This window comes from Tachypleus tridentatus, chromosome 7 (genome assembly GCF_004210375.1).
Source record: "Tachypleus tridentatus isolate NWPU-2018 chromosome 7, ASM421037v1, whole genome shotgun sequence".
Taxonomy (NCBI): domain Eukaryota; kingdom Metazoa; phylum Arthropoda; class Merostomata; order Xiphosura; family Limulidae; genus Tachypleus; species Tachypleus tridentatus.
The window spans coordinates 16,059,150-16,203,328 of NC_134831.1; the positions used below are offsets into that span (position 1 = coordinate 16,059,150).

A 144,179-nucleotide genomic window follows, 5' to 3' on the forward strand; every position below is an offset into this window, starting at 1 on the left:
GTTATTTCTCTACAAACTACACTCGGACTGAAACACTAATGTTTATTGGCAATGGAAAATGTTTTCGTAGTGATGAAGTGTAATAAACTAATTAACATAATTTAACGGTTACGAGGATGGCTTGCTAATCACTGTATAATGAACCTTTTATTTAATAAAACGTCATGGATTCCATCAATGTTTCTTGGAATATTTTTAATTATTTTGCTTGATAACAGTAGTAAAATAGTTCACATTTTAATTAACTTTGAAAAGCCTGTTTGTAATGTGATAATATAATTTCTAAACATACATAACTTAAGTGTTTAGGGAAATTTATCGTAATCGCATACGTACAATCACATTAACTAATTCCATGTTCCCCTATTTTGAAGTATGCTACACGTTAAACAAACATACAACTGTCCTGTTAGATGCTACACAGAACTTCAGTTTTCAGAAACCATAAACTAAACGACAGGGAATAACTGTCAAAATTGTTCAATCATAATTACCAACTCTGATATTACTGTGGTACTTTGAATAATCAGTTGAAAATGTTTTCGAGTAAAAAGACAGTTAACAACTAGAAATACTTAACACCATTTCGAGTACATCTCAATATTTTTTTTTTATTTTAAATATTTATCGTGGGAAGGATTCGTATAATTGTCAACAATGGTCAACTCTCATACTATGCAGAATGAAGGTACACGAAAATAAACATGAACTAAGCGTTTAGGTCCTAACAAGATGTAAGTACTAACTGTAGTGGATCACTCTTGTTTTTATTAACGGAAAATATGAACGTGGTAAAATTTTCTAGAAGTATTCGTGCTGAAACACATAACAGAGTTTATATCCTGTTTAAATCGACTTTTATTATGAATTTAGAATCTGAATAACCACTTTATACAGCTGTCTTCATGTACTGAACGTGTTTCACTTACTCAGTAAAGCCAGTTTATGTATTCACGTGTACTGAGTGAACCACTAACTGGTAAATTATTTCAAACTGACAAACTAGAAAGTCCTCGAATGAGCTACAAGAAGTGTAAAGAACATTCACTTTTATTAGAAAGAAATTAATTAATCAAAGCATAGACTTAGGTCTGGTATCTGTCTTTATCAAACTTGGGAAATAGCAAGAATAGGCTTGTCGACCAACCAAAGTCTGACTTATAAGAAAACTTGTTTTGCACATTGGTCTAATATTTGTTTTGAAGTAAAATATCTAAGACTAACGCGAGGCTTTATCAATATTTGTCTGACAGTTTTACAACCATGGACATTTGACATTTGACAATGTTCACCATCCATGAGAAAAAAGATTTTATTGAAACTTTAGTCTAAAACTGAGTTGTCATCAAAGCCTTATATCACAGAGTAAATTTTATTGAAGTATTTATTGGTAGATGCCCGTTATCAATGAAAGTGCCTTGCTGTTCTGTTGCAACACTCATGAGATTTTCATTGAAGTGAATGATATTTTTAGTTTGACTTAGATCGTTTCATATTTGAAACTTACTCTCTTTTTTTGTAATTTTTATTGATTGAATCTGAAAAGTCATTTTTGTGGAAATTTCAATTATTTTATTTATTACTTAAACTTCAGTACATAATTCTTCAGACTTGCCTCTGAAACATCGGGAATAGAAGGGGGAATTTTTTCTGGATTTATAAATAAGAAATTACATTCAAGAAATGTGAAACATTATTCGTTAAATCTGTTTCCTCTTTATAGATAACTTTGTTGTATACGTAGAGCCAAGCGTAGTCTAGTGGTTAGTAAACATAACCTAAGGATTCATGGTTCGTTACCTATTGCTGGAATGATGTGTCTTACTTTGGGGCTCACGAGTGCACTATTTGTTCGTTTAGTATTAAGCACAATGTTACAGAATGGGCTATCTGTGGTCTGCCCACCATGAGTATCGAAATCCAGTTTCTAACGTTGTAAGTCCGCAGACATGGCGCAGTTCTGTCAGACAAGAGTTAGTGGTAGATGGTGTTGACTAATTGCCTTTCTTCTAGTGTACAAATATGAAATTAGGTACGTTTATGCGCAGATGACCATATATTCCATGATCACATGGCTCATTGGTAAATACGAATTCTTGTGACACTGAACATCGTATAGAATCCTGAGTAAGTGCGGGTTACTCCAACTGGCCCTTGTGTACAATGTATAAATACACTTAACAGATGCTGAAACAAATACAAAGGAAGGAGGAAGAGGTCGACAAAACCTGCTCCCCCCCTGGGTATATAAACATAAATATCCAAATAACTATGAGAGAAAGAGAGAGTGGTTCAACTCACATGGCTACCATAGCGCAAAGAATGAATCTATTGTGTAGTTTTGCACTAAACTTTAAAACAATCAAATCCAACACCAAAAAAATTACAACTCTTTTAATAGTAGATTTTCTAATTTTAAATAAAATGCAGAATAACTTGTTTCAAATGGTGTGTAATTGCGACTTTAGACTTAATAGTCACAACGAAAACCAAAAGTAGTTGTTATTTAGTTTGAAAAAAATTTATTGTCAACTTTAATTAAAGAAGAAATTATAAAACTCCACTTCACAACAGCACTGCAGTAACCGAATATTCCCCGTAGGGCAGCACGTTCTTGGGAGCGACAAAAATGAATGTAAAAAAAAAAAATGGTTCTGGCCACAAGCTGCTCTATGGACGAACTAAAACTACCTCATCAAACAGAATCGGCATTCTACGATAAAACACACAACTAGAACATAACAGTTCCCCGCTAGTAAGTCTACGGATCTACAACGCTAAAATCAGAGGTTCGATTCCCCTCGGTGGACTCAGCAGTTAGCTCTATGTGGCTTTGCTATAAGAAAGCACACACACACACACACAGAACATAGATAGCACTGCTGTTGCCACCTACAGAGGATTCATGGAATATTCGGTTGGATTGTTTGTTTGTTTGGTTTGAATTTCGAGCAAATTAGCAGTGTAAGACTAGAGGGAAGGCAGCTAGTCATCACCACCCACCGCCAACTCTTGGGTTACTCTTTTACCAACGAATAGTGGGATTGACCGTCACATTATAACGCCCCCAGGGCTAAAATGGCGAGCATGTTTGGTGTAACGGGGATTCGAACCTGCGACCCTCGGATTACGAGTCAAGTGTCTTAACCACCTGGCCATGCTGGGCCTTATTTTGTTGGAAGTTAGGCGGCACAGTCAGCGTTTGGACAGAACTACAAAAATGTCACTCAGGCCCTTGTTTTAAAAAAAAGAACAATAATTCCAGGTCTTTGGAGGGGTTAGCAACAACTCTAAGTGCTTACAATGCGAACATTTGAGTTTGATACTACGTAGTGGGCAGAGCGCTGACAGCTCTCTGTGTGGCTGCGCTTTGAAAAAAATAATTATGAAATGACACTGATTTATTGATTTTGGAAGTAAAAAGTGTTTAGTTATCTGTTTACTATGTACTTTTTAATGAATACAGTGAATATAAACAAAAGGTATTATTGGTCAGAAGTAGTTAATTATTTTGAAATTTTATAAATTGTTTGTTGGAAAAGTAATCGAGTCTATAGGAGCTCTTACGTCTCCAATAATAAAAAACCAATTTCAAAGCAAATGGACGCGAAATTAGACCCTCGGTTTTTCAGACTAGTACATTAATCAATTGGCTACATCCGATCACTTTATTTGAAAAATGAATTAGTATGTATGCATTTTTAAATCAGAATTAACGAAGCCTTTTATTGAAAGAAGACGGGCGTGACATATATTTTTAGCTAAACAAATCAAATTTAAGAACAAGAAGAGAAAGGGACGAATAGAAAGAAATATAAGGCCCATTAGGTTCAGGAAGCAACAGAACCCAATCTTAAAGATCCTTATAATTTACGAAATGATATTTATACCCTTCGCGGGCCCGGCATAGTCAGGTGGTTAAGGCACTCGACTCGTAATCCGGGGATCACGGGTTCGAATACCCATCACACAAACATGTTCGTCCTTTCAGCCCATGGGGACGTTATAATGTGTTAGTCAATCCCTCTATTACTTGGTAAAAGAGTTGCCCAAGAGTTGGCGGTGGATGGCGATGACTAGCTAGTTGCCTTCCCTCTAGTCTTACACCGCTAACCTAGGAGAACGGCTAGCGCATATAACCCTCGTGCAGCTTTGCGCAAAATTGAAAACAAACCAATTATACCCTTCGCGCTTAATACTGGATATTAATTAGGGTTTTTTTTTAACTTTTCCGCCAATAGAGACTGGATAAACTAAAGAAACGCGGAAAATAATACAAACCGCCAGTGATGTACATAAAGTATTTATCGTTAAAAAATCAAAGAGACACAACTTTCGGGAACAAAGTTTTATTATTTTTAGTTATAACGAGTTGCAACCACGTTTCGATCATATACTTATTTAATTAATACGAAACCATCAACAATATCACCAAAGGTTTCAGAGTACATGTACAGAACACACACTATACAATGTTCTCTTTCATAAATAGCCATGCCAGTCCAAATGTTGCTTACATCTAAGGAAAACGATAAAAAAAACAAAGAAACATATATTCAGTAGCAATATCTATATAAAAAACACTCGAAAATTGGACTGTTGGTGTTTCCCTTCTTATATACATATTACAAATAAAAAATAGAAAAATAAAAACGAAGTTAGATTCAAAGGTGAAGTCTTGAGTTAAATTTCAGACGTTAATATTAAATTAATTGTGTTACTCAAAGTTCAATAAAAAGGAACATAAATCAATTTCTATACGATTCACCCACACATAGAGTAATACATTTTTAGAACAAATTTCTGAAGTGTGTTTTTCAATACTGAAATCAAAGTTCATTTTATTGTCCTTTATACAACAAAATCTCTATCACCTTAATTCATCTTGATAATTATTACCCTTCTTGTCTTACCCAAATATATAAATATGATCTGTTTAATCCGTACGTGTTTCAAACGATGTAACAAAGAGTTCCTCATACTTACGCGCGAAAAACACAAAACATCACTTTTATAAACGTTCGAAATAAACTGTTCGCTTTATCACAACTATACAAAGACACAATAAATTAAGCCACTTTTTACATCAAGTAATCCTAGAGAACAGCTGGAAATAAATTATGGTAGTTTTAAGTATTTTTGAAACTCTAGATTCAATTAACAAGTATGATCCGTACTATCAGTTAGGGTGTGTATTTGCATTATATTTTCAACGACGTTTACCAATAATGAAAGTTGAAGTAAAATACCAAAATATATTTTACAGATTTCTTCCTTATTTAGATAATAAACGTAGACTTTAAATCTACAGTATCGTGATTTTTTTAAATTTAAATAAAACTGTAAAAATATATTTTTAATCTTTACTACTAAGCAAGTAGTATTGAAAATAGGGCCAGTTTATGAGGGTTTACTTTCTACTTATAGTAAAGGCGAATTAAAATGTGACGATAACAAGCATCCAGTACACATGAATCGAAGCAGACATCAAATAAGTATTAGAATTTTAAAAGATTCGAAACATTCTGTATTAATTTTATATCAAAGCAAATATTCCTTTTGCGACGGTAACGTAATTAAAACTTACAAAATAGTTTGTTCGTCTGACCTGGCAGTTTTTTTTAGAGCTTTCTCTTTGGTTGAAAAGTTTTTTAATAAATGAACTGTGCTCCAGATGACGTCAATAAACTGTGCTAAGCATGAAAAAAAAAAACTAAGAAAAAATAGCGATTTACCAAGAAAGGAAGTTTACAGAAACGATAGAAATGGAATGTGTGTGATTATTGTAGAAAAGCAAACCAATGGGAGTAACAACAATGACCTTGATATTGACCTTTTTTCACTGTGAAATTTCCTAAATATTATTACAGTTGGTTAGTGTGTTCGTGAGTTTGGTTATGCTTACACTTTGGTACGAATAATAAACTAACTAATATATTTTTTTCGATTTGTAAGTTCGATTTTTTCGAACTGCAACGTTGGTTTACATAATCAAACTTTAAAAACTAAGAACCAAAGCACAAGTTAATTATTATTATAAAACGAAATTTTCGTTGCTGAGAAGTACCTTTACGGTGCTAGCAACAAGCGAAACCTCGAAAACATAAAATCACATTTTCGTTTGATAGCTATAAGAACGTTACTTTCTGTTTAAGTTAAACAAATACAAATAAACAACGAACCCTCCTTTACACAAAAACCAATAATAACTAAAAGGTATCAGTTAATTCGAACAAGTAACAACTTTACAAAACTAGTGAAAATATGTAGTCAACTTTCAGTAGGTTTTTACTTTTTCAAAACATTCATGAAGTTTTAAACGTGTTACACAAAATTGTACTGGCTAACAAGATTTACGAGTCACTATAATAAATGTTCACATTCACATCCAACAATTGTGTGTGTATGAAACGACGAATTTTTCTTCAGTGATCGCTTCGTTCTGCTAGAAATTAGGGTCAAAGATTCTCTTCTAAGATAGTCCTATGATTACTAAATTTGTTACTGATGAAATTATTCTGTACTGAACTCAAATAATATTGTATAGAAGATTGGGTAAGTTCTGCGTAAAACTACGGAAATATGTCGTGTTTGACACAAAAGTGACATCACAACTGTTCTGTTTAATCAAATGAAATTATTTAAAATAGCTGATACGCGTGTATATTCTCTATTTTATTAACTGGTTAATTTTTTTGTTAAAACGTAGTTAAGACTGTAGATGGCACCTAACAACACACCAAATTAAAATAAAATAAAACATGTTAAAAGGTCTTGAATTGTACGAGATCAGAAGCGCATATGTTTACTGCAAGAAAAAAAGTGTTCGCGCATTCTTTAGGTAAAATAACATAACTGTTAAAACACACAAATTAAGTACTGATTGCTAAATGTGTCACATGTTAATGAACATGAAACACAAATATAATACATTGCATAAACATAATCTTACATACCTAAGGAAATAAAAAGCTCATTTCTACCTATACATATAGAACTCTAACCTTCAGCAAAAAAACTTGCACATCGAACAACTGTACTCGACGTGATAAAACGACATAAATTGTTACATTTATATACATCTCACACGAGAAAAACTGAACTAATACTATTATTATTATAATAATTATCAGCTTTCTTTTCTAATTTCAAACATTTTGGTATGTCTACCTCTCTTTCTCTTGAATCAATGTTTTTTGCATTCTTTTTTTTCAATTTACTCATATGAAGAAAATACTACAGTCACAACATTTACGAATACTACAGTTTCAACATTAACAAATACTACAGTTACAACATTAACAAATACTACAGTTACAACATTAACGAATACTACAGTTATAACACTAACAAACCTACGATATAAATGCTTTATTTACTTTTAGCTAACTTTCATTTCCTTAAAATAAATTAATTTGATTTAAACACTTGTTTGTAGGTTTGGGCAAGTATCAACAGTACTTGGCTATTTAAAAAAAAAAGAGACTTTTCCCTTTTTCGAAATAATATTTTTTTTTAGATGGATATACAGATATTTTGCCACAAAAATCCAAAATATTATAAATCTAAAAAGTTTATGGATTTTAATATATTTATTACTTTATTAATATCTTACAGATATCAAAAGATATGCCATTTGTTACTTTCAAAACTAAATATTTAACTTTCAGCAGCTGCTGGCATATTAACTGTAATATTACTGAGAAGGAACAGAATTTTAACATTCATCCATATCTATTATCTATTACATCTACAGACTTCAAGTATCATAGCTTGTGCTAAGTGCTTTTTTATCAATTTTTTTATTGCTTACTACAATATTTTGGTCATTATTTAAATGCTACTATTAAATAAGTCTTTGAAAACGCTAAGCATACTAAACATGAAGAGTTTTTATATCTAACTGAACTGAAAAAAATAGTACTTACAAAGATACTATATTTATGGTTGAAAGTGTAAATTTCATCAAGATGAAATTATTATATACGTAAGTTGAATCATGAATAAGTTTAATCATTAGCATGTAAGATGCAAAACCTTAACTTATCACACCATCATCGCTGCTTTTGTAAAATGGAAATACTCGAATGAGTAGCTTTCACGTGAGCACCTTTAGATCCTTTCATACAATTCATTCTTTCAAGAACAGTAATTATCACGTCATTTCTGGGTGACCTGAACCTTTCCACATCAGTCTTCATTATTTGTCATACTCTGATGATCCTAATAACACTTACAGTTATTATTTATGTTAGTTTCACAGGTAATTTTAAATCAATTAGTGCCCAAACAACTTACGACTCTTCTTCCTTCTCCCATATTTTAGAAGGTTGAAAGTAATGTGCCACATGCACTTTATGAAATGTTAAGCTGGTAAGGTCACCACCGTGTACCACAATATGAGGTCCTTTGCATCAGCATTTTCAAAGTCTATCATTGCCATTGCACATGTAATTAGTGAAGCTGTTTATGCCATGGACATTTATAAATTTTGTCATTCGTTTTCAGACTCTGTAATACCTTCTTTGGACTAGTCCATAAACAGTGAGATATCTAAACGACCATTATGTATATAAAGGTATAGTTGAAGAAACAGGAAGCTTACATAAATACATACATAACAGTATATGGTATGAATGTAGAAGTACACATATAATGGTATGTTTGACAGTAACTTGATGTCTGTACTCTTCTTTTATATCAACATTGCTTGTTACAGTTACAAAGCATCGGTTCCAGTTGCACAAGGTTTTTTGTTCTCTGAGCAATCTAACTGAAAATTCAAATAGCGGTTTCCAAACCGTAACGTTTTTGGTCAGCTGGTGTCTTTTGTTCCTGCTGATTGACGTTACTAGAGCCCATGATCAAGCCATAAAGTTGGTCAATGGTGTCTGCAGATACGCTTAAAGTCTTCAATTCAGCCAAATTTCTGAAATTGTAACAACAACAAAAATAATGTTACAATTAAACTTGGTAATTGTCATAAGAAGACAGGAATTTCTCAGAGCTCTTTAATTAAGAAAATTAATAAATTAATTTGAAACTTTGGCAAATACAGCTATTGCTTCTTTTAATACTTGTATATGATGAGAATGTCATAATTACAACTGAAAGTTCATTATCTAGAAAGTTTGTAATACATTCCTTCACACTTATGAAAATAGGTATTCTATAATGCTAATGGAAATAATTGTATCTGTGCTGTAATTTGAGAGTTTTATAGAACTTTAAGCTAATATCAGTTGTTGATATATTACCTTTCAGGTTCACATGAAACTTCATCAGTTGGATTACTTGCTTCTGAACCCTCATGACTTGATGATGGTGGCTCCACCTTGTGACCACTATTGATCTCTTCCTGAAATTTGAGCAAAATTTTCCTGGCTTCTTGATTTAAAGAGGTAAACCGTAGAGCTTCAGTGATATCTTGAATAGCTGACTCACTATGTCTAGGATCAAAACAGCTTCGTTTTAAAACAAGAACTAAAAACCAGTTTTAGTGTATGATAATTTAAATGTTGCTTTTTATTGCCACAAATATAGAGTGCACTATTATCTTAGAAGTAATTCTATCTGGTGGCCATTTGTGTTACAATCTCTGATACTGTTCTCCACATAAATAATAAAAATTGCACTGACTGTTTCACTAATAAATGATATTTGAGAAAAAAAATTATGGTGTTTTACAAAACGTATACATTTATTAATTTCATACAGAACACTTTATCTTAAAACATGTCTGTAACCTAAAATCATTGACATGTTTTATTAATATAACATCCTTTTTTGCCAATAATTCATAATATATATTTCAAAAATTACCAAGAATTTGCTCCAAGGATGGTCATTTCATAATGGAATGAAGAACTGTACAAATGAATGTAGTATCCTAGAATTATCTAAAACATGTGTTACACCTCACACAAAACTGTTTGTTTCATAGCAACGCCACATCAAGCATTTTGCTGTACCAACCTAAGGGAAATGAACCATGGATTTTTGCATTGCAAACCTGTAGATTTACTGCTATTCTATTGATTTCTTCTAAGTTGGGTCACAGGCAAAATGTATTTTAACTTTAGTCCAAATCCATTCAGTCATTTATGAGAAATTGTGCTAACAAACACACACAAACTAATCTCTCCTAATGGATCATATTCCAAATGTATAACAATTTTAGTCCAAATCCATTCAGCTGTTTTCAAGAAATCTTGCTGACAAACATATGCACTCACATTCACAAGGGTAAAAACAGTTTCCAGCAAATTTGATGGGGTGAAGGCAAGAAGAGAATAACATATTCTGGTGATGTATTTATTTTTGATTAAGTTCTTCTCACAGAAAAGGCCCTCTATTTATATTTGTATCACAATTTGGTGAGCTAGCACACACAAAAGATAAGTTATAGAACTTATAGTTGCTAAGTTATATCAACCAATCTTCAAATGCTGATATTGTAGTAACCTCTACAAAAAAAGGTACTAATATTTACCAAATGTCACTTTTCAGTACTTGAGACACTAATACAAAAGAAAGTGCTCTCTGTAAAAAGATGTTTTTAAATTTGACTTTAGGTAGGTGTAAAAGGGAAATGAGCCAAAGAACAGTTTACGAATGAATACAAAAAATAAAGTTTGAAACTTACCCTGCTTCATGTTTAGCACGTGCTCTTGTGTAATAACCATCAACTGATTTAGGCTTTAGAAAAATGGCTTTGTCAGCTGCTTCAATAGCTGCATCAAATTCCTATAAAATCAAAACAATTATATTTCATGCTATTATTACTCATTTATTTCCATTAATTTGAAATCAAATGCTTTTTCTTCAACATAACATTCATGAAAAATATTTTTTTAAATGTATATTATACTTTTTGACAACAATAACTTTAAACTCCACAAAACACGTTTTCAGATTTGTTTACTATGTATTAATTACTAAGCACAAAGCTATGCAATGATCTGACGATTTATAACATTATAAGCGCTTATATTTACCATTAAGCCACCAGAGGGCAGGTAGGTCAGTGACTAACTATTTTTTCATCAGTACAAATCACTTGACATTGTGTATTTGTTTTTCTTTAATTTTAATAATAAGCATTAATTAATATGTAAGCTAGTGTGATAACCAGTTTTTTTGTTTTCTTCTTAATGTACACTAAAAGAAATGAGAGGATATGTATCACTATTGTGGTTGCCAAGAATATTTTTTGTTTGCTTCAAGTTAAGCACAAACCACACAGTGGGCTATCTGTGCTCTGCCCAATACAGGTACTGTAAAAGCTGGTATAATGTAGTCTTTGGCCATATTCTGTTGGTATGGACAGAATATACTTAATAATTACATGGCTGCATAACTTGAATTAGCTATCTGAGCTTCTAGCTTCTGTTCATGTATTTACATGAGCAAGGTGATGGCAGTTTCCATGATTTAAACTCTTAGTGCCATTACTGGATATTTTGATGCACAAAAGCTTTTAATCAGGTGTCAGTAGCACCTATGGTTTGCTGTTTGAACTAGAGGTGTATTATGTACTAAACATGTCACATTGAATCCAACCTATAATCACTGCTTATGGTGGCCCAACACCTGAGAGACAGGGAAATTTTCTGACAATTTCTATAAGAAGTGTATGTATACAATGAATCATGAGGTATGATAGAGTATGAAACATACATATAATGCTAAAGAGAGTGCAACTGTTTTTAATAACACATACAGTATTGAGCTAAAATGTTGGGACAAGAGAATATCTTGTCATTCTTTCCACTTTATGGAGCTAATTCTTCCACGTCATTACAGAAAGTAAATTTTACCACTATGATAACGCTTCACTGATTCATGTTGACAACATAATGAACCAGGTTGAGAACACTTATCATTCTTTAAAATCCCCATAATTTGTACCGAGGACATGTCATAAGTGTTCTGCTTGAATGAACAAACTGATATAATTTAGAATCTGAAATAACTGTCATGGTATCTCATGTAGTGTCTTAACTATATGGAAAGAAGCTAGCTAAGAGCTAGATTATAGTAACAGTATATGTCAGAAAAAATTAATTTAATAGCACTCCACAAATAAACCTTAATATAAACAATGTTGAACAATATATATTAAGTTTTCTTGTCATGCCATGGCCCAAAAAGCAGAGAAAATTGTTAGTAAAGCAGAGAATTTACATAAAAGGTTTACATGATGCTGGTTGACTTTCCAACAAATTACTGCAGACTTGAAATGCTTCCCAAACACTGTCAATAATATCCAAATTCTGAGACCAAGACAGATAAATTTGAAAATAGGAAAGGAAGAGGCAGAACACCTAAATTCAATGACACTGATGTTAAGTATTTTCGTTTATGCAGCCTTCAGGGCACATGGAAGACTACCACTGATCTCAAGCATGTACTAAATGACAAAAAAGTATCCAGATTTACAGTGTCAAAAGACTAACAATATATATTAAGTTTTCTTGTCATGCCATGGCCCAAAAAGCAGAGAAAATTGTTAGTAAAGCAGAGAATTTACATAAAAGGTTTACATGATGCTGGTTGACTTTCCAACAAATTACTGCAGACTTGAAATGCTTCCCAAACACTGTCAATAATATCCAAATTCTGAGACCAAGAAAGATAAATTTGAAAATAGGAAAGGAAGAGGCAGAACACCTAAATTCAATGACACTGATGTTAAGTATTTTCGTTTATGCAGCCTTCATGGCACATGGAAGACTACCACTGATCTCAAGCATGTACTAAATGACAAAAAAGTATCCAGATTTACAGTGTCAAAAAGACTCAACGAGAATGGTATATTTAGTCATATAGCAGATAAAAAATAAAACCTTTACTTTGATCTCCAAATATTGTCAAGAGACTGAAATTTGCTAATTACAAAAACTGAAGTGTTGAAGTATGGAAAAGAGTGTTATGGATGGTTCAAAGCACAAGTTGTATATCAAACAAAAGAAAGGTAAAATATGCTTACCTCAATGTATGCCACCTATCATTGATTATGGAGAAGGCAGTGTAATGGTTTGGGATGTGTTTCTCTGCTGAGATGACTGGAGATATTTGCAAAATAAATGGAACAATATACCAGCGCAAGTACTGTTGGATACTAATTCATTATGGTATACCCAGAGATTTGTGTATTATTGGTAAATAATCCTACTAATAACAAGATAATGACCTCAAACACTCATCCAACCTAGGCAGATATTACTCAGCTAACAAAGAAGCTGTTGGACTCATTCAAGTAATGCAACTGCCTCTACAGGGCCTAGATCTCAACCCAGTTGAGCAGATTTGGGATTTAACAGATCACAAACTTGACAAATCAAAAGTTTCTTCCAAAAGACTATATGGAAGTGTATTAGAGGCATTTGGAGTAAAATTCAAAAGGATGCTTTGATTGAATATGTTGCAAGATTGTCTGAAAAACTATCTGCAGTGATTAAAGCAAAAGTGGGACACACAAAATATTAACTGTTTGCTGAACTTGAGCACTTCCACTGAGTTTCTGTTTAACTAAATATGAAGATCAATAACATTTTGATGTTTCACCTGTGATTTACTTTCAATTGTTCTTTGAAAATAACCTGAAATCTAATACTTTTGCAAAGCACTGTACTTGAGTGGGTGTATAAATTCCAACACAACTTTTGCTGTATAGTTTTTCTCATTAAACCAGTTTTAAATTTAAGACTTTCTTTGTCCATGTCTAAGCTATTTCAATTGCAACTATATGTTGTACGTTATTTCAAAACACCATTAAAACTGGGACTTCTTCATTTTCAGCCTGCATTCTACTGTAATGTATGTACACATATATTGTTTTATTTCATTCATTTCATTATATATAGACATCTGACAAAGGAAAGTTGCTTGAAATTTTAATTTTGAAAATGAATATTGCTTGGTAACTTGTAATCTTCTAATTAATACAGTACTTTGTATTTCTTATGGAATGTTTTTACAAGCTATTAAATATTCCTAAATTTCACACTCAATGGCCAGTTTTAATTTTATATTCATACCATATTACCTAATATATAATAAATGATTAACAATATGAGAAAAATTCAATGTTTATAAACTGAATAACTGAAATATAGTTAGTCTCTTACATTCATTTTCCGTTTGCATTTGGACAGAAACATATACAAGTGGAACTTGACTTGCTGGAAAGCTAACAAGTAATCTTTCATGGTGTCTTCTTCAGGACATTTCTTTAGAGCATACTGAAAACGATGTGCAGCTTCCTTCAATCGGCCCTTCTACAGAACAGAAGTTATGCAATATTTCACCATCGAATATTTGAATTTTGTACATTAACATAATAAAATAATATCAAATCTTTTTAGAGTCATTTCTGGGAAACTGCCTCATTTATTTGAATATGCTTTTGTTGTTTTTTTTAACAAAAAACGTTAAACGGTTTATAAAAACTTAATTTTGTAGATCATATCGTGATCTATGACATATAATTGTTCTTTTCATGATTCTTCATGAAGTTGTAATTAAATATTAAATAATTTTTCCATAGTCATAATTGAAAACTATTGTAACACCTTCAATTCTTTTTTTATTAATGTATTTTGAATAATCACTAAACTTACACTTATGAATTTTCAGTTGTTACTAAGGGAATAGCTTAATGGTATTTCAATGCAAAATAATATATCATATTTTCTATATATATGGTTTAAACGTTTATATGTACTCATATTGCATAATTTTGCTTTTTCAAAAGCTAAAAATATACACTAACAATCTTACAACACACCTTATAAAGCGTTGTTCCATCTTCATGAAGTTTTTTCAGCAATAGCAACAACACATCAGGTTTGCCTTCAGTCATAGCCCATGTCTGGGGACCTAAAAGAATTGAAATTCACAAAGAACTTTTCAAATCGGTTTGGTTTGGTTTGAATTTCGCGCAAAGCTACACGAGGGCTATCTGCATTAGCCATCTCTAATTTAGCAGTGTTAGACTAGAGGGAAGGCAGCTAATCATCACCATCCACCTCCAACTCTTGAACTATTCTTTTACCAACGAATAGTTCGATTGACCATCACATTATAAATCCCCCATGGCTAAAAGGGCGACATTTTTGGTGTGATAGGGATTAGAACCCATGACCCTTAGATTAGGAGTTGAGTGCCTTAACAACATGGGCATGCCAGGCCTTTTCATATAGAAGCAATATTATTATCAGTCATTTGTATAAAGGTGCACAGAATTAATCAGTTATCTGTAAACCTGCAAATAACTCTTATTATATCCATTTTATTTAAAAAGACATTAAGCTGCTAAAAGTAATTTTGGACTCAAAAATGTCATCAAAACAGCTTGAACTAAATTTTCATAAAAACATCATCCACTTCTTCACGTTTTTAGAACTCGTACAGAAATTTATAGTTTTATTGTAGTCTATGTTTCCATTGCAACATTACATCAGTATATTTATATAAAGCATAATAATTGTCTTAAAATTCTTTGAATATAATATAAGCTCTGTTTCATTATTCATTTATCATCTATTTGAACTACAAAAAAATGTCCTGCAAAACCAACAAATATATGTTAACTTCTATATTAATCTATAAATAGTATTTTACCTTGGTTAATCAGTACCTACTAAAGATAAAACATTACCAATTTTAGCTCCTCGCTGAAGAAAACAACTAACTGCAGCCAAGTTTTTACAACTAATGGCTCGGTCCAAAGGTCTCATGCCACTTAAATCCACATGTTCCACAATTGCACCTTGGTCCATCAACAGTTTAACCTACAAAAACAGAAAGGAATACCATGAGGCTTCTACAAACACAATTAGGCACCTTAGGAATAAAGGAAAGAAGCCTCATTCCTAACTGTTTCAAAAATCAAATAATGTATTTTTTTCTCATATCTAGACTACTATTAACATAGATGAAATGAATTCTCTTTCACTAACATTAAAAATGTGTTCAAGAAAACTGAACATTCTTTTCCTTGTGCAAGTCAAATGCAAATATTGTTTAACAGATACTTATTTTTTGCACCTGCAAAACAGGTTAAATGTTTTCATACTTGTAACAGTGGATTTCCCATGATTTATTTGATTATTGGAGATACACTGGTGACAGTATACAATCTCAGAAAGTTCCTTTGCACTAAATTATCTGATCCTTATTTTCAAAACTTTTTTTTTACATAAAATGCACTAATGTTAAATATGGACTTTATTGTTTATCAAAAAGTGATGAATCTTTCAAAAATTTTCTTGAAACATTTGTGACAAGAAACTTACAATACTTGGGTCACCATTGTATGCAGCCAAGTCCAGTGGTGTCCGGCCATTTTTATCAGCATGATTAATATTGGTCCCATGGTTGAGAAGACACTGAATTGCTTGGAGTTGTCCTTTTATAGAGGCCCAAGATAGGGCAGTCATTCCATCTTTATCTGTGCTGTCAGGATTAGCACCTATAGATACAAATAAATTCAAAGCTTGAATCATGGCTTATTGGCTGTTTCTTCTAGATGTTTACTCATACTAGTTTTCAGTCATAGTAAAATTATTGAGATGAAAAAGTTCTAATTAATTAATTCTTTTAGATTATCTTAACTACAACAGAACTGGATTGTTACTAATCAAGGAACTGGTCATCTGTTTCTAAAACATGAAAAAACTACTGAACATTTCAATAGTCTTAGCTACAAAAAATACAACATCTCATATTCTGAGAGCTTTAAAAGGCTAAACTTTCTTCTTCACCTAAATATGGAGTTAAAAAATATATTTATACAAATGAAAATTTTGAGCTAAAAATTTTAGCTTATCAGATAAAAAAATTATCCCAAAACTGAACTACTTAGAGAATAATAAAAAAAGGCACAAGAAACTCATTGTTAAGAATTAATATTATTATTTTGTTTTGTACCTTTGGCTAGCAGAAGCTCCAAAAGGCCTAAGTGTCCTTCTACTGCAGCTAGCATGAGAGAAGTCTTGCCCGTACTATCAGTTTGTTCCAGGGTTGCCTTGTGGCTTAGTAAAAGCTCAGCTATTTCCCAGTGGCCCTCAGCTACAGCACAAGTCAGTGGTGGTTCACCAAGCTGATTCAAAACTGAAACTATTGCTCCTCTTCTGAGCAACATGTCACAAATTTCCTTATGACCTGCTAAACATGCTGCTGTTAAAGGCGTGTGGCCAGTGACATCATCTGAATTGTTAATTTTGACTTCTGCCATATCTAATAGGAATTCACATACCTATAAAAATGTAAAACAAATTATGATAAGGTGCTAAAACGAGTGGAGAGAATCTATATTTATGGTAAAACTATTAATGCTGTTGGAGGTCTTTCTTAATTTTGAGCTGTCACACAAATGGAATGCATCCAGTCAGCAGCACCCTACTATCTACCAACCAATTCAAGAAATTAACTCCCACTTTTATAATGTATCTAAAGCTTTAAAGTGTGAGAAATATTCAGTGGTATGTCATGGATTTTAATTCAGTTCATCAGCTCTAAAGTCCCAAACTAGTCTGTTCCTCAATTGAAGGGAAATCAAAAAAAGAGAAAGATAGGTTATGAGTCTTTTAATGTCATATTAAAAAAAACTGAGAAAGCTGACATTTTTAAAGTTACTTCAATTATGGATAAATTAATCTAAAATACAAATGATAATAATGGAAACAGACACCACAACAAGCACAAATTCCATGCATAATGAAAAGTAAATTGTATGTATCTCCAAATCAGATTATTGTAAATCACATCAGTAATGTTATACTGGTTTGAAATAATACCAAGATAGAATTGTTGCTGGACATTATACAAGTATGGGTATTAACAGTTTTCCTAAGGAGGTCAAAACATTGTTCTCTGCTTTATTAGTAAAAGTGTTAATACCTATACCAGCTGTCCCATGATACATTTTTACTTCAAGTGGGTTTCTTGTCATCAGGAAAAGCCATGACAATAAAATATTTTTAACTTAAAAGGAAGCAATATTTATTTTGACAAACAAGTTTTTAGAAAAATCTGAATGTAAAGGATGCATTAATTCCACATAAAACACTGAGTGATATTTTCATAACATAAATTTTAAGCAGAAAAGTCATATCCATAAAGAAAAACATTATTACAAAATCTATAATATACTGTTAGTTTTTTTTTCTATGTTTATTCAATAACATAACAACGAAGAATATTTTTTTTAAGATGCCTCCATAATGGACTAACATGATCACATATTTATTGTGAAGTACTTAAGAGAAAACATGACTATCAACATACCGCTGCATGACCACTGAAAGCTCCTGAAACAAGAGACTGTTGAGCAGCTTGAGCTAAACTAGGGCCTTCTGTAGTGTCCAATGGCCAGTCACATTGAACTAAGTAACTAACCACTTCTAGGTGTCCATGTGAAGCTGCATAAACTATAGAGCACTGTCCACCTTTATCAGTTTGATTTATCTTTAAAATAAAAAACATTAATCAATATTAAACTATATAACATTTAATCTTCATATACTTTAATGCTATTATGAGTGAAAAATATAAAACTCTAGATCCTCTAATATATAACAGAAACAAAAAATACCATTTAGATATTAACTTCAAATTTAATACAGTTGAATCAGCTCCTTACCTTAGCACCTCTGGTTAACAAAAGACAAATAATTTCAAGGTGGCCCTTTTGACTGGCTAAACAAAGAGCATCTTGGCCAAAGTCATTTGTATCACTGGGACCAGCACCAAACTCAAGTAACATTGAAACCATTTCCAATATTCCTTCATAAGCAGCAACTACAAGAAGTGGGGCATTTCCCATATGATTTGTTCTTCCTTGTGGATTTGCCTTAGCCAGCAGAAGCAAGCGACTAACCTGAAATACACAGAAACAGGTTACTATTTGTTTTGCGTGTGTGTGTACAATAACCTTTAGTAAAAACTTCATCATATCTGTCTACAATATTGGACATTTATCGAGGTAAAAATAATATATCTCCAGTTATAAAAGTTTATTAAGTTTTGTGGATAGACTTGCTAATAAAGACCAAAATAAAAACATGCAATTTTTTCTTACAGAATTATTAGTAAAAAAATTATTAAAATATTATTCCAAAACGTTGTTTTGATATATTGTGTTGTATCTTAATTAAACCAGTAGTTTCATTTTTGCATACATCATTAATTTACAGATGCTTTTCAGGTTTGACACTAAAAATATTTGCAATATAAGGTTAATTGACAGAACAAACAAAATAAAATAAAAACCTTCAATGAATATGATTATAATTAATTAATATATCACCTTCACATTTGGACTGTAAACATTGCGTACAGTCGTCAAAGCTGCCGTAATATCGTCAGTGCTTTGTTGTATCCAGTATGCCTGAAGATCACGTGGAGTAAGTTCTGGTGCTAAGAAGCCTCTAACAGTTGATTTGTAAATATGTGCCATGAGCATGTGATGACCTAATTCAAGACAGAGTTCAGGAGTCAAAGGTACTTCCAGTCGACTCAGTCGTAAACTGATCATAGCATGACCATTCCTATTAGAGATAGGCATACATATTTGTTTACAGAGTATTCCCAATACAAAAATCTGCTGAAACAGCTTAGTAAAGTGATTTAGACAAGCAAGAAAAGGAATCTAATATATATTGTCTCTTTTAATATGAGAATAGATTTTTTTTTTACATATCACTACTAAAGTAATTAAAAACAGATTAGAAGTTACAGACTTAAGTACCTTGTTGATACACTTTGATGGTATTTTGTTCATTGAAAGTGTTTTATTACAGTTGATATCACATAAAGAAATAACTGACTTAAATGTCTTCTTCACATACTTGACATCACATAGAAACTTCAAGCTTTCATTTTCCTCCCTTCTCATTAGCCATTCTCTTAACGATGGGTGTGAGAACATCAGAGAATTGTCCTGCCGAAGAACTAAGAACTGGCTTGTAATCAGTACATCCAGCTTTTGGCAGAATTCCTCCCAGGTGAGAGGCTGGTCAATAACTGCAGCATTAACACTATGAAACAATTCAATTGGCTTCAGAGGGACAAGGGATGCTAGACTGACCTGCAGTAGAGGGCTGACCTGTTGTAAAAAGATGAAAGCAGATTCTCACTTATGCTAAGAATGCATTTCTTTTTGCATAGTTTTCCTACAATAAGTAGTATCATTAGCTTCTATGTTTGACAATTCTAAAATAAATATATCAAGTAATCATCAGTGAGGTAAAGTAAAGCTGAAATATCATACTTATTAGATGGCTAGTATCTTTTCTTAATACAATTCTGTTGAACTACATTTACAGTAATTCTCATGTTTCAAATGAAGGATGTTACTTCTGCAAGAATGATATTCAATAATGCTTATTTAAAAAAAAAATAATTTGACAAATGAAAAGCAACAACAATACTAGTGAAACTGTAAGATTTGAACCAGATTGTTAGGGGTTTTGAAACCCCAAAACCTTGTTTATATCAAAAATGATTTTTTTATATACCAAGCATTTTATTACAGCTTACTTTAGTAAGTTAGCTTATGTCAACTCAATCAAAACTGTTGAGAAAGTCCAATGATGAAAATTAACAAAAATAGAAAGAAAATTTTAAATTATTACAAGTATATCTCAATTAAATATTATCTTATGTGTTTCTTATGAAATGCTTAAAATTCTGTCACATGCAGAAATAAGCATGCTCCAAACTCCAAACTAAAAAAAATAACTGTACAATTTCACTTACCCTTTCGAAAGCCTTGATGGTAGTAAACTTCAGGTTAAAGCACAATAGATAAACTTCACTTAAACTAACTGGTATCACTTTATAACTACTACTTTTCACCACCAGATGACCCCTTTCAATAAGATCTAGTATCAGCCTTATATACAACACACAACCTTTGCTTAATGACACTAGGTGGTTGGCAAACCTACATCACAATAAAAGAAATTTAAAGTACAAAGATGTAAAATTATTATGAAAACTACAAAGCCAAAATTACCTTGAAACATAGAGAAAATATATCTTATTTATATTATGAAACTATATAAAACAAATGTCGTTGCTAAGTTGGGTTTCCCAGTTGTTAAAAATATATTAAATGAATATGTATCAGGTTGGTCCAATGAACAGGTATCTTATTGAAGAAGGAATGTTCATCATGATTACAAATTTACTATGTGTATCTGTATGGTATGTGATGAGTTTTTAGTAAAACATACAAGTACACAATATATTAAGTGGATTAAAAAGTATTTATATTCAGAGTCATATCTGTGAATTGACAATGTCAGCCTGACTCAAACTCTGATAAATCAGAAGTAATGAATAAATTACTTTTGTTCATCATACACTTTGCAAAATTTCTACACCTTTCAAGTTACATATCTACAGTTTTTCTCAGTATTCCTGAATATGTATCTGATATTTACTCTCTTCAACCATGAACTGTTGCAAAATCTGATAACTCAAATATTAAATACTTTATACCATGTTTAATGGCACTCTGTATAACACTGAGCATACATACTTTGGCCTTTATTTAATTACGTACGATTAAATTATGCAAATATAAACACAGTATAAAAAATAAAAACAATATACTATTAACATCCCAACTTATTACACAAAAATTAATTTTTCAAAACAAATATTATACCAAATAATGTTATTTAATTTCTTTTATTTCTGGAGCACAAGTTATAAACAAATGAATAAAAATTCTAAAAAACATGAAGTAAGAAGATCAAATTATTTGAAGAATAACCACAGTTAGTACCTTTATATGTGGTGTAAGGATATTTATAATAAAATTCAACATGAATCTTTTAAACACCAAAAAACTGCTTTTCTTTTTCAAAGAAAGGAAGACACTTTGTTTAAATCAAAAGCAAAATTCTATTAAGCTGTTAAAATATCTATGTTTGTTTTCGTCCAAAGCTACACAATAGACTATTTATACACTGTCTATCACAAGGAACTGAACCTTGGTTTTCAATGCTGCAAGTTCTTAAACTCACAGTTGACAACTGGGAAACAAACGTTCATAGACATGTGTAACATTAAAGTTGTCAATTGTAATATCTACTACAGATTCTGGTATTAAATATTATATATAAATAACCTTAAAAGTTCTACAAGTTCTAAATAATTGTTTAAGTTATAAAAAATATATCATTTTTACCTTGTATATGAGGCAGCTTCCCCTTGTCCTTTGTTTATAGTAATGTTTTCCCGGATGGAGTGGCTGGATCCTAGCCTATACATAATGTAGTCATATACATCATGCTTGAGATTATCATTAGCAGCAAGTTTATCCAAACAGATTCGGTGGAAAGGAAGTGATTTTGTAATTTCTTGAAAAGCTGTGCGGACAGTGATGATTACCTACAACATTACAAGAGCAAAATTCAACTATGAAATGAAAACTGTACTGATAAGACAAACAAATAAACTTCTATTTAACAGATAGTCCATATGACTGATAACTTGCAAAACAAAGTCAATTTTAGCTTATTGATCTTTGACATAATAGAGGTATAAAGAATTATATCTTGTATTCAAATAGAAAAGAATCTAAAAAATCTAAATCTAAATCTTTTGGCTAAAAGAAATAATATATTCTTACTTACTTTCAACAATGAAAGGAACCGACTTGCATAGAAGGAAGACATTTTTACTTACTTTCAACAATGAAAGAAACTGACTTACATGTCTATACAAGAAGGAAGATATTTTTACTTACTTTCAACCATGAAGGGAAATGACTTGCATGTCTAGACAAGAACGATGCAATTGTATCACCAAAATCTGGCTTATGAAATTCAGCTTCATTTAATCCATCAACCACTAGGAGACATGTGGTATTAGGAATCTTGCCAAATCTTCTCAAAGTGTTCAATGGTTCAAGAACACCACGAACAAATGCCTCAGAAGCATTGGTTATACAAGAAGTCATGCTCAGAAGTTGCTGATACCTGCAACCACAGTGTAACACTAAATTATCATAAGCTTATGCAGTATCAGTCTTAAAAGAAAAGTTTGCCTCTTCATTTTAACCTTAATGTAAAATACAAGTTAATAATCTAATCCTTCAATAATATATTTGGAAGTTTCTAAGTCCTATTTCTAAATTAATCTTTTATACAAACATTGCTTTATTGCTTCAAGTGACTTTTTAATAGTTTTCTATGTTTTACTTGAAATGGGAATGCATTTATCATCAACATTTATTATGCTCATACACTTCTAATTAGTACAGATTTTTCGTTTTACATTCACTTTCCCAAGATATCAGTTGCATTAGTTACAAACCTTGGTTCTTGTATTAAGAATTCTCTATATGCTACCAACTGTGGAGCATGGCAGAGTTGAGCAGCTATGCTATGAACAAAATCTGGAACCAGACAAGTGACGTTGTTGTCAACCTGGCAGAAATGATATGCTACTACGTGACCCCCAAGAGACCGAGCTGTCTCCTGAGCTAAGCTGAGCCGAGACTGATACAAGTAACTGTTTCCTCCACTGCCAACTGACATGTAATCACTGTTATCACTGGATTGGATATCTGAGATAAAAAAAGGTTTTTATAAAACCAAAATAACTTATAAAAAATTAGCAATTAGTGACGATAATAAAATATTACGGGAAACATCAGAGCTAAATCTATAATTAATATATTTGTGAAAGTTAGACATGATTATTCTGATAAAACATCAAGCATATGAGTAATTTGGTTTTACTACTACATTCGCCTGTTATGTAAAACTGTGTGTGTGTGTGTGTGTGTGTGTGTATAAATCAACATACAAAGAACTATGTCTGTGCATTATCTCCATAGAAAAATTAAAATCAAATATCATATTTTATCAAAATACATTTTTATTTCATCAAAGATTAAAACTCAATAAAAGCTAGATCAAACTTATTAAAATTATAAATGTTTGAAAAGTTCAATAGTAAGTAAATAACAATTAAAATAATTTTCCTAGAAATACAATTCCTATAAATACATTTTCATAAAATATTTATGTGCCAAATACATAAAATTTATGAAATAACAATACAAAACTCTCCAGAAAATTAAAAAATTCTATTAAATTTTATAATAATAAAATATTGAAACCTAAAATAAATAATTTTATACAGTAATAAGATGATAATTTAATGACTTCAACTAATGCATAAAGTATCTACTACAAACCATGGTAAATCGGTTCTTCCTTCTTAGGACCAAACACACTGTGATCGACAAGCTGCAAAGCAATAGCCGTTTTTCCACTACCAGGCCCACCAGATATCACAATCCCACTACTGTTAGAGCTAACAACCTGAAGAGATGGTATAACTCAGAGTAATATGCAAATATAAACTCACACCATAACAAAAATAATGACTTTAAATACCTTTCTTATAGCAAATAATCACAATTTTATAAAAAGCTTTCACATACCTCAGAACAATTTACATATCATTAAGTATCATATTGTATTACTTTTTTCTTCAAAAATTTGATTCATCACAACTACTCAAATGAAGATAAGATAGCCCTGAACATAGTGAGAAAATACAAAATGTGATGATTATCTATTGATCCAACTCTTTATAATGGTCAAAATTTTGATAAAAACAAGGATTCCAAAGGGATGAGGCCCAGCATGGCCAGGTAGTTAGGGTGCTCCACTCACACTCTGAGGGTTAGGTTTATATCCCCATACCACCAAAGATGTTCACATTTTTAGCCATGGATGCATTGCAACATGATGGACAGTCCCACTGTTCATTAATGAAAGAGTAGCCCAAGAGTTGGCAGTGAAGGGGGGGGGGGTGATGACTACCTACCTTCCCTTCTAATCTTACAATGATAAATTAGGGACAGCTAATGTGGACAGCCCTCATATTGCTTTATGCAAAATTCAAAACAAACCAAACTAAACAAATGATTCAGTGCATTCAAATCAGACAAAGTTTTAGTATTACAACATCTCATAGTTAAGACTGGTATATTTAAATTAGCTACATTATTCTGATCTAAGTAGGTAGAGCTCGATTGAATAATAAATTAACGACAAGATTATTATATTACGTGGATTTTTTTACTAGGATTTTTGTGTGTTAAGAGATAACAAAATACTTTGCCACACTTAAGGTTTGAACATAATGTTGGTCAGACATTCCTCATGCAAAAATTGACAGTAATTATAGCAGGGAAATATAGAAAAACCACAGGATAAACACCTCCTCATTTGTTTTTATATTTGGAAAAAAAATCTTTTAAAAATACTTTATTTTGTTAATTTTGAAAGTTATTGTTAATATTTTTATATTTCAGATAAATTCATATCTTTATACTAAGGAGGTTGAATAAAAAAAAAAAACACCCAAAATTCTCCTATTTGGATTAGAGGTTTTTCTATATTTGATTTTGTTATGCCTATGACTCTATGTGGGTTTTCTCTAATCTTTAGAGAAGCTTCAAAAGCTATTAAAATAAAGAGATTAGGAAAATTTATTGGTTCCAAGTAATAAGGTTAAAAAAATTTATTAATTTTAAAAATAACCACTAATTCCAAGTAAAATGATTGAAACTTCTTGAGTTTTTGTATTCCAAAACGTTATCAGAAAGAATACTTATTTTTGTTGATATTTGAAATGGAAAATTTACTCAAGAGTTTTAAGTCATGTGAACAAAAAAATATATTAGCGAAACAATTTCTATGAAAGAGTGTTTCTGCAAAATTTATTTTAGTGGTATTATTTCATCCTCCTAAAGAATATTAAGAACAGAAAGTCCTGCCAAACTGAAGAATAATTTTTACCAATATTACAGGTGGACAAAATCTTTTTAGTACTTATTAAAATTCAAAATTAACCATATCTGTCATCTCTCTGCTCTTTTCAAACTGTTTGTGTTAATATACTTTACAAGTTATAATTAAAGATTTAAAAAAAACTGTATTACCTGTTCAATTTCCTTCAACAACCAATGTCTTCCAATAAAAATTGGTTCTGGTTCACTTTGTGGCACCTCAAAGAATAAAGGTTGTAAGGTGACTTGTAAGCCTTTATAGCCATGGTACTGTCCTGTTCATGATAAATAAAAATGCACTATTTATCTTTGTTACCTTTGTAAATATTTAAATAACTGTATGTTCATACTTATAGAATATCCTAACAAAAAAGAAAAAGTTTTATCTGGAAACCATAAAACTGGGGAAGATTTAAACATACATATACCTGAAAATCTAAAACATATTTAATGGGAAAATCATTAGGAAGACTTAAAAATTGTAGAAATGCATTAAATCTTATTGAAGAAATGTAATTTTGAAAGAAAGTTAAATTAAAATAGTTAATCTAGGTTTACAGTTTAAGAATTGAATGCATGAGAAATGATAATGTTGTAAGATTTTTTCTGTTACATGCAAGTTTTCTTTTGAACTATTTAATTAAAATAATGCCAAGTTCAGTTTAAATGACACTAATGTACTTCTTCACTAACATTTGTTACATTCACATTCACCTGTAGGCCTAATTTCTTAAATAAACTTCAAACATAAACTCCAGAAATAAATGTTGGCCTTACTTCAAAAACAACATCCTACCTTAACTAGTTTTGATGGGCAAAAAAACATGTTACTTTTCCAGTTAGTAAACAGCAGAATAGACATGAAAACTCTCACTGCAAACACTGAAATGAATCACTCACTAAATACTTCATGAAGTTTCATTAACTGATAGCTTATAATTATAAATGGTGTACCTTCATATCTAAATATTAGATGAAGAATCTTGATTATTATGTCATTATGGTTAGTATCTCCCTCAAGTAAACATTTAAATTCAAGCATTGAAAAAATAGTTTAAAACACTGCTTCCTTCATGGATTGTGAAGTCTCTTGAACAATCCTAATACAAAAATAAAACACGAAACTGTTCATTTATAAAGTTGTTTTGATGGTTCCATTTTCCAAAGATTATGGTAAACAGATGGGATGACTTCTTGTCCTTTGCTGCCACTTTATGTCCTGTCACCTGGGGATTTTTTTTTGCAGGTGGTTGACCAAGTCTACTGATGGCTCTATCTTGTTGACTCTCTGGAAATAAAAGTATGTGAAGATTCCTGTGCTTTTCAGAAGGTTCATCTCCACTGACAATTTCTTCCCTGGAGTAACTAGATAGCCATTTTCTAATCAATGCCCTTTCAAAGTAGATGACTTTTGACTTGAATTGCCTGACCCTTTGGATTCTGTAAACCACATCATAAATTATTTTCAGTACAATATATGGCCCTTCTAAACACTTGTTTAAACTTCAGAGTTTGTCCTTTCTCGTGGTGAAGAACATACAGCCATATCATATCACCTAAATGGAATCAAATCTCATAAGTATTAACATCATAATAATGACTTATTATTTTATCACTAACTGATTTAAGTCTTTCCAAGATAAAGTCATTTGGGATCTCAATGGCATTCCTTAGTCCTTCTGCCTGTTTTTGTGTAAGCTTCTACTGAATGACTATCCTCTAAATGTGAGTAAGAAAGTTCAATTGCCTTTTTAAGTTCTCTCCCAAACATCAGTACAATGATTTGTCTCCTGTAGCTTCATATATTGCTATATGATAACTCATCAGTAGCAGTGGAAGATTTTGATTCCACATTTTCTTGTGCTTATCCACACAAATAATTAATTGGTTTAACAGTTAACATCTGTATTTTTCCAGCATGCTGCCAAATGATGAATGAAGGACTGTTGTACTTGTCTTTTAAATAGGAAGCAAGATTAACAATTTCTTGTTCACTTTCCACCAGTTATCATTGAAAATGATTTGAAATTCAACTTGGTATGTTTCCCATAGACCCTTCCATCAACGTTTATTGGTTTATTTTTCAGATGACTGACGTTGATCTAACCACATAAATTCTAGGACCTGATTTGTTTGTGTCAAGGTTTGATTAGTATAGAAAAATCTTGCAGCCACAGATGATACAGTAGTAGTGGTAATATGTGAAGGTGAAATAGATTCCCTTATTCCATATTCAATAGTAAATAGTGTCTTAGGTGGAAGTCTTAGATGGATGCAAAAATATATGTGAATAGCTTAATCTTTGCACTTACCTATTCTTGTTCCAAATGTTTTATTCTGTCATAGACTTCTTTTCACACTTCCTTCATTACATCATTATAACCTTTTTGTACTTTTCCAATCCGTAAGGGACCAACATGGCCTGGTGGTTAAGGTGCTTGACTCACAATTTGAGAGTTGCAGGTTTGAATCCCTGTCACATCAAACATGCTCGTCCTTTCAACTGTGGGAGCGTTATAATGTGATGGTCAATCCCACCAGTTGAACGCCTTAAACCACCTGGCCATGCCAGGCCTCCGTTATTATGAAGTTTAGTCAAAATTCTGTTTTATTTCCACCAAAACAACCTTATTTTTTAAACATGAGTTGTAACATTTTCTATCCTTGGGTGTATTTTTGTAGATTATTTGGTAAAAAATAATAGTATGTCCAGTCCATATGACAATAATGAATTAATTCATTCATTTCTTCGATAAAGTTTATAGGTACGACCTGCCACGATGTTATGGTGTTATTAACAATCAAATAAGTGTACATGAGCTGAAAATTTAACATTAAGCCTACCTTTAACGTCACATAAGTCTAACTGCACATTGTAAGTTGAAATAAAGTACTGTGATCTGTCATAAAGTTTTCCTAGATATCACACATGATTTACCTTTGATGTCCAAACCAGTTGTACTTTTTACACTTTTGTCAGACCGCCTAACTGCCGAGGTCCGTCTACCAAATGGATTATGCTCTCTCACTTCTGTACAAGAAAGGATACAATTTGTAGATCAGTAGCGATGATAAGCATATCATGCTAAATTACTGTGATTTTTCTATAGATTCGCTAACACTCTCTTCATACCATGTCAGTAGAACGACTTATTTGTTGTATTGAAAAACCAGAGAGACCATTTCAAGTTTGTCAGGTTTTTATTGATTAAGAAAAATCACTAATTTAAATTTTTTTCTCGACGACAAACACACACTATAATTTTGAATACAAATAATTAAAATCCGCTAAGGCATTTCTTCAGAGCTTGTGTTATTATGTGAATTCACTTGGTAAACGAAATAGTTTTAGACATAAATAACGTGTGCATCCATTATTCAATTACAATGTTACTGCTGTGGAAAACACCATCTTTACTAGCGAATCTATCAATCGTGTTAATATTTAAAGCTTTAGTTCAGCTGCATTATACTTACTTCCATTAACTTGTCGATGTAAAATTGCACTTATGGGGACAGGAGATGTGCTATTACGTGTGCTTGTGCTCATTAGAGAACCAATGCTATCAGAACTTGGATCACGACTGCTGGTTCTATAGGCTACCAATGAGCCTAAAACTTCTGCCTCAGAGGATCCTATAGGATACAAATAAATCACAACAAAAGTGAATATCACTTATGTCACTGACACATACAAAAGTCACTTATGAAAACGTGGAATATTAGTGTTATTATTATTACTGTTATATAGGCAAAACAAAAGTTGATATTATCTTTCGTGAAAATATACCATAAGAAACTAGTTGGTAAGTTAAAAAAACCACAAAAAACAACTACTTCTTTACAGTAAAATACTAATAATACAAGCTTTCTGGGTCATTTCACTGAATTACATCAAAATTGAGCCAACATAGTTGAAAATGCGATATCTGTACAAATTTTCACCAACGATTAACTGTGTAATATTTTATAAACCAATCTTGTGTCACTTTTCATATTACCTTTCAATAAAGTTCAAAACTTGTGAAGAAAAATACTCTTTTTTTAAGTTATTGTGGAGACTTTTATAAAAACGAGGAAATATTATAAGAAGGTAAAGAAATACGAGTAAGATAGTACTTACATTTTAAAATATCGTGTTAAAAAACGGAAATAAGTTAAAATGAAATCACTTTTTGAGCTTTTGTGCACAAAATAAATTTTCTTTTGATTATGTACAAAGAAAGAAAACACAAACATACACGATAATTTAATTTTTGGAATAACAAGCATGCCCTTAGTAACACAGCAGTAAGTATGCTGACTTACAGTGCTAATAACCAGGTTTCGATAACGCAGATTAGCAGAGCACAAAGAGCTCATTGTGTTGCATTGTGCTTAATTTCAAACAAACAAACACGAACATAGTGGAAAAATCACTGAAAATAAGCTGTTTAATATTCATTTACGTATGAGATTATTCGAAATTTATCCTGAAAAAATTCAACGAATTTCAAAAAAGTATTTTGCTAAGAGATAGTTTATTAGTAAGAGAATTATTTCTATGAAACTATACAATAACAGCTCAACAGTGTTACTCAGATAACAATATCCATGGAGTTGTCCTGGTAACAGTAACGGTGTGACATAATAACTCCTATTCACGAGTGGGTAAGTGATTTTGGAAGAGTATTGTTTTTAGTTTCCCACAAAGGTACATGGGGGCTACCTGCGCTAGCCATCCCTAATTTAGCAGAATACTAGTAAGCGCCCGAATCACCTGGCCATGTTGTGTTGTTTTTTCTATGTAAGTATTAATTTTATGGTAAGTTTGATCTACCCTTGGTTAACATTACTACCAGTGTTTCTTCCCTCACAGTGAATCGTCTGTAAGTATGCTGGTTTACAACACTAAAAGAGCACAGATAACTCATTGTTTAGGTTTGTTCTGTTTTGTTTTTGCTTGAAAACAACCAAACCAATAACTACTAAACCAACTTCTGTATCAAATGACTTTGACAAGAGGCTCTATGTCATAAACAAGGAAGGTTTAGTCATTTTCTAGAACACGAAAACAATTATTATCTTGTTTTAATTTTATTTTCTAGCCATATGTGGACAAACGGTCACAGAAAGCGGGTAATATCTCAATAAATGACACTCAAAATTATTACTGCTGTAATTTTTTTTTACTCAATGGTAGATACAAAAACTAGCAAACTGTAATCTAATATCAACATCTAAATTAAGGTGTCCGTTCACTTGAAGACGTTTCATTGTTTTAATGTGACATAAAAACTAACAAATATTTTACTCCCAATATTAAAATTTATCAACAGTGCATCCAATCACTTGAAGATGTTTCATTGTTTTGTATGTCATATAAAAACATATTAAATCATAATCTAACGTTAAAATGTCTCAATAATACATCCAATCAGTTCATACAAAAACTGACAATCCTTTTACAATTTATCAATAATACAACCAATTACTCGTAGATGTTTCAGTTATTTGTGCAGTTGAGTGTTTTATGAATGCACAAACGAGTATAGTTGTCTACTGTATTTTTTAATGTTCTATTTCAAACTTTAACTACCTAAGCCCCATGTGAAACTAATGTTACGATAACCGCATGCTCTTCAACAAAAATAAAGTTAATGTTTCATATATTATAATAAAGTCACTTGAAGAAGAGATCCCAATCTGGTTTTAATAAAAGAATTCCTTGAACTACTAAATCGGGTTAGTTTAACTCCCATGTTTTCCATCAATCTCCGATTATTTATTTCATAAACAGACACACGATCCCTGTTGGCTTATCATCTCGGGCGTCATTAGTACTATTTTTTATTTATTTATTTATGGTCAAAAGTAGATCAAAGTCTACTAAAACTAGCAATTTTTTTTTCTTGGTATAGAATTCTTTGAGCAAATAAAGACAGTTTTTAACATTTATTCTTAGATACAGAAAGAAGAACAACCGATAGAAGCAATGTCTGTTCAAAGTTATTTGGAGATGTTCTACCTTTCTTCTTGAACACTTTCATTTATTCTACTTAACACGACTTGTTATAAATCAAAATTACGTACACGAGGATGAATTAGTGCTACTTTTATCTACCAGTTATTTACAACTATACTTGTTGTATACAGTTCTCAATAAAATGAATTCGTTTCAGCTTAAGAGTCCAGAATCATGATCGATAAAAGCAGAAGATAAGTGACAAAAGTTCATTCTAATAAAACGTTTTAACTTTTTGTAATAGGTCACGCACGAACCGCGAGTGAGCTTATCACACCATTATAATATCATACGAAGCAACTTAAAATATTTTAAAGATTTATTTCGAGGATAAAGTTTAAAGTAGAGTATTTTATTGCCTAAGTTTATGTTGGTTTGTTCTGAACCCCCAAACACCTCCTCATAGAAGTAGAAAGGCATTTAAGAGGAGGGGTGACAAACAGGTTGGTCGCACTATTTTGTGCCTAGCCTATTCCTAGCATGTACTGTTCCTCAACATATGGAAACAGAACAATAGAGCATACAGAGATTGGAGATTCCAAAAATGTTCTTAAACATTTTAGATGGAACCCACTGCCCCAGGGGTTGACCCGTCTCCTTTATTCTACTCTTAATCTCCTAGACTATTGAAGGCCTTTCAACTGAGCAGACCTGATTCAAATGGGTCAAGCTATACGATAATGCCGGTTTTCAACACTGATAGAAGTATTAAGCAAAAAGCTAGATACTTGTTTTCACATTTAGAAAGAAAACTTCAAACTAAATAACTTATTCAAAATGCCAACTATTTTTGACAGTAAACACGTTATTATTCTTATTATTACGTTCGTAATGATAACAGTACATCTCATTCCTAGAGTCCCACCTGTGGGTCGGTGACCAGTTTCAATAAATTTTTATAAGTTACATTTCTAAAATTCGAGGTTTGATTCTGGACTGTAGACAAGATAAACTGCTGTGTAGTTTTGCGCTAGAACAAAAGAATAAACATATTTGTTATCTTAAACTAAATAATCCAGGTTTCGATTAAGCAAGAACACGTTGCTTTTTGCTCTGAATCGTTTTTAATATTTTATCTATCATTATAGATCTTATTGCGATTCGCGGCTTTTCTATTCTACGATTTTATTGGTTTATTTCTCGTTTCCAATGGTTCGATACTTTTACATCTTACACAGGTAGCATTACTTAAAAATCGTTAAAATCTTGCTACGGTTTGAAAAATTAATAATCAGTTTGTGAAAAGGTCTTCTGACAACATTCACAGCTATTTTATTCCGTTACTTGAAAGTACAGATGCTGTCTCTGTGTAATTATGAAAGAAAATCGGGCATTTTATTGTTGTCTTTCCTATCAGAGACTTATATAGTCATCTTTGTTTTGTGTATGATAAGTCATCAGTTTTTGTTTTTAACCGTAGACTAGCTTTCAGTAATATTTCTATGACAACTTCGACTCACAGAGCACAAATTCTTCACTTTACTGTCTGGTTGCAGGTTTATCTAGACATGTGTTTTACGTTTAAATTGCAGTTGAGAAAATGTCAAAATTATACATTTGAAACATAAAAAATCCTCAAATGTCAAAGTTATATATCTGAAACATAAAAAATCCTCAAATGTCACATGATGACTCTGTTTTCGACTCTTTGAATCAATGACAAAAACACGTTATTTTTATTAATCTTCAAGATATAGACAGTTTTCACGACACTGATTCACAAGAACTCCTTGTTTACCATCTGGGTATGAATGTGCAGTTTCTTATACATATGGTTTATTTAGCAGGTTGTCTAAAGGTATACGATTGTCTGTAATATATACTTGTTTATTTTTAGAGTAAAGGTACATTAGACTATCTACTATGTCCACCGTGGGGAATCGAAACTCAGGTTTCAGCGTTGTAAATCCGTAGACATACCCACTATCCTATCGGAGGACATTTCTGTAAATAAATAATCCTTAAAGTAATTAACCAAACGAAGTTATGTTGTTGTTGTTGTCGTTTTTAAGTTAAGCACAAAGCTACACAATGGGCTATCTGTGCTTTACCCACCACGGGTATCGAAACTGGATTCTAGCGTCATAAGTTCGGAGATATAACGTTGTGTCACTGGGGGGTGGGGAATTATGTAATTCGAATATAATTATTTCCTTCAAGAATTATTATCTTAACTTTTGGGATAAGGACTTTTAAATAATGATGTGGACTAGGTGTATCTGGTTTTCAGAAAGCATTTAACATTACTTTTGCAGGTGTGTAAGTTGTCTCATTGGATAGAAAAAATCAGAGGGTGTTTATAAATGGAGTTCAGTCATCCTCGATTAATGTCACAAATGGAGTACTTCAAGACTGTTGTTACTATTTACAACAAAGTTACTAAAACTATCTGTCGCTGTTCAAAACTTTGAACTGCCGAATAGGAATGCAACCAGCCTGTACCACTCATGTCAACTCATGAGCTAATGGGTCCGTCATGGCCAAACGGGTCGCAGGCTCGAATCCCCATTCCACTTTTCAGTTGTAGGGACATTATAATTTGAGGGTCAATCATACTGTTCTTTTGTAAAAAAAAGCAGCCCAACAATTGCTGGTAGGTGGTGATGGTTAGCTGCTTTCCCTATGGTATTTTACTGCTAAATTAGGAACGGCTAGTGAAGATAGCTCTCTTGTAGCTTTGCGTGAAATTCCAAACAAACTAAATTTTGTGTCTATGTTTGTTTGTGTTTTCTTACAGCAAAGCCACATCAGGCTATCTGCTGAGCCCACCGAGGGGAATCGAACCCTTGATTTTAGTGTTGTAAATCCGTAGACTTACCGCTGTACTAGTGGGAAGGCTACTAAATTTTGAGCCACTCCCTCAAAAACGAATGGTTGCATTGACCGTCGCATTATAACAATCCCATAGATAAAAGGCCGAGCACATTCGGCGCTGGGCTTCGATCATTATATTGCAAATCAAGCGCCCTAACCGTCAGGCTATAATTTACTTGAACACAAATTAAAATGATTTTTTTCCAATGTTTCAAATAAACGTTCAATGAAAGAATGATGACTCTCAAGTATGGTATGCAAAGAATAGATGAATTTATTTGAACTAGAATAGCCGCTGGTATCGAAGCCAGAATTAGTGAGAGAGGGGTTAAAATATTGGTACCCCCTAAATTTTGCAATCCATTAATCTCACTTTAGGTTTTAGATTTGCCCCTATAATGTATCTCATTGAACTGCCCCTCTTACAAAAATGTGGAACTAGGACTAGTTGGAGCTACTGACCTGCTAAAATAGAGAAAAGCTAGTAATTCCCATGTCATGATATTGTACCAACGTAAAAAAAATTTTACCTGAGTACAACTTTGTGAATTATAAACTTTCTTAAGACGCGGTGTTGTGACCTTGGAACAAATGCTGTACAGTACTGTGCAATGGTGTTAGGACAAAGTCAAAAATTAGATTTCAGGCTACTTTCAGACAGGTGTATTGTGTACGATAAGATACAAATAGGTTCAAAAAAGGAAATTTCAAAGACATAATGATTTGGAAAAGAGCGGAATACTAGAAACTTTATTACTAAAATTATCCTGGGAAAAAATGAGATTTATCAATAAGCGTTAAACGTTGTATTTATGTATTTATTCCAAAATTAACGTACATAGAATTTGATCCACCTTTAATTTCATCTTGATATGTATCAGAGTGCATACTGACACACACATATTATATACAAATATTTACACACGTGTTTTAAACAGGAAATAGGAACTTAGTGTTATTAATACCTGTCAGAGTTGAAACTGGGCTGGTATCTGTCGATCCTGCGATGTTTGCTTCACTGCTTGCCAACGAAGAAATGCTTGCATACGACTCATGGCTGCTATGATTGGTTGATCCTGGTCTAGGTGGTTGAGCATTTCGACCAATCTGTGGACTATCACCAGGTAACAAGCCAAAACGGATAAAAAGATCTTTCTTCGCTGTATCATCGTTTCCTTTAGCAGGATAAGGCAGATTATCACCGTCTGTAAAACATAATATTATTATTTTGAAGTTGAGAAATTACTCCGAATATTGGAAATATCTGTGTGAGAGGTGTGACAGACAGAAGTTATAAAATAAAATGCATAATTTCAGAATTTCAGTGCTTTGAACTTCAATATCTTTCTTTCCTTCAAAGATAGTTTTGTTGTTCATAAATAAAAATGTGAATAATTGATTTTTTTATTTCTGCTTTAATATAAACAATGACACGCAGTTAGAACATAAATAACAAAAAGTGCCTGAATTATATCATCCCATTTCGCTATTTACGAGCATATATTTATGGTCATTACTAATTTAATACAACTGAAAAAAGTTGTACGTTTCAACTACTAACAAACATTATTTTGTAACTTGTGCAATCTAGCTCTTTTTTAATTAAGACATGAAAATATATTAGGTAAAAAATAAATAAATAATACACACCTGATAGTGGATTGTGAACGTCGACGTTAATTTTTGTTGACCGTCCCTTATGTTTCTGATGCCACAGAACTCGAGAAGTATCGAGATTAGGCACATATTTAGGAATTCCAGGACCTAAATGTAACAGAGAAGAAATTTCTGTAAAGATTTACAACTCAGCGAAACAAATGATGGTCAGTTAGAAAGAGGTCATTCAACATAGTTAAAATAAATAAAATCAAAATATTTAGCAACTTATATTATTCTTCTAAAATTTGTTTGTTTATTTTGAATTTCTCACAAAGCTACTTGAGAGCTAACTGCGCTAGCCATCCCTAGTTTAGCAGTGTAAGACTAGAGGGAAGGCAGCTAGTCATCACCACCCCCCGCCAACTCTTGGGCTACTCTTCTACCAATGAATAGTGGGATTGAGCGTCACATTATAACGCCCCCACGATTGAAAGGGCGAGCATGTTTGGTGCGACCGGGATTCGAACCAGCGACCCTCGAGTTACGAGTCGAACGCCTTAACGCACTTGGCCATGCCAAAAAAGCGAATGTTATTCATTGTCATTACAAACGATATGAACGTAACGTGTAGCTAACGTTTTCTGTTTTTAACACGATACCTTATTGCCTTCTTTCCAAATTATATTAAATTAAAGGCACTAATTTTATATATTTTAGTCTCAGTTGTATGTAGATATAATATACGAACATATGTCCAATGTAAATATACCACTGTTAATAGATAATTTATATTTTTACAATACAAAAGTTGTTACTCGGGAAGTTGTAGCTGTTTGATTCATTTGGTGTGTTTTTTCCATTAAGAAAAAAATCAAATCCATATTTGCATAATAATAAAAATATAGCGATTATTGACTGAATGAATGAAAATCAATCAATGTGGTCCAGTTTAACAACATCAAAAATACATTTATAAAACCTAATTGTCAATGCAAACCTCAGTTACTTGAAATTAAAATGTCAAGCACAAGAGAATGAGTCATAAATATTTTACATACAATAACCGAAGTGGTAATTATATTCGTTCGCATTTCGTTATTTGAATGGAAACTGGATAGTTTCAAAAATCAACGTTTTAACTAAATAACCTAATTTGTATTACAGTACAAAAATTTCAGCTCAGACTATATTGTAAAAACAGCCTCTAAAAGCTGCCATTAATTATGACCAACAAATAACAGTTTTTATTGTGTGTTTTTTGTCGCTTCATTTAAAAATAAGGTAAAATAAAAATAGTCCCATCAGGACTAGAGTATTTCACTGAGTATCTATAAATATACTGTTAATGTACTTCTGAGTTATGAAACATAAGCTGTTTTATTTCTAACCACTGAATACTAATAAGCTGTTTTACTTCTTACCTCTGAATACTAATAAGCTGTTTTACTTCTTACCTCTGAATACTAATAAACTGTTTTACTTCTTACCTCTGAATACTAATAAACTGTTTTACGTCTTACCTCTGAATACTAATAAGCTGTTTCTCTTCTTACCTATTACGTTGTTTCAGATTATAACTATTAATTAATACTAAATAATTTATCTTGCCACCAATGCTAAACTAAACTATTTCACGTCATTTATTAATGTTAAGCTATTTATTTCACTTGTCACTAATAAATAATAACTTATTTCTCATGACATGCACCAATGCTGAGTTATTTCACTAGTAATTTATGAAAACCAGGGCATTCCATTTGTAACAAACTTGTCATGTATAAATGTATTTAACACGTCGTCTATGAATAATAGGCTACCTCACGTGTCATACAATAATGTTAAGTTATTTATTTTTTGTTTCTTACTAAGGTAAACCAAGTTATTTCTTGTGCCACTGAGGGATACCAGGCTAACTTGGATTGTATAATTTCTATTGTTATTATGAAACTATTTCACATGTCACCTGAAACTTGTGTGTTACATTTGAAGATCTGACTCTTTAAAAAGATGGAACTAGTGTTACTTGCAAACATTGTACTATATAATTTATTGTTAAACGTGAGTATTATATTATAAACTATACAGAAAATCAGAGTCTGGGATGAATCAAATAAATAATAATAAAGCAACAGCAGCCTCAAAAGTGAGTTTATCTTTTATCACTAAAGCCTTCTGGCAGTAGAAGTTTCATGTTTGATCACTGTGACAATGCCATCTTTAAATTAATTTATCACCGAGACGATCTTTTCTACAGACACTTTTAAACGTTTATGAAGACACGAATTTAACAGGATTAGCAAAAGTCACACCCATCCAGTCACAAAAATCCTGACCCATTTTATTTCTTCCTGAAAGGTTGTCATTGTTACATTTCAAACCGTTACTCTTTACAATATCGAGTTGTTTTTATATCGTTTACTAACGGTGGAGTTTACACAGTGGTGAGTTAATTCATGTTTTATTTATTCCACAACAAGAGTAAAATCGTTTATTGTCTACGTAAAATAAAAGTGAAACTCCACGAATAAATAGTAGGATGAATTGTAATATTGATTATAGTTTTACTGATATTTGGGTGTGTGTGATTCATACGTTGCGAGGTACCCCGTAGCTAACAATCACGAACCCACTAGCAGCTTAGCATATAAACAGTTCACGAAAATGTGTTTAAAAAGCCAATCAGCGGTAAGTTAACGGGTTTACAACATTAAAATTCTATATTTCGATTCTCTGCAGTTAGAAAACGTGGTGTAACTTTAAGCAAAAAATAAAATCGATATTGTTGTTGTTGCAATTGTCTTCAAGTCTGATGTTACAGCTCGTATTTTATAAACGTAAGTGATGTAAAACCCAAGTCATCCTGTTAATATTCAACAATAACTTGAGCGATATTGTTTTATTTTTAACATTGTTTTCATAAAAAGCATAATTTTTTTTTACTCAGCTTAACTTCAAGCATTTTAATCTGTTTATTTTTTTAAATGCTTCCCCCACTGGCATAGCGGTATGTCTCTGGATTTGTACCGCTAAAAACCCGGTTTCGATATCCGTGGTGGGCACAGCGCAGATAGCCCATTGTGTAGTTTCGTGCTTAACTTCAAACAAACAATATTCCTTTAAACAATTATTTTTCTGCTTATATAAAATAACAAAAATCATACTAATCAGAATAACATATGCATGATAAAATCATACATATATATTAAAGCTCATTTGAAGCTTTTCAATAGAAAGTAAGACCTCACAGTGGAACAAAAATGGTATTATAGACATACGAACATTTTTAGCCATCTGGTACCATAACACGTGCATGTGCATTTCATTTTAAAAATGCCTTGTTTCTTTTAATTGAGAATACTGATATAATAAGCTATCAAATATAAGATCACTCTTGTATTTAAGCTTTAAATAAAACATGAAAATGTTCCACATCACGTGTTACTTACCTGTAACAACTTATCCGAGCAACAATGCAAGGCAAACCTGTCACCTCCCATTCATGTAAAAATCATTTACAGGCTATATTGAATAACGTTACTACTGAAGTTACCGACTGGTTCATGAAAATTATTCATCGAAGCTAATAATTCAGCCTTTTCTTCCTCTCTTATTTTCTTTTTTGTAACAGTTTCTGCTTAATGTCATTTTTCCTGCTATTTTATGTCAATTTACATGTCATTTAAAAGTACTGAACTTACGACTAGAGAACGTGATAATGAAGCTAAGATAATCCGTGTGACATTGGCTCACTCAGTTCCAAATAGACCTTAAGCAACTTGAAACTTTTTACAGATAAGATAGTATTAAAATACCTTATACAGAGATGAAGTGTCTATAATACACCGATGTACATGCTCGGCCTGTAATCTCTAGTAGGATTGTGTATCGAGACAAAATCACTTACGATAGAACAACAAATAACCAACAACAGAGTTCTCTTTCAGTTTTTACTTTTGTTATGGAAGTAAAAAAAAAAAAAAAGAAACAGTGCAATAGTTGCATTAATTTTGCACGTATTTAACGGATTTATATGGTGTTAAAATAATACAATACTTCTGGGATTTTTTTTACACTTTGCCAGACACTCTTTGTTACAAGATTCCTACCTTCAGCTTTTTTCTCTGAATTTGTTTTACCACTGCAGGATTTTTTATCCATACTAGTCTCCTGCTCATGACAAGCAAGCCAGCAGGGGTATATTAGGGTTTTAGCAATTCAGCTTACTTCTGGTAGTCATTCGTTTTAAGGTGACCCCTTTGAAAAGTTGATCCTTTTTTATTGTCTCCCTTGACTAATTTATATAGAAGACATCAGCATCCTTTACTCTTTCCTTTGTACTCTAATGAGTAGCCAGATGCGAACAGAATAAGAGAATATTTCTTGGTTCATTCGTTGACTCTCTTTGATTTAAAAAAATCCCGCATCTGGACTGTAGAGGAGGTCAATGGTTCTTGTGTGGGATCCTTGACTTTAACGAATTATTTTTCGTTTTTAATATACGTAAACACATCAAAGGATTCCGAAAACTAAGTCATTTGTTAAAATTGAAATGGGCTGAACACAGAGAATATTTATGACAGACGAATAGTCTTTAACGTTTGTATACAAACATCACATGGTTCTGAGGGTCTTTTTTTACAAGGTAAAGGTTTGAAAGATAATTACCTTATTAATAGCAGCAACTGAGCAAAGAAATGCTGTGTGACAACAACTTAAGCAGAATATAGTGAAGAAACAATTTGAATACTTGCCAGATTGTCGCTTACACTATATATCTAATGTTAATCTAATTTTGTCATTAGTTTGATTCGATGATGGGTGACAGGCTTAACTAGTCCTCAAGCACAGAAAGAAAAAAAAACTAGTTTGTGCTCCATTTTTAGAATAGGTGTGTGTGTGTGTTTTTCTTATAGCAAAGCCACATCGGGCTATCTGCTAAGCTCACCGAATTAGAATAGGTAGCGCGGTTATAAGCACGAAATGATTTTTTTTTTTTTAGAATAAACGAATGAAAACAGAAAATTAAGGTATCCTGAATACGTAACTATCAACTGTTCATACTGTTTGGTTTAGTTACAACATAAAAAGAAAAGACTTTGAAGACTGACAGTTGGAGAATAACGCGATGTGCATTGTGTAGATAGTTACTCTTTCAATGATACTAACACACTCACGATCCACAGTGGGGCTCAAAGACCATCTCATGATTCATTAAGTCTCCATTGCACCAATCCACTTTCATTAATATCTCCAACTACTACTACTGTAGCTGATTGTAAGGGGTCCGCACCCCAAAACAAACTCTTTTGAGACATACATCTGCGGTGCCTGAGCTCATGTGGTCCCGCAAGTTGAGAGTAGGAACTCATTAATAAACTTGGGACCCCAGCAACACAGAATCCGATGCTATACCTGGGTGCTCTTCTCTTCCAGACGCGTTTACCCCCCCCCCCTTCTCCTTAGCACGTGAGTCCGCTGCCAATTTTTAATTCTAGTACTTTCAAAACCGTGGAAGGAATTTGCGGACAAACAAACAAGTTCGTAAACACAAGACGTGATATACGTGTCGATTATACGATAATACTGTAAACTTCAAACATATATAAGATTTAATATATCAAAACACGAACTAGATGTTAACACATCCTCATCATCTCGGAAGGCTTACTCGCTTTTATGACTTGAAGATAAGGTTTTTTCATCATCATGATGTACAAGTTTGTAACAACAAGAAAGGTTGTGCGCGATTTGTTTATATTATAAATTACTACGAGAGGAGTACATTTACTTATTATTTATTGTTCGTGGAAAATTGGGCTGATATTATTTCATCATATTGAGAATTGGCAAGTAACCCGTGAATGACTAACGACTTAATTATTTCAAGTTTTATTTCTGTCACTCCAATTTATCAGGAGATCACAATGATGTCTGCTAACAGAGGGCAGCACTTACTACGAATTTATAATCAACCGATTTATTTCTGCATGTCAGCAAACTGATAACTGGGAGGAGATTTTTTAATAAGATAGGGCTTAATAATATGCAAAAAGGTAAGTGAACTATTATGACCTTAGTTATCTAACTACCTGACCTCATTCCCCTGAAACCAGGTGCAGATAATTAATTCCTATTGGTGTGTTGGTCTGTATAATTTCTTACCTAACATGCCAATAAAGAATGAGAAGTAAAACTCCACACAATAAAAATAAAATCTTGAAAATGAAGTATAAACATGAAGGGCTTAACGTCCGTTTTGTATGATATTATACAATGTGTCGCCTTATACACATATAAGGAATGCATGAACATAGTTTCATATTGTTACCTGCACGAATAAAATTGCAATATTTTATTGTATGTCCATGTAATTACTTCGCAGGGTATGGATGGATCTTCACCAAAATTGGTTTAGAGGCTCATTAGGTCCATGCAAGATTACATGTAAATATTCAGATTTACATTTTCCGTTTTGCAGTATTTACCACCACCTCACCACCATCAACTTGGTATGGAGGTTTATTTGTGTCTATGAGGAGACACATGCAAATTTTCAGTTTTGCAATTTGCATTTTGCGGTTAGAATGGTGTTTTTTTACTACTACTTTGCTCCCTGCTGACGGATCTTCACCACATTTGGCATGAAGGTTTCTTGGGTCCATGCAAAGATATAAAGAAATTTGCGGTTTCACATTTTGTGTTTTTGTAGTTTATATGGGCATTTTTGTGTTTTCTACAATTACTTATAAGGGAAGCCACTTTTCATATCTCAGGATAACCATTCATTAATCATGAAGTTACGTAACTTCCGTTCAGGGGATGAGTACTCCAGCTAGTTATGGAATATATTCATGTGGTAACACAAGTTAAAAATATGTAACAATATTATGGAACACGAATTTTACAAATTCTACAAAAAATTGCAATAATTACTTAATTAGGCACTGCTATTAACTGTTTTAAATATTGGTTAGCCCAGTCTGAGGTCACACTGATTTGGTGACCTTTTTCCTTGTTAATCGCACAGGTTGGAACACTGGCTAAAAACAATGAAATGCATGCCCATATCTCAAGTAACTTCGAAAATTAGAAATTACGTTCTCCAGATGACTTTACACATAAGTGGGACTCTTAGAAGGTCCATAATAACTCACCTTCAAAGTTAATGGTATCCTTGCCGAACAGAGATGGCTTTCCACCATCGTATCTGGTTTGCATGAATGTTGTAAAGTGACCATTGGTCTTTAATCTTGGACGAACAGGTATACATGGTTGACTGATCACAGCTTCGTCATTCGGAACTTGTTGACAATGTGACCCAATAGGAGCTTGTTTTGGAAAGATAAGATAATGAATGATGAAAATTTTATTTACTGACTCAATAATTTAAAAAACAATTAGGCTACGTAGAGTTTCATCAATATAACAGTGACGTACCCTCAAATCATCTCCAAATTAACTTGATGTGACCAAAAGCGATGTCTATACGTTAAACACTTAACGTTATCTTATACAAACGCGAATTACTACTACCGCTGTTCCAAGGGTGGAGTCCGTATCCAAAAGCAAAATTTTTCCATTTATCTAGCCTTCAGTGACACAGTATTACGTTTGCGAAGTTAAACGCTAGAGTCTGGGTTTCGATACCCGTGATGGGCAGAGCACAGATAACCCATTATGTTGCTTTGAGCTTAATTACAAACAAGCAAACAAAACACTTATCTGTACCCAAACGAATGCAGTTATTTTGTAAGTTAGATATTCCGTTCACATAACTTAACCAGAATACCAACACAGTTGAAGTTTTGAGCCTAACTTCAGCCTGGTAGTTAAATGTTATTCCACTAGATTCGTTTAGAATAGTAAAATATTTTCATAGAACCTTGTTTTTAAAATAATAAAGACTATGAAAATATTTTACTATTCTAAATGAACCCAGAAGAATGACGTTTAACTACCAGGTTCAAGTAAGACTCAAAACTTCAACCATGTTGGTATTCTGGTTAACTGAATTATGTTAATTCTTAAGCAAAAAGCCTCTCGTCTTGCTTTGTGCAATATTTTTCAATATGCTTCAGAATTTTAGCAACAACATTTTTGTTAGAATCACAGATGCGTAGGGTAAAACTCCTCTATAGAAGACAATAACCCCCTTTTCATCGTTAGAATTCAAAATCTTGGGGGGGACTTTGCTTCTTCTTCCATTCTGATCAAATTGTTAATGCCAGTTTTTACCTTAAACTCTGATTAAACTCTTTAAAAGTAAACAGAATGGATGTGTGGTAATGTATTGGCAGCTACTTTATGTGATGTTAACCTCAGTGACTCAGAAATAATTCTGCGGACTTACACTGCTAAAAACCGGGTTTCGATACTCGTGCTGGACAGAGCACAGATAGTCCATTGTATTAGTTTTGTGTTTAACTTCACACAAATAAACAATATTTTAAAAGGGCCCTCTAGTGGCATAGTGGTGTGTTTGCGGACTTACACTGTTAAAAATCGAGTTTCGATATACGCGGAAAGTAAAGCACAGTGGAAACAATGTGTGGCTTTGCGCTTGACAACAACCAATCAGATTGTTTATGTCTTGCTAACTTATGTAAGCACACACATAATTATATGTTAGCAACTCTTTCAATAAACTTGTCAATGTACATTTAGAACAGTAAGAAAAAGTTAAATTTTTCCTTCACCTATAATGAAACTAATTAAAATAGTAACCCAGTATCAACAGCAGACTAGTTAAGCCTTGAGACTGTTGAACCAACTATTTTAAGGTGGACCTTCAATTACTTTCCGTGTTTCTAAAATGTCTACTGTATATGTTACTTTTAACACGTTAAATTAGGTCTTCTAGTACGCAACTTAGAAATGTAAACTCGCAAATGAAAGATGTGCTTTTGCACTACCTATAATTCTGGGAGAAACTAGTTTTATTTTGAATTAAAACGATGCATTTTTATTATCTTTTTACAAATATTGTTTAATAAATAAACATTTCAGCCTCAGAACTTTATCAGAGCTACACTCTAATTACTACTTTCACTTTAAATATAACTGAAAATGGCACTTTTGCAAAATATACTGTTAAAAGTAGCACAACGTTAAAATAATAACACAATAAATAATTTATTGAAACAGAAACCAGTTGTAAAGAGGCTCTGCACATTTCAGTGTTCTTATGCTACAATCAAATACATCCCCTAATATTTTGAAAGCACTAAACGATTCGTAACTTCATCTTTTAATCGAAAAGATAGCAATCAAGCAGTTAACCCTTTCGTAGAAACGTGTTTCGAAGAGCAAGCTCAGCAGCTAATGTGCGCGAAAAAAAAAAAGTATCACAAACATGTTTGTTTGTTTTAAATTTTCGCGCAAAGCTACGCGAGGGCTACCTGCGCTGGCCTTCCCTAATTTAGAAGTGTAAGACTAGAGGGAAGGCAGCTAGTCATCACCACCCACCGTCGAACTCTTGGACTACCCTTTTACCAACGAATAATGGGATTGATCGTAATATTATAACGCCCCCACAGCTGAAAGAGTAAGCATGTGTGGCGAAACAGGAATTGGAACAAATGTTTGAGGAAAAAAGCTTTTTAAAAATACGAACTACTTTTTTTAGAAGAAAATAAAATTGTGTGAATCATTAATTTAGTAACGATTCTGTGATCGTGATCTATTGTGTGAATCATTAATTTAGTAACGATTCTGTGATCGTGATCTATTGTGTGAATCATTAATTTAGTAACGATTCTGTGATCGTGATCTATTGTGTGAATCATTAATTTAGTAACGATTCTGTGATCGTGATCTATTGTGTGAATCATTAATTTAGTAACGATTCTGTGATCGTGATCTATTGTGTGAATCATTAATTTAGTAACGATTCTGTGATCGTGATCTATTGTGTGAATTCTGTGATTAATTTAGTAACGATTCTGTGATCGTGATCTATTGTGTGAATCATTAATTTAGTAACGATTCTGTGATCGTGATCTATTGTGTGAATCATTAATTTAGTAACGATTCTGTGATCGTGATCTATTGTGTGAATCATTAATTTAGTAACGATTCTGTGATCGTGATCTATTGTGTGAATCATTAATTTAGTAACGATTCTGTGATCGTGATCTATTGTGTGAATCATTAATTTAGTAACGATTCTGTGATCGTGATCTATTGGGGAAAATTTTCGGCTTATCTTAATTAGTTTTTTTATTATTCTTTCAAACCGCGGTGTTCTTTGTTATACAATATGTCCGATAATTTAATATCGTAAACCTACTTTAATTTATTGTGATATTTGTGTTACGGATTTCAAGGAAAATCCAACTTAAGGTGTAAAATAGCAAAAACCCTTATTCGAAGTTAACTAAAGTGACGAAGGGTTCCTAGTATATATATATATATATAAAGGATCCAAACTATTGGGCCCAGTTGTTTAGAACGCTTGACTCACAATCAGAGGGTCGTGTATTCAAAGTTCCATACCACCAAACATACTCGCCCGTGGGGGTTTATAAGGTTACGGTCAATCCCACTATTCATTGGTAAAAGAACAGCTCAAGAGTTGGCGGTGGGTGGTAATGACTAGTTACTTTCCCTCTCGCTTTACACCCTTAAATTAGGGACAGGTAATTTTGTGCGAAATTTGAAACATACGAAACTACTGCAAAATATTTGGCATTTTCTGAAAACATAAATGTTTTTCTTATATACTATTTTATTATTCATATAAATGTAACGAAGGTAAGCCATATATGGAGTAATTTAACGTATAGTATAACCTATTCGAAGTTTAAACACGCTAGTTGCTCAAAATTACAATGCATGGTATGATGGATGTGACGCGAATACTGAAACTTACTGTAATAACAGACATACGTTGGCTGATAAGCATAATAAGCTCAATGTTGAATTAAAATGAAACTAAGCGAGCAATAACTAATTCATATATTCTGTCTAACCTAAGCTGACACGTTATGAATGGATAGCTCCATCATTTATACAGGAAAAACACCAAAAAAACGAAACATCGGTGACATAAATTAAAAAAAAACCATTAATGAAATGTTGGCTGACATCTTGGTTTAAAGTGGCTATTCATTAATCATTAATCTTTATTAAGTTAATGTATTGATTTTTTAATTAGTTATTTTGGTTTTTGTGTGTGGCTTAAATATTATTAATTAGATGTATAAAATATTCAACCAATATTAATCACTGGTGACGAGTACATTTAACACTTATGTTCGTTCTTTTCACCTGTTACCGGATGTCTCATTATTTCATTGAAAATAAATTCAACTCCAATCAGAATATTACCAAGAATGTTAAGTCTGTGATTATAACACGAGTCTGGAAGAAACAACATTTGTGTTTCATTCGGCTCGTAACCTTCAAAATAAAAACTACCTTTCACAATCAAATGGATATTACCGGTGCAAATGGCGGAAAGTGAGTTAAATATATATACGACAGAAATGGTTACTATACACGAAATAGTGAATTATGAATTAGCAACGTACCCTCTAATGCACATAACGGACATTGGTCAGAATTGAATACACAAGAGTAACAACGTTCGTGGCCACAGTTGTCGATGAGACGTCGCTTCTTTCCTTTGTCAAATGGCATGTGACAAGATGGACATCTGGGAATACTGGAGTCAGGTCCTATCATCATCTTTCTCACGGTTTGCACATCTGGTTTAAAAAATAATTACCCACTTGTATATTAAAACGCAAGATCAGTGAATATCAAGTGGACTTTCACATAAGTCAATATGTTCGATAAGTGATATTCTGTTTGTTAAACTATAACTTAAAATTATCACGAAATAAATAAAATCACTGCAAACGACCTGAACTGGCAGGAGAGAGCACAACATGAAGTTTTATGGTTGTGTATATGTGTATGTTGTGTTTTTCCATGCAAAACCTGATTATTTGCACACAGTCATTCTAAATTTTGAACTGGTAGATTAGAAGGAAAGCACGTGATAATTCTTTGGGCAACTCTTCCGTGACGGAATAATGGAATAAGACCTTCACGTTTTATATATAGTGCGCCCACGCTTTGAAAATACTGAACACCCCCAGTGGCACAGCGGCATGCCTGCGGACTTACAAAGCTAAAATCCAGGTTTCAAAACCCGTGTGGGCAGAGCACAGGCAGCCCATTGTGTAGCTTTGTGCTTAATTTCAAACAAAATGAAGCAACGGGACGCGAACGATTAATATCTTTATTTACACTCTAGACACAGACACCTCTCTTTTCCTTTTAATTAAAAGCACTTAACTTTAAACCACTGTGAGCAATAAAGTTTTTAAATAAATTTATACAAGCATCTGATGTCCAATAAGCATATGAATGTAACACCAACTGGAAAAAGTTTGGGTTCAAAGATGCTATACATATGTGTGTGCGTGATTTTTATGATATGATGTTATTTCTTCATACCGAAGTGCCCCCCGCTAGTACAGCGGTATGTCTCCGGATTTACAACGCTAAAATCAGGGGTTCGATTCCCCTCGGTGGGCTGAGCAGATAGCCCTTTGTGGCTTTGCTATAAGAAAAACACACATTATACCGAAGTTTTATACAAATGTGAGAATACACATTGGCCGCTCAACATAAACATTTTCATAACTACTGGATGTTCACTGAAAATAACCACAATTAATTAGCCCAGAATTAATACATTCCAAATAAACTCAGACCTCTATCTGTGTTTATATGACTGAAGCATTATATGGTGTAACTAAGCATTCCACTCCCAGTGGCACAGTGGTATGGCTGCGGACTGCTAGAAACTGGATTTCGAAACACGTGGTGGACAGAGCAAGGATAACCCTTTGTATAGCTTTGTGCATAATAACACACAAACAAGCTAAGCACAATTTATGGCGACCTGGCATGGCCAGGTGGTTAAAGCACTCGAATCGTAATCCGAGGGTCGCACCAAACATGCTCGCCCTTTCAGCCGTGGAGGCATTATAACGTGACGATCAATTTCAGTGGTTAAAAAGTAGCCTAAGAGTTGGCGGTGAATGGTGATGATTAGCTGCCTTCCCTCTAGTCTTACAGTTAGTCCTTGTGTAGCTTTGCGCAAAATTTAAAACAAACCAAACTACAATTTGTGAATTTAAAAACGCAACCAAGTGATCAGTAGTGAGAGCTTGCTGGGGCTAAAGCTGCTCCAAAATGTGCTCCAACTTTCTCTTCAGCTCCCGCATCCAACGAATTTGTTGGTTTGTTTGTAGTTAAGCGTAATAAAAGTACATATTAAAGTATCGGCGCTGTACCCCCCATAGGTATCGAAACCCGGTTCGTAGCGTTGTACTGTGTCACTTGCGGGGGGCACATCCAATGAAATGTGCTTACTGTTTAAATTGATTCTCTTCCTAAATACAACAGTAAGTGCGCTCACAAGGTGCATAATACTAAATACAACAGTAAGTGTGCTCACAAGTCGTATAATACTAAATACTACAGTAAGTGCGCCCACAAGTTGTATAATACTAAATACACAACAGTAAGTGCGCCCCCACGTTGTATAATACTAAATACACAACAGTAAGTCCATCCACAAGTTGTATAATACAGTCTCCTAAATTGCTTTTCTAGCGCACTTCATCCCCTTTCGTCAGAAAGTAGCGCCACTCCTACAAGTGGTGTTCATCAGGCACTCGGTCACTTTATGAAGTACCTTTTAACAATATGGTACTGAAATCAGATAATAAATAACTTTTAATTTACCTGCATTCATTAGAGTTTACATTAGTAGATTTACGTAATTAACTCTCTAATCCTAACTCTTCCAGAACACTAATAGACTCCTATTGATTTGTATTTGGTCTAAAGGGTTTCATGTTACTCCAAAACTTAGAGACCATCTCATTGAGAATCCAATTCATGTAACAAAAATCTCTAAACGTAATTGAAAGGTCAGTGGCCCCACCTTGGTACACGCCATGAGTCCACCAAAAACCTACGTTAAGTGTGCTTAACGGTAACATACGTAAAATGCATCATATCGACCTGAAGTCCACTTATACGTGAATACAAATCTACGTGAAGTACATTTTATCAACCTGGAATTTATTACTCATGAGCACAAATGTACGTGAAATAAATACTGAATAGAATTAAAACAATAAGGATAGATTATTTTAGTGTAGCATTTTATGTTGCAACAATGTGACAAGGGTCTTTCGTAAGAACACAAGCCTTAATAATCGTAGCTTCAATTTCACTGATACACAAAACAAACAAGTGAGCTTTACAGACCAAAGTTGAATTAAACAGAGCATTATCTGAGGCGTTCAGTACAAGTGTATATGTACACAAGATGTATTTCGACAAAACTTATTCTAAATTATCAGAGCCATTGCTGTACTATGCTTTAACAAACATTAAAATTAAATAGCGATAAACAGTTGAAGATTGCATGATGGTGGATATTATATTTGCACATTACATCTTTGTATAATAACCATCATCATCTAATCTTCAGTTTCAAAATACACCTGAGAAACACATCCCAAAATATATAGTTCCATCACGTGCTGACGATAACATTTTTACGTAAATTAATTCAACTAACAAGAGCGAATCATATATTTACATTTTTAGCTTAAAATAAAGAATACAAACTTCTGCTAAATGGATTTTTTTTCAAATTTAATTATACATGCTATGAAATACGACTTACGAAGTATAGATGATGCTGTCACTCGGGCTAAGCTACCTGAGTGTTGGAATATATTTGAAGATACATACAAACATTTAAGCACTTAATTCTTTCAAGGAATACGATTTTTTCAACCTGAACAAAACCTAAACCTTAAGTGTATGTAAATTAAGCAGAAAGACCAGTTACTCCAATAACTCGGGTATAACCACCCCTATTTGTAAGTTACTGAACAGAAGTTGACAATCACGAGCATTAACCGCCACCAGGAAACCTCTGTCAGATTATTTCAACCGCAGAACAGGACTGACTGTTATTTTTGTAACATATTCACCGACATCACTTCTCGAACTCTAAACCACACTAACTATCAGGCCAGGCTCGGCACACTCCAGTAAGGAAACCAATCATTAGCAGAGACCATTAGTTTCTTAAACTGTCTCAACGTTACGATATTAATTTCTAGACTTTAAGAGGAGGGACGCTGTGTTAAACAGTAGCACGTTCCACGAAGCGATGTGAAATTTCTTACTAGGACTGAAATGTCACAAATAAACAAAGCACTTGTCAAGTATGGACTCCTCTTTTTCACTGACACAAACATCACAGTCAATTATCACGTAAGCTGTAGGTGCACAAGTTCACCACAATCTCTTACCTTTGAAACACTGATGTTTGTATAACACAATGTTTGCTGTACATTTCTGGTGGACTTAGGAACCATTTGTCTTTGGTTTACTTGAGTCTTTTGTGTACGAGAATAGCAAGTCTTCTGTGTACGAGAATAGCAATTATAAAGCTATGTTCACAACGTTGTAGTAGCAAGAAACGTCGTATCTAATTTATATGACCAATTGACTCGTAATCTGAGAGTCGTGGATTCAAATCCCCGTCACACCAAACATGCTCGCTCTTTAAACCGTGTGGGGCGTTATAATATTACGATCAATCCCACTATGCACTGATAAAATAGTAGCCCAAGAGTTGGTGGTGATGACTAGCTGCCTTTCTTCTCGTCTTACACTGCTAAATTAGGGACGGCTAGCGCAGATAGCCCTAGTGTAGTTTTGCTAGAAATTCAAAACAAACAAACAAATTTATACTTTGTGTCCCTTTCTTTTATTTATACCATGTTTCTCAGATAATAAGACCTACCCATAAAATAAGACCTAGTGTGATTTTTGAGGATAGTTGTAATATAAGCCCTACCCTTAAAATAAGCCTTAGTTAAGAGTGGCAGGAAGAGGAAAGAAATTTAAAAAAATTAATTTATTAATTAGTTTAATAGTTAGTTAATTAGTTTGTTTAAGTATTAATCATTTAGTTTAATAGTTTAATAATAGTTTATTTTAAATGGTTAGTTTAATAGTTTTACTTTGTAACTTCATTTTTTTAATATATCAAAATAAGACATCCCCCGAAAATAAGCCCTAGTGTCATATTTTGGAGTGAAAATTAATATAAGCCCTGTCTTATTTTCGGAGAAACACGGTATGTCGTAGTAAATGTTTCGAAAATTGGGTGGATAGTTATTATAATTAACAATCGAAGATCTGTACAAAAAATGAGAAGCGTATTAAATATATCAATGTAGGATACGTGTAAACTGTTTTAGTCATTCTTGGTTATTTGTATTTTAATGTATGTGAAGAAATGTAGTACACTTTAAAGCATTGAAGGAGGACTGTGTGTTTTCTTATAGAAAATCCACATCAGGCTATCTGCTGAGTCCACCGAAAGAAGGAAGTATGGTTGTTAGTTGATTGACTAAAATTATTCTCACATTGCAATCGGATACTCGACTAATTATGTAAGTAAAACACTGTCGTTTCTTAAGATCTCAAGCCTTTCTTACTCGTGTTAAAAGCCAGTGAGCAAAATTTGAATAAAAACCCGTAGAGATGTTAGTTACCAAAATTTTAATAATTTATTGGACTGATTTTGACTACAAAAACGAAGAGTTAAAATATGATACTCCAAACAAAGGGGCCTGGCATGGCCTAGCGCGTTAAGGCGTGCGCTTCGTAATCTGAGGGTCGTGGGTTCGCGCCCGAGTCGCGCCAAGACATGCTCGCCCTCCCAGCCGTGGGGGCGTTATAATGTTACGGTCAATCCCACTATTCGTTGGTAAAAGAGTAGTCCAAGAGTTAGCGGTGGGTGGTGATGACTAGCTGCCTTCCCTCTAGTCTTACACTGCTAAATTAGGGACGGCTAGCACAGATAGCCCTCGAGTTGCTTTGTGCGAAATTTCAAAACAAACAAACAAACCAAACAAAGGAAATAGAAAAATGATATACAATCCTGTGCGTAATTTCATGTAAGGATTTTGCACTTGTTTCAACTACCAAGTGCATAACATATAGATGTTTTCAGAATTTACAACTTAATCAGTATTGAGGAATTATTTGTTTATTTGTTTGTTTATTTTTGAATTTCGCGCAAAGCTACTCGAAGGCTATCTGCGCTAGCCGTCCCTAATTTAGAAGTGTAAGACTAGAGGGAAGGCAACTAGGCATCACCACCCACCGCCAACGCTTGGGCTACTTATTTACCAACGAATAGTGGGATTCACCCTCACATTATAACGCCCATACAACTGAAAGGGCGAGCATGTTTGATGCGACGGAGATTGGAATCCACGACCCTCAGATTACGAGTCGAACGGATCGAAGAATTATTTAATAGTTTATTTAAAATAAAAGTAATTTCCCTTCACGTTTTATTGTTGTTGTCTTTTTGTCTGATGGTCTAATGTTTAAACATTAGATGTTAACCAAAAGCAGATTATCAAACAACGAATCTGTCTTTAATCTAAGAAAAAACAACAACAATAAATGCAGTGTGAAAACACAGAAAGCGCAGATTTGAAATTATTATATCTTGGAAAATTCTTGTTTCGTGGAGATTAAAGTCCACCAGAAAAACATAGAAAATCATACTGTTGTATAATTATTACTATTCAGGAAAATCTGGACTGGGTAGAGGGTGTTTGCAAACCACATTCAACTAAATACTTATATTACTACCGCATTTTCTTATTGGTGGTGTGAAAGAAATATATGCGTCAACGTGCAGGATATTGCAGTATTAATGAATACTATCACAGACAGATTATGGTTGCAATAACTGCACTTGGAGATAGATCTGATATGTTGATTAACATTAATGGAAAACGAACATAACACTTCCTGTCACAGTTGTTGAAACACGATGCATTATGTCCAAGCTTTTGCTGAAAATAAAGCAAGGTTTTCGCACTTATGATTTACACATCTGGTCTTACCAATTCGATAGACTTTTCTTAGTGGTTATAAGATTCAAAAAAAAGTTCAACCCAGATATTTTTTAACTGGTGCATTTTACCCTTTTTGTCAGATGTTTCTCGGCAAGTCTCGTCTCTTTCACTGTGACTATAAACCATTCTGAAATAAACTTCAACTTTATTAACCTTGACTCTTAAGGTGATTTAAGAATCGAGTAATATTTACCTTAAGATTTCATGTTTTATTTTTTATGAAACCTGTAAGTTGTTTTAAAATATATATATAATTATGGTATTTAGAAACTTCCATCAATGAATGAATGCCAATAGTGTTAAAGATACAGAAATGAGTTATTAATATACAAAAATATTTAGAAAGTGAAAATTTGAAAACAATATAAGCAGTAGAACATAGGTCAATTAAGTGAAAGACAGTGGCTGAGAATAATGAAACTTACTGTCTCGGTTCTTACAAATGCTAGGCCCGGCATGACCAGGTGGTTAAGGCACTCGACTCGTAATCCGAGGTTCGCGGGTTCGAATCCTCATCATACCAAACATGCTTGCCTTTTCAGCCGTGGGGGCGTTATTATGTGACGGTCAATCCTACTATTCGTTAGTAAAAGATTAGCCCAAGGGTTGGCAGTGTGTGATGACGACTAGCTGCCTTTCCTCTAGTCTTACACTCCTAAATTAGGGACGGCTAGCGCAGATAGCCCTCGTGTAGCTTTTCGCAAAATTCAAAACAAACAACCTTACAAATACTACTGGTGGCTAAACTGGTATTTTAGTATTGGGGAAGAAAAACTGCAAGGTAATTATGGCTTCCGATTTGTTTGGCTAAGAAGAATAAACAGCTTTCTTCAGTCACGGTCATGGTCAATACGTTAAACAATGTGTAATGGGAAGAAGGTGGGAAACTAATTGGTTAAAAATAAACCTCTTGTTGAATGACTCTCCTCTTTACTTGCCGAATCTGTAACAGAAGATATGAATTATAGTTTCAAGTATTTGAATGCATTTAGCTGGGATATAGAAAACTGATAATAGATGTAGGATGAAGACACATTTCAAATAGTTTATTTTGGGAACGTTTTAGTCAGAGTAGCCACAAAAAAGTCAAAATAATAAATATAACTGTCAATTATGTACTGTTTTAAAGTCTTTTGGTCTACAGGACACGATGAGTCCCTTAATCTCTCCAGTTGTGAAAAATAGGTGAGAAATAGCACGAAACTGACAGAAAACTGAAAGTGTACGTCCATACAGAAGGAAGACGCGAGTAAATAGGAATATCCGAAATTCAGTATCATCAGCTAGGTGATGGTTCGTATAAAACACTTGTTGTTTCGAAGTTCAACACAAAGCTACACAATGGGCTGGCTGGTTGTGCTTTGCCCACCACAAGTATCGAAACTTGAATTCTAGCGTAGTGAGTCGTAGGCATACCGCTGTGCCACTTGGAGCATATAATACATATACCAAAGAAAACAGTTATTTTAATTAGGTTCTTGAAATCGCCTTCGTTTCGTAATTACTCGTAAATTAGCGAGAAACACAAGACCGGCTGTTTTATGTTACATTTGCTAAATCCGTTCTCGGGAGTCTGATTAACTTTTCTTTCGTGACGAAGGTGATGACGACCTTCTGACGTTGCCGTTTTCTTGCGGCTTTTCAATCTTAACAAAGGTAATGCATTTGTGTTTTGTCATAGCAGAACCGCATCGGGCTATCATCTGAGTCCAACGAGAAGAATCGATCCCCTGATTTTAACGTTATAAATTCCGTAGACTAACCTCGAGTTGGGTGTTTTCTTGCGGCTGTTTAGTGTAACAAAGGCAATGGCTTCTTCAAGTAGGGTGTTTACTAACGGCTGATTAACAGTTCCTTCGTAACGAGGTTAAATAATTTCATGAAGTTTCGTAAGTGTGAACAGCCTATTGTTGAAGTTATATGTGATCAGTGTGTTAAAAAGAATTGCTTTTTTACCCATGAAAATTTCAGAAATCCGCTTACTGTTGATACTGTTACCGAAATTCTCTTCAATTACTGATGAGTTTCCAGATGTCGTTAGTAAGCACGTGAACATTTCAATGTGTATATTAAGAAAAATACAGGCACTTATCTTTAAACAGCGCAAGGCGTATGGAATTTCTCATACAACAAGGAGATGTAGCACTCCTGTGTTTATAAATTATATAGCAGACGTCCGTCACATCTTGATATTGTTAAATACAATAAGACTGCAGAGAACTAATTAAAATAAAAGTGATATTTATGACCTCACATTTAAATATGGCTCAATGTCGAAGCCACTAGTTTCTTACAAATGCCACGTAATATGAAGGGAATACTTTGGAAATGAATTAGATCTCCAATACATCTGTAGTTTCCACACATTACGATGATTCAAGATATAGAAATTTCAATATTCGATTTGGTAACAAAGAAAATTAGTATGGGGTTGTAAAGCATGTGTCACAAATCGTACACATGAGTTAGGCACCCATGGTAACTTGAACGAATTCTGGAACACTGCCAAATGTTATTGAAAAAAAGGAGGAGGAACTTCACGACCATGGTGAGTGAGTCATCAGATTGACCCACATCACGAACATGGATTAACTGTTGTTACAGACTACTGTGAACAACTTTCTCTATGAACTACTGGAAGGCGGAGATTATTTTATCTATGACATTTCACAGCTAACGATGTAAAATTAGTGTGAATAAACAGTTCCACAATAATTAACCAAAATATGAACTACTGGAAGGTGGAGATTATTTTGTCTATCACATTTCACAGCTAACAATGTAAAATTAGTGTGAATGAACAGTTCCACAATAATTAACTAAAATATGAACTGCTTGAAAGGTGTTTTTTTTTATAGCAAAGCCACATCCGACTATCAGCTGAGTCCACCGAGAGGAATCGAATCCGGTCGCATCAAACATGCTCGCCCTCCCCGCCGTGGGGGCGTTATAATGTGACGGTGAATCCCACTATTCGTTGGTAAAAGAGTAGCCCAAGAGTTGGCGGTGTGTGGTGATGATTAGCTGCCTTCCCTCTAGTCTTACACTGCTAAATTAGGGACGGCTAGCACAGATAGCCCTCGAGTAGCTCTGCGCGAAAATAAAAAAAAACCAACAAAAACAAACCTTGGAAATGTTATAAAAGAAATTACTTGTATATAGAAATTTAATTAACACTTACATTTTGTGTTTGCGTTTTTATTTCTTAATGAGTCTTTCATGGACAAGTATTTAGATGATAACATATCAAATAATATAAATATGAAAATACATTTCACTTCTTCTCTAGAATACACATAAAGTGCTATCAAATAGATCCTAAAGGTCCAAGTGAAATTAAGTCCCATACAAACAACTTCCATACGCTTAAATAATTTAACAAATGCTTATTTTAGGTAATTTTTAACCAATGGCAAATCACTATTTTATCATATTCTTGATGATACATATTTATTAGCTGAAATACGGAAAGACCTATTAACTTTCAGCTAATGAGCCTTCATAAAAATCACGGCTACAGCCAGAAGCCTCCTTATAGTAAACGTATTTCAAGTCTGGGGTCTGCATCAAACTTAAATTTTCTTATACGATTCTGGGAAACGATTTACGTTCCAAACCCCAACACTAGTCCAGAGTTGAATTACCAGCGTGTGTTGCACAGATGTCGGTTGTCAACTGGGGCTGGTAAATGGGGAAAAGCACAGAAACCTTCACGTTATTCGTAATCTCGTCTTGTTCTCGGATCGAGTTAGGCTAGAGCAACACCCCAATTTAAATCGTTTGCAACTGTCTTTTTTGGGTGAATTAAAAATAAACTTTTTTTCACCTCATCACTTCTGATTAATTGTTTACAGAAATATTATTCAATTTATTAATCAGATCTTAGTGGCTGTTCTGATGAAAATTTATCACTACACATACACCATGGTGGTCGAGTCAACTAAATGCAAGGAGTAGGGAGGTAATGTTAATTGTTTTTAAAAATTTATATATATATATATATTTTTAGAAAAGTTAGTGATAGTTTGAAACAGCTTCGAGTCACTAAACATTGTAATTTTGTATCTGTTTTTGAACTCTACAAATAATACGAGTAATTTGAATGATGTTATTTTGTTTTTAATAATAAAAAAATATAAAATTATTAACGTGCACTGAAAAATGTTGAAAATATTTTATTTATTAAACAATGTTCAGAAATGCGATTTTATCATTGCACAAATTAACTTCATAAGTGCACAATCTGCGCATAACTGCAATTTTTAAGCCTTATATCAGATCGTCGTAAAGTGACACTACTGATAGCGCCCCTAAATGTTTCCAACTGTCTTTCTGTCACTCTTTTACATCGAAACGAAGCATTATTCATTCACAAGGGTAATACTGAAATGGCGTAGAATACTTATTATACTACAATGTGTCTATAAGGCTTAGTATTTAACATCTGTGGTAATCATCTGTTTTAACTACTTGCGCCATTGTGTAGTAGTGTGTTGTCTGTCAGTCGGTTAACAGAAGATAAAATTACGTCACATAAGGAGGAGGTTTATTGTTGCAATTTGTACTGTTATGACGTCAGTAAAACGTGCGCATGTCATGAATTACAAGAATAATTATATATTCTGTACACTACACAGCATAACACAAAAAATAAAAATATTCGTTACTTTAAATTCTGATTTTATTTATTCTTGAAACAGAACACTTTCAGGGATCCTGTGGAAATACATCTAGTTGGAAAATAAATAAATAGATATGTTAAGGTAATACTTCCTACACCGTATGCGAGTTTATTTTTTATACGAACATATCTTAGCAAATAATGATATAGCTTAACTAACTAATTGCTGAACTGTATTGGTTTAGCTGTTCTTCCTCACATTTTTTAAACAATATAAATTTGTCAGTTGTCTGCATTTAATTAATTATGCTGGTTCACTGTTTGTGAATATTTACTGATTGATTATTAGTATTTCTATAATGATTAAGTTCTTTACATTGAAATAAAAGTTAACAAGAAATATAGTAAACCATCCCAAGCCAATAACGAAAGACTGAAATTTTCGTTTTGAGCTTCGCACAAAGCTGCTCAGTGGCTCATCAAACGTCCTTAATTTTACAGTACCTAGACGGAAGGCAACGAGTCATCAACACCCACCGTAAACTCTCAAATGGTGTGTTTGGGTGTGTTTTCTTATAGCAAAGCCACATTGGGTTATCTGCAGAGCCCATCGAGGGGAATCGAACTGCTGATTTTAGTATTGTGAATCCGTTGACTCACCGCTGTAAAAGCGAGAGGCACTCTCGAGTTATTTACACTTTTACTAGAAATGAATAGTGGGATTGATTGTACATTATGACTTCCCCACGGCTGAAAGGACGGGCATGTTTGGTGGCGGCTTCTTACTGTTCTATAACAAACGAATTACTGGGATTGATTGTTTCATTATCACTGAAAGGACAGGTACATTGGATGACGGAGATTGGAACCAATGACATACAGATTGTCAATCAGGCGCTGTGTCTACCAGGCATAATTCAAATTATGAAAACAATTGTACATATGAATATTTTTCTCATTTCCCAGAACGGTGTACTATCCTTACAGCTTCTATACGTTTGTAAATTAATTGCTTGTTTCGAATTCCACGCAAATCTACACGAGGACTACCTGCGTTAGTCGCCCCTAATTTAGCAGCTTAAGACAAGAGGGAAAGCAGCTAGTTATCACCACCAACCGTCAACTCTTGAACTATTCTTTCATCAACGGATAGTGGAATTAACCGAACAGTATAACGTCCCCAGGGCTGAATGGTTGAGCATATTGCATGTGACGGGGACTCAAACACGCGATCCTCAGATTACGAATCGAGCGCACTAACCACCTGGCCATGCTGGGTTTAGGATCTCTGTAACAACCTATACCTTTATTAAATCTTATTACTGAAATGTGTTGCAATTTATCCAGCTTCGGGAAGTTTGAGTCCCATAATCAAAGGATGTGAAATCTACATAAAAACTGCCGAAGTGTGTTTCGAATTAATGTACAAAAAAAAAAATAATGATACCATAATAATTCAATTATTTTTCCTATAATTAAGAATCTAAAAATTGGTAGCTCAGCGCATTTCAAACAAGTTAGCAAAATAACAGACATGGAAACATACGCAGTTCATCTGTACAAATATACTCACTTACGGCCTGGCATGGTCAGGTGGGTTAAGGCGTTTGACTCGTAATCTGAGGGTCGCAGGTTCAAATCCCCGTCGCACCAAACTTGCTCGCCCTTTCAGCCGTGTGGGGCGTTATAATATTACGGTCAATCCGACTATGCACTGATAAAATAGTAGCCCAAGAGTTGGCGGTGGGTGGTGATGACTAGCTGTCTTCCCTTTAGTCTTACACTGCTAACTTAGGGAAGGCTAACGCAGATAGCCCTCGTGTAACTTTGCGCGAAATTCAAAACAAACCAAATACTCACACGTTTCGTGTGCATTTGAAATGCTGATAAATTTCTAATTACGTTATTTAGGATGCGACTTACGAGATTGTTAAACAATAAAGTCGACACCGAGTCATTCTAACAGTTATTGTGTTCACATTCAAGCTACGCATTTCTTTTCGTGGTTTAAGAAAGCTGATATTCCCATACCTGATGACAAGTCAGTGTTTTTTATACCTTATAAAAACACCTGTTACTGGCTACACGCCAACAAACGCTGCGAGAAATGCTTAAGAAACTAACTACACTTGAATAACAACCGCTGACGTGTTCTGCCTTCGGGTGACGTCTCTTTTCAAACTGTATTCAGATCGATCTACACTTTTTTTTTCTCGCCACTGACTCTCATTTGAACCATGTGTGAAAACGTTATACTGGGAAATGACACACTGATCGTGAAATATTGTTCATCAGCCAATGAAGTAGAGCTAACTAGACGAGGACGAAAGGTTTATTTTTCTATTTGTTTTGAATTTCGCGCAGAGCTACACGAGGGTATTCTGCGCTAGCCATCTCTAATTTAGCAATAAAAGGTTAAAGGGAAGGCAGCTAGTCATCACCACCTACCGCCAGCTCTTGGGCTACTTTACTCTATTATCAACAAATAGTGGGATTGACTGAAACAGTACAACGTCCACCATAGCTGAAAGGCGAGCATGTTTGGTGTGAGAGAGGATTCGAACCTACGACCCTCAGATTGCAAGTCGAACGTTCTGACCACCTGGCCATGCGATACTTTGCAAAAAAAGAAAAAAGAAAAAAGAAAAGAAAGAAAATGATAACCCAACAGAAAATGTCACAGAAACTAAGTCCTGAATATTATCTAACTGAGAAGATGTCGAACAGAGAATCCGAGGAACTCACATCGAAGATATGGTGTTAGTAGACCACGCTTCGCACTTTTAGCTATGGGTGCCTTATAAGAGTGACAGTTAATTTCACTTAAGAGTAGATGATTATTATTTGTCCTCTATGTCCTCTGACTGGTGGGGATGCTGTGAACTGGTTACCTTCTATTTGGTACTCAGTCCAAATGTAATTGTGCTTCGCTCTTTGAGGCCGTCAGTGCGTTATAAAAGTGACGGTCAAATTCCACTAGTCGATTAGAGTAGCTCACTAGTTGGCGTTGTATGATGTTGACAACACCGTTTTACCTCTAGTCTTACACTGCTAAAGTATGGACGGCCAACGCGTGTAAACTTTAAAGAGTTTTATTCGAAATGTTTATTAAAGAAAATTCAGAAAGGTTATTTATTGAAACCATCACAGCTGAGAAATAACGAATACAGCATTTTCACAGTTTCTAGTAAACAGTCGTGGAGCATTAGGGTATCACAATTCGCTAGCACGTGTTTGTCTAGATGTGATGTTTGAATTAATAGAATAGCCTAACGTTGCACGCGCACGACCTTGATGAAGTTGATCGCGTGGGTGAGACTTAAAAACGAGATTTTTTTCGATTTACAGAAAGAACCAGCACTTTTCAGCAGAAATTCATCTAACCTTAAAAGCAAAAAAAAAAAAAAAATAAAAGTCAGAAACATAATCATTCAAATAACATGTGGTTAAAATTTATCAACAGGAAGGGCATATGTATATATATAGAAGTCGCGGTCAAACTGAATATCAAGGCAAAATAGGCTTACGATCAAACCTTAACGCAATACATTTTTTAAAACGAAAAATAACTACTTTGCTTTCCATCAAATAAATGCTTTACAAGTTCGAATGCTTAACTGAAAACTCTTAGTTTAACAAGGATAGTTATAATATTTTTCATGTCGATGGATTAGCAACGTTATTATTAAAAAACAAACTCTTCATATAATGTGAACGACCTTTTTTACAAACACATCAGGCTTTTGTTTGTTTCGTTGTTGCGCTCGAAGTTGCACAATGGGCTATCTGTGCGATGCTCACCACGGGTATCGAAATCCGGTTTCTAGCAGTATAAGTCTGCAAACATACCGCTGTGCCACTGAGGAGCACTATTGTAAATCGAGGTTTCGTAAAAATTATTTTCAAGTCATTGCATGGCAAAAGTTTCTTGAATACTGCAGTTCTAATTACTATTTTAAGTTTCATTATTCTATGTACTTACACTTTAGGGCCCGGCATGGCCAAGCGTGATAAGGCGTGCGACTCGTAATCTGAGGGTCGCGGGTTCGCATCCCCGTCGCGCCAAACATACTCGCCCTTTCAGCCATGTGGGCGTTATAATGTTACGATCAATCCCGCTATTCGTTGGTAAAAGAGTAGCCCAAGAGTTGGTGGCGGGTGGTAATGACTAGCTGCTTTCCCTTTAGTCTTACACTGCTAAATTAGGGACGGCTAGCACAGATAGCCCTCGAGTAGCTTTGTGCGAAATTCAGAAAACAAACAAACAAACAAACTTACACTTTATAAACTTTCAAATGTTTCAGAATGAATAAGTGTAACCTATATATATTTAAGTAATGACATAATAACAGGCCTTCTTTCATCATTTCACCTAAACAATCAACAGCAAAGAACTAACACAAGTCTAAGACCCATAAGAATGTTAACATTAACTTGAAAAAATAATACGTATCCTTCCAGTTAGCATTTGGATTCGTAGGAGTCATGGGCACGTAAGCTACAAAACAAGCATGTTTTTAACTTTTTTTAAATGTAAGTAATTAATAGCATTTACAAACAACTTTAAATAATTTGTATGTACTTCCTGGCGTATCAGTGAACACACAACACAGCTTGTTGTCTGTCAGACCGCTGTTGAAAATCTTAAATGAACCCTACGTCAGAAGGTACTGTGTCTGGTGAACATATACATATAAATAAATATTCTTATCTATATATATGTTTTACAGGATACTTAATTAACTTCATACGCTGTAACCCACCAATTAGAGTTTGCCACACCATTAATATCCAGCATATGCTTTCTTTCACATAAAGAAAAGAGTTAAAACAATGATCAAAAACTGTATAAGGACACAAAAATTACATCTTTAATTTTCTGAAAAAAACCGACAACAAGAGGAAAATAAAATAAAAATAATAAAATATTAGGCGTTTAAAATTTTAGTAATCTACATAGTATAATCTATTTAGTAATCTATAATCGCCCCCCAGTGGCTCAGCGGTATGTCTGCGAACTTACAACGCTAAAAACCGGGTTTCGATACCAGTGGTGGGCAGAGCACAGTAATAGCCGAACTGAGAAGAGAGAGAAATTTAAAAGTTTGACTTAAGGTATTATAATTGTGTTGTAAAGATTATTCATTTTAAGGCGAAATTCAAATCCAAAAAATAGCAAACAAACAGATTATTCATTTCTCGAGTAGCAAATTATCAACAACATAGTTAAGAAGATATTTCTTAACTATGTGCTGTACTGACAGAAAAATAAAATACATTTTGGCGCACGCACCACACTACTTATTAAACCCTAGCTTCGAAACAAGCTTCGAAGAAACCTGTAATAAGTTACTTTGGAATTTTCCAATAACAGGCTTCTAGCTATTTAAGTTGCTTGTATCTAGTTTGTTGTTTTCTCAATTTCGCGCAAAGTTACACGAAGACTATCTACGGTAGCCGTCCCTAATTTAGCAGTGTAAGACTAGGGGGAAGGCAGCTAGTCTTCACCACCCACCGTCAACTCTTGGGCAACTCTTTGACCAACGAATAGTGGGATTGAGCGTCACGTTATAACGCCCGCACGGCTGAAAGGGCGAGCATGTTTGGTGTGACGGGGATTCCAACTCACGACCCTCAGATTACTAGTCGATTGTTTTAACCACCTGGTCATATCGGGCCTGCTTGCATCAATCAATATTTGTTACTTCTGTCTAGTCATATCGAAATGAAAAGGTTCAACGCACGCCTTTTAGGTTCATGAGTAGTTTATGTTTGATTTAAGGTTTAAATCAATTAATCAATTAATTAATCTTAAACTTACATAACGTTATATAAAAATCTAAACATTGCCAAGTTAAACATTTAAATTTCCGTAAAGTCAATTCAGATTATTGCTAGTTTATACTTGTCTTTATTTATACTTAGGTATCGCGATAAAGCTTGCATTGCATAGTTTATTCTTATATTAATTGTACGATATGCAGGAACATATCCTCGTATTGGGATGTGTTGGGATGGTCATGTGGTTGGGGCGTTCTACTTGCAATCTGAGAGTCGTGGGCTCGTATTCTCGTCACACCAAATTTGCTTGCCCCTTTCAGCTGTGGGACATTATAATGTTATGATAAATCCTACTATTCGTTGGTAAAAGAGTAGCCCAAGAGTTGTCAATGGATGGTGCTAAATTATGGACGCCTGGTGCAAATAGTCCTCGTAGCTTTGCGCGAAATTGCAAACAAACAAATCCCAGTGTTAACATCCCTTTGTTTTGGAGTATTTTAACAAAGAAGTACTAGTTAGACACGTTTCATTTTTTTTTACACATGTGACCAACAAACGATTTATTGCAGACCAAAAACTTGTTGGTCAGCGACTTCCTCGAAAACGTTTATAACGTTTGTCGTGACATTGCACAAATCCTTCTTTCGCAAACGGTTGCTTCCAACACATACAGACAAACTCAAAGCAAGTTCAACGAGCAAAAAATTGCGGCTTTTGGAAAATACGAACACATAGATATTCTGTACACCACGAATTTCAGAACTCCAAAAATAAGTCATTTTATTTGGTTTGGCTCACTAGTTACACGAAAACAATATATCTTGTAACTATAATTCATTATCGACTAAATTAATATTTTTTTCTAGTTCATCGTGTATCCACTAGGAAGGAGGAAGACCTTCCTTAAGCAGCACAATACTAGACTAATTCATTATATTTATGCCCCTTAAAAAAAACGGAAAAAATATTACGTTATGGCAAACTCGTGTAAGAAACGGCCATTCGTAGCTCCAGGCTTTGGGCTGAATATCCATCAAAGAGTGTCGGCACTGTGTTAAAAACAGAGCCCAAACTAATTTGGCTATGTAAGACAACAAACAGCTTAGAATGTACCTTGGAATCGAGCAAATACACGTTCTCGTTGAGACACGTTAGGAAGCGTCTGTCTCTCAAGCTCCAATATTAGCAAAGACTTAATGCAGCGTTTCCTTCACTCACGCTGAAAACCCTGTTAAAACCTCACGTTATTGTAAATATAAAGACAATTGTTTGTACATTCTGAGAGGTTTTGTAGCAGTAAGTAGGTTCTGGTTTTCCTTTCATTATTTTGTGTGTGTACATATTTCTTAATGTTATGTTTACACTACAACGATAATTTAATATCATACGTGATATTGTAATATTATTATATAATTAAATCAGTGTATTTTTCATTATTCTTAAGTTTTTGTTTGTTCCTTACGTAGATAAAGTTATTATAAACCAAACCTAATAGTTAAAATAATTATATTTTAACAACTGCTTATTCTAGGGGAAAAGATTTAGTCAAAACTATACTGAGTGGCCCGGCATGGCCAGGTGGTTAGGGTGCTCGACTCGTAATTTGATCGTGGGTTCGAATCCTCGTCACACCAAACATGCTTGCCCATTCAACCGTGGGGCCGTTATAAAATTATGGTCAATCACACTATTAGTTGGTAAAAGAGTATTCCAAGTATATTTGGATATTTCTTCACACAAAGTCCCATATCTTTGTTCACAGTATATTATCTCCCTCACCACACCTTCCTACAGTATATTATCTCCCTCACCACACCTTCCTACAGTATATTATCTCCCTCACCACACCTTCCTACAGTATATTATCTCCCTCACCACACCTTCCTTCGTCTGACATTATACACTGGTATGTCTTGAATGATTCTTTATGATTTTCCATGCGAATCTATGCCTCAAAGACACAGGTACAAATACTTTCAATCAAGTTATGCACTGCCACCTTGTGGTGGGTAAAGCACGGACAACCCGTTTTGTAGCTTCGTGATTAATAACAAACAAGCGCTGCCACCTGTTAGTAGAAATAAATTATTTAAAAAGTTTTACAGTTACACACCTGTATTAGATCTAACAAAAATTCATATTCTCAGTCGAGAGAAATGCAACAACTTCTCGCGTCAGGAAACACCAGATACTTTAGTTCGCATAACATCAGATAGTTAAGTATTTGCTTGTTTTTAATTACGCACAAACTACGCAATGAGCTATATGTGCTCCGCCCACTACGCGTATCGAAACCCGGTTTCTAGCGTTGTAAGTCTGCAGACAAATCGTTGTGCCATTGTGGACCGACAACTAATTAAACAAACTTTCCAGTGAATGTTTATTGGTACACAGAATCAAACTAAATGTTGAAACATTTTCTTTAACTATTATTCTATTTAAATAGAAAATTATTTGAATTACCTGAAATGAAAATAATTTGATTACTGGCTAAAGAATAAGCCGAAGAAAAATTTCCGTCACGATAACAAACTACATTATGTTGTTTTAAAAAGTAACCATCACTTTGGATTGGTTTGTTTTGAATTTCGCGCAAAGCTACACGGGGGCTATCTACACTAGCCGTCCCTAGTTTAGCAGTGTAAGAATAGAGGGAAGGCAGCTAGTCATCACCACCCACCGCCAACTCTTGGGCTACTCCTTTACCAACGAATAGTGTTTTAACCATCACATTATAACTCCCCCACGCCTGAAAGAGCAAGCAGGTTTGGTGCGACTGGAATTCGAACCCGCGACACTCAGATTACGAGTCGAGTGCCTTAACCACCTGGCCAATCACCTTGGAACGAGCTATTATAACTAACATTTCCATTCATTATGTGAGATTAAGAAATTAATAGCAATGATCATTTTGAAACAAACTATCATTAACATTTCCACTCGTTACGTTGTATTGTTCCCCGCTGGTACAGCAGTAAGTGTACAGACTTACAACGCTAAAATAAGGGGTTCGACTCCCATCGGTGGACTCAGCAGCTAGCCCCAAGTGACGTTGTAAGTCCGTACACTTACTGCTGTACCAGCGGGGAACAATACAACGTAAAGAGTGGAAATGTTAATGTCTTTAGCAAAATCCGAAACGTTAAATCAGATCATTTCATCGCAGTCCTAATCAATAAAGTCTAGTGTGACCATAAGACAATGCCTAACAAATATTCAACTGGTTTCTAAAAGTGACATACCACTTGTGATCCCAACAAAAATATAAGGCACGCACCTTTATATCATGAATGTATACCAATAAATCAGTTTTGATAATAATGGATATGCGCGAATAAGCTTAACCTTACATTTATAAAGGGAAGAAAATACAAAATGGTTTCTTTTTTTGCTAAATAATTGCGTACAGTGTATTCACAGAATATAATTAACTTAATACGGTAGTTTCAAACTCTAAGAAGTGTATGACTTTCAGTGAAAGTCTTCCAACTATTATCTCGTCTGTCAATTTAAAATATTGCTTATAATATTGGACGAAGAATCTGAAACATATTCACAAGATTATAAAACGAAACGAATATTTTAAACCAAGCCTTCCCTCCCCCGCTAGTACAGCGGATTTACAACGCTAAAATCAGGGGTTCGATTTCTCTCGGTGGGCTGGGCAGATAGCCCGATGTGTCTTTGCTATGAGAAAAAACACAAACCAAGCCTAATCCACCTGTTTTGTTTGTATAAAAGTCTAAATAAAACTAAACGACAACAGAACTTCCTGACATACAAAATTCTTCATTTCTTGGAGATTTCAATCCTTGAAACTTTAAGGTTTATTCTCTACCCGCCATTAATTCAAGTTTGCTTGATATCAACAGGTGTAACCGGTTGCTTTGGAATAAGATACTCGTCACATGTACAGAAAGCAGGAAATGTCTTAATAAGGAAAAGTATGGACAACAATCTAGATCTGCTATTGTCGTTTGATTATGCATTTACTTTCGAAATGGTGATAAAAATACAGAGAAACGGGATATGAAGAAAAAAATGGAGTGAATCCCATTTCTTTTTACATTTCGTATTTATATTTTTATATTTTAACGCTGTAAATCAGTAGTTCGAGTTCGACTCCCCCTGGTGGACACAGCAGATATCTCGCTGTGACTTTGCTGTAACAAGAGAGACACACACTCACTAATTTCTGGTGAGAAAATAATATTGAATTATCTAACTCATCTTACATCACCATAAAAGTTAAATCAATACATTAGGTAACTGTTTCTAAATTTGTTTATGTCACTAGTGAGAAAAGTTAAGTCATTTTTATAAAGAAGAGACCGATGCCAGTTTGGACACATTCACTTACTCTTCTCGGTCGGGTGGGTGTCTTACAGAAGAACTGTATTGTGTACTCAGCTCTATTTGGGAAATTATTTGGTGAGTTGTCATTGTTTATCATTAAGCACAGCTGCACAAAGGGCTGGCTATCTGTGCTCTGTTCACCACGAGCATCAAAACCCGGTTTACAGAGGTACAAGTTTGCAAACAAAACTGTGTTACTCGCGGGGGTGGTTTTAGACATAATATTAAATAACTAGCAAGCTTTGAAGTTAACAATTTTAGAAAAAAATGTAAGCGCTTTTTTGCGTCTTAAAAATACTAAGCATCCCAGTGGATCAGCGGTATGTCTGCGGACTTACAACGCTAAAAACCGGGTTTTGAGACCCGTTGTGGGCAGAGCACAGATAGCCCATTGTGTAGCTTTGTGCTTAATTCAATACAAAAAAACAACAACCATAAAAATACTAATTTACAAATATACACTTTTATTTTCATAAACTCGTTATTTAACAAAAAAATAAATCATGGAAATATTTCCTGGAAAAAAATGTACGACTATTTTATAAAACAGTAAAGAGTTCAAATATATATGCCAAATTTAGATATGGAAATTATAAACAAAATAGTGTAGGACTTTAGAAGATTTTCTTTAAAACCAATGTCGATATAGGCAAACTCGCCACAATTATTGTAGTCAGGCTATTTTTCATGTGTTTGGAAAACAACATTGTGGTGTAATGCGATCAAAGATAGCTAAATAAAATGGGTGGTATACAGTCGTTTTGACAAGTACAATTTTTCAAGTGATGGAAAATATATAAAAGTGAAATTTGGAAATTCACCTCTTGAAGCGACAGCTTGTGTACTGTTAGCCCAGTTAAGAGTTACGTTAATACATGTATTATGTATAACAACACTTCTAATAAATTTTATGAGCACTTAAGTAATGATTTAGGGTTAACTCTAAATGTTTAACGTAAAAGAATATTTTAGTAATTTCGAAGAATTTTGTTACAGTTTCGTTTTCTTGCGAAACAATGGTTTTATTCATTATAATTAAATGATTATTTATATATTTCTAAGAATAATGCTTTAGTAATGTGTTTTTCTCTCACTGATCCTCTGGCAATTGTTATAACGATAATAATATGTCATCGCATTAGCTAAGCAACAAGATATGCCACACTGATTACCGTAAACGAATGTCTGAGGTTTATGACGCCCCTTAAGTCAGAAACAGAAAATAACTTGCCAGCCTGGGGTTTGAACGAGTTTATACGTCTATATCAGATGTCCCACCTTAAGAATCTGATCATGTGCCATCTTGTGGACCTCACCCGTTTTCCACGAATTAGAATAAATCCTTTACAAAATCAACTCACTCGACAACAAATAAGAATAATGTGATAGGATTCAAAACACAGGAACTGGGCGATACAGCGCTCAACCTCTGGTCCTTACACTAAAAATATGCATTATTCGTTATTTCATTACTGCGAATGAAAAAGAAGGCACTCCGCTGTTTAATATCAAGGTGTAATTGATAACTGTTTACGTCATCATAGTTTACCTGACGGGTGATGTCACAGATAACACTAAAACGCAAATACAGTATATAATGATGAATGGTTTGTTTTGTTGTTGTTGTTTTTTTATTTCGCGCAAAGCTACACAAGGGCTATCTGCACTAGCCATCCCTAATTTAGCAATGTAAGACTAGAGGGAAGACCGATAGTTATCACCGCCCACCGCCAACTCTTGGGCTACTCTTTTACCAACGAATAGTGCGATTGACCGTCAGATTATAACGCTCTCACGGCTGAAAGAGCAAGCATGTTTGGGGCGACGGGGATTCGAACCCGCGACCCTCGGATTACGAGTCGAACGCCTTAACCCACCTGGGCATGCCGGACCGGGATGTATGGAAAGAAATACTTATCTTTATATATATATAAAGAGACAGAAAGAAGCGTTGCCGCTTATTGTAACTTTTAATATAAGTTGAACTATTTATTGTTTTATCAGGCAGTAATGATCTTGTTTTCACTTTCGCACGAATTAAGCTTAGCAACCAAAAAGTGATTTAGTATTTTATTTAGAGAACATATAAATATAGTGTTATATTGGGGTGTGGATAATGTAATATGTCTAACATCCTATACAATAAGTACCAATTTATTTAGCGTGTACTTGGATTTTACAATGAATCCACTCCACTTAACACTAGATTCCGTTAACGTTAACGGGATTTGCAGCCTGTGTTCTTTGCACAGAACGAGTAAAGTAAACCCATTGCTTTCTAACCAGTACAATATTATTTATAAAACTACACGTGGCTTAAGAAGGGCTCTTTGATATCGGTTTCCGGTCCAATGTCGTACAAAGTTTGATCCGTTATCGACTAGAGTTCTGTAAATAATGAAGATAACTGACACTTCGATTGTATGGCTTATTTAATTCACAAATAGAGATAATAGAAGTTAAACTAATCCATTCATAAAATATAGCTCTAGCTTGCAAAACTTGTATATATAGTTTGTTCGTTTATGAATTTCGCGCAAAGCTACACGATGACTATCTGCGTTAGCAGTCCCTAATTTAGCAACGTAAGACTAAAAGAAAGGCAGAGCTAATCATTACCATCCACCGCCAAGTTTTAGGCTACTCTTTTACGAACGTATAATGGGATTGACGTAACATTATAACGCCTCCACGGCTGAAAGGGCAAGCATGTTTAGTGTGACGGGGATTCAAACCAGCGACCCTCGGTCGGGTTATGAATCGAGTGCCTTAATCACCAGGCTATGCTAGGCCTACATATATACATATATGTTATTTCATTCACAACAGCAACTCTGTATTGGTAGTTCATAGAAATTACAAAATAATATCTCATCTCTAAATAGTATTTGTTAGTGATAAATTTCAGTACAGTTTTAAAAATAAATCTTACTGTAGTAAAGTGAATAATATTTATCTTTAGGAGCTTAATATCATATTTAATCAAAAGATTAAAACAGCTTAAACCAATGGACTACAAGTTCGGTTTGAAGTTGACAGATAAACATATCTATATTTTTTACCTTCATAGTTTATTTTATAGTGTTCATTGTTTTATTAATTTGTTGTTATAATCGCATATGTCTATCAAACCGTAACAAAAACTGGATATTTTTGGATAACTCTAAAAAAACATGTGGTAATACGTTTAAGTAAATTGTGTGTTCTGGTTATAAGTGTTATAGTAAATTATGTGTTCTGGTTATAAGATTCTTATAGTAAATTATGTGTTACTAATAAAGCTTTGCTTGGTTATCATATTGGAACTTTGAACAACAATATATTAAAGAGACCAAGGTTTTCCTAACTCATCATGATGTCTTTTCTACTAATCTTTATATTCGCTACCCTTCTATACACCCGCTTGTTATAAAACCGGGGAATAAAATATGAAAATCCTAATTCGTAGAAATAATGTGAATCGAATGGCACACATGGTTCTAATTACACTCGCTCGTGCAAGATTTTCGAGCTACTTTAACAACCTTTTTGTTTCGTGCGAGATTTACGTGGAATTTTGTTTTAGATAAAATGGGAAAATATTTAATGTTTTATGTCTTCGCGACAACATTGAAAGTTACAACTCCCAGTTGGGAAACGCTGAAATAGATAACCGGAACTAGTGTTCACCGGTACTGTACACTATAAACATCACTATTATATAAATGGTTTGATTTACATCAATTAACTAGGTCACCTACCTTTGATAAGATAGCGAGGCCACCCTCGCGTGTAACTGAGACGAGAACCTGGTTCCATTCATAATCTAGAAGCGTACTTTCGTATTTAAACCTGTATTTATGCGTGAGGCAAATAAAGAAAAGTCTGTGTACTGAATGCTTTGCGTTTAGATCCAAACAAAGACGAGCTTCGACTTCGATAGAAACGAAATAAGTGAAACGATTATATCGTACGTTATCTTATCCAAGCTTCTAATGTACTGTAAAACAGACCCTTTCATCCACGTTAACCTGTCTGTTCTGTATAACAAGTAAAGCTACAGGCCTGCAAGATTAGCATTGTTTTAGGTTTACATAAGTTCATCTAAGGTTAGATCTATTTCAAGACGGAGCGGGTGTACAACCGCATCCGATGTACTGAGTCTAACATAATGGTGGGTTAGAAGAGTGGTGGGACGTTAGTCCAAACAATAATAAAGATCTGATCTAATCGGTTGTTTAGGTTATTTGCTAATAATAATTCCTCTTTATTCCGAATAACCTTTTATTTATGAGCATGTTGGACCAATTTCCTGTTATATAAGCGTAATAAGCTCGGTGAATGTAAAACCAAAAGTATTAAAAACAAACGTAATGATATTAACTTACGCGATAGTCTTAGTAAAGTTACTCTAACACCTTTTATGGGCTTATTTAGTTATCGCCTTGAAATGGATGTGAACACTTTTAGTAGCAAAAATATTTGCTTCTTACACTACACAGGCCCGGCATGGCCAGGTGGGTTAAGGAGTTCGACTCGTAATCTGAGGGTCGCGGGTTCGAATCCCGGTCGCACCAAACATGCTCGCCCTTTCAGCCGTGGGGGCGTTATAATATGACGGTCAATCCCACTATTCGTTGGTAAAAGAGAAGCCCAAGAGTTGGCGGTGGGTGGTGATGACTAACTGCCTTCCCTCTAGTCTTACACTGCTAAATTATGGGACCGCTAGCACAGATAGCCCTCGAGTAGCTTTGTGCGAAATTCAAAACCAAAAACAAACAAACAAATCTTACACTACGCAAGCGCACAACGACACTCAACAATATCCTATCATAAAAAAAACTGCTTTAGGTGACCCACGTGACTTATTTGTTACGTTGGTAGATAGATCTGTGTGATCACGCCAATGCAAATATTAAGAGCACAAATGCATTTTATGTAACATAACATTCAAAATATCCTATCATAAAAAAAACTGCTTTAGGTGACCCACGTGACTTATTTGTTACGTTGGTAGGTAGATCTGTGTGATCACGCCAATGCAAGTATTAAGAGCACAAATGCATTTTATGTAACATAACACTCAAAATATCCAACAATATCCTACAGAGAACGCGCATTGCTATAGATAACTCACGTGACTTATTTATTATGTTGTATGATCACGTCAGGGTAAGATTCAGACAATAAATACATTTTTTGTAACGTAACGCCGAAAACATTGAAGAATTTCCTACTAACGAACAAGCACGTCTTTAGATAACTTACGTGGCTTTTCTTACGTCAGTAACTCTTTATAATCACGTACGTGAAAGTATTCACAGAATACACACATATTCTGTAACAAAGCATCGATTTATTATTACATCTGTAACTTCACACTCTGTTATTACAGCGTTAACATTTACAGAGTCCATCAACACATATCTTATCTATCAATATTAAAGTTTTAGGGATTAGCTCACCGTGTGTCCCAATAAATCTCTGTGATCCATCTAACACCAAAATATTTCAGAAAGAGTTCGTTAGTTAGGAATATTAAGAACATGAGGGGCCTAAATTTGATTTTCTTGGTGAACATTGTAAATACGGGTATTAATAAAACAAATTCACAGTTGATGTTACCGTGTTTATTTATTAACAGAATCTTGTGAGTGTGGTCTCAGTGAACACTGTAGACACGGGTATTAAAAAAACAGATTCAGAGTTATATGTTACGGTGTTTACTTAATAACACAATCTTGTGAGTGTGGTCTTAGTGAACACTCTAAATACGGGTATCAAAAAGACAGATTCACAGTTGTATGTTACAGTGTTTATTTATTAACAGAATCTTGTGAGTGTGGTCTTAGTGAACAATGTAAATTGGGGTATTAATATAAAACAGATTCACGGTTGTATGTTACAGTGTTTATTTATTACAGAATCTTGTAAGTGTGGTCTTAGTAAACACTGTAAATACGGGTATCAAAAAGGCAGATTCACAGTTGTATGTTACAGTGTTTATTTATTAACAGAATCTTGTGAGTGTGGTCTTAGTGAACACTGTAAATACGGGTATCAAAAAGACAGATTCACGGTTGTATGTTACAGTGTTTATTTATTAACAGAATCTTGTGAGTGTGGTCTCAGTAAACATTGTAAATACGGGAGTTAATATAAAACAGATTCATGGTTGTATGATACAGTGTATATTTATCAACAGAATATTGTGAGTGTGGTCTCAGTAAACATTGTAAATACGGGAGTTAATATAAAACAGATTCGTGGTTGTATGATACAGTGTATATTTATCAACAGAATATTGTGAGTGTGGTCTCAGTAAACATTGTAAATACGGGAGTTAATATAAAACAGATTCATGGTTGTATGATACAGTGTATATTTATCAACAGAATATTGTGAGTGTGGTCTCAGTAAACATTGTAAATACGGGAGTTAATATAAAACAGATTCATGGTTGTATGATACAGTGTATATTTATCAACAGAATATTGTGAGTGTGGTCTCAGTAAACATTGTAAATACGGGAGTTAATATAAAACAGATTCATGGTTGTATGATACAGTGTATATTTATTAACAGAATATTGTGAGTGTGGTCTCGGTGAACATTTTAAATACGGGTATTAATAAAACAGATTCACTGTTGATGCTACAGTGTATATTTATTAACAGAATCTTGTGAGTGTGGTGAACACTGTAAGTACGGACTCAGTGAGTTTCATTGTATGATACAGTAAGAATCTTGTGAGTGGGTCATAATATAAATAGGGTCATAATATAAAACAAATTCACGGTTGTATGCTACAATGTTTATTTATTAACAGAATATTGTGAGTGTGGTCTCGGTGAACATTTTAAATACGGGTATTAATAAAACAGATTCACTGTTGATGCTACAGTGTATATTTATTAACAGAATCTTGTGAGTGTGGTCTCAGTGAACACCGTAAATACGGGTATCAAAAAACACAGTTTCACAGTTGTATGTTACAGTGTTTATTTATTAACAGAATCTTGTGAGTGTGGTCTCAGTGAACATTGTAAATAGGGGTCATAATATAAAACAAATTCACGGTTGTATGCTACAATGTTTATTTATTAACAGAATCTTGTGAGTGTGGTCTCAGTGAATATTGTAAATACGGGAATTAATAAAACAGATTCACGGTTGTATGTTACAGTGTTGATTTAGTAACAGAATCTTGTGAGTGTGGTCTCAGTGAACATTGTAAATAGGGGTCATAATATAAAACAAATTCACGGTTGTATGCTAGAATGTTTATTTATTAACAGAATCTTGTGAGTGTGGTCTCAGTGAATATTGTAAATACGGGAATTAATAAAACAGATTCACGGTTGTATGTTACAGTGTTTATTTAGTAACAGAATCTTGTGAGTGTGGTCTCAGTGAACATTGTAAATATGGTTATTAATGAAACAGATTCACGGTTGTGTGTTACAGTGTTCATTTATTAACAGAATATTGTGAGTGTGGTCTCAGTGAACATTGTAAACACGGGTATTAAAAAGACAGATTCACAGTTGTATGTTACGGTGTTTATTTATTCACAGAATCTTGTGAGTGTGGTCTCAGTAAACATTGGAAATCGGGGTATTAATATAAAACAGAATTTTCGGTTGTATGTTACTGTGTTTATTTATTAACAGAATATTGTGAGTGTGGTCTCAGTGAACATTGTACATACGGGAGTTAATAAAACAGATTCACAGTTGTATGCTACAGTGTTTATTTGGTAACAGAATCTTGTAAGTGTGGACATAGTGTTAATACTTTGTTTCTGATAATTGAAAACGAACGTAATCATTTACGTCTTATTCTATTCTTTGCCGAATTTACATTACGATTTAATTGTCAGCTGTTTAAAATGTGTAAATATCCTCTCTGTCAAAGGTCGACCTAAAAGCTTTGCTATTTCAAGTCAGGTGATGTTTCAAGCAAACTCCCATCAAGGCTACGTCAGCGATGTGAGAAAGAAAATGTTTAGGTTCCCATAAGAGTCAATGCCGATGTGCATGCTATAGGTCGATAACTTTAAGCTTGGGTGGTCCATCATATTGAATGACTTTATACGGGGCCTGTTTACCTTAGTCTATTTTACTTCTTATAACCACATTAATCTAATGCCAAGATAATTGTGTAGCATCTTTTGCATCTGCATGCAAACCACATAGTTTCTCTTCCTGACTTTCAGATCAGAGCCTAAGTGAGGTTCAAATGTATTTATAAATATACGAAATATAATTGATGTATCTTGTGAGTAGGCATAGACAAATGAATGGCATTTTCAACGAGTTAACAATCTCGTTTATTTTTATTTGTCTCATTAACACTGTGATCCTTAGAGAAACGTCAAACATTTAACTCTTTATAAACGTCCCCCTCTGGGACAGCGGTAAGTCTTCGTATTTACCACGCTAAAAGCAGGGGTTCGATTCCCCTCGGTGGACAAAGCATATAGCCCGATGTGGTTTTTCTATAACACTCACTCATTATAAACATCTCTAAAGAGAATTTATAATGTGACGAACGCAATGTAACAAGCTCTTTATGTAGCTTTGCACCAAAGGTAATATTTACATTTTTTTGTGTTTTTTTTTATTTCGCGCAAAGCTACTCGGGGGCTATTTGCGCTAGCCGTCCTTAATTTAGCAGTGTAAGACTAGAGGGAAGGCAGCTAGTCATCACCACCCACCGCCAATGCTTGGGCTACTCTTTTACCAACGAATAGTGGAATTTACCGTCACATTATAACGTCCTCACAGCTGGAAGGGTGAGCATGTTTGGTGCGATGGGGATTCGAACCCGCGACCCTCAAATCACGAGTCGAACGCCTTAACCCACCTGTCAATGCCGTGCCATATATTTACGTGAGGGAAGATAAGTCCAGCGAGGGGAATCGAACTCCTGATTTTGACGTTGTAAATTCAAAGACTCACCGTTGTAACAGCGGGGGACTTTAAATCTGCCTACGAAGAGGATTATTCACTCTACAGAGAAACACAAGAAAACACAGGCAGAGTTCATCTGAAAACGAATCGGAAGTGTCCCAAGGAGAAAATCCGCTTATTGGGACTTGACAGACATAACATCGTAACTCAAGAAAAGTATTAGTCTTATGAAAAGCTGTTGGGGGGGATGAGGAAAGAAAATACCATTAAAATGTCAAACATGTGATCTGTAACATGATATATCAAGAAAAAATAACTGAATTGGTTTCAAAATTGTGTACGAATTTCAACCAAGCATCTAGCCAAGACAGCTTTCTTCAATTAAAATAATGAAACAAAAGCAACTGGAAAACCACGGGAAAGGTGGCGCCAAAACATTCGAGACATTGTCTCTTACTTCTGCTGCTTAGTATGTTCACGTCTGGTTATTATGGTTCCCTCACAAAAAAAGTAGTACTAGCGGAAGAATACAGATAGATGGATGATAGATGAGAGTAAAATAATTTTAGTTAAAGATTCTCTGTTTTTTTCATTTTATTGCTTAATATATGATGTTCAACTTTTCTGATGGGAAGGAAAAAATAGTAAAATACTTCGAAAAAAACGGAAAAAAAACCATCCAGAAAGAATATATAAATGAACTGATATTACTGAAATTGGGTAAAATAATTATCTAGAGCAATGATAAATTCACCGAGTTGAATTAAAAAGGTGTTAGTTGCGAAATTCATCAGGCCTTTTGCCATTGTTTTCATGGTGGGTGAATCTGAATATGGTTGTGCAGTGGCGTATTATGGTGCCATGGACATTATAACATATATATATATTACAAAATTAAGACTCGTAACCATTAGACACGTAATGCTGCCACGGTTAGATTTCATTTCACAACAATTTCTCATGAAGTACTTGTATATCGAGGGTGTTAAGCAAGCTATATCGAAAGAACACGATATTTTGAAAAGGGAGGACACATCAGTACTCTCTACCTGAACGAGAAAACACATCAAGACACATATACATACTCTTAGCTTCATCACAATAACATTTCCGGCTTTTCCAGTGTGGTTTCTACTTCCCAGATCAAAACGTTTCTTTCAAATTGTTTTGGGGTTCAGTTAACAAGATAATAAACAAAAAGTTTAATCTGATGAGTCCTAACAACTTTCAGTCAAACCTACAAAATCGATGGTTATTTTAATGAAAAAACAAACAAACAAACGATAAGAGCACACAAAACCTATTAAATGAATGTTCAGTTAGAGGAAGTATTCAAGGGATTGTTTATCTTAAAACGTCTCAGAACAAATTCATCGATAATTTGAATCGGAAATGAGACAATTTGTTTAAAAGCCAAAGAATAAACAAAAAACAAAGGGTTGACATTAATAAGTCCGTGTCGTCCATGGAGATAGATATAATCCAGATGCCGTCCATGGAACTAGGAACAATCCTTTCAGAAACATGTCAATATATATTACTCTCTTTCTCTTCTTGTGCTAAAACACTTGTTTTTGGCTAATATATTTTGTTACTTCCATTGTAATGGAAGGTTTTAATGAGTACTTCTGGTTTTTGAAACTGTGTTGATCGTTCATATCATTCGGAAATATTTTATAGTATTATTTTTTTATATTTCACGCTCACTTACAATATTTTACTGGATCACTTTATTAATTAATTGTTATTATTACACGTGTTCTCCTGTACTTAATTTAATTAATAAGATAAAACAAAAATTAAAATAATTAATAAAGCCACGCTAACAATCAATTAGGGTAAATTAAATAGTCTATAGTCCATTATTGATAAGGAAGTAAAGAATTACTGAAACACTGATATTTCTAGATATCTCTGTCTAAAACGTCCGTATTAGATTCTAATCTAACCCCATTACTGTACACTTTAGAACTGCCTAAGTTTTTCTCACATTCTTTTTTTTTTTTTTGGGGGGGTAAATAGAAAAATAAACTGTTTGTTCATAATTAAGCACAAAACTACACAATAAGCTCTCTGTACTCTGCGTACCGTAGGCATCGAAACTCGGTTTCTAGCATTGCAAATCTGCAGGCTGTATAATTTTCCATAACGTAAAGTTCAAGTCGCACAAACTGTCTGAATTCAGTTAAAGAACTTTATCTCCAAATTATCGAACAATCTACTAAAAGCCTATTTCATAGAATCCTTAAAAACCTGTCTGATCAAGAATTTTCAAAATACTTATATGGGAAGACTCATGAGTGTCATTCGAAAACTATTTTATGATGTTTGTGTTACCCGGTAAACTCGTGAGTTGGCGTTGAAACAAGCACGGTGCATATACGCTAAATATAACAACGGTGTGAAAATGTTTACAGCGGGAGCTGCTACCTATCATTCAGGTGAAAATATGCTTCTTAGTTAAGTCATCACTCACCAGGTTTGGTTTTTATTGAATTTCGCACAAACCTACACGAGGGCTATCTGCGCTAGCTGTCCCTAATTTAGCAGTGTAAGACTGACTAGAGAGAAGGCAGCTAGTCGTTGCTACCCACCGCCAACTCTTGGGATACTCTTTTACCAATGAATAGTGGGATTTACCGTCACATTATAACACACCTACGGCTGAAAGGGCGAGCATGTTTGGTGCGACCTGGATTCGAACCCGTGACTCTCAGATTACGAGTCGAACGCCTTAACCACCTGGCCATGCCGGGCCTTACTCACCAAGAGACAATCAAATACTGTTTAGTACACGCTCCATTGATGTAATATTAATTTAAGACGCCCCTATTTTTTATACGGCTCGTAAACTTCCACTTGGATTTGAACAAAAACAAGGTGAGGTAGACGTTTTCGTGTGAAAACACGAAAGGTATTGTTTGTTCCTCGGAAGACAGACGTTAGTACTTTATTGTTATTCTTCATGGTGAATGGTGACTAAATTTAAAAGAATGGCCATTGTTTCTTGAATGTCGCGCAAAGCTACTCGAGACCTGTCTGTATTAGCAGTTCAGAATTTTGAAGTGATATATTAGAGGAATGGGCGGCTAGTCAACATCATCCACACCTTTAGTATGGAATGCTCTAACCAACTAATGAGATTTCACCATTACTCTTATAACGCACCCACCGCCCCAAAGTGAGGAGTTTTAATCAGAAAACCTCGGATTCATAGTTTGGCACGCTAAGGACTGGCCCACACTCTCGGTTTAGAAGAACTCGCTATTCATAAAAAACTTCGCTTTTTTTATCCATATATTTTCCACCAGAATAAAAATACACCAGTAATATACTGCTATTACAAATACATCATAGAAGAATAAACTGAATGACGTCTTTCTTGCTCAGTACAGTTTAATTTGACCGAACATTTTGACATTTATCAAAATTACATAATTTCTCAATTCTCTAATGACATCCCAAGACATATGATTAATGTTTCCAAATCTCTAATATTACATCAGGTTTTTCTAGTTCTTCCGACTTACAGTTACAGTAAAATTGCAATTGGCGTCGCTATATATAGCCATAAATAGTTCGTGCTCTCTTGCGCCAGACTACGTTTCTCAAATACCGAGTGCAGCCACTCTTCGAAGAATTTTTATTTATCTTAGCAATTTCAGACAAGAGATCTTAATATTAACCGCTCCACTGTCTTCGCACGTCACCAGGGAAACCTGTCTTAGCTTAGCCGGTTCATTCATCCTTTGTCTTGATGGTAACAGGTCACTTTTCAATTGATCAAGGGCTGATAACAGGATAGAATCAAACCACAAATAACAAAATAAATGACCTTCTGGTATCTTTGGCCAGATTAAAGAATATGTTACGTGGTTTGCTGTCCTAAATTAAAAGAAAAAGGCAAATCATAGGCATCACAGAAACCGATGCCTCAGGCTATCACGCACGTCCAAAACCAGCTCAGCAGTGATACCGCTCGCTAATAGTACCAGAACATTAAATATAAAAGACAGAAACACAAGTTGTATTAAAGCCCATTATTTTGGCTGTTCTTTACATTGTGTAAAAAGAGTTGTTAGTGCGACATTTATTACAGAGTCATCGAGCGTGACTAAATTGTGCATGGTAGATAACAGCCTCTGTTTCAGAGTCAAATACCTGGTACGTTACTGTTCTACGAAGTACGTCAGAACCTGTTGATTTTTAGTAGTTTTAAGTTTCGTTATTCGTCAGTAACAAACAAAAATGAGGAAAACCAGAAAGATTGTAAACCTCGAAAGATATCATGTGTCCTTTTAAATAAGATGCTTATGAAATACAACACTGGATTGTTTTCTTGTTTACTATATGGATGACACAGGAAGAAATGTGTTGCTACTAAAATGGACGTGTTTTTTTTTATCGCAAAGCCACATCGGGCTACCTGATGAGTCCACCGAGGAGAATCGAACCCCTGATTGTAAAAATTGACGTGAACTTAAACCTCGGAAATTTCTATTCGATCAAATCAAAACAGGTTTCTCAGTTTCGTTTATTTCATTGGCCAGTCAGAAATTACATCACTATATAAAGGCTGTTTAAATTCCAACTCTTTTTCATCGAAATTCATCGAGTTTTCCCATGAAATGTGGGAGGGGCCAAAAACATGAGGGAAAAAAATCTTAAAATTCGTAACAGGCGAAATAAATTTTAAAAATCTAAAAACAATGGGCTGTCGAAACGTAGGCGAAGCAGTTAGCATTCCAGACAAAGTATCTAGTTTCTGTCGTTCGCTTCCCGCTTATACAACAAAATCCCGTTCCGCACCTTAGGGACGATCAAATCCCACCATTCTATAAGAATAGTCTAAGAGTTGGCGGTAAGTGTTGTTGAATAGCTACATTCCTCCTAATTTGTCACTTCATATACTGTGGGCGGTGAGGTGGTTAGCCCCTCCAGTAGCGGTAAGCGAAATTCAACAAAGAACGAAAAGTATTTCGAACCATAGATTTCTTCTGGTTGTGACTCTTCAATGAGAATGGAATTTCCTCAATCGGTTGGTAACTATGCGACCAAAATCCAGAAATCCACTAGTTCGGTAACTATACAACCAAAGTCCAGAAATCCACTAGTTCGGTAACTATGCAACCAAAGTCAAGAAATCCACTAGTTCGGTAGCTACGCAACCAAAGTCAAGAAATCCACGAGTTTGGTAGCTACGCAACCAAAGTTAAGAAATCCACTAGTTCGGTAACTATGCAACCAAAGTCAAGAAATCCACTAGTTCGGTAACTATGCAACCAAAGTCAAGAAATCCACTAGTAAACTTAACAATTTAAATACTGAATTTTTTTCGAAAAGCTTTTCAAATTTAATCAATTTATCATACTTAAGATAGCAACAATTATTATATCATACTGTATTAGTAACTACAGATAATCAAACAAACCACTGTCATATTTAGTTAGCTTAGAACGTTCACACAAATACGTCATATAATTTTAGCTTTTGCTATGTAACTTGAAATAACAGTCTACTTTATATTTAAAGGTGTGTGTTTGTGGGTTTTCTTATAGCAAATCCACGTCGAGCTATCTGCTGAGCCCACCGAGGGAAATCGAGCCCCTTACCTTAGCGTTGTAAATCCGTAGACATACCGCTGTACTAGCGGGGGGCTATATTTAAAGAAAAGTATTTTGCGTAAATTCATAAAAAATACTAATATCTGAGGGTCGCGGATTCGAATCCCCGTCGCACCAAACATGCTCGCGCTTTCAGCCATGGGTACGTTATAATGTGCGATCAATCCCACTGTTCGTTGGTAAAAGAGTAGCCAAAGAATTGGGTGGGTGGTGATGACTAGCTGCCTTCCCTCTAGTCTTACACTGCTAAATTAGGGACGGCTAGCGCAGATAGCCCTCGAGTAGTTTTGCGCGAAATTCAGAACAAACCAAATAGTAATATCACAACAGCTTGATACTGCACAAATGATTAAATAATTAACGAAATCTAAAACACGTCGACCAGTTTCAGAAGAAGTTTGATCTCTCGAAACCAGTTGTGAATTTTTATGTTTTAATTCTTTCATAATTTGTGTAGTGTTAAAGTGAAACGTTTTCATGGAATTCTTGAATCCTGAAATTTTAAGCACATTAATATAAATAGACTACCAGTAGACTGTTTATACATAATGTATGAAGGATATAATTGATTGAAAAACATAGCCTCAATAAGCATCTTACTAAGCAAATCATTATCTCATTATTGAAGAACTTGCATTACAATACAACTTTGTTCTGGGTTATTAGTATTTAGCATATAAATAATGTATTTTTTATGTATCTAGCAGTGTTTCTATCAAAAAGTCAAAACAAATTTTATCATTACTTACGAATTGTAAACTTAGAGCCCCCTTTAGAAAAGTTACTATCTCTTACGAATTTTGTAGTTATACAACTTCCTGATAAAATTTACTCTTACATAAATTTTGTACTTATACAACTTCCTTATAAAATTTACTTTTACATAAATTTTGTACTTATACAACTTCCTTATAAAATTTACTTTTACATAAATTTTGTACTTATACAACTTCCTGATAAAATTTACTCTTACATAAATTTTGTACTTATACAACTTCCTTATAAAATTTACTTTTACATAAATTTTGTACTTATACAACTTCCTTATAAAATTTACTTTTACATAAATTTTGTACTTATACAACTTCCTTATAAAATTTACTTTTACATAAATTTTGTACTTATACAACTTCCTTATAAAATTTACTTTTACATAAATTTTGTACTTATACAACTTCCTTGTAAAATTTACTTTTACATAAATTTTGTACTTATACAACTTCCTTGTAAAATTTACTTTTACATAAATTTTAGACTTCAAAAACCCCTTATAAAACATACTGTTACAAACGAATTTTATAATTATAGTGCCGTCTGTTCATAATAAAATACCAATGAAATTGCACTTTGTTTGTAGTCATGGCGAAACGGTACCATTTGATTGTAAGTGAGGGCAAATAGAGAGATACCAAAGGTTGCTGACTAACATTAACTTCACTGTTGACGCCCCTACTGGCAATTAAGTTCCTTCTGTTTTTTTTTTTTTCACTTTATATGTCACATCGACATGACAATGTTCGACATTGGATTACTCAGTTAGGATGTACAGTAACACATGCTCGTGGCTGTTCCACTAGTCTAGTGTGTCCTTCTGTGGCAGGTTGCTACCCGACATATTTTCTTTTCATAAGGACATAAGCCTAAGTATATAGAATGACTAAGGCCTCCGGTTTTTGAAGTGCGATTTCAAAATGACATTACCCTCCTTTCTTACTAGTACACTCTGTCAGAGCTAAACTATTTGCCTATTGCATTTATTTGTTATTGGTTAAATGCAATTTGAGACGTAATGAGGCAACCGCCAATCATAACAGTTCATTTTCGGCATTCTTTCTATGCAAGTATTCCAATTACGAACATGGTGAACCATTTTGTTAACGTCTTAGCTTTTAACGAACGTCATATAAACATGTTATCCATAATGACGAATCAAGCTCTTTTCTTTTACGTTTTTTCGTTGCTTTTGGCGTTTTTCTGTGTTGTTTGAAAAATGTAGGCTCTTCGTTTCCTTGCGTCACAATGTTGCGTCAGCGAGCACGGTAATATAATGCAGTATTGTTTCTTGTACAAATGTGCACTTTTGTGTGCTTAGGCAGGAATCATTTTATACACACGCACATAAATCTTACATTAGACCCCTAGCGAAACATTGCAGTATGATCCTCTGTAGTATATTAGAGTAATGATTTAAAAAATTACAGACACTACATAATCTAGCTTCAGGAATAGCGTACAGATTAAAAAGATACACTGCTGGCCAAAATCTTAGGACTAAGGAAAGGCCTGGCATGGCCGAACGCGTAAGGCGTGCGACTCGTAATCCGAGGGTCGCGGGTTCGCGCCCGCGTCGCGCTAAACATGCTCGCCCTCCCAGCCGTGGGGGTGTATAATGTGATGGTCAATCCCACTATTCGTTGGTAAAAGAGTAGCCCAAGAGTTGGCGGTGGGTGGTGATGACTAGCTGCCTTCCCTCTAGTCTTACACTGCTAAATTAGGGACGGCTAGCACAGATAGCCCTCGAGTAGCTTTGTGCGAAATTCCAAAAAAACAAACAGACTAAGGAACATAAAGAAAAAATATGCATTTTGCGTTGTTAGACTCAACCACTTATTTGAGTAGAGCTTCAAAAGGTGAAAATAAGAAAAGGAAAAATAAAAATAAAAACTTTTTTAGCATTTAATAGGGAAAATGTGAACACTTTGAAACTAGCCTAAATACTAGCTGGTCAAAAGTTTAAGACCATACTGAAACGAAGCGTTAATTGGTAAACACGTAACGAAATTTAGTCATTTGTGTTCAAGCATTAGCGTTGTCAACATCTCTCACTGACATCTCCTGTGTTACATTGGCAAAGGCAAAGGCTAAAAAGTTGACAGAGTTTGAACGTGGCAGAATTGTCGAGCTGCAAAAGCAAGGTCTCTCTCAATGTTCCATCGCTGGTGAGATTGGGAGTATTAAAACTGTTATTGCAAATTTCTTAAAAGACCCTGAGTGATACGAAACAAGAATTTTAAGTGGTCGGCCGAAGAAAATTTCGCCGGCGTTGAGCAGGAGGATTCGACGGATTGTCCGGCAAGACACCAGCTGATCGTCGAACCAAATTAAGGCCCTTATGGACGCAGAATGCAGCACAAGAACAATAAGACGGCATCTACGAAAGAAATGCTTTAAAAACCATAAACGTGTTCAAAAGCCACACCACGAAACAGCTCGGTTAAACTTTGCTGAGAAGCACCAAACATGGGACGTAGAAAGGTGGAGGAAGGTTTTTTCTATGATTAGAAAAAAATTAATCTGTATGGTCCAGATGGCTTCCAACATCACTGGCACGATAAGGCTATCCCACCAGAGACATTTTTTACACGACATAGTGGAGGAGGTTCCATCATGATCTGGGGCGCTTTCTCCTTCCATGGAACAATGAAACTTTAGGTTATACAGGGGCGTCAAACAGCAGCTGGCTACATTGGCATGTTGGAGAGAGCATCCTTATTGACAGAAAACCCTCGCTTATTTGGAAATGACTGGATCTATCAGCAGGACAACACTACATCCACAATGCCCGCAGGACAAAGGATTTTTTCATGGCGAATAACGCGATTCTTTTGGACCATCCAGCGTGTTCGCCCGAACTGAACCCCATTGAAAATGTTTGAGGGTGGATGGCAAGGGAAGTCAATAGAAATGGCCGTCAATTTCAAACTGTGCATGATCTTCGTGAAGCCATCTTCACCACTTGGAATAAAATTCCAGTCAGTCTTCTGCAAACGCTTATATCGACCATGCTAAAGCGAATGTTTGAAGGTATTCGCAATGACGGCCATGCAATTCACTACTAAGACCTCTTGTTGGGCATTTTCTACCCTGTTCAGGACTTCTTTTTGGTATGGTCTTAAACTTTTGACCAGCTAGTATTTAGGCTAATTTCATAATGTTCACATTTTCCCTATTAAATGCTAAAAAAGTTGGTCTTTTTATTTTCCCTTTTCTTATTTTCATCTTTCGAAACTCTACTCAAATGAGTGGTTGAGTCTAACAACGCAAAATGCATATTTTTTCTTTATGTTCATTGGCCTTAAAATTTTGGCCAGCAGTGTATAAACCATTAATCTATCTTAACACAGTTGATAAGATACTATCTATTAAAGACAGAAGTTAGCTAAAAAATTTTTGTAATAAGGCAGTTAATCGTAATCTACAATGAAAATAATTTTCAAATATATTAAGCCTTCTAGAAATAAGGCGCAGCCACATGTCTTCCTTGAATTTAATCAATGTCCCCCGCTGGTATAGCGGTAAGTCTCAAAACAGAAACAAACAAACTTAATCAAACTTTATAAAATGTTTATATGCACTGATCCACAAACGTTTTAGTCCAAAAAGCTCACGAGCTAATCCGAACAGATTATTCGGCATCCAGGTTGTGAAAGTAGATTTTTCTCAAGAAACACTTGTTTTCCGCCTACAACAAAATTGATGGTGTTTGGTGAACGAAGGATCTCTGGTGGCTTTAAAGTGCTATTTGTTTGCCATCCCCCTACTTTCGATTCTTTTTTTTTTTTTTTGGGGGGGGGGTAGCATATTATAATACCTTTATGTTATATCCATTTTTTTACACACGCAAACAGATATATAATTTTACTGTTAGCCAATCATCTTATCTTGAAATCTTAAGTGAGGTGAAAAGAAAAAGTCAAATGGTTTAAAATCGAAGTAGTAACTGTCTAGGTATGTCTCTCTCTCCTGGGTAGAAATGGCGAAACGTCAGTGACCAGAAGATTTTCTATTTCTGACAAGCTCACCTGCCTAAGATGTTGAGTAGATTCTCACATTTTTACTGAAGTGTTTTTCTCTTGCACGAAATTTCTCTCTTTTGTCCACATATGTGTGTGTATGTGTGGTTTGGTTTGGTTTGAATTTCGCGCAAAACTACACGAGGACTATCTGCGTTGTGTAGAATGTCCCAGACGTCTAGACTCGTAGGTAAAAGTGCAAAATTTGTTCTTAATTAATTAATTTATTATTCCAAATGCATGCCATTAACAGCCATACACATATCAATTCTTGGTATAATGTGCCATCCAGGGTATTTTCTTTACTGAAACATCTATAACTGACATTAGAAATGTGTTTAGGCCCGGCATGGCCAAGCGTGTTAAGGCGTGCGACTTGTAGTCTGAGGGTCGCAGGTTCGCATCCCGGTCGCGCCAAACATGCTCGCCCTTTCAGCCGTGGGGGGCGTTATAAGGTTACAGTCAATCCCACTTTTCGTTAGTAAGAGAGTAGCCCAAGAGTTGGCGGTGGGTGGTGATGACTAGCTGCCTTCCCTCTAGTTTTACACTACTAAATTAGGGACGGCTAGCACAGATAGCCCTCGAGTAGCTTTGTGCGAAATTCCAAAACAAACAAACAAACAAATGTGTTTGTTTAGCTTTTAAGAACATAAAGTCTATTGTTCTTATGGAGAATATCTAGGGAACCTTGTGTATAATATATGTGTGTGTGTGTGAAGAGATGGTCGAAGCACTTAAGTACGGAAATCTAAAAATTATAAAAGTCGGGGTTCAATTCTGTGGCGGGCATAATGCAAATAACCTATTGCATATCTTTGCTCAAAAACATACTTCAGAATTATAAATTAGAAATGTGTTTGTTTAACTTTTAGTAATATAAAGCCTATTTTTCCTATGGGGACTCAACCTCTGGGATATCTTGTATATAATATCTGTGTGTGTATGAAAAGATGATCGAAGAACTTAAGTAAGAAAATCTAAAAAATTAAAAAATTCCAGGTTCGATCCTGTGGAGGACATAACACAGAGAAAACATTGCTTTGCTCTAAAAACATTTTAAAGAATTATACTGAATTGTACTGATTAAAACAATTTGTTGATCATTTGTGATTTGTGTACAATCTAATAACATTATAACCTTAGTTAATGATTTAAAATATGTATCACTACATACCATTATACCAATGGTTCTTGTCGTCCTCCTCTGCCTCGTCCACAGTCGTCATCATGGTGAACGGTCACTGACAATTAGGTGTCAACGGTGGGATCTTTCACTCGAAAACCTAAAGAGAAGACGAGTATATGACTAAAACTAGTTAGGGCCCTGACGCCATTTTCTTCACAGGTAACATAAAAAGTCTAGTTAGACTACTTGTAATAATGTACTGTTTTTGAATTCCAAACAAATATAAAATTACAGCTCACATAATACTTATGAGAAATAATTTTAAATGGTAGTTGGCAATGATTTCGAATATTTTATATATATATTTAACTGGAAGTTCCTGTATTTTATATCTTAAACCAACGGATAAACTCCTGCTTCGCGCGCAATGTATGTACCAAATTTATTTGACTGCTGAAACGTTGCTAACGAAAACTAAAATAAAAATAACATTTTATATATTGGATTGAATTTTAGGCCTCCTGCAGGTGAACCGTGGGCTGTGTCATAAGAACCAAACCTCAAATATTTGTTTTTTCATACACGCATAATTTATTTGGATTGTGATTAGAAGCGTACGTGTTTTAAACAGATAAATTATGTTAATAACGTTGTTGTGTTATGTATTGGACATGAATGAAACATATACCTATTAAACAGAGTATTGAACTGATGTAATGGTATTTAAAGTAAACTGTAATGCAAGGAACGAAGTATATCTCTGTAAAAACATTTTTTTGTATAAACACTTTCTCACAATGAACAAACTCCATCTTTGATTGGGACCTTAATATATTTTTTATTGAATTCTTGATATCGCGATGTTAAAATAGAAAAGTTTTTAAACTATGGTATCAGCAAGCATAAAAATCAACTGTGGACATGTTTTTTTTTTTTTTTTTACAATTCATTGTACGTATATGTGAATAAATCACACTTGTTCATCATGTAAGGCCTGCAATTTCGTTTCCCAATATATTTGCTGTACAGCATCTGATCTTAATGAAATTATGGCAATACCTATTTAAGCTAATTGGTGTAAATTATATAGAGGGTAAAGTCGTGCTTAGCGTATGAAGCGTATTTAAACTTTAGGCCCAATTGTCGATCTTCAGACATTTGGAACTTAATTTGAGAGGTAACGGTATTGCGTAAAAGTAAATAATTACCTCAAGGTGTTTTTTACATGTTTGTTTATGGTACTTCAGCAATTTCCTTTAAATTTAATGTTTTAAATGTCGTAGTTTTACACATGCATAAAACAATGCGTGTTAAGCGTCTTTTTTTCTTTATTTTTACTCGGACAGTTAGCCAATAGGAATATCAGATTTCAATGTAAGCTAGTACGCATTCGCGCAAAAACTGACTGACACATTTTGTTCTTTTAGTTACAATGATAAATGGCGGAAACAAATCGTTTCATGAGTTCTCAGATCGATGACAATAACGTATTAAATACTTGAGCTTCGCCTTAAATCTTTGTATTTATTTTCTTTTTTAGAATTAAGCCCAAAGCTACACAATGAGCTATCTGTGTATCCGTTTTTAGTGGTGTGAGTCCGCAGATTGTGCTACTAGGGAACACGACACCTTAAAGCAATCAAGTGTTCGTCCTGCTTATTACACCTACGTCAAAATAAATCCATATATCAATACGTTGTTTAATATATGATTCAATACACTGTTTAATCACTGCTCGATGGCACGAAAAATATGGCCCGGCGTGGCCAGGTGGGTTAAGGCGTGCGACTCATAATCTGAGGGTCGCGGGTTCGAATCCCCGTCGCACTAAACATGCTCACTCTTACATCCTTGGGGGCGTTATAACGTTACCGTCAATCCCACTATTCGTTCGTAAAAGAGTAGCCAAAGGGATTGGCAGTGGGTGGTGATGACTAGCTACCTTCCTCTAGTCTTACATTGCAAAATTAGGGACGACTAACGCAGATAGCCCTCGTGTAGCTTTGCGCGAAATTCAAAACGAACCAAACTCAAGTTTTCTCGTAAAAGTATCGATAGAAGAAAATAAAAGTGACCAAGATAAAATTATAGAAACCGGCTAATCTGTTATCATATATTGATGTTGTAAGTTATATATTTAATTTCATATGACAGTGTCTTTTTTTTCTCCTACATTTCAAATTACTATACGTTCCAGAATAAAATGAAAATCATGCCCTAGTATTTATTCATTAAAAAACGGCATTTAAGACTTTTCAAAATGCCCGGCATGGCCAGGTGGTTAAGGCAACTGACTCGTAATCTGAGGGTTGCGGGTTCGAATTCCCGTTACACCAAACATACTCGCCCTTTCAGCCGTGTGGGCGTTATAACGTTACGTCAACCCCACAATTCATTGGTGAAAGGGTAGTCTAAGAGTTGTTGGTGGGTGGTAATGACTAGATGACTCACCGTTAATCTTACACTGTTAAATTAGGAACGGCTAACGCAGATAGCTCTCCTGTACCTTTGCGCTAAATTAAAAAACAAACAAACAAACATAAGTGCTTACTACTTCCCCTCACAAATATAATTCACTGTTTTACGTTTTCTCTTTCGTTATAGTTTACTGTCTCTCACGTGATTGCTCCTCTAATGTGCGGGACTCTATTTTGACGCAGAGCGAAGAAGAACGTGGACTCACGTGTTCACAGTCCAGCACGTTAAATAATAGGCTGTGGTCAGCCCCATTTGGTGTCAGAAATGTGTGCAACTTTTGACATTATTAATGTTTCTTTTACAAGCTGCATGCTCGAGAGTATTTATCTAGCTTCTTATACTGGTACGTATTAACATACCTTTTCTACATACAATTGAATGCAAGATAGAACGCCATATAGCTTGTTTGTATATAATATTTACGTCTGTTTTTATTCCGTAATTCTATGTCCATTTTTTCTATCATACGGATAGTTTTCAGGATATATAATGATAAATGCGAGTTTCTTCCAAATTATTTTCAGTAATTAATTTTTTTCTTGGATGAGATGAAAGCTCCAATGAGTTTAAGTATGGATTGTGTTTAAAGTCACAAACATATATAACTTAAGAAGGATCAGCAGGAATATTTAAACTTGTTTTCAGTGTGCTCGAATAGCGGGTATTCAGATTGCGAATTTTACGTATAACAGTTTCCTCTATTCCGTAGAGTGGGCTTACCGCTATACAACAACAACTGTGTACGAACTGCACTTTGGACGTTGGCAAACGCGTTAAGAACGCTCGTTGCGAGGTCGCTCTCTGCCACAGGAAATTAGCGTTCCCGCCATTCCCATCAACCATCCCGCTAGTCACAACATAGTGGATAGTCTCACGCTAGGGACATTTCGAGGTGAGCCTCAAGGTGATTTGGCCAAGAATGTGGGGTATGCAACAGTTCTTAAGTGGGTTTCTCTTCTTTCCCATTGACGAAGTGTGTAGGAGAGCGTCTTGTTTCACCAGCATTCTATCCACGACATGACGGTGACGTCGGTGTTACACTTTCTTTGTTGACTATCAAACGAAGCGATTATCTTTGTTAAATTAACAGAAATTTAATCACAACCACATGCTGAACACAATTCAAATACAGAGCACGTTACAACAACGAATCTGTCCTGTCTGAAGGATAGTTTTAACACTTCCACAGAAAATCACCAGTAAATACGTCACTCACCATTTTAAAACCTTGAAAACTTGAAATAACTAAATAAGGCCATAAACCTGAATCGTTAAAGGCATTGTTTTATTTTTATATTTCGTGATGAAAGAGAGATTGTAAGCAGTCCATAAGATGGTAAATATAATTTGTAAAGTTAATTTATGGATAATTATAATTTGTTCAAGATCCGTAACTATAATTAGTTGGAAAGTGGTTCAATTAATGAGACCTTCGAACGTACGTATAACACAGTTGATTAATTGTTTGTTTGTTTGTTTTTGAATTTCGCACCAAGCTACTCGAGCGCTACCTGTGCTAGCTATCCCTAATTTAGCAGTGTAAGACTAGAGGGAAGGCACCTAGTCATCACCACCCGCCGCCAACTCTTGGGCTACTATTTTACCAACAAATAGTGGAATTGACCGTAACTTATAACGCTCCCACGGCTGAAAGGGCGAGTGTGTTTGGTGTGACCGGGATTCGAACCCGCGACCCTCAGATTACGAGTCGAACGCCTTAACCCACCTGGCCATGCTGGGCCTTAGTTGATTAATAATAACTCAGCAACTGCTTGAATGGATTGCGAAGAAAACTTTAAACACAAATTTAACAGTGAAAAATGTACAATATTTGGATAAAGCAATAACAAAATCATTTGAGAAATATTGTACGTTCGTAATTCAGTCAAGTCGTCCTGTAAACTTTACATTTAAAGATTAGTATAACTCAAAGCAATTTCCAATTTATCTCTTCCAAGAAACAAAACTAAGCGATATTATTCAAAAACTTTCACAAAAACAAGTAAAGTTAAACAGCACAGAAGAGCTACATCTGAAGAGAAACAAAGTCTCTTTATAAGTTATGGGTCTGTGAAGAATAATGCGTAGTTTTAGTTCTTCGTTTCAGTACGATACAGTATAAATAGAGAAACAGTAAAAATGATAATATTTACATGATATACCAGTTACGTGTTCCAATCAGATATACAAGTATGCAGTAATTGTTTCAATTTAACTTCTTGGTGGAGTCCACCTTTCTGATTTGTTGATCTTAGTGAAGTTTTAAACATCGCAGGTAATAAAGAGCAATTCGTTGTTTTTTTTCCTAATCGTTTGTTCAAAAGTAAATTCCAGTGGATTTTAAGCAAGCTTAATATCAATATAAATATTTTAGAATCATAAAATTATCTAGCTATGAATAATTAGTTTAATTAATGTGTGTGTGTTTTCTTATAGCAAAGCCACATCGGGCCATCTGCTGAGTTCACCGATGAGGTTTAATTAGCAAATTATCCTTATGTTTTATTAATTTTTATAATGTTTTATTATTATTATATTTGAAAGTAAGTACGTAAATGCATGATAATCCTCTTGAATAAAATATATCCCGACTTCAATATATTTTAGCGCACATTGATAAGAACTTTACGGGCTGGCAGAAAGACTAGAGTTTAACGCTTCGAGCTGAGGATCGAAATATCCAAGGTTCGAATATGTTTATGCCACTGAATATGCTCAGCACTTTCAGCTTTGGGGACGTTAAAATCGTGACAGTAGTGCCTATTAGTCGGTTATGATTAACCGATGAAGTATGGATTATGTTGACAAGTACTCCTTCTAGGGACCAGTTGTAGACTAGGGATATCTACACAAGAAGATTGGGGTTTATCCGACTGGTTGTTTAGTCCTCGCGCTGCTTTTATTTTTTTCAAATTTAAGATACTAAAGACATTTACAAAAATAAATTATTTTTTACCTCCAAACTCTTTGCTTACTAAACTTTAATGTTTAATGTTTAATTCACTGATAGACAGCGTATTCCCACCGAAATGCGGGTCCTACTGTCACAGTCACTTCCAAAACCCACGGTACATTTTATATTCCACACAGCCTGTACCCTGAGGATTCTTTTGATTTGTGCGTCATCTTTTATTTTTGTTTATTAGAAAATATTATTAGTCAAAAGGCTCAGCACGACTACGTGGTTAAGGCATTTGACTCGTGGTCCGAGGGTCGCGGGTTCGAATTCCCGTCACGCCAAACATGCTTGCCCTTTCAGCCGTGAGGGCGTTATAAGTGATAGTCAATTCCACTATTCGTTGGTAAAAGAGTAGCCCAAGAGTTGGCGGTGGGTGGTGATGACTAACTGCCTTCCCTCTAGTCTTAAACTGCTAAACTAGAGACGGCTAACGCAGATAGCCCTTGTGTAGCTTCGCGCGAAATTCAAAACAAACCATTAGTCAATGGTTTGGATTTGCTCTTTTAGATGCATTCATTCATTTTGATTTTGTTTTATTTTACTTGACGTTGAGTACTAATCTTCTATGTATATAAATTTTCTCAAGAAAGTTGTGATAAACTGAAGATAGAAGTGTTATTAACTTATTTTGATTGCACTAATTTCATAAAGCATGAATTGGACCTGTGATAGAACTCCAGATTTCGGAAGTGGATCTGAATCCGTGCGATACCGCAAAAAAAACAAAACAATGTATATTCCCTGCACTTTAAGTTTGAGTGAGTTATAATAGTGACAGTCAATCCCTTACCATGGGTGGTAAGATGGTATTGGCTGTCTGCCTTCTTTTGTTTAGCAGAGAGCCTTAGTAGTATTTGTTACGAATACTAATTTACAAGTCTGGTTTTGGTTTGAATTTTGTGCAAAGCTACATGAGGACTACCTGAGCTAGTCGTCCCTAATTTAGGAATTGAAGACTAGAAGGAAAAGAGCTAGTCATCATCACCCACCGCCAACTCTTGGGCTACTCTTTTACCAACGAATAGTGACATTAACAATAACATATATATCGACCCCATGCGTCAAAAGGCGAGCATGTTTAGTGGGATAGGGAATCGAACCCGCAACCCTCAAACTGCGAGCTGAGAGCCATGAAATAAAAGACTAAATGCAATTAAATTTGCTCATTCTATAAAATAAGATAAGTGGAAACGAAGTCCAATTCAGAAACAGAAATAAAGAAATGTAACAGGCCAGGACCAAGATTATGCAAATCCGACTAGAACCTTAAATAAAAAAAACACAAATATAAATGCATGGCATGATGAAAGGTGCAGAATATTGTAAAACATACGAAAAAACGCAAGAACAGTAAAACATAATCTTAAAAGATTGCAATACTTCATATATTTTCAATCGAAACGTGTGATTTTGTGACTCTAAGAATCATGGAGGTGTACAAATTAGGGGAAGTTTAAATGATTTGTTTTTGGCCTGAGTAATGATGGCAAACACACACACAAAAAACAATATGTATTATTTGGCACATTAAAACACGAAGAACAAATATTAACTTAATCTTCTAGGTAAAGATAAACTTTAAGACAATAAATTTAAAACTTTCTTTCATCTCCTTAAAGTCAAGGAAAACCACATCGCAAAATTGCCAAATTCCTTTAAATGAAAGGAAATTATTAAAGCATTATTTTGAGTATATTAGAGATGTCACGTTATGCATATGTTAAGATAAATACAAACACTGAGGTTCAAGTTTTCCTCTTATGGATCACCTTAAGTGTGGAAAGAACTCGGTAATCTTTTGAAACATACTTGTGTTGCCTTGGAATGGATCAAATAGCACGACTGGTCCCGAAGGCCGCCAGTGAAGAACGTTCCACAAACGGCTTCTTTTGTTCGTTAGTGTTAACGTGAGGACAACATGAGTGCCCGTATTTCTTAATAGCACGTAACGTTCCAAGATTACTATCTATATCAATCTTTCGCGAGACCACAGCGGTTTTTTTGCGAGAAATTACTGGTGAAACCCAAAAAGAGGTCATGAATGTTACATAACTATTTTACAGAAAAATATATATGTAAAAACGGCTCGTTTGGGTTGAGAAAATTTTTTACGTAAAACCCTTTCTTTGTGAACCTGACGATGACCGAAGAAGGTCGAAACGTTGTTCGCTCTTCTACGTAAAATATTTTCTCAACCCAAACGAGACGTTTTTGCATACATAGGTATAAAGATGTTCCTTTCTATTGGTTTATTTTGGGCTTCAGTTGTTGAATAAGTAAGACTTCTTTAATTTTGCGTTTGTTTCTAAGGTTATGTTGTGTTTATTTGATTTGCAGTATTCAAAAATGTGTGAAGGTGACTTTTTATGTTCTTTGAATCTGGTTTCCATTTTTCTACTTGTTTCTCCAATATAGAAGTCGTGGCAGTTATCACATTGTATTTTATAAATAATGTTGGTGTGGTGTTTGTCAGTGTAGTTTTTTACATAGTATAGACCTTAGTTTTGTGCCTGGTTTTTGAATAAATTTGGTATTAACTGGAATGTCATATTTTGTTGCTAGTTTTTGCCAAATGTTGGTTATTTTCTGCTGATGTCAGGATTATATGGTATGCAGCAGTATATGGTTTCATGATTTCTTAAATCGTGAGGTATATTTACTTTTATCAGATGATTTTGCTTTCTGTCTAGGTGTGTGCGTATAATGTTTTCTACGGTTTGTGGAGGAAACTTATTGATGTTGATGAAGTATTGTTTTATTTTGTCTAATTCATCGTTAATTTTATCTGGTGAGCATAGTTTTATGGCTGTGTTTATTTGGTTTCTTAGTATGTTGAATTTTTGTTTTGTTTCATGTGCTGAGTCCCAAGGAATGTATAGTCCAGTATGGGTGATTTTTCGGTGGATTCCTGTTTTAAATTGTGTATCGGTTCTTGTAATTTTGAGGTTAAGAAATGATATTTGATCGGTGCGATTGTCTCATTGGTCGTCCTTAATATGTCTTTATAGAAAAAATATATAAAAATAATTAAAATCAATATCTTTCTAAAAATATTAACAACATCTTCTACATTTATCCAATCAATACTTTTTGCATTATCTTACATACACCACTTTGATATATTTCATGCCTTAGTTGGATTTATTAGCTCTTAAGGCCTTTTGAAAATGAACAAAATGCTACTAATTCGGCGTTAACAAATTCATCTCAATAACTAACTACCAACCCTACATCCTAATAACATATAGGGTTCTGCTGTATTAACAGGAGTTAAATGGTATCTTTGTTTACCAACTGAGTAAACAGCACAATCAGCCAGCCACCCTAGACTTTTATGGTATGAAAGAGCAGACAAGTCATTGTCGGCTAACCTGAAATCTGTTGGATCGCACACAACCATACCCAAACACCTTGTATAAAAGCTCGATTCTTATCTTTCGCTCCACCCTCACCCCTTTCCTCCCCCCCTCCTCACCACTACCCCTCATTTTTCCACCAGGAAACACTTATCAGTGTCTCCGATCGGTAACAGGCCAGTAACAACTTCTCAGTTGGTGTTGGGTATGTCTGCCAGCATTAGGCCATTTTCAGAACTACAAAAAAAAAAGACAAAGCGTAATAGGTAGAAAAGGTTCTAACTGCTTGTTCAAAGACTGAAACAGATAACTTTATCAAGTAAAATTACGATTATATTTATAAAATATATAAACAGCTGTTTTATATTTTCATTAGTTTAAATTCGAGTAAATTGTTCGTCGCAACTCTTGTTGAAGTACGAAGTACACGTATTTAAATTTGTATAAACAAGCCCATGTCGAGCATAGCCAAATGGTAAAGAGGACTCGACTTGTAATCTGAGGGTCACGAGTTCGAATCTCCGTCACACCAAACATGCTCGCCCTTTCAGCGTAGGGCCGTTATTATGTCACGGTCAATCCCACTGTTCGGTGGTGAAATAATAGCCTAAGAGTTGGCGGTGGGTAGTTGTTGTCCCTTTAGCCTTACCCTGCTAAATTTGAGACGCCTTTGCAGATAACCCTCGCGTAGCTTTGAGCGAAATTCTAAAACAATATAAATAATCCCTGTCAGTTTGGATTAAAGTCTCTGTTAACGAAAGTACTTCTTACAAAACAAGAGACCCACGGGCTCAGTATATATAAAATGAAAGAAAAATGAGGCTTAAGTTTTTATAAATTCTGGAATTGTTTATTTTTTTTAGTGACATAAAAAACTGAAAGACGGAATTATGTGCGTGCCAAAATGTCATTAATTTGAAATCTTTAAAGCGTTCACTCGTTCTTAAGTAATGTGCTACTGATAACCTAGATATCTTCTAAAGAACTAAACCTTGACTATATGTCTTCGTTGCTTAGCTTGCTCAAGGTAAAGAGGTACTTAAGTATTAATGCGCACCATCGTAATGTTACAAAAAATAAAGATGCTAGTGTTGTATAAAGGGAAAAAAATATATATCTGGATGTTAAACATGTTTTTGAATTTTTGAAAACAGCCGTAAGACGTAGTAACAATCAAATGTTTAGGTTAAGGACGCTCGTAAGACGTAGTAACAATCAAATATTAAGGTTAGGGACGTAATGACGTCCTAAATTTTGTGTGCAGTCATATAATCGAAAGGATGTTTGTACTACAACAAGATAACACGATAATATTTTACATACACACACATAAACACATATACATAGACGTAGTATTCAAGTTTGTTTTGTTCAAGAACATGAGACATCGGTTCAGTACGAGTACACATAATCGTAATATCTAACTACACGGCCCGAGATGGTCAGCTGGTTAAACACTCGACTCCTAATCTAAGGGTCGCGGGTTCGAACCCCAGTCGCACTAAACATGCTCGCTCTTTCAGCCGTTGGGGTGCTATAGTGTTACGCTTAACGCAAATAGCCCTCGTGTAGCTTTTCGCGAAATTCAAACTCAAGAAATCTAAATATATAAGTTAAAGCGGAAATCCCCCCTTCTTGGAAGGGGGGACTCTATGTTTTAAATCGTATTCTAGATTCACCTCTAAATGATGTAAACGGTTGCACAATATTTGCAAAAGCTATGGATAACAATCAAACTGCATACTTTAAAATGAGAAAATTTATGGCTTGTTCAAAGTGAACGCAGGTTATTAGATCCATGTAGTAGGGATGTTTGTGGTCAATAATGTTATGTTCTTTTTCTTGGAAGTATGTTCTGGTAATAAAATGAACACGATATTTGTTTATTGTTTGTTAAGAAAGGGCGAGAATCGTTTTCAAGAGTTACACAGCGTTCGAAACGGTGAAACGTAAGTGTGGATAAGGGCGCAAAGAAATGTCAGACGTTTTCGATCAGTCGTCTGAATCTGGTTTCATAATTAACAGGTTTGAATAAATTATACAGTTTACAGTGACTATCAAAGTTATTTTTTGTCCCAGGTTGGGACAGCGATAACTGTACGGATTTACAAACTCAGTCGTTTGATTCCCCTAAGTACACACAGATCACCCCATGTGAATTTGCTTTTAGAAATACACAAACTAATTGTTTAGTCGTTGTTTTAATGCAATGGGATTTCAACTACGGATATAATCATCGCAAGTCCGTAAATCGGACAGCTTATTTTGTGTTATTGCTACAATAAACATCAAACATTGCAACCTAAAATATTTTAGTGATATATATATATATATATATATATTATATTATATAATATATAATATAATATAATATTATTGTCAAAATTATGTGGGTCAACAAAACATTTATTGTACTGCATTAAACCTCCCAGTAGCTCAGTGATGAAATTGAAGGCCAATAGCATTAAGGTTTCATGTTCGATCCCCATGAGGAACGAATCCCAGATAGCCTGAATAATGTAGCTTGGTACTGAAAACACAAAAGAAACAGTTTTACATTGCAGAAATATTGAAGGATGACACACCGTCCGATAAAATTAGAATGTGTCGGAAGAAGTAAATGTCCGGGTTCAAATCCTACCCAGTCTCTGTTTGTTCTTCATGAATCCTTGGCCCGGCATGATCAGGTGGTTAAGGCGCTCGAATCATAATCAGAGGGTCGCAGGCTCGAATTCACATCACACCAAACATGATCGCCCTATTAGCCGTGGGGGCGTTATAATATTACGATCACCCCACTATTCGTTGGTGAAAGAGTAGCCCAAAAGTTGGCAGTGGGTGGTGATGACTAGCTGCCTTCAATCTTGTCTTCAAGGGCTAAATTAGGGATGACTAGCACAGTTAGCCCTGGTGTAGCTTTGCACGAAATTCAAAAACAAATAAACTAATAAAAATCCTTAATATTTAAAAACTATCGCACAAACATCGATAATAAAAATTAAACAAAGATTTGCACGCATAACTTTAGTTTACGACAGAAAAAAGAAATGTGTGAGAAAACGAAACCGTATTTACATGTTTAGTGCCTAAACACAAGTGCGTAAGAATTCAGTTCAGAATATCACTTGACATGTTTTGTCCTCAGAAGCAATGGTGCATGGAGAGAGTACGCATAATTGACATCCCACAGGTACAAAAGCAGGGCGGAAAAGATAATTACACACATTGCTTTTCTGAAGTTTTTGGTGTGTTTTTTTCTTGAGAGGGTGGGGATAGGGTAAGTTGATGCGTGACTCTACATTCATCATAACTGCTGGAATCTTTGACCAAAGAAACATTTATTTATTATATGCGAGTGCAATGGTGAATATCTAAAAGAAAAGAAAAAACGACATATGACATCTTAAGTTCGTATTGATCAGTGACACAGACATTCCATAGGACACAAGCTGTTCTAAACGGATTATAGACTACTGGTTTAAAACGCTTCTCTTTTTTTTTTAATTTACTGATGTCTTTGTGGTTGTAATGGAAACTAGGGTCACAATATTTGTTTAAGTACGTCGTAACCTTTTTTATATACCGGCGCAATATAAACCTCAGGTGAGCAATGTTCAGTTATTTAAAACGGCATAGAATGAAATTGCGTTATTTGTTACGGACTGCCGTATTTTGTAATTGGTTTCTATACGGCTTTGTGGCGTCCTGTAATTTAGAAGGAAAGATACTCTGCAGTTTCCTAACGAGCTAAGTTGTTACGAACAAAATATTTATACAGCGTTCCATATATCCCTTTTTACAGCGTTTCATATATCCCTTTTTTTCTTGCTTCTATGCTATCGTTGATTTTATTTAGTATTGGTGTTTTAAGGGCTACCTAAGCTAAAATAATAAATGAGTTTTATTATATTCATCCTGGTAATTAGCATTCTTACATCCGTAATGATGCACAAGGTTTTACGTGTTTTATTAGCAGGGGGTAAAAGGTACATTTGTTTACCCACTGAGAGACGTCAGTAAGCAAACAGCGCACTCAGGCAGTGAACGTTGGCTAGCCTTGACTTTTATAGCTTCGGAAAGCAGATAAACCATTGGTAGCATTGTCTGAGATCTGTTGCTACATGTAGAAACCACGAAACACTTTGTCTGAGAGCTAAATCTCATTTTGCACTCCACTCGCATTTCATATCCCTTATGTTTCTGTTTTTCAGAGATTCGGTAACCCTAAGAACACGAGCTCTTCTAAACGAGTTATGACTATTTGCTGAACAAAACATTTTCGCTCTGCGACGTCTGTGGTTGTCAGGAAAAATAGCTTCACTGAGGCAATACTTGCGCATTAATCATTTATTCTGGCGTGATATGTAACTCTTTAACTAATAGGTGAACAGTTCTTGTTTCTTTCCATTCGACTATATTAAAAGGGTATAGCTTGGGAGAAATTCAGTTATTCTATACAAACCAACCCAGCATAATTAGTTTTCATATACCTTTGCGATATCCTGTGATTCGAAAGGATATAAATTAAATAACACCCATATTTTAACCGACCTGATTTGGATGTATTACTGTTGTAAACAACGTAACACTTTCATCGAATTTCCTTGTAAATAGTCTATTTGAGAAGCTGAGATAAGCGTTAATTACTAACGGTTTCTCAGCAGATTGTTGTGCTAAGTGTTTTGTTTTCGTCATTTCCCATTATCTTCATACATGAATGCTTCATTCTCAGAGAATAATTGAAATTACAATCCCAAGTTTATTCTAGTTAGCACGTGCTGCTTATTGGCTATACAGTTGTGATGTTACATACCATCAAACATTTTACCAACACAGCGTGCATAGTATTAGACAAACAAACCGTATCCAATATGGCGATTCACCATTTGCTATTAAATGAAGGTTACAACCCACACTCTTAGCGTCATTTGGCTTTGGAAATCTTGTAACCGCCAGGGGTCCTCTCTGGGAGGTAATGTAAACAGCTATCCTTTTAAAACGTGCCCAATGTATTTGCTTGTTAGACAAGCTGCCTTCAGATAAAATTATATTCTAATTCATTTAACAGCAAGATAAGAATAATTAATTAAATAAAATACTAAATTACAAACATTTTCTCGAAATAAAAATCTTGATTTAAAATCTAGTTATTTATTTAAGTGGTTCATTTGAAATTAACTAAATCGAGTTCTTTTGTTGAGATTTCAAATGAAATTATTTATTTAAATGATTAATTTGAAATCAACTAAATCAAGTTCTTTTATTGAAACTTTAATTGTAATTATTTATTTAAATGGTTCATTTGAAATTAACCAAATCAAGTTCTTTTGTTGAAATTTCACATGTAATTATTTATTTAAAAGATTCATTTCTTATTAAAATGTCCTCTATGTGTGTGTCTTACTCAGTTTATTAAACTAGCATAGTTTTATTTATTTCACTAATTGCCTGGAAAGTTAATTTCGCGAATTTCACTAGTGCTATTCAAGCATGCTTACAGAGAAAAAAGAAATGTAACACTCATCTTTAGTGTTTCATTTGAATGAAATATTTTGGAAAAAATTAATAGTATTGTTTAAAACAGAAATTGCATTTTTGAGAAAGGTGCAAAAATATCCAAAACATACCTTAGATTCATAATTTCACTTGTGTTAATATTCTGGTTAGGTTTGAAAACGTGTTTTAATTGCGTGTTAATTTTTTTTACTTTCAAACGGTAACGGAAATTAAAACATAGTTAACAACCGACCAGCTTTTTGCGCTACTTTTTAGCCGCTGCTGAGCGGCTCATAAAACGATTCTGTTTTTCTTTTTCCAAATACAAACTTTTAGTTCACAGCTTCGTTATCTCTTGACTTATTGACATCTAATTACAAGTTTGGACTCAGGTGGTCAAACCCTTTCGATTGATCTCTTTGATCATGCCTCAGGGTCTCATAGATTGATTTATTATAATCCTGTCTCAAAGAACTTCAATTTGAGGGGAAGCTCGTAAATAGTCTGATGAGTAATAAAAATTGAATCGGATATGCGCGCACAGAAATATTGCTAAAGAAAGGGTAACAAAGTTCTCACAGATTAATGTACACTAATCTTTCCTAAAAGAATTTCAAGTACTGCGGCTATTGAGGATTCCCTCTTGATTATTAAACACAAAGCTACATAATGGTTTATTTTCGCTGCTCACCACCATCGTCGAAGCCAATTTGTGGCAGTACAAGCCCTCAGATTTGGTGCTGAGTCATCGGGGGAGACTGAATATGAGAACCTTGTTGTGTGGTTCTTTCCAGGAACAATGAAAAGTGTACACATATGGTAGACCGCTTCCACATACATTCTAATTACTAATTAACATTTTTATATACGTATATTTTAAGTACGGCTGACTTCAGCGGGTCCCGACTGCAAAAATCTTTCAAACAAATATATTGACCAGCATAAGTCTTTAATTATTAACCGTATACAATATATAATACACGAGTCTTTTTGTTAGTAATGTAGCGAACAGAAATAGGGAAAATTCCAAGGCTGGAAAACATTCAGTTTTGATTAAACTGTTAATAAGGTATTTCTGATTAAGGTTATGGTTATGTCGGGGGTGGTGGTGAAATATACTCATTCCTCATTGAGTCCTGCTGTTGATTTAGTTTGTTTGTTACAATTAGAACCTCCTGACACTTGCACATGTTGTTCATTGCAAACTGCCAGCTCTGTACATGCATAAGGTTTGTCAGCGTCAAACGAACGTTATCAATTTGAAAAATCTTCTCTGATGCTGGGACAATAGCACTGACTACATGCCTGCAAATGGGTTTGTTTGATATACCCTATCAATTGTTGTCAACGGCGGGTCAAGACAATACAATCCCATCTTAATGTTCCACGTAAAATATCGTACCTCGGACATTATATAACGTGACTGTAATATACCATCGTATTTTACGACACATCTTGAACAAAGAAAAAAGAAAAGAAAAACGTAAACAGTGAAGAACTAAATACAAGAGAAGAAAAATACTAAACATTTACTTATTTGTTATCATTATTTTACCACATGGTGTCTGTCGGTCTGCTTTTCCAATGGGGTAGTTAGTAACTGAGGCAAAAAACTGTTGGTTTGCACAATGCAAAAAAGATAAATACATACGTTTTGGGGAAGACCTAAGAGTTATAATACGCTGTGTTCGCGATTTGTTAAATACAGTTTTTAAGGGTGATATAGATTAAGAACAAACGATTAAAAACGTTTGTTAACATTTAGTTTTCGAAAATAAATAATCCGAAGGTATGGAATTAAGATAACAACTAAAATAAAAAATGTGTATGAAACGTAGAACAAGGTTTTGTTTTTTTAATTTCACGCAAAGCTACACGAGGGCTATCTGCGCTAGCCGTTCCTAATTTAGCAGTGTAAGACTAGAGGGTAGGCAGCTAGTCATCACTACCCACCGCCAACTCTTGGGCTACTCTTTTACCAACGAATAGTGGGATTGATCGTCACATTATAACGCCCCCACGGCTGAAAGGGCGAGCATGTTTGGCGCGACCGGGATGCAAACCCGCGACCCTCAGATTACGAGTCGCACGCCTTAACACGCTTGACCATGCCAGGCCCGTAGAATAAGGTAAAACTTTGTATGAAACATAGAACACGGTACTGTCAAAAATATCCATTCGGCTGCCGAACTAAGACAAGTCTCATCGTTGGGTAAATACGTCTGATTAGAAAAGAAAGACTGAATTCTAAATTCCAATTCATGCATTTTACTAACAACCATTCTCGATGAATTATGACTTTAATTAGTTCCTCTGTTGGCCGGAAGGGTCTGTACTGTGTAATGTATTTCAAAACCAGTGACGTCGAAAGCCAGACATGCATTGCTGAAGATTCTGTCGTTGAAGTCAGTACAACCATAACAGTCATTCAACCTATCAAAGTTATCAGTGAAAAGTAGGAGAGCAATTAGGTGCTCATGCAACCTAAAATAGGAGGGCTATTCGGTGCTCTTACGCAACATAAAGTAGGAGTGCAATGAGGTGTTCATGTACAACCTAAAGTATGAATGCAATTAGGTGCTCTTACGCAATCTAAACTAGGAAATTCTACTGAACACTGAATCGCTTTATAGACTACATAAAAAAACAACAACAAATATTTAACTAACATGAATCTTTGGTGAATTTCTAATGTAAAAATTTGGTTTCGTTGTCTACGATGACACAGCACAGATATCTCATTGCTTAACTTTATACTTTACAAGGGTAAACAAATTTTGACAAACATGACCGACAATTTGAACTAATTTTGTGAAGATTTAACCTCAAAATTTTCTACTATCAACTAGTAAAACAGAAAATATACCATAAAAATGTCATGTAGAAAAGAATACATTTAAATCGACAACTGTAAGCGTTCTGAACCCTTGGTAACGTCTGACGTATATTTTGGCACGATAATATTAAAATAATATTATAAAAAAAAACACGTTGACGAAGACAGGAAGGTGTGAATAATAAAATTACATAACTACATAACCGACAACTAATGCTTTGTTTTATATGAGAGTAGAAAAATTATTGTTTTCTTTTGGATTGTTAACGCAGTTAGTATTGTTGATGTATATCTTTTACATACTTTAATAGTGAGGATAGTAAAGTTAGTGTATTTGGTAAGGAAGATTTTGTCTTCAGTTAAGAAAGTTTTAGGCCCGGCATGTCCAGGTGGGTTAAAGTGTTCGACTCGTAATCTGAGGGTCACGGGTTCGAATCTCCGTCTCTCCAAACATGCTCTGCCTTTCAGCCGTGAGAGCGTTATTATGTACGATCAATCCAATTATACGTTTGTAAAAGAGTAGCTCAAAAGTTGGCAGTGGGTAGTGATGACTAGTTGTCTTCTTCCTTATCTTACAATGTTAAATTAGGGACGACTAACGCAATTAGCCCTTTTGTAGCTTTGCACGAAATTCAAAACAAGTAGCCCATAGGTCAGGAACAAAACCAAATATTGGATCTGGGACTATCATACTATAGAAAAACTAGATGTAAACTTACTAGCTTTTATTGAATTGTTTTAGGAGAAACAATTTCATAAAGTTTGTCAACTTGTTAGATTAATATGCGATCAACGATATAAGATCATTTTAGATTTATTTGTTTTTAAGCCATTTAAAACGTTTCTTTTTGCGACGTGTATTACATATCATTATCGTTGATGCTTTTGTTTCCATCGGAAACTGTCAGCGTTTTATGTATATGTGTGGGATGATAATTATTCTATAGTAGGTGTCTGTGATTTGTTGGCGATAACTCCTACAATAAACGGACAGCACACACTCCAGTTGATTTAAAATAATATATTCTCTAAATAATTCTCTTTTCTTGTTAAAAGCACACTTAGACTGACTCAATTACTTTAGAATCCTATTGACTAGATGAACTACTTTTCTCTACTCTTATTACAATAGTATCAGTGAACAATTTACTTACGTTACCCCGCGAGTAACAACAGTTGTATCCAGAACATTAAATAATTGTCTTCTTTTCGTCAAAGTCCACACAAGCGAGTTCAATTACTTTAGAACACTCTTCGGCAAGACAAATTATTCTCCTTATCTCTATTAAACTACAAAACTCACTTTAAAATATCGTCCATTACGACTAATCACTCACACACTGGCTAACTTCTCGTTTGCTTTTGCTAACTAATTTACCGACTGAACTTTTCTTGATATAATTTTATGTTATTTGTACGCACTTGGTCGCCTTTCTTTATTCATTGCTCAACTGAGACCTCGAATTTTCTCTGAGCTGTGCAAGCGACACTGTAAAGTAACAATATTCACTTAAGATAACGAAAAAAGTACCGAAGATTTGAGCAACGTGACGTGTACATTAGTGAAGCCTAGACAACAATACACTTGCAAATACAACGTACGATTCGTACAGAGTTGCTCAAGAAAATTTGCTACAACTAACGCTTTCAAAATAACCCAGCTTCAACAGTCTTATCTTAAGAACTAAACTATCGTTAAATATTAAGTCACAAAATAAATTAAAGAACAACGCTTGCACTAAACATTCTTCTATATCCAACAGAAACTCAAAATATTAACAGCTCCACAATTTAGATATTCTAGTCGGCTATTTAAAGTAATTTCTACCAGTTATCTTATACTGATTTTCTGTTTAAGTTGGTACGTAACTCTAGGTTTTTACACTATCGACAATCGTCATTGAAGCCAGATTATTATTATTATATCGAATCATACATCCCAAATCTATAAGCTCGTATGCTTCTAACGTCAAACACAATACATACAATGCAGACATTTCACTAGGCCCTTTCAAGTGAATAAAAACAGTGTGACCCGATCCATATAGATAATGAACATAAAAAGTAATTTATTCGTACGCTGTTACAAGTGGTTAAAGCAAACGTATGTAGGTTGTAAAATAGAACACAAGTTTTTCAGTCTGAGCTTTATGTTCATTATTCATCTGAATACACGGTTTTATCCAAACTATTTTTTCATACACTTTACGACCCTACGTTTAAGTTACCGGGCTCAAGATTCTCATAAGAATATTTGTTTTGGAATTTCGCGTAAAGCTACACGAGGGCTATCTGCGCTAGCCATCCATAATTAAGCAGAGTAAGATTAGAGGAAAGGCAGCTAGTCATCACCACCCTCCTCCAACTCTTGGACTACTATTTTCCCAACGAATAGTGGGATTGACCGTCACATTATAACGCCCTGACGGCTGAAAAGGTAAGCATGTTTGGTGTGACGGGAATTCGAACCCGCAACCTTTAGATTGCGAGTTGAGTGCCTTAACCACTTGGCCATGCCGGGGCCTAATTATATGAGATTGTTTTTGATGCACAATGGGCTATCTGCGTACGAAAGGATTAAACGCCCGATTTTAACGTTATAAGCTCTCGAGTTTACTGCTGTGCCAGTGAACACAGCCAAAGGTAAAATAAACTAAACATCATAAACTTACTTCTAAAAACATGTCATTCGGTGCTCGCAGATACGCTGTTTTATTAGAGAAATATTTTCGAATATGCATCTAACTTGTATCTTGGCATAATATTCTCTGAAAGATATTTAAAAACGCTATTTATACGTCATACTAAATGTGATATTCGTATCTGTCACATTCGAAATGTGTTAAATGCTGTGGTGTTGAGAATGTAAAGCCATATTAGACTATCTGCTGTGTCCACCACAGGGAAAGGAACCCCGAATTTTAGCTTTGTGAATCCGTATGTTTCCTAGTGTTCCACCGAGGGACCACGTATGTTGAACGAGATATATTTGTTTTAAAGAGTCTACTATGTCGAATGGCTTAGAAACTTATGCAACCTTTATAACAGAAAACTCAGTTTTCCATATTGTTCTCATATAATATGATGTTGTGTAAAAATTGTAAAATATTGTTTAATAGCGTGTATTAAAGCCTAAAAGATGTAACGATTGAGCCAGTACTGTATCCCTCCTGCTAGTAGCTTTTATCAAGACTTACAAAACACTACGACGTATTCCAAACTATTAAGTTTTGGTGAACCAGTGAACAAACAAATTTGATTTATATATTCACATGTTCCAGCGTCCTCTGCTGGATGACTGTTTGAAATTTATTATTATAAATTGCTAGAAAAATATAGTGTATTTTAATGTATAATATAAAAAAAAAGTTTTCGATGAGGTAGTGGGTAATTATCATAATATATAAAAAGAAAAATCCTGTGTCTAGTGCCTTTAGTAGGCTTAAAGAAGTAATTACAATATATGAATCCCATCTCAATATTTTAAAATAATCTAACAAGCCAGCTAAGAAATATATAAAAAAATAGATCTTTCACGAAATTTCACACTGACCAAGTTCCGGTTGGAGAATTAAATAATCACGAAGACACAAATTTACATGACACTCTATAGCAAATAGAAAATATTATTGTATTGTATACTCTCACCTAGACATAATTGTTTGATAAAGATTCAACTGCTCCGGCATGGCTAGATGGTTAGGGCTCTCGACTCGCAATTGGCGAGTTCGAATTCCCACAACACCAAACATGCTCGCCATTTCAGCCATGAAGGCGTTATAATATGATAGTCAATCCCACTATTCGTGAGTAAAAGAGTAGTCCAAGAGTTTGCGGTGTGTTGTGATGACTAGATACCTTTCCCTTAGTCTTACACTTTTAAATGAGAGACGGCTAGCGCAGATATCTCTCGTGTAGCTTTGCGCGAAATTCAAAACAAATAAACAAACGAAAGATACAACTTTAATATCTTATAGACTTATTAAAATATACTAACCGCGGCCCACTAAACATTTGATGTAGTTTCCATGCTCTTCGCTGGTATTTTCCAATTATTATCATGTACGCCATTTAAGCTTCACTTTCTTGCTGACATTATGTTTTAGATAGATAGATCCTGGTTTATTTGAAAAACAGTTTACTTGGTCAGAGAAACAAACTCACAGAGACGTAAGTTTATTTAGTAAAACTATGCATACGTAACTTTAATTAATAAAACTACCCGTGAAATAAACAATAATGCAAAGTAATGATATTTATAATAGTGCATAGAGAATAAAACAATTATAGGCATTTTGTGTAGAATTGTTTTACCTGTTGAAACGAAGAACCTCACAAGAACGACTGCTATAACCTATAGCAGAGAAAAAAGTAGATAAAAGGTGTTTATAGCAGTCTATGAAATTAACCTAAGCTAAATTATTGCACAGTAAAGTAAATATAAAGTTGTAATGAAGACAAATTTAGCTGATTATGCAGAAACGTCTGAATGCGTGTTGACTAAGTGATAAGCACACGGTTTTGAATGAATGACACAAGGGTATTTTAGACTTAAATAAGTCGAGAAAACCCATACAAATTGTATTTAGTATAATGGTCATTTTTTTTAGGAGACTACATGCAGGTTAAATGTTATCTGTGTGAAATACTTTGCACATAAACAAACTAAAATTCAAATCGAGCCACTCGTCACGTGATGACAACTGTATTGTGCAATAGTGAACTTACTATATTCGTTGGATTGAAATGTTTGACTGAGCAAAAAAAAAAAAAAACAATAGTAAAGTGATTCTGAAGTGAAAATTCAATATGCCATCGGGATTCCTCGGACAAAGAACCTTCTGGACAAACAAACGCAAACGTATTATTTATATAGATTAGTTACTCTAAAGAAATGAAAATTCAACTGGGTTTAGAATCCGTGACTCCGTTCATTGCAATGTTAGCTGCGGATTTATTTTAAGGCTAATTATAATGGTGTAAAGCATACTCAACAAAAATTAAATTTTATCTGAGTAATGAAAAAAAATTCTACTGATCATTTTTAGTGGACCACATACTTCAAAATTTCAAGAGTTAGTTCAAACGAATCACAAGTTACATTTCATTCTATTACGCCCTAGATCGTTTTTAATACGGACGTCACAAAATAACTCTAACTAAAAACATCAAAGCAAAATTGACAAATAGTACCCTTTCAAAGGCACCAAAATTTAACAACAGATGGCAACTCATGGCATAGAAACTCTTCCTGTTTTTGTGAAATAAATTAGAAAGAAACAAAAAAGCACTGCACACATTACAATATTTGACCAGTGTTTTATTAACACTAGGTCTAAAACACACTCACGCTGCTCTGGCTCAAACATTTATAACTTATATACATACTAGTAGAAACCTATTAAACATTTTTTGTCAACTTAGATTCTTTATTGCAATAGTACTTCTTCAAACACAGGATTTCTAAAATAATAAAAATAATTCAAATCGTAGACACCGAAATCTTTAAGTCTACTTGTCCTAGGCCTATCATTAGTTAAGCTTTAATTAAGTGCAACTTTCACTTAGAGTTAAACTTTACCGTACTTATAGATATTAAGGTGTGTGTGCGTGTTCAGGATGGTCAAAACCTAGTATTATGAAATACGAGGAGGAGGGGACGCCACGAATAACCAGTTTTGTTTTATTGTTTATAATTTTCAAAATATATATCTGTTTTTGATAAAGTATACAATATCTATGATGCGCATGATTTCCCTTTAAAAACTTCTTTCTTAGTAAATTGTGACTGAAGTTCGCAAAATGTGAGTAAAAATGATTATGTGTGAAAAGGGTTTAAAGAGTCTATCTTTATTAATATAAAATTATGGTAAAAATGTGTTTTATCTTATAAAATATGAACGTTCTGTAGATGGTGGACGTGAAACAATCAGTCATGAGTTTTGCTAAGCCTAAAATCCGCTTATTAGTTTAAGTAAGATTAACAGTGAATTAGTAAAATGTTGATTCTCGAGCCTAGAGCTTCAATTTCAGTGTCAGACCTGTCAGGAAATGCCTACGTGCTCTACTACCCCTCTATCCATAAAGTAAACAGGCCTTGTAACTTTTCCAGCTACCTACGCATCTAGATGTAGAAAACGTAGGTAGACAGACCATGAGTTGCCCTTGACATTGGTTTCCGTAGATTGGTTTGGTTGGTTGGTTTGGTGTTTTATGGCGCAAAGCAACTAGGCTATCTGCGCCAGATTTCCCTAGAAAGACCTCGTGAAATAATAATTAAAAGAAAAACTCTAAAGGCTTAGCTCATTGATTTTTCATATTATGATTAGGAATATGCAAGTAAAGATCACATATGGATAATTATGCTTTTAACAATTAATTTTACAAGGTGATGTATATAAAATATAACACGAGTTTTATGTGTCACGGTCGACTGCTAATCAAAAAAGCTAATGACATGTCAAGACCGACGAATTCCAAAAGGTAAAATTAAAGTACACTGACACATATTTTAATTAAAAACTTAAGTTCTGTAAAAGTGAATTAATTACCTATATACGACTTATATTAGTATCCGGGTAACAACTGAAAGTTAATAACTATCTTGTAAACAGAACAAACTTTTTTACAAACAAGTCGTTTTCAACTTCTACATTAATTACATTATCCAGATATATTAAAAGCCGAATTCTAAGATGTTGTTTATTTTATTTTGTTATTTTTGAGTATTATAACATGATGCTGAGAGTTAAGGGTTTTTGAAGTTGAATTGTTTCAGTTTTCATCATTATTGAAAATACAAAAATAATCTACAGAGTAACTTTGATTAAAAGCGGCCTCTGTAGCTCAATTTTTTCCATTCAAATACATATATTATTTTTCTATTTGCTTTATGTTCATCACATTACCTGCAAGTGTTTATATGCATTAACTGTGTGATACGAATCGTTTAGGAAATTCAAGAGGTAAGTTAAAAACGTGTGTTGATTAGATTTAGCTTCACTGGTGTATATCTAGTTCTAGATATTTTCTGCACGACTAACCATATTTGTATGCAAGCGGGTTTTCTCAGGCGATTGTTCGTATTACGTTTAGTAATACATTCTCTAATGTCATGCGATCCTTTATCAGGCGAAATCCAGCTTACCAGATAAGCTCTTAAGCTGAGTAACGTAAGGACATTGCTTGATATTGTTTCTTGCTAAGCCTATTGACTACCATTCAACAGGTGTATTTCAATAAATCTTTCAGGTAATATAAAAGCACTTGTTACAATTATGGGCAAAATCTTATTTTTATTTTATTTGGTTAACTTTATTAAACGTTTGAAAGTTACTAGTCGCATTTATTAAAAAAATTTGATAACGTTTAAAATTGCAATAAGGACTATTTTTGTATTTACAAAAGCTAAATTATTATTATTATATTACAAATGCAATATTACCTTCCTAATAACGCGCAAAACGTAATGTATACTAACGAGGCGACAATCAGTCCAGACATAAACCTGTTTGGTAATTTTACACTACGTACGATTCCAAGCTAAATCTCGATGTGTTTCGAGGCTGAAATTTAAAAGAAATCAGAACTACGTGACTTGTGTGTTTGTTTTGAATTTCGCGCAAAACTATTCGAAGGCTATCTGCGCTAGCCGTCCCTAATTTAGCAGTGTAAGGCTAGAGGAAAGGCAGCTAGTCATCATCACCCACCGCCAACTATTGGGCTTCTCTTTTATCAACGAATAGTTGGTAAAATGCCGGGCCGACATGTGTGTAAATAATTATAAATGCAACAGTACTATCCGTTGTATGTCCATATAACTATTTCGCAAGTTGTGTATTGATGTTCACCAAAATTGGTATGAAGGTTCATTGGGTCCTCTTCAGTAGGACAGCAATAGGCTTATAGACTTGCATCAGCATTCGTTTTCTCACGGTAGACAACAGATAGCTGAATGTGACTTTGCTCTAAAAAACAAACCTTTTCAGTCCAGTGCTATATTTATATACATGTGATGTGGCCCGGTATGCCCAGATGGTTAAGAAGCTTGACTCGTAATCTGAGGGTCGCGGGTTCGAGTTTCTGTCTCATCAAACATACTCATCCTTTCAGCCGTGGGAGCGCTATAATCTTACGGCCAATCCTACAGTTCGTTGGTAAAAGAATAGCCCAAGAATTGGTGGTGGGTGGTGATGACTAGCTGCCTTCCCTCTAGTCTTACACTGCTAAATTAGGGACGGCTAACATAGATAGCTCTCCAGTAGCTTTGCGCAAAATTAAAAATAACAAACATTTGGCGTTGTTCCATTATTGTAGGTTTAAATCTTAAATTGGTGTATATATGGTATTGTGTATATTTAGCTTTAGTACATGTCCTTCTTTCAAAGATTAACTTGCTATCTCTGGATAGTTGTTTTGAATTTACTATCAAGCAGTATCGAAACTTATAGGACAGAAACATATTTCACTTAATTTGTTTTTTAAATTATTTCTACAATGCTAAGTATATGAACGACAACAATAATAACCAGTAATCCGTAATGGGCTGGGGGTTGCTTGTTTACAACCATTTATATCAAAATATGTTCTTTTCAAACGGAGTGAATGTCCTGTTTCGAGGATAAGGTAAAGAGATAGAACAAGGCTGTTTCGTAGCAGTTAACCACGATAGTGAGAGCAGAAAAACATCGAAAATGGACACACTGGGAAGCGGGAAATACATGTTTCTAAGCTTCACCTAGCGGCAATTCTGAGTACACTAAATAAGAAAGAGACCACCAACCGTTCCAACCCTAGTCTGATTTCAATTAGTGACAACATAATGCAACAGGTTAGGCTGTTTAGGTTTAGCATCGATTTCCTATTCAATATGCTTGAGGCTTTTTTTTTTATCGCAACTTGTCTGTATGACTTCTAAACAGGTCAGCGTTACTCCACGCTGCGGGTTTGTTTACACCCTTCATAATGTATTACAAGATTATATTTTTCTTATCAAAATACACATAAATATATATATATATACATATATTTTTATATATATTTATTTATATGTACACTAAAAGCACTTCCTACTACTATTACACTTTTCTCTACACAGCCAAAGTTTCAAATCTATTTCAGTTACTGACTTAATATTCATTACAGCTTTACAACTGTCGGAAACAGTCGCTGTATAATACGCTAAATACGAAGTGTGAAGTTTGTTTATTCCACAATACTCATCCATCTCCTGTATTAATTGGTTAGTACAGCAAAAACCATACTTTAAGTATACGGGTGTTTTGATTGGTTAAATTCTTGAAATAGGTGATCTTACGTCACTGGATAAAGTGTTTTAGGTCAGTTCATAAGCGCAGTTAGTAACAGATGAAATGTGTGAGCAAATAAACGTATCTAGTGTGAAATGTTCTCAGTACATTAATTCTCATTGTTAAGGTAATATTATATTAGCTAAGTTATAGAACGTGATATTTTTCATAACTATTAAGCTTCGTTATTTCTGTATATTTATTTGGTAGGTAAAGTAAGTTTTTAAATCGCTAGTCTTCTAAATATTGCATCACGACAAGAAACTTCATCAAACAGTGTGATACACTCAGCTTTGACAAAACAAAACACATTAATGTCTCACATGTTTTAAGACTGTCACGTAATACGTTTTACCAGGTTGAGCAATGGCTTCACAGTAAATACTGCACTATAACTATACTTTCACATTAACCACCTTTATAAATTCTGGATTTTGTATTTACAAAAATAAAAAAGTAGCCTGTTTACCGAGAAACGCCGTAAACGTAATTTTCTCTTCCAAAAATTCGTAGATGGATAAGTTTTGTTAGACACGACATTATACAGGCGTGATCAGTTACCCAATCCTCACCATGAATGCCACGACTATTTACTGATGAACAGTGACCTCCATACAAACGTATAATCGCTGTTCCCCATTGTTACATGAAAAGACGCGGCAATGGACGAGGAATGCGTTCGCCACCCTGCACGTACAGAATGGTCAGTAACCATCAGGATCGAAAAAGAATTTTACCACGCGACATCATACATCCGGGAACACACAAGAGTTGGAAAGTAAGTGAAAAACTGTGTTTTCTCTGAAGTAGGATGTAGCAACAATGTTATTATTCTTCATACGTATTAGTTTTGATCGTCACTTCAAATTCTATCGCAGTTTGGAAGAACAAAAACCAAAAATCTGATTTGAAAGAATACGGAATATGTGGGAAAGTTTCGTTTTAGAATTGGTTTGGTTTGTTTTGAATTTCGCGCAAAGCTACACGAAGGCTATCTACGCTAGCCATCCCTAATTTAGCAGTGTAAGACAAGAGGGAAGGCAGCTAGTCATCACCACCAACCGCCAACTCTTGGGCTACTCTTTTACCAACGAATAGTGGGATTGACCATCATATTATAACGCCCCCACGGCTGAAAGGGTGAGCATATTTGGTGTGACGAAGATTCGAACCCGCGACCCTCGTATTACGAGACGAGTGCTTTAACCAGCTGGCCATGCCGGGCCTCCTTCAAGGAAACAGTATAGTAAATTTCGTCTTCCCATGACGTATTTGCATACCAACTTTGAGAATCTCAATTATGTTGGTCTACAATTTTAAACAGTTCTGTTAATATAAAAAATTAACTTGGTATTCTAAACATTGTTTAATGTGAAGAACTGAGTTGTGACCAATGACATTTTTTCTTCATTTCACCTTTCCATTGTATAATTTTTTTGCTCATAGTGAATACTAAGCACGTTCACACCAACAGTATGTTTGATATTTTTCAGTGTGATATAGGTCGAGCTTATCTCTCTTTGGTTAATTTGTATTCAGGGTCACTGAAAAGGAATGAAATTCTCCGAAACTAGTATAACCAAATAACACATGTTGAGCATAGCGTACATTGAACTGGACCTCCCTTGACCTTAGACCTCGAGATTAAATAATTTTCGGAATACCAAGTTTATTTATTTTATCTGCTGTTGTGCAGCTATAGAATGTGAAAAACTGAATAGTAGTCAATGACACTTTTATTTCACTTCGCCTGTCCAGTGTATAGGTTCTACTCAAAGTGAATACAAACCACGTTCACAAGAACATTATACATCTTACACACGAGCTACGTCAAGATAATAGGACCAAATACATGTAATACGAAAAACAGAAAGAAAATGCGTGTTATGTTTTTCTTTAAGATTTTCTGGCATATTTGCTGAGTAAAACAAAAACAAGAAAACCCGATAACGATTTATTCTGAGAAATATATAAAGACTTAAAAAGAGCACGAAATACATTTTTAAGTGTTTCGTGTGAAGCTTTTCTTCTTGATTAACAAACATTTTCTGGAATAATAGAAATGAAAAACATAACGTGCTTGAGGCCTTCAAGTAAAGGCAGATTGGAAAACATTATCAATAAATAACGGTCTTACCTTTACTTGACGATTAATCCTTTCAAAGTGAAATCCCGTATCATAAGTACAGTTAACCTCATTCCATTTCAACTAACGTATGCACCACACTTGGTCCCACACTCGCTATTGAGTGAATGAAGATGTGGTCGTAGGCTCATTCAATGCCTGTCAGTTCGCATAGGATGCTAATGCGCATGTCTGTGACGTAACCATAGCGTCGTGTTTGCCCCAAACAACAACGTGACCACTCGCGACTTCTTTCTCATACAGGGTGTATTATCAAGTAATGTCGGTGAAGGTTTGTAGTTAATACTGGTACATGAGTATACGAAAATACTCTGAAAGGATATCTTTCGCTGTTTTTCAAATATTGAATCTGGGAAACGCTGTTTCCAATACATTTAAAACGTATCAATTGATTGTTATATTTTTCTTAAGAGACATTTTACGGGTATCGTAAATAAATAAAAAAAAGTTTAAATTAATAGAAGTTTTGGATTGTAGTTAATGAACTTCATATTGGCATAAACATTACTGAAATTTAAACACTATAAGTTACTTATACATAATTATCAAACAGATTGTTTTTCACAGGGAGTAGAAACAAAGAACGAAGACTATGGTGTGAAACTTTTGGCTGCTGAAGCGTGATTACGATCGATCATATTTGTCGCGTCGCCAGCGATGGATACAACAGACATAGTGTGGTTGAAATACTATTATACACTCTACTTATACAAAAAAAAACCTATAAGGGACCGCATAAATAATGTCGTATTTACAAATACAATAAACCTAATACGTCTGTTTAATTAGAATTAAGCATAGAAGCTACACAAAGAGATATCTATACTTTACCCACTACGGGTATCGAAACTCGGTTTATAGCGGAGTGAGTCAGCAGACATATATACCACTGTGCCACTGGGAGACGTGGATTATGTCAAAGGCGTTCACACCATAATAATTGTTATTTTAAAAAGTGGCTTATTCAAATAGCGTTTCGACACTACTGCTTTGCTGAATACAAGTTGTCCTAATGAGCTCTGGCATCGAGCGAAACGCGATGTCATAAATTGATACAGCCGACATAGTGTGGTTGGAACACTTGCATATGCTTCTTTTCTGAAAAATTCTAAGGGGCCAAATAAGGAATGCAATGTTTGCAAACACCAAAATGAATATTGAGCTATACATATTGCAAACACAATAAGTAAGCCTAATTCTATTGTTTTATGTCAAATACAATTGCTAAAAGTCTTATCAAAATAAATTACTACATGCTTGAAATATATTTAACAGTTATATTCTTTATCGTAACTTAGGTTATTTTACTTAATTTTGTAAGAACTGATAGGATACTTTTTATATCCTTTACAATTACAAATGTTTTTTTATTAGCTTTACCAACTGGATAGGAATGTGTATGCTTTCAAAACTACAATTGCATTAAATTGGATTTCCAGTCCATTCGTGTGACCTTTCAACTGTTACATGGTTTCAACTGTAGATAAAATTCGGAAAATTAAACCTCACCTTCACGTAGTATAAATTGTTCTACTAATCTGATCATTTTGGGTTTCATTGTTAAATGAGAGATAAGCCTAGCTAGTCCATGGATAGCCCTGAAGAAATAAAAAACAACAACAATAGTAACGTACACAAACATACATACGTATAATAACTTGAAATTTAAATAATATTTTTATGTACAATTATACTACATATTTCACTCTTTAAATTAAATATTTGTTGGTTTTGGTTATGACAAAGTTACTTAGGGTGTCCGCCGTCGCTCTAATTTCGAACTGTCAACCAGACGAAAGGCAACCGACTAGCAGCATACACCGCCAACTCTTAGACTATTCTTTTACCAACAAATATTGGAATTGATTATCACAGCATAACGTCCCTACAGTTAAAAGGGTGAGCATGTTTGGCACCGCATTTCACTCCCGCGACCTGTAAATTGACAGTCGAGCGCCTTATCCACGAGGCCAGGAAAAAAAAATTGCACGTTTTAAAATAATGCACGACGTTTTATTAGTTCTACTGTTTAACCTTAAAATTCACTCAGACTTAAATGTCACGAACATTTACGTAAAAACTAAATATGACGCGAATAAGTGGTATAATACTTATTTAAACTGCAATGTTAATTTCATGGACTACATAACAGTTATGTTTGTTTTTGAATTTCGCGCAAAGCTACACGAAGGTTATCTGCGCCAGCCATCCCTAATTTAGCGGTGTAAGAGTAGAAGAAAGGCATCGGTACCTACCGCCAACTCTTGGGCTACTCTTTTACCAACTAATAGTGGGATTAACCGTCACATTATAACGCTCCCACGTCTGAAAGGCCGAGTATGTTTGGGGATGACGGGGATTCGAACCCGTGACCCTCGAATTACGAGTCGAGTGCCTTAATCATCTGGCGATGCCGGGCCAACAGTTACGTAATGCGTTACTTGGATAAAAGCTATAGCACTTATCTGAAACTATATTCACAACAAATTGTGTTATTACGACTTCTGAAAGACACGACCTCGTAAAATGAATAATTATTCTAATTTATTTATCAAAGTTTACAAATATTTTGAGAAAAAAACTCTGAGCACTTATCATCCACAAATGAAGTCAACCAGAATAAATTATTTGTTTGATTATTATTTTTTGGGGTACAGGTGTTAATAAACTTTAGATTTGAATTGCAGATTGTGCAAACGACTCGTTTATTTTATGGATGGTTCACAATAGTGCGAATTCATACGCATTTATCTAGCCAATCAAAACACAAAGGAGTATTTGAGATTATGTGTTGGCATTTCAAAGTTTGTTTTCTTAAGTCAAAGAAAGAGTCTTTGTTATTGAGGTCTCGGAATTCAATGTTTTATATATATATACACACACACACATGTATATTAAAATGAGTATGAACATATACATATATGTACTTGCGTGTATGAGAGTGTACACATATACAAACATAGAACTCAGTATCTTACTGACTGACTGTTCGGTGTCAGGTATATTTTACATTTAATCTCGTGGTTATAAGCCGTGAATTGCAGTTACGAATTGGCTACGTTTCCTCCGTTTTAAAATCTACGAGCAGTAATTAAGTCTGAAATTTATTCAGGTTCGTAATGCTACGCAGTTTGCTCAAAGTGAGATTTTTCTACGTTGGTATCGACTGTTCAACGTTTGATCTATATATAAATGCTAACTATAATATTTATATTGTTTTTGTTATTACCAACGTGTCATTGAACTACGATTTATTGACACTATACATACGTATTTATTTAAACTATACATCTACGCTTTCGACCTTAGATCTTCTACAACGTAAATCTTTAATTAATTAGTACACGACTAGAGATGATAATCGTACATTTGTAGCATTAACAATTGATGACGTAACTCAACGAAATTAGAGACTTTTAAATGTAGTCAAGGTTCTTCAAATATCTAGGTAAACCTTTTATAGTCATCGAAATATTACAGTCAAAGGAACGCAAACCTGTTGAAGTCAAGACGATTCACAGCGTCTTACAAAGACCGTGGTGAGTGAGAGACAGTAGTTAACCATGGTTTTTGTACAGAAGCCCTTCCAAGGACAAGCCTAAACTTCTTATCAGCTGCAGTGGTGAAGAATCTCACCAGGGGGCGTGACGTGTAAGTGGGGTGTACACAGGGAGTTCGCGTTGTTACACAAATAATCTCAAAATGAGAATTCAGACAGGAAATACAAGCGAAAATCTCTTTCTTTGTCTCAAGCTACTCGGATTTCAAAGTGATTCATTGCAAGTGTTGGAAGAGAAACACTGAGTATATCTGTTTCTTTGTTTAAATAACATAGTCAGCAACTGAGTGGAACATAGAAAGAGTGCTAAGCCCGGATACTTTTTGTTGTTGTACTAAGATTGCAGCAAACTTTCATTAATAGCCACTTAGAAATTAAAGGACAACAGCTGGTATTCAGTTGTACGTGTAACAACAACAGTCCTTTGGTCGTATAGATATGCCCGCTGATCATCGAACGAAGAAAACACCGTGTCGTATGGGAACATTAAATGCGACATGATACTTAAGATATTTTGTTTCACACTTTAGTTTTATATTTGTCAGCTACAACTGTTGCTAAACGGAAACATTCTTAACTAAGACTACGAATTAGGAGAGGGTGGTTTAACTATAACGGCTCCAAGAATTCGTTTGGTTTGTTTTGAATTACGCGCAAAACTACACTAGGGCTATCTGCGCTAGTCGTCCCTAATTTAGCAATGTAAGACTAGAAGGAAGGCAGCTAGTCATCACTACCCACCGTCAACTCTTAAGCTACTATTTTACCAACGAATAGTGGGATTGACCATAACATTATAACGCTCTCACGTCTGAAAGGGCGAGTATGTATGGGGGTAACGGAGGGTTACGAGTCGAGTGCCTTAACCACCTGGCCATGCCGGGTCCCCAGAATTAGAAGAAGAAAGTTTGTTTAACTGAACTATATCTTACCAATGCTCCCCTAAATTTCCCTCATGTAAAGCAAATAAGGAAATTGTCTAGTTTAATTTATACTTTCTTTTATTAAGATGGGGAAGAAATCTTGTTACTCGAAATAGAATTTTTATCTTATTGTTATACATACATATACGTAATAGATTTACACAGATAAATTGTTTGTAACGGATCGTTCTGTTACCAAGTAAGTGGCACCAAATGTCTTGATACTGACTTACCTAATTAATTAGGTTGGGCAGTTTGAAATATATTTTTATCTAAGGCCTGTTTTATTGTTGAATCATCGTTTTCATTATAAATTCGGTTTGTGTTTATAACTACACAAGTCGAAAATAAGCTTGTTTGTTTGTAATTAAACACGAAACTACACAGTAAGCTATCTGTGGATTGCCCACCACGACTATCGAAATCTGGTTTCTAGCGTTGTAAGTCCGAAGCGTTGGGATCCCGAATATGAGATCTATAGATTTACAAAATATATTTCCACAGATAACAATATGCACTTTTTCTTCTGAATCTATTTCTGTAAAAATAGGGCAATGGATATTAACTACATACATACGAAAATGTAGAATCAGTAATACTTTAGTAATGTGAACTGGAATAAAAGTAGAACAAGTAGTGACTCAACAGGTAAACTACATTGATTTTTGATAATTGGTGTGTATAGTTAAATATTCTGAAATGTAATCTCTTCTAATAGTTGAAAGAAAACGTAAGTAAAATAGCAGCATTTTGGAGGTTAACGAAATAAAAATGTTTTGATGCAAGTATAATGTTCAATCAAACCTTACGCTAATTTATTAAGCTAACTCAATTTGTTTACAAATACAGGTGCTGCCTTTATTAGCGTGTACGAAACACTGTTATATTATAAGGTATGTTTCAAAATAAATCGAAAATGTAAATTATTTTGCTTCAGTCTATCGATTGTAAGTGCCTTCCCAGGGGCTCAGCGGTATGTCTGCGGACTTACAACGCTAAAAACCGGGTTTCGATACCCGTGGTGAGCAGAGCAGAGCATAGTCCATTGTGTAGCTTTGTGCTTAATTCAAAAACAACAACCATTGTAAGGTAAATTAGATATAATTTAATATAATATTCTAAATTGTCAGCTCAGATATCATTAAGGTTAAACGTTATAAACCCAAGTTGTGACCCTTTCACTGTCTATCTTATTGGTTGAAGAATCGTAGTTTGGCGTTCTTGTGGGGTGGGGTAGAGGCTTGTGAAAGGTTTTATTTCTTTGCTTGAAATTAAACACAAAGTTACACAATGGGCGGCTATCTATGCTTTCCTCATCACTGGTATCGACGCTTGATTTCTTGTGTTGTAACTCCACAAACATACCATTGTGCCACGGTGAGAGGGGGGGGCTTGTGAAAGGTTTTGTATTTCTATTTTCAAGTGTGCTATTTTGGCCCGGCATGGCCAGGTGGTTAAGGCACTCGACTCGTAATCCAAGGGTCTCGGGTTCGAATCCTCGTAACACCAAACATGCTCGCCCTTTGCCGTGGGGGCGTTATAATGTGACGGTCATTCCCATTATTCGTTGGTAAAAGAGTAGCTCAAGAGTTGGCGGTGGGTGGTGATGACTAGCTGCCTTCCCTCTAGTATTACACTACTAAATTAGGGACGGCTAGCGCAGATAGCCCTCGAGTAGTTTTGCGCGAAATTCAAAAACAAACCAAACCTGAAATCTTTTTTTTATATATTCTTGCGCACATGTAAAAGTTTTTCTTATAACGTCCTAGGTTATTGTAAAGCTTGTATATTGGTCACATGATGCAAAACTACAAATGTAAAGTGACTATAAAAAGTGAAAAAAAAGCAATATAAAGGTAACAGGTTATTTCAGTTATAAATATTAGTTTGTATGTAACCAGTGTCTACGCTACAGTACGAAAACCAACATGACAGCTTAGCGACGAAGAATATATATATACATACATATTTACTTATATATATATATATATATCTATAGTAACGTTCTGCCATTCAGTGAGGTTTGCGTCTTCCCACTTTGGAAAGGTTACTGTTGAGAGAACTTACAGTGACTAGAAAATTTTCAACAATGAAAAAAGAAAAAGAAAAAAAGGAACATCTTATCTCTGTTAATTTGTATTTAGGAGTGTTAATGTGTATTTAGGAGTGTTAATATGAAGTTAGGAGTGTCTTGCAGTCAATCCTGTAGCTAACGTTTTTCTCCAGGTTATGTACGTCTTGAAATACTCCTAAATGATATTCGTTTAATTTTTTATGTATTTTTAATCTGAGAGCTTTCAATTTTGTAATACAAGATTGGCTGTAACTGAGCCTCTTATATAGATACGAAGGATACACATATTCTGTTTTTTTTCATGTGACATGTATAATGTTGGAGTGTTCATCACGGAAAAAGGTTTTAGTTTTGTTTTTCTTTGTGAATATTCATTTGGATTTCTCCGTGGTCTACCCTGTACAGTTTAAAATCACATACTATTTTTTTGGGGTTTTCTTGAATTTAAGCACAAACCTACACAATGGGCTACCTGTGTTCTGCTAACCACAGGTATCAAAACTCCGTTTCTAGCGGGTTAAGTGCGTTGTGCCACTGGTAGGAAAATTAAAACCTATATAAGTGATTTTACTTCTTTAATTCAATACAAACAGTCTACTTTAATAGAAAGGTTTTACTTAATTAATCGTTACGATAGCAATTGCCCGGCATGGCAAGGTTGGTTAAAGCACTCGACTCGTATTTCCAAGGTCGCGGGTTCGAATCACCCTCAGAATAAACATGCTCGTCCCTTCATGGCCCGGCATGGCCTAGCGCGTAAGGCGTGCGACTCGTAATCCGAGGGTCGCGGGTTCGCGCCCGCGTCGCGCTAAACATGCTCGCCCTCCCAGCCGTGGGGGTGTATAATGTGACGGTCAATCCCACTATTCGTTGGTAAAAGAGTAGCCCAAGGGTTGGCGGTGGGTGGTGATGACTAGCTGCCTTCCCTCTAGTCTTACACTGCTAAATTAGAAACGGCTAGCACAGATAGCCCTCGAGTAGCTTTGTGCGAAATTTCCAAACAAACAAACAAACAAAACAAACCCTTCTTTGAGCCGTGGAAGCGTTATAATGTGACAGTCAATCTCACTATTCGTTGGTTTAAAGGGTAGCTCAAGAGTTGACGGTGGGTGGTGATGACTAGCTGCCTTCTCTCTCGTCTTACACTACTAAATTAGGTACGGCTAGCGCAGATAACCGTCGTGTAGCTTTGTGCGAAATTCAAAAACAAACGATACGAATTATACAAGATTAAGTCACATCAGATATTTTTTGTTTTCTTTGATGGATTATTTAAGCAGAGTATTCGTGGTGAAATGTAATTCAATGGACGTCAACTGCGTGAAGTTAGAATATAGAAGACGGACATTTCGAAGGTCTTCAGCCTCACGTCTTGAGCTCATAATACGTTCTCCACAATCCATCAGTATTTTATAAAGACAAAGAGCACCATTAACACACTGAATGACCAGAAGAAGACCTTCGAAACGTCGTTTTCTACAATTGTGTTTCTGCAACAGGTTGTCTGTCGCCTCTAGTTCATTCAACTATGTTTCATCAGGTTTGTTTGTTTCTTAATTTTCGCGCAAAGCCACGGAAGGAGTCGTCCCCAATTCTGAACTGATAGACTAGAAAGAAGACAAATAGTTCACAGCACCCACCACCAGCGTTTAGGTTACTCTTGTATATAATTAATTTTACAGTGAATTTTATGGCTAGACCAGAAAGAAGACAAATAGTTCACGGCACCCACCACCAGCGTTTAGGTTACTCTTGTATATAATTAATTTTACAGTGAATTTTATGGCTAGATTAGAAAGAAGACAACTAGTCCACAGCACCCACCGCCAGCGTTTAGGTTACTCTTATATAATTAATTTTACAGTGAATTTTATGGCTAAACCAGAAAGAAGACAACTAGTCCACAGCACCCACCGCCAGCGTTTAGGTTACTCTTGTATAATTAATTTTACAGTGAATTTTATGGCTAGACCAGAAAGAAGACAACTAGTCCACAGCACCCACCGCCAGCGTTTAGGTTACTCTTGTATAATTAATTTTACAGTGAATTTTATGGCTAGACCAGAAAGAAGACAACTAGTCCACAGCACCCATCACCAGTGTTTAGGTTACTCTTGTATAATTTTACAGTGCAATTTTATGATTACTTTAGCACACCCATGGCTTCAAATTGGAGGCTAACAGATTAACCACTAAGCCACGTCCGGCCACAAAAAAGTTTAACCTAAGATTATTACGTACCCGCCTCTTATCTTCGGTGTGCAATTTAAGATTTATGAAGACTTGTTAACACAGTAACCAATACAGGTATGAAGCAGGAGGCACGATTAAGCTCCAAATAATTAGCGCCCAGCATGGCCAGGTGGCTAACGCACTCGACTCGTAATCCGAGGGTCGCGTATTCGAAATTCCGTTACACTAAATATGCTCGCCCTCCTAGTCGTGGTGGCATTATAATGTGACGATCAATCCCACTATTCGTTGGTAAAAGAGTAGCCCAAGAGTTGGCGGTGAGTGGTGATGACTAGCTGCCTTCCTTCTAGTCTTACACTACTAAATTAGGGACAGCTAACGCAGGTAGTCCTCGTGTAGCTTTGTTCGAAATTCTAAACAAACCAAATTCAAATAATTAATAAGCTCGAGTTACAAAATATTTCTTAAAACCCACCTGTTTTAATATTATTTAGCAACCTTCGTGTTTTATTCTTTGATCTTATTAGTGTCTTGAAAATTAGATTTACAATTAAACATAATTGTTAACAATTGTGTAATCACGATATATATACATCTTTTCCTGTTCACGTAAATACGGACAACTTTAAGAGGATAATTCCGCGTGAGTAGAACCCGTACATACAAATTACGGCCTCGAGTTATCAAGGAAATTAGAAGTTAAAAGCCGACGAACTGATATATACATATTTAATCTGTATACGCCAGAGAGGTGCAGGATAAGAGAAGACAAATGAAATATGGGTTAAGTAAAGAATCATAATACAAATAGGACAGCCAAGTTTTTTGAAAGCTGCTAACACTATTCGAGTTGTGTTTAGCGGACCTTCGCCCGGAAGCGACCAAGCTTACAACTGAAGGGTGTGTTACATCCAATGGGTACAGCATACGTCCATGATATGCATAAGAATGTTAATATACAATCATCTCGTAAAGTATTGGGCACAGAGCACAAAGTATGAGTTTTATTTTAAATATATATATAAACTAAATACTGGAGGATGACACTTAATATATTTACATATCTTGGAAAGCAAAAAATGATGACATTGTTACACCATTGGCATTCACGGATAATACGGCTTCCCGATTTTTTATGCCCTTTTTGTTACTCGGATTACAAGGGGCAACAGGGAACAGTTACATGCTAAACCACTTACATTAGATGTCTGCAAAAGTTTGTTGTAGAAAAAATGTGGACTTCGTGATCTTTTATACAGTGATGTCCATTGACGTATGTACATAATACAGTAAAAGTTTACGTTCACTCTACTAATTAGGAAACTTTGGACAATAGGCTTAAGTTGAAAGACTCTCTTGAGAGAAACAAAATACATTGCAAAGACTGTATCCCTTAAATGTCATCACTTTCGCAGGAGCCTCAAATGGCGAATGTACCAGGGATTTTGTCTATTTTAGTTCAAAGCTGTACAATGAACTATCTACTCCATGTCTATCGCGGAGAATCGAATCTCTGTGCCCAGTACTTTATGAGATGGTTGTACGTGTATTAACATTCTTATGCATATCATGGACGTATGCTGTACCCATTGGATCTAACACATCCTTCAGTTGTAACGTTGTAAGTACGTGAATATTTAATTCTGCAAACAGACTACTTTAGTTTACTCTTGTGACGCGCATGTAACGTGGACTTAGAAGGCCTGATGATAAAAGAGTTGTCATCAAACATGGCGCTCCGCAGCATTAAACGCAATATGTACATGAATGTCATCTCTGGCTCCATATCTGTGACTCTACAACGCTATAAACCAGGTTTCGATATTCGTGTTGGACAGAGCACAGATAGCCCACTGTGTAGCTTTGTGTTTAACTTCAAACATCCAAACCAAACCACATAAGAAATATGTGGAAAGCCAATACGTTTTACTAGTTTTTGAAAAAGCGTAAAAAAATATCATAAAATTAATAAAAATATTCGTTATGTGACATTAAAACCCACAATAGATCTCGTTTTAAAATTTTGTTGTGACATATAACACATGTCTATAAGGTTTCAGTTTACGAAATGCTCATTTCTACATTAGAAACAACAACAGATCTCTTGATATTTAGCCTCCCAGGGGTAGAGCGGTATGTCTGCAGAGTTACTACGCTAGAAACCGGGTTTCGATACCGGTGATGGGCAGAAACCAGGTTGTCCAGTGTGTAGCTTCGTGATTAACTTCCAAATAAACTCGATCTTTAATATAAAGTAACCTTTTTATCAACATGAGATGTTTTGTTTTTTGATAACAGTGAAGTATTTTGGATTGACTCAACTAAATGAAAAATGTGTCTTCAAAATTGAAATTTTGTTACGATAAATTGTACAAATTATATTTTACAAGTTTTGTTTAACTCAAAGCGCCCTCTTGTGGATGGCAATTTTCTTAAGATAAATTTTATTGGGGATATTTTACAAGTCTGTATTATTTTATTTTATTCTTGTTTTATAACGCTAGAAACTGGATTTCGATACTTGTAGGGCAGAACACAATTAGCGACACTAATCTTTAGGTACAAAATTAGCGGTGATACAAACTTAAATATTTATAAAATAAACAAGTTTTATTAAAAAACATGACACATCTCTAAGAAGACTTCGTGTCTTGACGATAATCTACGGCGACGCCATTATCATCAAAGTTCGTTAAACGCCACCGATTTTATTTTAAGGGTGTACCATTTGTTTAAAACAATAAGTGTCATTTATTGTGGAACTAGTTAACGTTGCGTTAGTTTTCATTTTTAATATTATATATATATAGAAACAAGCGTCTTAGATATTAACCTTCTTACGATTTTGAAAAAGGGTTTTTACTTGATATTTAAAACTTAGAAAGTGTATCTCATACTATTCGCTGTTTGAGATAACAGAAGCTCACAAGAATAACGAGAAGGAAATGAGTGAATTATATAAAAACTTGTGTAACAGATGCATTAAATTTATCCTAGCTTCATAGCTTGCGTGACGAAATTTTCGAAAATATTCAGACCAACTAGTCTCTAGAGTCATAGCTCCAGGATAGGTAATTCTAAAGTTAAAAATATAGGAATTAGATAGCTTCATTGTGGATTTTCGAATGTCTTGTGAAGATAGTTAGGGATTCATGCCAAATTACCACTTATTCCTTATTATTCAAAGATACATCTACACACACCATAAGTTACTTCTATATTTGTTTAAATATACACTAAAATACGAAACGCAAATTCAGTTCTTACCATCTGCTATTGATGATAATAGAGACACCAACTTAACCAACATCAGAATCACTAGTTAAACACAACTCCTCGTCTTGACGAACGCAGTGATTTTTAAACTAGTTCTAGTTTACCTGACGCTTATTCTGACGTAGTCGTCATGCTATCCATCTTCTTAGGAAACTGTATCAATCATCAGATAATCTAGATATGCAAAAGAAGATCTAAGTAAAAAACACGCGAAGCTACAAGGAACTGCGTGATAACATATTATCTCTTTGAGTGCAGAGCCCTCTGGCGTATCATCCCAGAATACGTCTTAGCTCGAGGCTTGAGGTGAATTGTTTTTACATCTTTTGTATGAATTCTTATCAATCTTTCGAAACAATAAATCAAATAACGCGCATAAGGGACAAACATTATCCACAATGGAGTCTCGGCTTGAGGCACCAGTAAGAAAATATCTAAAAATAAAGATATATACTCCAGTCTTATTCAATGAAGCGTGTTCCAGGCAAGATCAGATCTCAAGTATCGCTAATTCTGATCCTTGTTTACTTATATATAGACAAAAGGATCTATCGATCCAATTGGTTAAAATTTGTACACGTGCAAGTCATCCTCAAAAGAAAACGTAGATCGCTGACGTCTCTTTCTTTCGAAAGTCTGAGCTGAAATAAACTAATAATTATTAACGAGCATTTGATTTTATCTAGTTTTTCACAGTTTGCTCGAATAATGATTTAAAATAAGATGAAGGAAAGGTTTTGGTAATTATAAATGCATTCGACATAATATTTGTTTTATTCTCAAATTTTTGATAACGTTCTTCTTAAAAACATATTATGTCAAAAACAGAAAAGAAAAGAAAATGTCTAAAATACGCGAAACTGAGAGAACAATATGCCGGTTGATTTATATAACATTCAAAATTAATTACTATGGAATTTAGATGTAATGGTTGTATGAATAGCTAAAACATTAAGTAAGACAAAGATTTATACAAGTTTATTATATAATTACATATATATATTCACTAAAAATGCTTAAAATAGTCACAATTTTTTTTGTAAGACCTTCAGTATAATAGTGTATCTCGTGTTAAAGTTTTTCTTTTTTATTTTACTGTAAAACGAAATCAGGCTACTTTACTGAGTAGCATATTCTGTTTAAAGCTATAAGCTGATTACAACATTCATGGATACAACTACAAAGAGTATATGAAATATTATCAAATTTTTATGAAAAAAATAGTGTCATCTATCAGTTAGCATACAAATACCAATAATATTGTCAAGAATTTATTTCATTCGTTTTTTAAGTAGAAGAAACAAGATTTTAAGAAGGAAAGACAAGTTGTAGCTTTCTTATTTACATTAATTAAACACTTGTCTGTAATAGTGTTTAGTTTACACTTGTTTGTAATAGTGTTTAGTTCACACTTGTCTGCAAGAGTGTTTAGTTTACACTTATTTGTAATAGTGTTTAGTTTACACTTGTCTGTAAGAGTGTTTAGTTTACACTTGTTTGTAATAGTGTTTAGTTCACACTTGTCTGTAATAGTGTTTAGTTTACACTTGTTTGTAATAGTGTTTAGTTCACACTTGTCTGCAAGAGTGTTCAGTTTACACTTGTTTGTAATAGTGTTTAGTTTACACTTGTCTATAAGAGTGTTTAGCTTACACTTGTTTGTAATAGTGTTTAGTTTACACTTGTTTGTAATAGTGTTTAGTTCACACTTGTCTGTAATAGTGTTTAGTTTACACTTGTTTGTAATAATGTTTAGTTTACACTTGTTTGTAATAGTGTTTAGTTCACACTTGTCTGCAAGAGTGTTCAGTTCACACTTGTCTGTAAGAGTGTTTAGTTTACACTTGTTTGTAATAAGAAAAGGAGAAATAATTGACAGATTATTATTATTTGAAAAAAAAAGACATTAAAGTTACGGTGTGAATTTTTCGAAAACTTACGTAAGGGATATTTACGTTAGCTGTCCATAATTTAACAGTGAAAGACTAGATGGAAGAAAGATAGTCAACACCACCCACCACCAACTCTTAGGATATTTCTGTACGAGTTAATAGTGGGATTGATGGTGGCATTATAACCCTCTCACGAACATGTTTGGTGGGACTGGGATTCAAACCCGCAACCCGTAGATTGGAAGTCGAGCACGTTAAGCACCAAGCCGTGTTAAGCCTAAAGTTACACCTTCGAATCTGAAATGTAAAGGAGGAATGTGAAAATCCTACCAAAAATATTAAGTTAAAATGTGAATGTCTTTAACAGATGGATTAGGCAGTATATTCGGGTTTGTTGATTGATCTGGTGTTTTATGGCACAAAGCAGCTTCAGGAAGAAGAAATCTGGAATTATCACCATAAGTTGTTTTTATGGTTCTAACTGCAAGCTATTTCGTTCTAAGCTTAGATTGTAAGTTGTCAGTCGGTCGCCCTATTTGCTAACAAATAAATAAATAGGCCCGGCATGGCCAAGTGACTAGGGCGCTTGACTCTTAATCCGAGACTCGCGGATTTGAATCCTCGTCACACAAAACATGCTAGCCCTTTCAATCCCACTATTCGTTTTTAAAAGAGTAACCCAACAGTTGGCAGTGAGTGGTAAAGAGTAGCTGCTTTTCTTCTAGTCATACATTGCTAAATTAGGGATGGCTCGCGCAGATAGCCCTCATATAGCTATTCGCGAAATTCAGAAACAAACAGTGCTAGTAACTGATCGCATATCTCAATAACTCTTAAGAAATTTCTTTCTGATACCGCCCCTGTAATCTGTTCCAATTTGACCTGTGGATCCAAGGCTTTCAAAACCTTGACGGGTACACTTTAATTCTCTGAATTGGTTGCATTCTTTGGGAAGATATTTAGCAACGTGACGGTAACTAAACAAGATTATTGGCGCCACATTCACGACTATATGTTTGTTTGTTTGTTTTTTAATTTCGCGCAAAGCTACTCGAGGGCTACCTGTGCTAGCCGTCCCTAATTTAGCAGTGTAAGACTAGAGGGAAAGCAGCTAGTCATCATCACCCACCGCCAACTCTTTTACCAACAAATAGTGGGATAGACCGTCACATTATAACGCCCCCACAGCTGAAAGGGCGCGACTGGGATGCGAACCCGCGACCCTCAAATTACGAGTCGCACGCCTCAACACGCTTGCCCATGCCGGACCCAAAAAGATAATGTGTGTTTTTCTTATAGCAAAGCCACAAAGGGTTATTTGCTCAGCCCACCGAGGGGAATCGAACCCCTGAGTTTAGCGTTGTAAATCCGGAGACATACCGCTGTACTAGATGGGGGGCAACTATACGTTCAAGAAATGAATTAATCACGTTTAAATTATAAAAAAAAAAAAAAAAATTCAAGCTTTATTTCTACATTGTGCCTAGGATATAAAATAATAAAATCATAGTTATTATAATGACCTCAAATGAATATACTTGAGTAGTTAAAAATATGGAAAATATGTAGATAAAAGATACGATGTTTTCACATGCTTTATCGGATTCACACACCAAAATAACAATTTCATATGCGATTGCGAATATCTTGAAAAATCTTTCAAGAAGAAACTATCATTTCTGCAAATAAGAAATAACAGAATCACTGAATTTTATGTCTAACTTTTACATTTATAATTATTTAGAAGCTTTAATTAGTGGCAAATATTCTCCATAATTCATAAATAATTGCTATAAAAGTCAAGGTAGGTCAGTTTAGGGACTTACAATACTAAAATTCGATGTTTGATTCCTTTTGTAACAGAAAGTAAGTAAATAACTTATTGTTTAGCTTTGTACTAAAAGAACAATCATTAGGGCATTCGTCGAATAGGTTTGTACGAAAATCAACAAAGCAAGCAAACAAATAAAAGTAAAATAAATAGTATATTATATGTTCTGTAAATCATGTATTTTTCACTGTCTTTAGTGATGTAGAAAGTTTTGCATATTGTATGTATTTTTTTCTATCCAGTTTTGACATAAAACACTTGGTAAAAAAAAGTTGGAATTCCGCAGTTCTAACATTCCCTTTTGTCTTCGTCTTTTTCTTCCATACTAGAAAACATCTACTTTGCCCGTGGAACGGCTGTGCATCTTTTGGTTGGCTGAGTGGATGATGTCTGTAAGTTTCAGTTTACGAATGTTGCGAGAAAATGACTAGTTACGTGAAGTAATGAAGTTGTCCTTTATGTTTTGTTTTCAAGTAACTACTGGTTTATACTACTTAAAAGCAATGAAAAAACAGTTATAAAATATTTGAACTATCACCTCTATTTAGTTTTTATTGCTATTCAGCACAATGTTATGCAATGAGCTATCTTTTCTGTGCCCGCTGCGGGTATCGAATCCCGACTTTTAGCGTTATAAGCTCCAGAGTTACTGCTAAACCACTAGAGGCCTGAGTTTAGTGTTATGCAAACCAGATATTTTATCATTACTCATGTGCCTCTCCCTTCCAGTGAGACAGCGATAAGTCCAAGGAATTAAAGCACTAAAATCCGGAGTTTATTCCGTCAGTGAACAAACCAGAGAGCCTAATCTGGCAGACAAACCAAATCAATTTTTGATGCGATGTGAAATTAAAATAATTACTGAATCAGCTTATGTTATTATATATGTTATTCTCCCACAATCACATTACACTAAAAGTACTCAAAATTGTTTACGGATCGTCGATAGACCTCCAACATGACATCTCATCATTTTGTTCATATGAAAAGCCATCAGCGAGTATCTTATAGTCAGTCACAATAGCTTGTTGCAAACGTGCACCTGCTTTCTAACCAATGAACATAGTAAAACATAATCATTCACTTCACAAGTAGACCATTACTGTCTATTAATTCTTGTTCTGATCTGATCTGATCATAGGCCATAGACTTTGAGACTGAATCGGATTTTTTTGCAGCCATGTTAGTGTACAGGCACTTAGATTTAACAAGGATGTTCTACAAACAAAATATTCAATAATTAACATTATTGTCGCAAAAAGTCGTACAACATCTGGTCTGAACTGAAATGTCATTAACTATAAATATGCATGTGACTCATATTTACCAGTTATTAATATATCGGACAACATGATGGATAATCAGATGTCCAAAACAACTGACATTATTTTGTAACTTTTTTTTTCCTTTGGAGAGCTTAAATATTGTAAATTTCATTTATTAGTCATTTTGTGGGGATATAATAAATAATTTACATACATGTAATAACTAAATATCTGTTTGTTTTTTTATACATGTTATTCTCTTGAATAGTAGCGCATTGTAAACAGGATTTTTTTATTAAATTTCTAAAGTGTCAATAATATATACATAATGTGTAACTTTACTGTACCATGTCGAATGACCTGATCTGATTTGAGCTGAATATTCTCCTCTAACACTTCTTATAAAAGTTTAAAACTGACAAAAAGCGCTCACCTCGTTAGCGGTCTTTTCTTGCCCTCAGTAAAATGATAAGGAACCGTTATAGCCACCAGGAAAATCCCCGCAGCTGGTCTGTTTGCTCGTTTTTTTAAATTTCGCACAAAGCTACACGAGAGCTATTTGCACCAGCCCTCCCTAATTAAGCAGTGTAAGACTAGAGAGAAGGCAGCTAGTCATCACCACCCACCGCCAACTCTTGTGCTACTCTTTTACCAACGAATAGTGGGATTGACCGTCATTTATAACGCACCTACGGCTGAAAGGACGAGCATGTTTGGTGTGACGGGGAATCCCCGCAACTATTTAAAGAACCTTAGCACTCATTGCTCCTCCCAGTAGCACAGTTGTACGCCTGCGGACTTATACTTCTAAAAACCGAGTTTCAATACCCGTGGTGGGCAAAGCAGAGATAGCCCTTTGTGTTGCTTTGTGCTTAATAACAAACAACAACTACATCCATCGCATCGATAGCAAAATGCTTTTACTAATAATGCATTGCAATCAGTCTCTTTTGCTTAAAAACAAAATAAACTCGATTTTTATATTGAAATAACACATGGAACGATGAAACGGCCCACTAGACAATCATAGTGAATATACGCTTTGAAACAAGGGATTTGGTTGACTGCTTATTTTGTTTTTGTTCATGTTTATTTTCCATAAAATCACCGTTGAATTGTGTCAAATGGAATCAACGAATATGAAATAATATCAAAACTATATCTGTTCATACAGTTTAAACGTCAAAAATCTGACGAAGCATTAATAACCAACATGCTGAAAATTTCTTATAAGAATATCTTTAAATGTAGACGGTTTTTCTTTTCTTATTACTTTTAATTTGACCATTGTCAGTTACAAATAACATTTCAGATTTATCTTTTTTTTTGATGACGAGAAACCCACTTGAAATAAAAATTGTATCTCAGAACGGCTGGCATGGGTATTAATATTTTTTGTTGATAAGCAGAAAACAACGTTTCGACATTCCAAGGTCATCTTCAGGTTAACAAAGTGAGAGTTTGCAACTGACCGTTGTCGGGCACACGTCTTAGGGACAAGAATACACTATGTAACAAAATTTTTACCTTTTCTTGTTCCTGGGCAGAAAGTGTTATTTCCTAATTGCTTATGCTTAAAGTAAATGGAAAAGATCTGTTTTTCTCTTCAAACTTTGCTTTTGTAACCTGGGAGCGTATAACGAAAACATGATGGAAGACTATATTTGAGGGCTGATACGTGAAAGTGATTTATATTAGAGCCGCAACTCTCGAAAAACTATTCACTTCTAAACATTTTTGTATAACTTTAGTATAAATACATGTAAATCTTGATTCATATTTTGTTTTATTCAGACCTTATGTAAATGAAAATGTGCAAATTTGCCCGTTTCTACACAGAAAATAAGTTAATTTCCAAATTTCATTATCCAGGTCACAAAAGCAAAGTTTGAAGAGAATAATAGTCTTTTCTGTACTTTTACAACATAAGCAACTAAGAAATAACACATATTATCCAGGAACAAAATTTGTGTTACATAGTGATATAAACGGGTATGGTTGGGAGTGATTTTTCTGCAGAATTATGTTTTGAATTGTGTATCGGTTTTAGTGATCTTGAGGTTAAGAAATGTTATTTGATTAGTTTTTTCCTGTTCACATGTGAACTAACACATGTTAACTCGTTACACACCAACATACTGGATTATACATTCCTGGGACTTAGCACATGAAACAAAACAAAAACTCAACAAATTAAGAAACCAAATAAACACAGCCACAAAACTATGTTCACCCGATAAAATTAATGATGAAATACACAAAATAAAACACTTCATCAACATCAACAAATTGTTAACCTGAATACGACCTAGGAAGACCAAAACGTTATTCTCTGCTTATCAATATAAGTGTTAATACCCATACCAGCCGTTCTGAGGTACAGATCTATCTTTTCTTTCTCACAGTTCATTCCCAAGAGTTCTTACGATGAGTAACAAAACAATGTGTTAAAACAACGTTTTAGATCTATCTTTTGTTTTCCTTCGCTCCACTCCTAAAAAGTCTTACGATTAGTAAAAAAACAATGTATTAAAATAGCATTTCAGGCCTATCTTTTAGTTTCTTACACTTCGCTCTCAAAAGGTCTTACGATGAGTAACAAAATATTAGTGGCATTCAACGAACGGCCTCTTGGACAGTGATTTGTGAGAGTCAAAATAGCGCAGATCTAAAACGCTATTTTTACACGCATCTAACTTTGAATTCACAATGGTGTAATTAAGCGGAATTTGCAAACACAACACTTGTAGTTAACGTAATTTTGTTTCACCTAGTTCAAGCCTATTAACTGCTCGTGGCATAGCACAAGCCAATAGATGTTCGGAATACTATATTTTGTATTAAGACCAAAAGGTTTTCTTCCATTTGATGTGTTTCATAATTGTACTTATTTTGTATGTAGAAAAGAAGTCCACTAATACAGCTACAATGCTTCCTATTCTATGAACATTTACAATATTAACGTCTACTTTATATAACACCACTTTCTTTTTCTCTTGGTGCACTCAGGATCTGGTCTGATGTGTCTTTACTATAAAAAAACACACACGCACTTGTTTTGTTTTTTTTATCCAACCAATCTGCGCTGTGTCCATTGCGGTGATCAGACTTGGAATTCTAGCATATTAAAACTCTGATTGTTACTACTGAACCATTGAGAGTCTATTACTACGTTTTTAGCCACTAAATCTTTAAAACAATAAGACATTGAAATATAAAAGTGAATTATTCAGTTCAGTTTAAGAAGCTATAAATATAAATATTTATATATATTATTTAGCAGTAAATAAGTTTGTTTTTTATCAAAATAAAATATGCAATAGTGTAGTTTGTAAAAGAGTTGATAACTTACTCCCAAAATGACCTTTTGCCAGAGAAGAAAATATCTATTTTCAAATGATTAATTGTATTTACAATTTCATTAAGTAAATTGTGACTAAATCTCAAACTAGTTGTAACTCTAAGAATATCTGTGTGAAAGGTTAAAAAAATTAATATTTTTCTTACTGACTCTTGATCTATTTGAATTATAAACCAAAAAATATCAAATTTTAAATACAAAGGGTAGTTTGAAATGTTTGTATTTTACTTCACGCTTGTATCAACTACTGTCACTGCACACCAGAACAAATTCGATCAGACTACTTTTCAATAATTCGTGTACTACAAACGGTGTGACTACACTGAGTCTTTCTGATATTCAAAACTAAATGCGTAAATACATAGCAACATACTGTAAAAGTATTGCGTATTTAATTGTTATAATATGTTGGGAGGCGAAAAACCTTGCTACAAGATAGAGTATTAACAATAATCGATTCCAAAACAACATAATTACAGTGTTCTAATGAGAGAATAAACAGATTCCAAGGCCATAGTATTTGCCTAAATATTAAATATTCATGGCTATTAAGTGTATATTCAATGTTTATACATGTGACAAGTACTGTGGTTAAATTATTGCTTAAATTTATAAAAGATGATGTTAAAAATACAAATAAATTTTCCGCCAAAGTATTTCCTTTTCTTGTGCGATTAGGAACTCCAAAATATTTTTTTGGTGGAAGGCATGTCATGATATCCATGACAGAAGAAAGCTTCTGTACCGAAGTAAACTGGCAGGACATCAAACGACTTGAGAGATTTTGGAGGCTGTATTATTTATAAAGCTGGAAGGAGACTTTCAAAGTGGACATTGATGTTTTCTGGTGGCACAGCGACATGTTTGCGGACTTACAACGCTGGAAATCGGGTTTTGGCACCTGTTGTGGGCAAAGCATAGATAGCTTATTGTGCAACTTTGTGTTTAGTTACAAACACAAAAACAAGTACTATTTGTTTAAGGTCACGCACTGGAATGGAACCATCTTTTCTTATCGTGGGGGCCACGTTTGATTCCCTGTTACGCCAAACATGCTCGCTTTTTTAGTCATGGTGACGTTAAAAAATGTGACGGTTAATCCTACTATTTGCTGGTAAAAAATAGCCCAATAGTTGGCGGGCGGTGGGTGGTAATGACTAACTGCCTTCCCTCTAGTCTTAAAATGTGAAATTAGGGACGGCTAGCGCAGATAGTCCTCGTGTAGCTGTGCTCAAAATTAAGAAAACAAACAATCTAAACGTGAATACGGAAAATAAATATCCCTCGCGAACTCTGAATCACCTTCGATATTTCCATGCTGCAATGTAATATTGCAGTTATTGTTCACTTCCAGCAAACTAAACAATGCGGAAGTACGTGAATTATTTCCTGGAGATGTGAGGAACCCTTAAATTACACTGGTTGGATACGTTATGACTGAGTTGACAAACAACTGATTACTACAAATGATACACTATATAAGGAAGTGACTGTAATAAGTGTTATAAACATGCCTTACATTAGCCATTATTTGAGCATCTTTTGAATACCAGAACTTTGTTTCTTGTGCATTTCTTTATCGTGTATTTTTGTGCTTGTACGTTTAGGATATTTTGACAGTACAAGCCGGCATGTAAAGTGAACACAGAATACAATTAATTATAGTCAACACAAACTATAGGTTTCTTGATGACTTAATTATCAGGGCACGAGAATGTCATGAGCCAATTACAGGACCTGCTTCACGTGTGACAAGCAGATAGTTAAAACGTCACTGATACGCATCTCTGTGCACCGTCACCTCAACGGTTCAAGTATAGAAGCTTAACAAAAATCAGCATTACTTCCCATACACATGTCGTATTTAAATACCACGTACAGGTGATAAATGTTCGTATTTGATTAATTTCTTTCTCAACCTGATCGTGTTAAGAGCACTATTATTTTTCGCGTTCTACTTATTTGTTTGTTTCTGAATTTCGCGCAAAGCTATACTAGGGCTATCAGAGATTCGAACCTGCGATCTTGAGAGTACGAGGCAAACGCCCTAACCATCTGGCTACGTTCTATTTTAATTACAGCAATTTTTTAATAAATTTGGTGAAGAAAAAACATGACCAAAAATCTCGTAAACAGTTGTATCCCGTTAACAGTAAAGTATCGAACGTTAGCAGAATATACAAGATTTTAATTAACAAAAAAACGAACTAATTAATGTTTAAATTTAAATGGTTCACTTTTTCTTTGACACCCATTTTTTTGTAACATAACATCTGTTGTTTTTAATCAGTTACTGACGTTTCTTATCTCTAATGTTATTAGCTACATTGTACTTTAACTTTGTTAATTATCAAACTGTCAAAACCAGGAAAGCTTTTTATATTTGTCCGTCATCCTCTGAAGATGATTTGTGCTTAAAGCGTTTTTCATGCCATTGAGGCCCGGCATGGCCAGGTGGCTAAGGCACTCGACTCATAATCCGAAAGTCGCGGGTTCAAATTCTTGTCACACCAAACATGCTCTCCCTTTCAGCCGTGGGGGCGTTTTAATGTTACGATCAATCCCACTATTCGTTGGTAAAAGAGTGGGCCACGAGTTGGCGGTGGGTGGTGATGGCTAGTTACCTTCACTCTAGTTTTACACTGCTAAATTAGGGACGACTAGGGCAGATAGCCCTCGTGTTGCTTTGCGTGAAATTAAAAAACAAAAAAAACACACGTCATTTAATTTGTAAATAGTTAAATGTATTACGTAGAAATTTCCTTCCCAAAATTCCAGTGGTTTAAAGAAAATCTTCAGCAGCATTATGCGCCTGTTTTTACTACATTCTCTTTTGGGTTCGCTATTAAACTCATCATAAATTATCCAAGATCCTGAACATTGCCAACCATTATAATTGGGAAACTGGTGTTTTTAAACACACCATTCACCTCACAGCAGAGAGCTTTAATGTGTACTCTCAGGGTGCAGTTCTCCTATCCACGTTGAGAAAACAAAGGTTAAACCGGGATTCTACCAAATATAATCAACTAATATGAACAAATAACGAATTACATTCACTACAGCAATATTAATATTCTAAAAGTTGATAATTTAGTTCAGCTATAGTTATACTTTGAAACATGTGGAATTTATATTTTCGATTGTTAAATCTTACGTTGTCTTCTTACTATCTGTTTCTTCTTTCCCCTTATTTCTGTTTCCAGTTTAAAATTTCAGTTCCCACGTCTTTCCTCTTCCTAGTCGGAGCTAATTTTAAGCACTTTATGTTTTATTTTTCATTGTTGCTATTACTCAGTAAATTACTAGTTTAGTATCAAGTGTGTGAAGGCTGTTTCATATCATTTAAATAAATCGTTTATTTTTGGTAATCCCTGAAGACACACACATTGCCCTTTTGCGAGAAAATTTTGAAACAAACAAACAAAGCCATGACATGTGCGTGCCTTCACGTGTGTGTTTTCTTATAACAAAGCAACATCGAGATATCTGCTGTGTCCACCGAGAAGAAACCCTTAATTTTAAGTTAATAGAGAAGAGAAAAACCCATCGTACAACTATTGTGCTAATTTTGTTTGACTGAATCGTGGAATTTGACCAACATACTTATAGCGAGTCAACGCATCAAAGGAAACATAGATCATATAGATTCTACAACACATCAACCGGTTATATCAGTATACTTCATTTAATCTTTTAATTTGTACTACTTTAAAGCCCATATCTGTCATTTTCCAACTAAAGAAATATATCAGGTAATACTTATTCAAATATATTTTATTTCTAAACATTTGGAATAAAATTATACGTTTATTTTGGCACTCGAACATGAAAAAGTCAATCTTTACTTAAATTATTTTCTTCCATACAGAGATACTTTTTACAATAATATATATTTATAAGCTTCAGTACAATTACTTTATACTTTTAAAAATAATACAATGGATAGCTTCTATAGTACTATAATAATGACTAAATTAACTAAAACATAAATATATTTATCCTTATTCTAACGGCAATGATTTGTTTGTTCTTTTTAATTTTACGTAAAGCTACACGAGGGCTATCTGCGACAGCCGTCCCTAATGTAGTACTGTAAAACTAGGAGAAAGACAACTAGTCCTCACCGCCCATCGCCAACTCTTGGGATACTCTTCTACCAACAAATAGTAAAATTGATTATCACATTATAACGCTTACACGGTTGAAAGGACGAGCATATTTGATGTGACAGGGATTCAAACCCCTGACCCTCAGATTGCGAGTTAAACGCCTTAACCACCTGGCAAAATATTGTTAACACGTAATTAAAAAAAAATCTCTCCGAAGTAAAAAGCATTCCATATTTTTTAAAGAATGTTTTTCTTTAGTTGTACCTATTGATTAGTTTATTTTAAATATTGAACAAAACTATGCAAAGATTGTCTGCGGTAGCCGTTCTTAGTTTAGCAGCGATAGGCCAGATGGAGGGTAGCTAGCTGTTCATCACTACCCACCGTCAACTCTTGGGCTACTCTTTCGCTCCTTGGCAGTCAGGTGATAACGCCTTCACGGCTGTGAGGGAGAACATATTCGGTGACGGGGATCCGAATCCACGAGTATCTTAACCAGTACGACATGCCAGGCCTTTTACCTTCCTTCTACATAGCCATTAGCCAGGTGTGCAATTAAAATCAAAGTGAAAAAAAGACTTGATAATATGGAATATTTCAAACTAACTGTAAACTTTAGAAAAAAAAATCTATATATTCCTAGGTGTATACAGCCCAAATTTTTCGCTTGGGTTTAATTTCATGAAACCCCTGGTGGTCCAGCAGTAAACCAGTGGGTTCAATACCCTAAAAATTAAGTTTCGACACCCGTGATGAGCTGAGCACAGATAGCCACTTATGCCTTATAACAAGCAAAACGACTTCGTGGTGTCAATAAGGACACTGAAATCCATTCAACAACACAGTGATATATATATATATATATATATATATATATAACAAACAATAGAACACAATCACAGTACGTGATTCACTACGAACTGTTTGAACAAATAGTAAAGTTTTCTTCTCACGTTTCTCAGAGAGGACTAATTAACTTACTAGGTCATTCATTTCTGGAACGGTATGAAACGAATTTCACTTCCCACCCGTTCAGCTGGCAGTGACAAGAGATTTTTAATAAAGCGTAAATTTTCCTTTCTCTTCTTGACACGCAAACCGTGATTGCAACGTAACAAAGAATACACGTGTGCTGCTTTATTACTGTGTCAACGGTAACGAAGACCCAGGAAAGGTAACGGTAAAATGACGTGCCAATTGTGGCTTCTATTCGGGGTTTGTCTCAACTTCTACTGAGATCCAGTGGGTACTAAACCTTGTCTTTTTTTTTCTCTAACTCCCAATCCCCAGTGGCGGACTTACAACGTCAGAAAGCGGGTTTCGATACCCATGATGAACAGAGCGCAATTAGCTCTCTGTGTAGCTTCGTGCTTAACTACAGACTGTGCTAACTCGCTATTACGAAAATTGTTTAATCTCGAAGTCCAAGTACAAAGGAGGTCCAGTTTAATATTTACTATGGTCAACGTGTGTTACTGGGTTACACTAGTTTTGAAAAATTCTACTCCTCATTAGTAACCCTGAACACAACTTAACCAAAGAAAGATAACTTGGACCAAGGTACACGCTTTTCTCATAGTAACTATAAAGCACGTTCTCACCAACGATATGTTTGATACAAACAAACCTTTTCTGTTTACTAACAATTAACTTTTGTTGTTGAAATTTCCGGTAAAAT

General features: G+C 34.6%; 1 protein-coding gene across 8 annotated transcripts; it reads right to left on the reverse strand.

The window, feature by feature from the left end:
* Positions 1-4,333: 4,333 nt before the first annotated feature.
* Positions 4,334-118,133, reverse strand: LOC143255199 (protein TANC2-like). 8 transcript variants are annotated; one of them, XM_076510473.1, is made up of 26 exons: positions 118,007-118,133; positions 89,485-89,593; positions 47,780-47,956; positions 43,403-43,576; positions 36,300-36,413; positions 35,615-35,854; positions 29,309-29,467; positions 28,770-28,862; positions 25,985-26,106; positions 24,227-24,353; positions 23,338-23,590; positions 22,769-23,000; positions 22,208-22,410; positions 20,767-20,953; positions 19,857-20,113; positions 19,316-19,556; positions 18,650-18,886; positions 18,295-18,474; positions 16,936-17,263; positions 16,302-16,477; positions 15,665-15,797; positions 14,792-14,883; positions 14,133-14,282; positions 10,646-10,746; positions 9,258-9,449; positions 4,334-8,929 (listed from the first exon to the last, which is right to left on the reverse strand). In XM_076510473.1, the coding sequence occupies exons 2-26, from the start codon at positions 89,537-89,539 to the stop codon at positions 8,782-8,784; spliced, it is 4,371 nt and encodes a 1,456-aa protein (XP_076366588.1). In that variant the 5' UTR covers positions 89,540-89,593; positions 118,007-118,133; the 3' UTR covers positions 4,334-8,781. The 8 variants fall into 8 exon arrangements, with proteins under 8 accessions (XP_076366588.1, XP_076366593.1, XP_076366592.1 ...); XM_076510478.1 differs by lacking the exon at positions 47,780-47,956; XM_076510477.1 differs by lacking the exon at positions 28,770-28,862 and having other exon boundaries at positions 118,007-118,124.
* Positions 118,134-144,179: the final 26,046 nt, after the last annotated feature.

What these genes read in the sequence shown, in the direction of transcription:
- LOC143255199 (XM_076510472.1), bottom strand. Translation starts at nt 72,797, where the DNA reads ATGGAACCAGGTTCTCGTCTCAGTTACACGCGAGGGTGGCCTCGCTAT. An exon ending in GCCTCGCTATCTTATCAAAG is followed by an intron (nt 47,957 to 72,739) that starts GTAGGTGACCTA and finishes TTTTTAAACCAG; the next exon opens with ATGTGCAAACCGTGAGAAAG. An exon ending in GAAGCTGCCTCATATACAAG is followed by an intron (nt 20,954 to 22,207) that starts GTAAAAATGATA and finishes ATTGTGATGTAG; the next exon opens with GTTTGCCAACCACCTAGTGT.